The 103,587-nt window shown below is 37.9% G+C and overlaps 5 protein-coding genes across 5 annotated transcripts in view; 4 read left to right on the forward strand and 1 right to left on the reverse strand.

The window, feature by feature from the left end:
* b4galt2 (UDP-Gal:betaGlcNAc beta 1,4- galactosyltransferase, polypeptide 2) overlaps positions 1–5,853 on the forward strand; it is a 232,507-nt gene extending 226,654 nt beyond the window's left edge. Inside the window, exon 9 of the mRNA XM_036138341.1 lies at positions 5,258–5,853. Within this exon, the coding sequence (XP_035994234.1) occupies positions 5,258–5,408 (151 nt within the window). The 3' untranslated portion in view covers positions 5,409–5,853. The remainder of the gene's footprint in view (positions 1–5,257) is intronic.
* A 7,622-nt stretch (positions 5,854–13,475) lies between these two features.
* Positions 13,476–19,448, reverse strand: zgc:113531 (VWC domain-containing protein). The gene is made up of 3 exons (XM_012882728.3): positions 18,901–19,448; positions 17,000–17,129; positions 13,476–15,056 (listed from the first exon to the last, which is right to left on the reverse strand). Exons 1-3 carry the CDS (start codon positions 19,267–19,269, stop codon positions 14,866–14,868), a joined length of 690 nt encoding a protein of 229 aa, XP_012738182.2. The 5' UTR covers positions 19,270–19,448; the 3' UTR covers positions 13,476–14,865.
* Positions 19,449–20,507: 1,059 nt separating this feature from the next.
* Positions 20,508–44,177, forward strand: ccdc24 (coiled-coil domain containing 24). Its single transcript, XM_036138342.1, has 9 exons — positions 20,508–20,531; positions 21,733–21,894; positions 29,129–29,316; positions 33,734–33,850; positions 33,922–34,029; positions 36,779–36,833; positions 41,267–41,330; positions 42,824–42,929; positions 43,083–44,177. The coding sequence occupies exons 2-9, from the start codon at positions 21,745–21,747 to the stop codon at positions 43,471–43,473; spliced, it is 1,179 nt and encodes a 392-aa protein (XP_035994235.1). The 5' UTR covers positions 20,508–20,531; positions 21,733–21,744; the 3' UTR covers positions 43,474–44,177.
* Positions 44,178–46,045: 1,868 nt separating this feature from the next.
* Positions 46,046–66,764, forward strand: LOC105940070. Its single transcript, XM_036138343.1, has 25 exons — positions 46,046–46,150; positions 47,940–48,069; positions 48,616–48,780; positions 48,897–49,034; positions 49,706–49,857; positions 51,545–51,648; positions 51,742–51,931; positions 52,604–52,729; positions 55,229–55,372; positions 55,514–55,649; positions 57,371–57,521; positions 58,752–58,888; positions 59,034–59,145; positions 59,375–59,438; positions 59,550–59,753; positions 60,068–60,213; positions 61,472–61,590; positions 62,023–62,144; positions 62,233–62,330; positions 63,413–63,549; positions 63,770–63,894; positions 64,010–64,155; positions 65,827–65,929; positions 66,015–66,151; positions 66,262–66,764. The coding sequence occupies exons 2-25, from the start codon at positions 47,940–47,942 to the stop codon at positions 66,374–66,376; spliced, it is 3,201 nt and encodes a 1,066-aa protein (XP_035994236.1). The 5' UTR covers positions 46,046–46,150; the 3' UTR covers positions 66,377–66,764.
* Positions 66,765–78,772: 12,008 nt separating this feature from the next.
* On the forward strand, positions 78,773–92,564 carry LOC105924311. The gene is made up of 24 exons (XM_036138344.1): positions 78,773–78,917; positions 79,309–79,467; positions 80,114–80,251; positions 81,003–81,154; positions 81,386–81,489; positions 81,606–81,795; positions 82,499–82,624; positions 82,782–82,925; positions 83,064–83,199; positions 84,217–84,367; positions 85,356–85,492; positions 85,574–85,685; positions 86,013–86,076; positions 86,183–86,386; positions 86,702–86,847; positions 87,362–87,480; positions 88,143–88,264; positions 88,353–88,450; positions 89,470–89,606; positions 89,810–89,934; positions 90,057–90,202; positions 91,758–91,860; positions 91,946–92,082; positions 92,193–92,564. Exons 1-24 carry the CDS (start codon positions 78,788–78,790, stop codon positions 92,305–92,307), a joined length of 3,195 nt encoding a protein of 1,064 aa, XP_035994237.1. The 5' UTR covers positions 78,773–78,787; the 3' UTR covers positions 92,308–92,564.
* The last annotated feature ends 11,023 nt before the right edge of the window (positions 92,565–103,587 follow it).

The raw sequence follows: 103,587 nt of genomic DNA on the forward strand, positions 1-103,587 counted from the left end.
AAAATAGTGATGATAAAAACTAAAGGGAATATTTCAAATGGACTATGGTATGACGTCACCGCATCTCTCTGTGTTGTTCTCCGGTCTCTTGTTCACATAGCCGGACTGGCCTCGCATGCGTGTACGTGCATGTGAACAGCTGCCATTCAGGGTTTAGCCGCTCCCTGCTGTAAAATGCCACCGTCAGTCGAAGCAACATGGCAGAGAGCACCCCCAGCAGATCAAAATGTTCTCTTGCTGACAGCATTATAAAATTTTGAGTTCCTTACTTCTTCATCAGAAAAGTTCCTCCAAAAGGTGATGCTGTTTTGCTGTGTTATGATCCTTCACAAATGTGTGCATAGGAGGCGGGAGAAGGGAAAGGAGGGGCCGGGTGGCAGCTGGAGTGGAGCTCACTCATTGGTCCTTTAAACACCAAATGTCACCAAACATATTAGGGGCACTGACAGCCTGCATGCAGGGTGCTTAAATCACTAGCTAACACTTATTGCACTCAAGGCGATTCTTTGCGACATGCGTATTACGATCCATGATATTGCGATGATGATAAATTTGCAATATATTGTGCAACCTTGTCCTTATACAAAACCTGGATTTGGCCTTTGGACCTCATGTGGATTTTTCCACCTGAAAGCACTGACAAAAAACAATGACCCTCTTCAGGTGTTTGCTGATTGTGAGTAAAGCCTTTCAACAGCAGTATTTGTCTTTCTGTTTTTTTCTCCAAAAAGCATAGAAGTATTGCACAGATTGTCCTTGGAGAGGTCCCCATCACTAGAGCTTTTCACACCAAACCTTTTGACACTTGGACAAGAATTGAACAGGTGTGCTAACAGTAGCTGCATTCCTCACAGGAGGTGTCAAGTTGTACTTCATGCTTGTTCATCTAACTTGTCCTCTATGTCCCTTTCGCCTATATATTCAGCCTGACTTTCTGATTCTTTGTGTACAGGTGCAGATTTTTTTTTGTCTGTTTCAGTTCTGAATAATTATAAGCCTTTTAAAATACTTTATTAGGTGTACCTGGCAATGTCCAGTTTTTACAGAGGAAAAGCCTTGTGCCTGATGAATGTTTACTTTCCCACATGCACCTATGACTGCACATTCAATTGAACTTGCACAATCTTTCAAACAAGAGTCCTTTCTCTCAGCTTGCTCAGAGATTATGTTTAGGCATAGCAATGAGATATTGGTAAGAAAGAGGGACATTCATCACCAGCCTGGAGCATGTGTTAACACACACACACACACACACACACACACACACAAATGCTGTCTGGCAAACATCGTCTCATGCATTACAATTGAATGAGACGCTGGGTAACATTGTTCAAAATTCAGTTCATATGTTATCATCCTGGTACAGTGCAGACTAATTGTGTGTGGGTGAATGCATTTGGGTTTATGCATATGTATGTGTGTATAAATGTGTACACAACTGATTTAATTAAAAAAATTAAGTTAGCATAAACTAGGGCTGGATGATAATTCAATAACAATATATATCGACCGATAGACATATATCAATGATAGAAAAAAAGGCTCAATAAAAAGTTCAATAGAAGAACAGTTTAACTACCTTTTGCATTCCAGCCTATCATGTGGGTTAATATTACAGTCATCACATCCTCCCAACCAATCACAAACGCAGACCCAGGAACCAAGCTTCGGCCCCCTTCAAACAGTTCAGAGAGCACAAGATCTTTTTTAAAAACTTTTTTTTAGTTTTGGTATAAAGGGTTGCGTTTTAATCCAGTGCTTGTGTGTTCTTTATTTACAAATAGGTCGCTAAGCAAGAGCATAAAATGGCCAGGGCTGCACTTAAAATATATGTTTTGAATTAGTTGATAACTATTGATGACGATCATTCTAATTTCAATTTTATCACTATGCGGTTTTTTTTCTGTATCGTATAGCCCTAGCATAAACAACACATTTAGTTTATTATCCTTATTAGAATCCTGTGGAAAAAATAAGATGTAAAATTTTGCCAGATACTATTTCCCAGTGTTAAAGCTACGCCTACCTCAACCCCTGTTCCAGTTCAAGCCTAATCACCACTAATTGTGGCAGACTTTCCGTAAAGCACAGATGATTTAAAAAATGTAATGTTATCAAAATGTTCATTTGTTTCACACTGAGTTTTGCGTAATCTGACATTGTTTTAATCTAGATTATGTCAAAAAACATTAAAAAGAATATATTTCTGGCAACTTTCAAAATGCCCAGTTGATTCCATGATTATTCCCATAAATTCCTGCTAGCTCTGAGTAATTCTGACACTAATAACTCATATTGGTTGTTTTTCATTTCAAATTATTCATACCCTTGGCAAAATTTATGTTTAATGTTTTAATTTACTAACATATTTCTTCTGATTTTAAGTAATGTTAGCATTTTGGAGGGAGCCACCCTGAGCATGAGCATAGATCAGCTAGAGAATCTGTGGTGGGAGCTAAAGTTTAGGGTGAGGGTAAAGATATCTTGTTATCAGTGTTGTTAAAATGCACTGTCCCTGTAATAACAAAGAATAAAATAAAACATCACAAAACTTAAGACATGGAGCTCAACATCAAAAATTGTCAAAACAGACCTTTTTGTTAAATGAACTGAAATTTAAATCTAAATCTGCCAAAACCATATGAACCTAATAAATCAGAATTAAAAATGACAAAACTGGGATTAACGCTGTATAAGCACAACCGGTAATATTTCCAATCTTGCAGACTGTAAGAAGTACAATTTTACACACTGGCTTCACTTTTCAGACTCAAAGGCGACATCGGCCTTTTATACAGTCCGCGGCTGCCCTCATTATGAAGCATATGAAAGAGTTATTGCTAAGCTGCTCATTTAAGGCCACTTTTACAGAACAAGGACATGTACACCTAGATAAAAATATCCCTCGGTTTCCAGCAATACTTTCTGTTGTTGAGATCCGAAATGAGAAGCATTTCCTTGTGAGACCCCCAGCAGCATTAAAATAGAGCTTTACTCAGCCCAATTAGGACTTGTGGAAATCAGGCTAATGGATGTGCGAGGCGGGCTGTCTTTGTCTCGCCCTCCAATATTCTGGGGAAAAAAAACTGATCCACAACCTTGAAATAAAAATATACAGTAAGGCGTGTGGGGCACCATAAATCTGGCATCCTCTATATGTGTGTAGAAATTAAATATATTGCCATTAATCCCCAATGTTTGGTAGATTTATCGAAAGATCAGCATCTCTCCTTCCATCTGTCACTCGTACATATATATATTTATCTCTCTTCTTATCGGCCTTTCATTTTTTTCTCCCTACCCTCCATGCGTCATTTAAGCTGAAACATGACGCTCTCGCTCTTCATCCCCTCTTCTCGTCCTCTCGCCATCTCTGTTAACCCAGTCCTCCCTCCTTTTGGACAGGAGTGTCTCTCCCTAATAGGGAAGCAACACTAATGTAATTCAGTTTGTATGTTATGTTGCTGGGATGTTCAATGGGAAAGACGCTTGATAAGATTTTTCCTGCCTTTATTCAGGCCAGTGGAGCTCTTTTTGATTTGATTTGAGGGAGACAAAACAAGGGAGGAAAGCAAAGCTGAAAGAGGGCAAGGGCTTGAGCAGTCGGCTCTTTCAGGAATCAACGGTCCGTGTTGAACTGAAGTGTCAACTCCACTTGTACGTCCAAGCATATCATTAGGGAGACATCTTTTTGTTGCAGCCAGTCACTGCTATCTACTGGAGAGTGACTGTGGAACGGCTTGATGTTTGCACACGTCAGCTCTTTCTATACACATTTTCATACCTAATGTTTTTTTTTCTAAACATGCTGCTTTATATTTGTGTTGGTCGCGTCACAAAGGTTTGAGTTGTGATTTTGATGCCGAAGGTTGGCGTCACACACAAAACTCTATCTTTCTCCTAAGAACTATATGTGTAACCGGCTGAGACGGAGTGAGTTATTTTCCTGCCTTAATTCTAAATTCAGAGCAGATTCTGATGTAACTCCTGAATCACAGCCAATGAGGGAAGAGATTTCAGCATGATTCAGAAAAACCCAGGCAGGATATTGGAGATAATGCCACTCATCATGTTCTGAGCTCAGTGCCACAGCACCACCTGTTGGTCAGCAAAGCATCTGCTCTTTGTGGTTGAGGAAGTTTAATTAGTGAATTTATAAGGCTTTTGGTTGTTGTGCTGTTTGGACTTTGTCATTATTTTGGAGTTCCTTTAAAGAGTGAAATGCTAAGATATGTTGGCTTCTACAAAAAGGTTTACTATTTGCTGTTTTTTTTTTTTTTACCCACATTTATTGCTTTGTGTTTACATTTGGAAAATAGTTTTCCTGTCTTCAGCACTAACTGGATGAAAGGTGAGGCTGGGTATACCCTGGACAGGTGGCCAGTCCTTGACTTGGCAACACAGAGACAACCCACCATGTGCACTCAGAGCAGAGCACAATTTACTGTAGCCCATTTACCCAACTGACCGTGGGAGGAAGTCCGAGTATCTGGTGGGAACCCATGCAGGTCAGCTGATTGGCCAGCGAAATAATAGATCTCTCACGCTGTTCCCCATGAAATAGCCTTTTGTATATTCAGCATGTATGGGTGATCTTATTCCTTTTTAGTGATTTTACTTTTAGGGATTTGCAATGTTTTGTATTGTGTGGCATGTTGAATATGAGTTGTTTTATTATTGACATCTTGCAAACTGATTGTCCCAATTAGGGCGATGATAATAATGAGGAGGTTAATAGGGATGATGCATGGATGCAAACTCCATGCAGAAAGACCTTCAGGCCAGGATTTGAGCCCAGGAACATCTCACTGCAAGGCAACAGTGCTAACAACCATGCCACCATGCAGCCAAAAATAAGTAGAAATAGAAACACAAATTTTCAGTTTACTGCTTTTTTAAACTTCGTTTTTTTACTTTTAGATGTTTAACTTAGAGTGGAACCTCTGAATATAAATGTAATTTGTTCAAATGGGCATTTATGGAAACCATTTTCCCCATTTAAAATTAAGGAAATACACAAATGTTTGCTTAATGCAGTAATGAGCTTTATCAAAAACAGCGTGAATAAATTACAAAATAAATGCCGGAGTGAATATTGCACAAATATTGATAATATCTCCATCTCATTTCAGATCAGTTTACATCCCCTGCATTAGTAGTAAAATACTGGAACTAAAGTTTTATCTTTGGATTGGTTCCTTTTTTTCTTCTGCATTAATCTGTATTTCTGTCTCCCCTCTTCTTCCTCTCTTTTTAGATTCAACAAAATACAGAACACAAAGAACACGATGAAGAAGGACGGCATCAGCTCCTTGACCTACAAACTGGTTCAGGTGAAGAAGTATCCAATGTACACAAACATCTCCGTGGAGATCGGCAAGCCGCCGCCTCGACCCATCAAAGGCTAGAGAGAATTAAAGCGGGAAGGCTTTAAAGTTGACGCACTTTCACCCGGAGAGAGGAGAGGAAAGAAAGGAAGGTGTGACAAAGAGAAAGATGATGCGGCGTTCTCTTTTTCCCCCTCTGTTTGCTTATTTGAGATTTCCGCTTGACATTTCGTACTTTTTGTAGGGCTCTGGCTTTCTCCAATTAGGAACACCAGCTGCCGCCCGGTAACAGTCTGTGATGGTAAAAAGTAAAAAACAAACACAAAAAAAACTGAGCTATAATATCAGCAGCTGACAGAAGGTCGTTGTCAAACTCGAGACTGGTTCCATGAAGGGTCATCTGTAAACTGCAGGGCGTCCAGCCACATATCGTCAGGAACACCATCCATGGGTACTATGAAAGACTTTGGCCTGTACTGGAAACGCACGCACAATGACTCAGTCTCATTTTAAACAAAAAGGCAAAGAACTCTGTTCACGGCGTTCCTCGACGACGTCCAACTGAAGCAGCTTCCGGCTGGGTGACATTGGTCTGAGCGCTCGCAGCGGCGTTCTGCAGATAACAGATTGCCGCCGGGACGGGACTGCGCGGAGGTTCAGGTGGTTTTCAAACGTCTCCAAGACGTTCTTCTTGTGCCGACACAAGACCGTTTTCATGTCGACATTTCCCTCTGGGGAGTTTCCAGCCTGGATCTCCTAACTCAAACCCTCTGCTACACGTCGATGAATGTTTAACGTGCCTGCATCCGCAGCGGAAGACTCAAAAGAACAGCTGAATTCAAAACAAAAAAAAAAAACTCACTTTTTTTCCCCCTCTCTTCTTTTATACATTTCTGAACTTTAAAACGGAACTGGAATTTTGTAACAAAAAGGTACGAAACGTTTTCTTCAGTCTGCAGCCAGCCGGACGTACATCGGCGGTGCATTTTAACTTGGGAAAGTGAAAACATACTGACAGCTCGGTTATGAGTTCAAGCTCTCGTTTTGCTTTCGGTTATTTTTCTCGCTGAGCCTTACTGCAGTTTCAACGGGCTAACCAATTCTGGGTTTGGTCAACACGAGGAATCCATCCTATTTTGTCCAAAAGAAACAGGAAAACCGAGCTGTCAGGTTATGTTTTATGGACTCGTAGCATTGTGGTTAAAATGGTTGGCTTGCAAAACTTCTACACAGGCAGAACTAGTTGAAAAGTAAGTCTTGTGGTTATTTTTAAGCCTGTAGTATAGCCACGTGGTCTTTAAGAAAAAATATCATTAAATCTATATTAATAGTGTTTATAAGCCACTTTTGTCTCTGCTATCTTTTGCATTCAGTTATTAAGAAAACATCATATCGAAACGGAGCAAACTACAGAAAGGAGATATAAAACTTCTTAGTGTGGTAACAGGCAGTATTCATGCTTCCCTCTTTTTTTTTTCACATTTTGTCACAGCCACAAACTTCATGTGATTTATTGTTATTTGATGTGAAAGACCAACACAAAGTTCAGCATATTTGGGAAGTGAAAGAAAAGGATATATATTTTTTATTTTGTTTGTTTGGGTTATTTTTATTCGTTTTTTTTTTTACATTTTTCCTTACAAACAACCTGAAAACTGAGGTGTGGGTTTGAATCCAGCCTCTGAATTAGATCCAGTCCAACCAATGGCCTCCAGACGTAATCTAGTTATTAACTGTGTGTCATTTTAGATCTCAGTATAAACGCAGCTGTCCTTCGAAGGCTTCATAGATTTCTTGAAGGACATAAGTAAGCGGGAAGCACCATGAAGACCAAGGGAACACAGCAGACAGGTCAGACAGAGATAAAGTTGTGGAAAAGTTTAAAGCAGGGTTGGGTTGTGGAGCAATATCCCGAGCTCCAAGCATCTCATGGAGCTCTGTTCAATCCGTCCTCTGTAAATGGAAAGAGTAGTTGTACTGCACAACGGCGAACTTGTCGCCGTCTACCTAAACTGGCCGGCTGGGCAAAGGAAAAAACTAGTCCGCGAAGCAGCTAGGAAATGCCCGCTAATCAGACAGCTATGAGTTCTGCACTCCATAGATCTGATCAAGAAGAACAGATGGAAAATTTAAAACTATTGCTGCAAGAAACTACGTGGAGTCCATCTAAAGTTCACCTCAAGCCACATGGGAGGCAGAACATATATCACCCAGGGGAGATTGAACAGTCCTCCAGTTAGAAGTCGGACTGAATATAACGACGCTCCACACTTTTTTTTTTTATATGTGCAACAACAAAATGTGTTGGTGTATCACATAAATCTCACTAAAGAACATCAAAGTTTGTGGGTGTAAGATGCTAAAACGTTCAATGGGTTTGTGTACATTTGCAAGCCACTGTTTCAACCAACTGAGCATTCAGTCTGTGACTCTTTATGGGCTATTTTCCTGCATTCAGTCTCGGCCGTCCTCATTGCATTGAATTTCATTGTGTTGTACATTCAGATCTTGCTGTAGGCAAAGTTAATCACCTTGATACAGCTTTACTTCTAAAGTCATTCACTTTGAAACATTCAGTAACATAAGTCTAACCATTTACATGATATCTGATTAGCTCTTCCATCAACACGCCTTCGACAGCTTTGTCTCTGAGACGTCACTTTTCTTCCTTTTTTTTTTATATATATATATTTTTTTTTTTTTTCTGGCCTTTTTTGTTCATCTGTTAATGCCGGCACTCCAAACTAATGCCTCGAGAAGTAATCTGTACTAATTCAAAGGTCAGACCCGGGAGAAAAGAGGAACTCTCGATGAAAATATAAACTAAAAAGGTTGGAATGAATTCCTGTAACTGTTATGCTTTAGTGAAAATGGTTTCACCTCTTTGGTCAGCCTGGAGGCAAAATAGGTTTCAATCTGCTTGGCTCCTCGCCTCAAGCCTGCATGGTGGACGATATAATTGCTTCTCTCCTCAGAACACACACACACACACACTCATTCACACCATCTGCCTTTTTTATGTATTATTTCCCTTCTCCCTGCCTTTCCATTCTTACTCTGCCAGCCTGGGCTGTATTGTGTCAATGGCTCACTGTTGTGCTTTGTGATGGACCCACTTCAGGCACATCTGGGCCTCACGAGAAGAGCGCTTCTTCTTTCAACAGATATCGACAGGAGCTCTCTTTGTCTGTATCTTTATTTTCTCTAATCACTGCTTCTCAGCACACGTCCCCATTTGTGAGTCTTTCCAGCTCCCTCCCCTCTCCTCCTCCTCTCTCCTCTCTCCGCTGCCCATTCGCCTCTTCTCTATTCTCCCTGTTGCCTGGGGTTTGCCTCTTTTTCTTATTATTTAGCAGTATTTCTGGTGCTTTTCTCTGTTCTCTGACGACAAGTGGTCAGCACGTTTCTGTATTAAAACTGTTTACGGCAGTATTACAGATTAGTTCACATCTGTTGCATGCCCTGCTTTATAGTCATTGTTGAGGATGGGAGGCCATTTTTCTAAGGAGTCGGTTTGTAATGCAGATACAATTTTTTGTTTCATTGTTGTTTTTGTGGTTATGAGCACTGGTAATGATAAATGGTGAGACAATTTAAAGGGTCACTTCAACAACGGCAAGCTTTTTAACAGTTTGGTGACTTCAAAGTCACGGTTTCTCTATTTTTAAACCCTAAAGTCTTAAATCACATCATCAATGTTAAGTGCAATGATATTTTGTGCAATCATTATATTGCTAGTTTTGGTCAGTATTGGTAGTTTTTGTATGTACCTAACTGCATAAAAAAGCTTCACAACAATGGTATTGTATGAGGCTACTATTCAAAGATCCAAGCACTGGTCTCAAAATTTAGCGGCTTTTTAAAGAGCAGCAAAACGACAAATTTATGATTCTTTTAAACGAGCCATTTGAACTGCAGTGTGAGGCAACACGCAGGGGTAGGAGCGAAAGCCAAAGAAAACTTCAGTCACTCTGCCATTTTCTCTCCTAATTACATTAACAAGATTTTAAACTCTAGGAACACAAACCTCTGACTGAAAGATGTAGCGATTTGAAACACTGGTATGTTGATACCGATAACCTGCCCCTGCCCCGTTGGCTGCCATCCTGATTGGTGTTATGCTGCGTTCGCTTTGATTTGGAAGATAAAGCTCCGATCTGAGAATGACATCACACCCGAGTATGTACGAGCTGCAAATCAAGCATCCAGTAATCCGAGCTAAAGGTTGCGATTAGTGCCTGGCTTACCACTAGCAATGCAAGTCAATGACGTTTTTCCTTCAGTTTAATGTATTTAAAAGCTAATGGTTCACAAATAGATATACAGAAATGTTAAAGCAATTGGTTTGTTGTGGTACAAACATTTTTCTCCTGCGTCTTTGACCACGTTTTATATGTATGGTGGCCATATTGGATGTTGGACATCTGCAGTCGTTTGGTTTAAATTTTGTAACTTGAAACTTTAAAATTCCAGTTTCTGATTTCTGTGTTTGATTTGTGGCAGATGACACATCCTAATTGGGCACTTTCTAGTTGCACATTGAAAAATCTGTGAGATTTGCACATTTTTTGGGGAGGCTTTTGGGTTTCGTTGGTCTTTTTTTTCTTCTATATATTCATTCAAATGCTGAAAGAACATTTTCACTAATTGAGGTTGCGTGGGATTACAGTGGAAACCAGATAATTATACATTTTGTATAAAAAAAAAAAAACACAGGACCTTTTTGTCCTTACTGCTTGACGTTAAATCAGACTGAACTTTTCACATTTTATGTAAGGTAGGATTACCAAAATTATTTCTGTTTGAGAAATTCCGGAATAATGAGAGGAAAATTATGAATAGTATTATTTTCTCAAAAGTCAGAAGTTTATTTACATTTCCTTATTATTGAGTTGACTTGCTTTTTAAACAGTAGGATTTCAGTCAAACATTTTAGATATCCTTGCAAGGCTTTCCCACAGTAGTTTCCTGGAATTTTGGAACAATCTTGGACAGATTAGGTGACTGATTTGCCAACACAAACCATTTCAGCTCTACTTTCTACGGGACTGAGATCAGGGCTTTGGGATCGCCACTCCAAAACAGTGACTTCTGTTTCTTGTCACATTGGAAGCATCATTTATTCCATTTGTGTCTTGAACAGTTGCTTTAATATTTCCTTATAATGTACCTTCCCTACGATGCCATCTATTTTGTGAAGTGCACCAGTCCCTCCTGGAGAAAAAGATCCAGACAGTGGTATACTGATGCCCCCATACTTCACAGTTTGTAGGGTGTTCTTAGGCTTAGAAGCTTCTCCCCTTTTCTTCCAAATGTAACAATAATGCCCAAACCATTTTAGTTTCATCAGAGAACAAAATGTTTCCTTTTTGAACAGTAGGATTGCTGGACATTTCCATGTTGTCTATACTTGCATATAATTGCTTGAACAGATGAACATGGCATGGGTGAAGCAAAGGTTTTGGAGGTTCCACAATTCTGTCCCTGGTATTCGTGCTAATTTCCCTATGAATTCACATATGGAAGCATTGTATTGTCACCTTAATTCACTTTCACATCTGTGTGTTTTCACTGTTTTGGACTGGCGACCTGTCCAGGGTGTACTCCGCCTCTCACACGATAACAGCACCCCCACAAACCTGCATGGATGAGCTGGTATGGACCAGTTTATGGATGGATGGATGGATGGATGTATGTGTGTTTCCAATTACCTCAAATGTTATGAATTAACCAATCGGATATTTGCAAAGTGATCACGTCACCGATTAGATTTTCCCAAATTGTATTAAAAGTATAAAAAATCATGGCTTAAGTAAACTTCTGACTTTGAAGATAAGATTATTGTAAATATTTCTAAAAAAAAAATCTCTCATTATTTTAGCTTTCATTGAAATGATTTTTAGTTGGCTTAGATTTGTTAGTGCAGCAGTGATAATGAATTTGAACTCAGACACTGCTCCATGACGTACGTCTTTCCAAGTTGTTATTACCGTTTCAGGTGCACTGCCGTTTGTTTTTAGGACAAGAAACGCCAAAATTACGACTTCTAAGTCCAACACCCTATTACTCCAGTCCTCTGGTTTCCATCTCATGGTGAAAACCACAGCATCCTCCCAAATTACAAGTAGAGGGCAATTTTTCAACAAATTTTACAATTAATTTGTTTTAGCGCCCCCTAACCAAACCCTAACTTCATCAACGCTATTCTGATAAACCAACTGAAACCTTTGGTCGGATTAACGACAGGATGTGAGAAATGTAGCTGGAAAGAAGGGCCCCAGTGTGCATAAACTCTGCCATGCCTCACCAAGATCCATAACCAACATATTTAGCAACAAATCTATTTTAAATGTGGCCTCTGCTTATCACAACTCTGGTGGTTAAAGTGTTTGAAACCCATCTTCACGTGCACTCTTTGCTCTTCGGCTGCTGACAGCCAACAAAGTCTTCAGGCCCGGAGACGTTTCTAAAGTTTTACTGTACCTATGGCTTTTTTGTACATTGAATGTTGAAAATGTTATATCTTATATAGAATGCATTATGTCATATCAAACCTACTTTTTCTATACAGTTAATAAATCTGATGGTAAAGATTGTATGTTGGTGTGTTTTTTCATGTCTACTTCAAGCTACAAACAGATACATTTTTACATCTGGTCAGAAGTTAGCTGGAGGATTTTTTGTGTGTAAATAATGGCAATATCCTGCTTTCTCACAAATGACTTGATCCAGTTGCTGTTTGGACCCACATGAAATTAAGCTGGTTTTAGTTTTGGGGGGCAACGACGATAGTCCTTATTTATTTATTCCTCCATTTTTTCTTCTGTTGTTCTTTTCAGGTTTTCAGCTGTCAGCAGGTAACTCTTCTGTCAAAACAGGTCAAGCAAGGCAGAACCACACATGTTTAAAGGGTTTGAGAAGATGTTTTAATTCAGATTGTTTAAAATGTTTTTGTTTTTTTCTGGAACTGGATCTTGGTAACAGTGAGACCCAAATCCCTTCCCTTTCATTTCAGCCAGAGGATTTACACCTAATTGAAGTTGCACCCAAAACAGCAAGGTATTTGGGGAACTAGCTTTTTGATAGTTAATGTTTCAACTGGGTTACATAACTCTGTTTATTTTACATTGCTCCAGGGCCAATTATCCTCGCATAGAGTGAGTTGTAGACTGTAGCTTTATCCAGATATAACACAATGTGCCAACTAGGACAGATGTAATAATTGGTTCACTCCTGACATTCAGGGTTATGTGCTGAAACATTTCTGGAATTCTCTCCAATGTCTTGTTAAAGAAGCTATACCTCGATTTATTAAGGAAAATTATTTTTACACAATGTTAATAACAACTGACTAATTGATTGCTTGATCAAGCGAGTCCAGGCTTTTTTTTTTTTTTAGTAGGAATAAGCAGTGAACTGGGGACAAACTTGGACGACATTCCGCTGCCAATTGCTCAATGATTGCACTGATCATTCGCATAAGAAATAATAATTTCTTATATGAATGGTCAGACTTAAGACAGGGAAGGAGGTTTCCCTTTCAGCTAGATCAACATAGAATGATTTTAATCACGACATGTTATGATCATGTGTTCAAAGCTCACACCTTAAAGCTGATTGAGAATCTGTGCAAGGCTTGAAAATGGATGTTCAGAGATGCACTCCATCCAGTCTGACTCAAATTCAGTAGTTTTGCAAACAAGAATTGGCAAAGATTTCAGTTTCTTCATGTGCAAAGCTGTTAAAGACAAAGACCAAGGAACCTGCAGCTGTAATTGCAACAAAAGTTGGTTCTACAGAGTACTGACTCAGGAGGGCTGAATATAAATGCATGACATATTTATTAGATGTGCAATTGTAGTAGATTGAATCATGTGTCATTTTCTTTCCACTTCACAAACGTACACTATTTTGTCTTGATCCACCTAAAAATCCCAATTAGAATACACTGTGATTTGGCGGTTACATAGCCACAAAATGTGAAACGTCATAAGGGGTGTGATTACTACTGCATTGTAACTTGTGACTTGCAAAAGTTGACTTCTTAAAGATAACTTTTTATAAAGACAATGAACCAAATTAGATAAAAAAAAAAACTGAAGAGGACTGAAGTAAGAAAAAAACTAAACAAAAAACCTAAAGAGATTGTTATGACTCACAGTGTAACACCATTTATTTAAAATATCCCAACAAAATGCATGGATGTTGTAACAGGACAAAATGTGCAAGGAGTATAATTACTTTTGATAAAAGATGAACTACTTAATTGTTGTAAAATCAAACATAGGCAACCCTACAGACTACTGACCTTGGGCTTATACAAATTTAGATGTTTGCTCTTATAACTGTATTTAAAACTACATAAACATTTACTTAGTTGGGTTTTACTATTTTTCACTAATCATGAAAAAACACATTGATGGAGTTGATTTCAGACTTCACGGTATGATAAATGTCTACTTCCTTGCTTTTTCTGGTATCTAGAGCAACTTATATGTTCTTTTAAACATCAAACCGTGATATTTGGGGCTGTTAGACTGGATTAATCCCCACTAGATACAGATTATATAATGTACAGTTTATTACCTATACTGGATAGAGGGCTCAGGACCTAATGCTTTCCTTTGGCATAGAATAAAATTACCTCTCAGAAAAATAATAAAATATGAGGATCCAGAGGTCCAGGAGGAACCCAGTAGAAGAAAGGCAGTTAGAAAGTGGAGTTTGGTTTCTTTTAAATATACCTTATGATTAAGGTAGCAAGTTCCTGGAATAGATGTTGCAGCAAATCACATCATTACATCTTTTAGGTAATAAGAAATTACTGATAACTGCTGTAAACTGTGGAAATATCAATGTTTCTACACAATCTAACCCTATCTGCTGCACAGCGTACCTGCCCAAGAAGAGAAACATTTAAATATTTCCATGCTTAAAAATGTTGCGCGTTTACTACTATACTCCCATTAATTATTTTCTTGTTTATTTTTCTAGTTTTTGCTATAAGGTTGATTCAACTAGCAATAAGTCAGTTACACTATCTTGCTGTTTAGTCGTTATGACAGTGCTTAAATCTACCTCCTGGGTAAATGAGGACTAGAGCAAAGGAGCCATAAAGCTCTTGTTTTTTTTTTCGCCTTCTGATAAAAGAAAAACTGTCTCAACATCTAAGCAACTTTGTAAAAAGCAGAAATATAACTCTCATTGAGATTTGCTATAGCTGGAAAGAAGTACAGGTAAAAAAGTAGAAATGCTATCAAACTTTGAACCTCTGTATTTTTTGACCTATAGCTGCTAAATCAGTGAGTAAAGTTGTTGGATGAAGTCTCAACTTTTCTTCTTTACGTGATGTCAAATTTGATTGAAGACCTTGTTACATTCAAATGTTGGGTGAGTTATCCCCATCTCCTCTGCAGATTCTCCGTCCTCGTGTGGCTGTGCGAAATCTTCGGGGATAAAAGAACCAAAGGATAAACTGTGAAGCTCACCAGCCATCACTGAATACGCATTTTAAGATAACCGCTGGTGCCGTGGAGATTCAGTATGCCGCGGTGGGCGCCTGCTGAGGCGTGCAGTTTTTGAGGCGGGAACAGGTGGCGACGCGATTTCCCTCCCAGTAGCCGGCGTCCTGGCCGTCGTGACATCGGCACTTGGTGCAGGAGTCGACCCACACCGGCTCTCCTGCAGGTATCACTTGACTGCGGGATGCATCCGTGTAGCAGTTGGGACCTGCAGGGAGCAGAGAGGAGTGAAACAGAGGGGAGTGCCCTGCAAAAGTATTCACACCCTTTGACCTTTTTCCCCCCATTTTGTCACGTTATAACCACAAACTTCAGACAACAGTTTTGAAATCTTGCCACAAGTTTAATTTAATTTATGTCAGGAATTTAACTGGGCCAGTCAAGGACATGAATATGTGCAGATGTAAACAAGAGAAGTCTAAACGTTTAGTCAGGTGGGTCAAGAGAGTCAAGGCAAAAATACTCACAGGTGACTAAATAAATAAATAAATAAACAATTCTTATTGTTATTACTAATGATAATACTAATAATTACTATTATTATCATTCATAATAATAATAGTAATACTAATATATATATATATATATATATATATATATATATATATATATATATATATATATATATATATATATATATATATATATATACACAATTTATTATTTTTTTAATTTTGCAACATAGGTTGGGTAAAATAGTGTAGATCATAAAACTTAAAAATGCTTTTGCTTGTTTGCCTATTTAAAAGAAGGACATCCAGTTTGCATATTTCTTGAGGTTTTCTGTTTTCTTGGCCAAGAAAAGATGAGTCTGTATAAATTTAATACATTAAGTAAAAGCAGATTTGGGTGCACTCAACTCCACTTGTGAAAAAAAAGACTGTGGATAAATGTTGTCCTATTTACTATGAAATAAAAAGGTAAGCAAAATGTGTGGTGATAAAAAAAGATGAATTCTTTGTGTTGTACTTAGCGTTTTCCATCGTAAGAAGGTTTGGATTTGTTTGTGAAAATGTTGCCCTAATCTAAAACAAGTCTCCAACCCTGTGCTTGTGGGCAAAAGTACCATTCTTAAATATTGGCCAGGGGGCGCACACAATCAGACAGCTGACCTTAGGACACCACTGATCATTACATCATTCTTGCTCTGGCTCTATGTTTAGGGTTGATTTCCACTGGAAGGTGAAGATCCTCTCCAGTGTCCAGTCTTTTACAGAGCATTACTATGAATTTACCTTCATCTATTTTCACATCAACTCTGAGCAGCTTCCCTCTCCCAGCTGAAACAAAGCATCCCGAGCGCATGATGGTGCCCCTTCTATGTTTCACCGTGAAGATTGTGTGTATCGTTTTTTGTATGTTCCCTAAATGACGTGTGGCAAACTCCAAACAGGACTACTTCTACCTTTCTTCTTGACACTCCAGAAAGGCCGGGTTTTTAAGAGCGCAAGCTATATGTAATGCCAACAGATTCTCTCACCTGAGTGGGTCTCTGCAGCTCCTCCAGAGTTACCGTGGTCCTCTTAGCTGCTTCTCAGATAAACGCCCTCCCTGCCCTAACTGTCAGTTTAGACGGACAGCCACATCTTGGTAGTGTGCATGCAGTACTCCTCAGTTTTAGATGATTTATTGAAGAGAGCTCAATGAGATGTTTAAAGCTTGGGATGTTGTTTTATAACCTAAACCCACTTTAAACTTCTCCACAACCTTATACCTGACATATCTGCTGTGTTCTTTGGTCCCAGCGATGCCGTTTGCCCACTAATGTTCTCTAAGAAACCTCTTATGCCTTCACAGAACACTATGCTGAGGTTAAATTACACAAAAGTTTCCTCCATTTACTTGTCAATTACTACAGATAGTTGATTTCTGAAGGCAGTTGTACTGGTATGAGAGCACAGGCCGTTGAGTACAAATGTAAGCCACATGTTTTTAGATATCCATTTATTAAGAATAAATGTAAACCCTGTACTATTTTCCTCTCACTTGATAATCTTAATAAAATGTATTAAGGTTTGTGTTTCTAATTTGACGAAATGTGAAACAGTACTAGGAATTAAAAAACCTTTGCAAAGCACTTTGCTGCAACCAATCAAAGAGTGCTATGGCTGCTATGTTTGCTTGTTGTTCGTTTGTTTTATCCCAACATACCCTCCTTGCATTCCGGGCAGCACTTCCCAGGCTGGTACACAGGATTGACACATGGTGGCGGGGCGCAGTCTGCCACCAGACAGCGGGCGATGCCATCGCTGTCACAAGTGCACTGCTCACATTCTGATGGCTAGAACAAACAGCGTGATGTCACACTTCCTCCTGAGGCGCTGACGCAAAAAAAAAAAAAAAAAATCTCATGGTGTTTCAAAAGGGGGCGCCATGTACCTCTGATTATCTGCTGCATGTTCATGGCACACACTGAGTACAAACTGATATTCTAGCAAGCTTTTGGAATATTTTGCTCTTCATTTAGTGGCAGCATGGAGACAAATGCATTTAGGTACACTGTGGATGTTTACTGTAATAAACAAAGAAACTACACGAAAGCTATAACTAAAGTCCTTTTTCATCTGTATCTGGTTTAGTTCGGGCAAAGGTTGCTTTGTTGAGCCGTATGGCCATTTTTCAATTGTGTTGCATGTCCATAACAAACATTAATCTAGCATTGTTTTGCTGCTCATCAAAATAATACTTAGGCTCTGATTTTGCATCAGTGATGCTATATTGGAGAGCAGGGGGATTTTATATGCATACTAGTTTTTAATGGTCAAAAGTTAAGAGGGGAATAAAGAATAAATTATTGAACTCTAACTAATATTTTCATGTTTGTGCTTCAATACGCTTCACTTTAAAAAATACATACCAAACTCCCAACCCCCACAGACCTATGATAGCCAGAGATCTGAATGGCCAACTTTTTACTTGGTCAGCTCTGATCTGGGTGGGGGGGTGGCCTCTATCATATCGTTTTATCGTTATTGCTAAATATTTCTTATCCATATAAGAATTCTGTTTATCTTGACAATGACGAATTCCAACTAGTGGTTTCTGAAATATCCCAAATTGTCAGGATTATAATTTTTTGCTATTTTATTCACTGTTAGTTTCTTAAATGCACCAATACATATAAATAAATAAAAAACATCTAATTAAATACAGCTACTTTGTGCAGTTTGGTGATTTAAAAAAAGTCACACTTCTTTATATAACTAGACCCCTTATTAAACATATTTCAAATTTATAATTCAAATGTATATAACATTACATTTTTAGGACAGTATTTGTGTTTATTGGGCTAAATCACCTGCAGTCACAGCAACGTAGTTACCTTAAAAGCTGCAAGATCTGTCAAAAATCTTTTATCCTAATTTTTTAGCATTACTACAATAGTACCACAATGTATTGTGATAAACCTTTAAGTCCATATCGCCCACCACTACTCTGATCAAGGTTTTGGTAGGTCAAATGCTATAAAATCTGAAATTTTTTCCCCTAACCATTATGCAACAAAACTAAAACCTCCAACTTATATTTAGCTTTATAGGGTGTTTAAAGCACTTTGCCCAACAGTTGTAAAGTGCTATACAACATTCAGTTGAGAATTAGTCAACAGCATGTGCTTTAATTTATTTTATTTTCAATAAAAAAAATACAGGCTATAAAAGATAGGGATAATCTTTATTAATTCCACTATTTTCTGATTCAAAACTATACCTTGATTGAAGAAACTGCTACTCTTTTTTTTATGCGTCTAGTATTAACTCGAATCTTAATCAGCAAGTCAAGCCTAAAAGAAAACTGGAAATCGGCGCATCTTTATGAGGATTCTGTAAGTGTGAAACCCCAAGGATCACTAGTGGGCCCCCACCTGGTTGGCCCCTCCCTGCACACATTTATGGATGCGCCTCTGCATAAATTAGGGTATGCACGGTTTAATGTGGTATTGACTATTGTGCGCCAAAAAAAATAATAAAGCAACTTTGGAGCAGTCTTGCGCCTACATTTTGATCTAATTTCTATTACCCAATCACATTCTGAACCCGTGTGTCGTGTCTTACCTGGAAATCCCGTCCCAGCTCATAGACCACCCCCCGGTACTCGCAGCCGATCTTCTCGCACCTGGGGCAGCAGTCGGTGGGGTAATGGCTCACATGGATGCAGGCGGCAGGGAGGGACGTGCACTCGGTGCGGGCGCACACGGCGCCCTCGGCGGTGCACTCGCACTGGGTGCAGTGGTCGGAGTCCAAGAAGTACCACTCGCCCACGTAGTAAATGCTGCCGTTGGCCTCGCAGGTGCTCTCCTGTTGCCCTGCGAGCGAGGAGCCCAGAGCGGCCTGCGCGCAGAGCAACAGAGCCCAGAGCGCCGGGCACAAGCTGCGCTGCTGCTGCTGGCGCACGCTGCGGCGCTCCCTGCAAACCTGTGCCATTATGATTCCGCTCTTACCTCTGTCTTCTCCAAAATAGAAACTTAGCGGAAATGCAATGTAAAATGTACTCCAGCGGGCTTTTGGGGAGACAATGGTCGGTTCACATCTTTAATAACCCCCAAATCCGTGCACGTCCCTTCTGTGCTCCCTGGTCTCTGTAAAATGCCCGAAGGGAGTGAAGAGCCGGGCTCTTAAAAGTGGGAAAGTTTCACAGCAAGTCCCTCCCCTTCTATAATAATACAGGAAAACGGAGCGCAGGTGGGCCCCTCGATCTCCTTTGGATGTCTATGATTACATAAAGGGAAGACGTTGTTTATTTAATTTACGTCCAAAGCTACACCTTTATAAACCATAAACTTTTTTATAAGCAAAAAGAAAGAGACAAGGAAGCTAAGCAGGACGGAACACGCGACATCTGCCCCTAGCAACCGGAATGTTTGCCCTGGATACGGTTCTCCTGCCAGCTGCAGGACGCAAACGGAGGCCAGCGTTTCTTATCACGCCGACAAGCGAAAGGTATTTACTCTGGAGTTACACAAGGACTCTTTTCTTCTTGCCTTATTATGACATTTTGAAAACATGAATTAAGGACTGCTGGCTCTTGTTACAATGGCTTTACTATCAGTGAGCTGCTAGAACCAGTCCTGGCTTGCTTTTAAATGTAGCTTTAACCTTTTCAGCCTCTATTAAACCTGTCTGTGTCTGGATATTTACGACATCGAACATATCGGATTTTTTTAGAGAGATATTGGGGAAACTTTAAAGCTTAAATTCCAACAATAAATGTTGTTCAGGGGCTGATAATGTCATCCTGTCTAACAAGAAAGGGCAGCATTATTACTTTCTATTTTACTGCATAAAGGGTGAAAATGTATTCAAAGGTGCAGCAAAAAGCTTTTGGAGCTTGGAAATGTCATGGATTCACCTTAAACAACCCAATTAGATGCTATTTAAGTGAGAGAGAAAGGATGTCAAATACTCAGCTACTTAAATAATTACCGTAAACCTGGGGTCACCAACATGAAGCCCACATTTGGTGCCCACGAGCCTGTTCTAAAACAAAACAACACACAATACATCACCAAAACTTTATTTTACTATGTAGATTTAAAAATGACAATATCTAAGAATGCATGAAAAAAATATTTTTTTTTTTTCCTTAAAGTTTAGGTGAACTTTGACTCATCCAGTTGTTCAAAGGTCAGTGCTGGCAGCCCTTCGTAAGATACAACACTAATGAAGTAGCGCTCAGTTTCAAAAAGGTTGGTGACCCCTGCCCTAAACCATGTGCTTGATGTGAGGCTTTTGTGCTGAATTATCAGGGTTTTTTTAGTTAACTTATAGTTCTAAGTACATTGCATTTTTATTGCAGCAGCAGAATCCCCCACAAGTAACTGGCACCACTCTTTTTGGCACCCCTAACAATGTAAAAAAAGAAACATCCAAATGAAGAATCTTAAAAATCTTTCTTTTTTTTTCTTTTGCATGAGAAGGTCTTTGAACTGCTTATTATCAATCCATGTTGGTTTTTTTTTATTTCCTTACCGTCCATAGCTCTGCCGTCATTATATGGAGAAGCACTTCATGCACACTGTTAAGTGTGGTAGAGGATCTGTGATGCTGTGGGCCTGCTTCTGTTCATCATAAACTGTTTAAAAAACAAGACATTTTAAATAAAAATCTGGTGGCATCTGCAAACAACAAATAAACAAAAAAATAGATTGTCATCTGGGCTTTCGGCAGGGTAGTGATCCAAACCATATGGCCGGACTGACAGAGAAATGGTTCACAATAAAATAAATCAAACTGCTTCTCAGTCTCCAGACCTATAAATCCTACAGAAATACTGTTGTGTGAGAGTGAAGAGAAGAGAGCATAACAAGGGATCCAGCATTTTGACTGATCTTATGCAAAGAGAAATGGTCATAGATCGTTCTATCTGTACGCTGCGACAGTGTGAAATGTTGTAGGAGAACTAAATGCTGAGCTATCAGCAAACGGGGATGTAAAAAGTATACACAGATGAGCCACAGGGGTACTAATTAACATGATTTTTGTTAGAAAAGAGCAATTTTAAAGAGCTTTTTCTCCTCAACACTGTGTTTTTTTATTAGCTGAGGCATGAGATTTACTGTTATAAAATGAGAATTTGTCTTAAGACCTTTTTTACATCTTTAGCAGGACAGCCAATATGTGTGGCTTTCCCCTGTAAATCTGACTTAGTAGCTGACAAAACAGCTCCAACTCTTATAAAATAATCTTTTTAAGCTACACATTTTAAGTATTTTTGTGACTTGAAGGCATTTATTTACTAACCAAAGTCTAAAATTGTATAAATCTGAAGCACATAAGTTTTGTTGGCAACGTTTCTTCATTCATGAGCTGCTTAACATCGCCGAGTTACATTACGTTCTGCTTGGTGCAATGATTTTATTTTATTTTTTTGCATTCCTCTGTGCTCAGACTGCCCCACACATGCATTCACCTGATGAAAACCAGCTCTGGTGTCCTGGACAGTCTCTCTGGAGCCTCATCGCCGAACATGTCTCCCAGACAGAGCTGCTGAACATCCGTCAAGCCTTGGGCCACTCTCTGGTAGACATGTACACGGAGGTTCACTCCGAGGTGAGTTATGAAGACTCCAAGTCTTCTTTTTGCCGCTGTTGATTCACTGCTGGCTTAAAGACGAAACACAGCTTTTCACAGTCAGAGCAGAAATGACTTCATTGCTTGTAGGTTTTTGTAAAGACTCTGGCTCTATTTTTAGCAGATTTCCACCAGATTGAAACCACAACATCTACAAGAATTTCCTTTTTGGCCGGGGCGAATATAAAACTTGCGCAGCTAAGCATTCCTAGCTGAACATTTGAAGAGCTCCAGTACTAAACTGTGTAAGGAGGTAGCTTGGCTTCATGCATTCCTGACTTGCTCTACTGTGAGTCCAGAACAAAAGTAAAGGTGAATTGACTCTTTGTGCTTCAAAGCGATCAAAATATGAGCCAGATAGACGCTGATATTTATTCAGGATTAGCTAAACCCTCAGTCCAAAGCCTTCTTTGCTTCAAAAGCACTCACTGGTGGCAACATGGCCTCACACGGGACACACTTACTGGGTCAGAAAGCCAGACTTGCTCTACAGTGAGGTGGTAATCCACAACGCTGGATAAAAAGGCTAGTTCAAAGTCAGGACTGGAATGAAAACCCTAATTTCAAAAGAATATAATTAGGAGAAAATAGGTAGTCAAAATATTTCAAAAGCCTGGAAAGAAATCGTTCAGAAAGCCTTAATTAAAAAGCAACTGAAAATATACCTATATGAAAATTGTATTAAAAAAAGTATGCATGCACATTATGATCTTTTTAATAGGATTTCAGCATGAAGGACGCCTTGGCTCTATTAGAAGCTCGGAAATGTGGTATTAATGGAAAAAATGACTTTAATCAACGCGGTTTAATGTGCTGGAGCTTTTAACCCAACAAGCCAGTGCTGTGCTTGGAATCCGCTCGTATTCTTTCGGCCACTACATCGGACCTCACCTGTCAGCTTGTATTTTACAACATATACATCGGACATGTTTACAGTTCCCACTCGACAGCAGATGTTTTAAATACGGTTTCCGCTGCAGTTCTTCTGGCTGACGCCGAAGAGGAGATAAGACACTACGCACCATTAAACTACACCGTGAACAGATGGGCTAGTGAGACAGTGCTTAGGAACATGAGGGCCTTTATTTTCAGAATGTCACATTCACTTAAACTCTTTCTCAATTTCATTCTGTCACGTTACAACCAAAAGCCTCTAGCGCATATTTTTTAGGTCAAATGAAAAGAACACATGGTTTTTGTGCAGTGTGTTCGGCCAAATAGCTCGGACTCAGTCAGATCAGAGGTGAAGCGCCTGTGAACATCAGTTTTTCAAGGCTTTTTCAAGGCTTTCAGTTGGTTTTAGGGCATCGGAGCTCTGCTGTGTGTTTCGGGTGTCCAAACCTTTTGTCATTTGGGCCAAAATCGTCAAGGACTGTTGACCTGCTGCAACCCGAAGTTTAGCCACGTTCTCAACTTTACGAGGCTTTCCTCCCACGGTTGCCCTGTGATTCACTACTTCCATCTTGCCATCATCTCTGACCAGCTTCCTTGTTGATGTTCAAGAGAAGCATCCTCACAACATTATACCGCCTCCACATTGTCCCATTATGGAGATATCTAGCTCAGCCTAATGTGCAGTGTTAGTTTTCCACCATATATAGTTACTTTGTGTATAGGATAAACCATTAAATTTGGATTTGATGTGACCTGAGCACCTTGTTCAACATGTCTTCATGTGGAAAACTCTAAATTAAACTTCTTTCGGCTTTTTTCAAGAGTAGCAACTCTTCTACAAATGGGCTGATTTGAGCGGTACATGAGTAATAGCTGTCCTGTCAACAGACTCTCCCTACTGAGCTGTGGCTCCATGTAGCTCCACCAGGGTTACTGCAGGCCTATTTGCTGCTTCTCTGATTAATGCTCTCCTTCCCTAAACCTGTCAGTTGAGGTCTCTTTTCTCCTTATGGAGCCAACAAAAGGCCAACACTCAAACCAGACTCTGCCTCTTTGTTGAGGCTTTGGAGCTTTTAAGGCACTTCACATGTCAACGCCACACGGGGCCATTTTAAAACATGTCAGACAAACCTTTTACATGGTAAATAAATGCACAATTTGTTTCGTAGACCCTATACGCTGTTTAAATGCGAACAAACACAGTTTCAGATAAGAGGGGGTTTAAAATAACATTTAGAGAAGTATCAAATCCAAACCGCATATAGATTACAGTTTATTCTCAGATTGCTCATAAATGTCGTTTTAATGCTTCAGTTTCAAACCTGTTATCCATATCATAGCTAATACTAAATACACACTGTGACTTTTAGTATTAGAGAGTGAAAGATGACAATTAAAAATGTGTTGTTAAAAAAAGCACAAATTGTTAGCATTAAAACAATATCAATTATATTTTATGTTTTTAACTGCAGCCAGCTAACCATTATAAACGTCTACTACTGCGTGGAGAAAAAGGCTGTGTGGAGTTGTTTGTTACTGGAAACGACAAAGAAAGCACTCTCGGAAGATAAACTGTTGCAGATATGCTCTCATTTTGGAACATCGAAAATATGAATGAATAGAGAGAGAGACCCTTTGAACTTGATACAGTATAATTTAGCTCACATTTCAACTCTTGATAAGGTTGTTTGCAGGTTGTATCCTCATGCAGCTTCTTCCCCCCTTTGCCAATCTCCTGGCTGTTTCTTTCCCAGCCGAGTAATGAACCCATGCCTCAATCAAAGGTAAGGTGATACGAGATTAGAAGGCTACTCCTTCATTCCTTAATAAATTTGTTCCTCTCTCTCTATCAAAGTCCTCATTGTGTTACATATGAAGCCATATGACGGTCTCTTGATTTTCTTCTATGCACAGGTCTCAGTGCATGTCCCTAATCCTTAATCACTTTCTCCGAGCTGGGCATCGATTGTTCATTACAGATATAATTTAAGATTCAACTTTCTTCATTTAACTGGTTTGTCCCCTTTCTCATCCATCTCTTCGGCAGGGGAGACCATGCCAAGATAGCACATCCTGTGAAAATGTTCTTATGCACAGATTGCACAACTGAGTAGTAAATTATATAAAATCATACCGAAACACTTGCACACAGTTAGCCTCGTCTCCAGAGCTTTCATCTGGGCTTCATTTTGTATGTGAAATTCATACTGAGTATCCATCAGGTTTCCAAACGGTCAACTGAATGAAAAGTTAAGTCATATAATATTTAAGCTATTAAGTAGAAAGTAATTTTACCAGTAGGGGCTTTGTATATGAATCAAGACAACTGACTGAGGCATCGAGCGCATAGTAATCACCAATTTAGATTAGTGAACAGTATAATGATGAGTGAAAAACTACAAAAATACATGAGCTGCAGGTCGTCTGCCATTACCCTTTCTAACATAGAAAGTATTCCTGGATCTGTGCTGCTGTCTTCTTTGTTGTGTCTCTGCTCTGTCTTCCCTAAGCCCCATTCAGTCTTGGGAGATGACCGTTCACACTGAGTCTGGTTCTGCTGGAGATTTCTTACTTCCTGTTAAAGGGGAGTTTTCCTCTCCACTGTTGCTTCATGCTTGCTCGGTATGCGGGATTGCTGAAGAGCCATCAACAATGCAGATGACTGTCCACTGTGGCTCTACGCTCTTTCTGGAGGACCTGTCGTTAGTTAGTGCTGTATAAATAAAATTGAATTGAAAAATTGAAATAGTATACTTTATTGTCACAAATACACAAAAATGTTGATTCTGCTATTAATTTTTATCTTTTACATGAAACATAAATATTTAGTTCTATAAGAAAATTGCAACAAGACCTTCGGGGTGACTGTGGCTTAGTGGGTAGAGTAGTTGTCTTGCAATTGAAAGGCTGTGGGTTTGATCCCAGCTGTCCTCCGTTGCCTGCTGATCTGTTTATCAGTGTATGAATGTGTGGGCATTAGTGAGTGTGATTGAGTGAATGTGGCTGTAGTGCAAAGTGCTACATGAGTTCAGTCCATTTAGGTTTGCTGTTTTTTAAAAGATAATGAACATTGTCTTTAATAAGGCCGACCTGCTGAGATGGCAACACCCATTTTTTTACCTTCTCTAAAAGTAGTTTAAACACATTCATATTTTCTTTTTAAATCCCACAAAGGAGGAAGCATTAATGTTTCTGAAACAAGACCCTGAAATTGTTTTTTCACAAATACTGTCGGTTTTACAGCACTTTAAACACAAAAGATGCCATTTAAAGATCTATCAAGCAGGGCAGACTCTTACAAAAAATGCTTTAGGACACAGACATGTTCTTGCTCTGCCCCTCATGGCTGATATCCTTGGAGATTAGAGAGGCCTACCTTTCCAACAACTTATCGTATGTCTTTTTCTGATGTTGTCAGGTGATTTGATTTTTGTACCTAATGGAGGTAATACAACTTTTGTAACCTCTGTGCTTTAGCCACAGTTTGCTTTACGAATCAGACACAGTTGATGATATACAGTCTAGATGTGATGACCAAAGGCTCTGTCGTATGCATAAGGAGTCCTTTAATGGAAATAACCACTTTTACTTGACCAGAGTCCCCTTTATGAGGTGACAAACACATTTGGCACAGTATAAATTTGGCTAAATTGTGCCAAAATGACAATTTAGTGGGCCTGGCCGACTAAAACCACTGTGAATCAAATATGCTTCAACTAATTCAGTCCAAATGTGCTACAGTTATAATAAAGATGTTGATAAATACAATCTGGGGTGTCTCCTAGGTTTTCAAAAGAATTTATATAGTTGTTGTTTTTTTGCTGTTTATTTATATTTATTTATAGAAATAATTTTAGACGATACTTAAAAAAATAGATTTTTACTTTGTTTAATCACTGAAAAATAAGAGAGTAACAGTTGTGATAGTGGTTCCACTGGAAAGTTATTATTTTGTGTCTTACTTTTACACTGGTACTAAAAGCTTGCATTTAAACCTGAAAATTGTGGAGCTACTCTTGATTTCTTTAAGTTGTGTATTTTCAGGCGGAAATTACTTCTGCAACCCTCCTGGCTTAATTAACATGAATTTTTAAAACACGCGTTGTCGTCAATCAAAATCCTAAATATTTGAAATTAATCGTCAACTCTATTCATTTAATATTTCTTGTTAAAATTTTCTCAGGCAGTGCTTTTTATTTCTTGAAGTAGTAAAACACATACCTTTTGTTTTCTTTCCATTCAAAATACATTTTAAGAAAAAAAATCTCACTAAGTTGTTTAATTGTAGTTTTCTTGAAGATAATCAAGCGCTTTTGTAGGAGTAGGATTGGAACAGTAATTGCAGTGTCATCAGCATGGCAGTGAAAAGCTGAGTTTTACACACCTTTTCTTGAGTAGTTTGTACGAGTAGAAAAGATTAATATACCAACAAATTATCCTTGTGGAATGTCCTTGGCCTTGCAGTAAGTCTGAGGTAGAACCATTTTCAACATTCTTACATATTTGCAGTTTAACTGCTGTTTTCCAAAAGTGCAGCTTAAAACCAGCATCATGAGCTTCATAATGAGCTCTCTCATAACTGAGAGATGGAGCAAATATCCAAGAACAACCTGTCAGGAGCCAGCTAGTAACATAAACACCTCATTATTTGAAAACAGACAGAAAAACCCACTGTGAGCTTAAAAGGGTTGTGTGCAGCAGCAAGACACAGGTTATACTGGTACGTGAGTTAGCACGCACACGCATAAAAAGTTCAGAAGTGACATGTTTAGTAGTCTCCAATGTATTCCTTTGAAGTGAAGTCTCTGAGTGCAATATAGCAGAAATGACTGGCAGCGAGCAGGTGTTGAGGTGCTAATGGTATCCAGACTCCTCTGAGACACAAACACTCACAGATTACAGAAACTGAACGGCTGGCTGCTCTTATTACACAGTCCGTCTTCAGATCAGTCCTGTTAAGTTTGATTTATTTTTACCACTGCGCTGTAGCATATGTAATCCTAAATAATATACAATTAAATACTTTATAGTGGTAATATGATGTAAATATAGTAAAATGACACCATTGCTGGGAGTTTTTATAGAGGTAAGGTCAGGGCTTGTCTCTGGAGACAGAGGTCTTTAACGCGACAATTTAACGATATATATATATATATATATATTTTTTATTTTTTATTTTTTATTTTTTTTTACCAGTTATCATATGGGCTACACTATTGATTGCACTTTTTACCACAAAATAAGAATCAGTCAAATCCATGTGTGTTCGATTTTATGTGCCCAACCAACAGTAAGTGGCATATAATTCTGGGATGAGACAAAAACTAAACATTCTGGACGTCATGCCAAATTCTGTAAAACAGATTCTGCCGGGTTGTTTTCTTCTGCCAGGACAGGGATGCTGGTTAGAGCTGAGATAAAGATAGACGGCACTAAATATAGAGCACATCTGGATAAACCTTGTAACCTCTTTAGAGGCAGCAAAATACTTTAGACCGGGTCACCTCTCAGCAAGACAATGACCCAAAACAAGCAATAGAGCTATGATTATTTTTTATTTTTTTTGGATCAAAGCATACGCATGTGTTATTAGGTGATTGCCTAATCACCCAAATTTAATTGGCAATCTTTGGCAAAAGTCAAAATTGGATGTTTTACATGTTGCTCTCTGATCAATATGATTGAGTTTGACCTAGGGACAGGAAAAAATGTAAGTTTGTCCACATAAGATCCAAGTAAAACACGTTAACTTTGTTTTAGTAATGGGACAAAATGTCAAAAACCTGAAGGAGTATGAATATTTTTGCCCTGGAACTGCAGTAGCTTGCAAAAGTAGTCTTCTAAAAAAAAATTGAGGGAAGAAAAAAATCAAAAAATTTCATGAGGAAGAAACTGAAACACATAGGATCCAAATCTATAATGTAAACCAAACAACAAAGCACTGAAACATTTTTTTGCTGGCAGTGCAATAACATTTATTATTCTGTATCTATTAAGTATAATATGGAGTCATAATTTAAAAAAATTTAATTCTGCTATTTGGAATATTTGATTTAACAAAATGATGTTCCAATGTAACAGCACAGAGAATAGCATGACAAATTAAATCCTAATATTATGGAGAAGGGTTTGTCACACTATCTGGTTTTGTAAATTATTGTCATATTCTCTTCCTGAAACATTTTGAAAAATCCTCCTTTTTGTTTCCTTCCGTCCTCGTGTCTGCAGAGCCATTGCGAAAATCAGATATATCCACGAAAACATGTGCAGTTTTGTTGAAGATTGTGTATAACTGTCCTCAATGTGCTCACGTCTGCAGGCAGAGATGTTGCACAACATGTGGCAGGACAGCCGGTGTTATGGAAACCATCGCAGCGGTTCGGGGACCTGCCGACTGCAGGGTTCCCCACTGTCTGACCCGCCTGCTGTGAAAGAGCTGGTGAGAGCTGAGGTCAAGATGCTGCTGGAGACTCTCAAAGAAAGAGCCTGCAATGGTGGAAGGTACCTGTAAGTCTCCAAAATTACTTTCTTTATGAATTAACACAAATCTCAGCCTACTTGCTGTTGTTATATGCGTTTTGGGAACTGTAATGGGACTTCTAGGACATTGAGTTTTTACTACGTACAGACTAGTTTTGATGTTTTCTTTCAAGAGTTCAGTTTTTAGACACTCTTGAATATAGACCCACTCATTAAAACTTTTAAGTTGTGCTCCTCCTCTGTTTTGGCTCTATCTAAGAAGCAGCTCTTTTTCTTGTTCACCAGCTAAATGATGGGGCAATCAGTTCACACTGCGCTGCCCTGCTATCTGCATCATTTGTACCCAAACAAAGAGTGTAATAAAGTGCTATAGTGTTCTCCTAAGGTAGTTAAATAAAATGGCTTGGGAAAGCAGTGAAGCAGAGACTTCAGGGATGCTACGATGCAGTCAGGTTTAGAAAATGTGCAACAATTGCACAATTATAGGCGGAACAGATGCTTTCCTTTCCAGTGACAGCAAACACCATTTTAGAGGTTTGTGAATACACCGATTTACGGCCAGATCTTTGTCAGTGAAGAGTGGACACAGAGACAGCAAGAGAGCACGCCACCCCATATATCTCTTTTGTATGTCAGTCATAATCTCCACAAGAGCTGAATCCTGTTTTTTTTTTTTTTTTTTCAATAGCTACTTTGAGTACGTCTGAAGTGAGGGATGAGCTTATGTAAGTTTTTTCATTAAAAATTTGGTAAAACGTTTGAGTATATATAATACATAAAACCTTAGTAGAAAAGTGCTCAGCGCTGCTTGCAGACGTCACAAACAGATGCACCAAAGTGTGTGAAAGTCTGCATACGTTGAGGTATCCCAGCAACCAGCTTTCTGTCCCTGAGAATGTCTCGCTGTGAGACCCCATCCTCTGGTTTTAGTGCTGGGGCTGTAACAAAAGAGCAATGCAAGATGGACCGTTTTTGGTTTTCTCTTAAGATTGTTCTTTGATTCTGCCTCTCAGGTTTTCAATAGCTTTTTATTTTAGTTTTTTTTGTTTTTGTTTGTTTCTCCACACCTGATCTAAATCTGTATTCACTGCTGTTGTGGTTTGATTTGTATTTTTGACCGTCTTTCTACTAGTGTTGTACTGATACCAGAATCGGACGGGGCCCCGATCCAGCACTAAAATGGTGGTATCTGTATCGGCAAGTACCAACAAATGGGGCACCGATACCATTTTGATGTTTGTATGTCACTTGAACGCAGTATTCTCTCTCCCGACACTCACTAGTTCTACTGGATTCACTTTGTATTAGTCTTTTTCCTGCTTTACAAAGGTAGCAGTTTGACAAATCCATGATGGCAAATATTTTATATTCAAGTAGTATGCAGTTCTTCATATATACACACATCAATTTCAAACAGATGGTATCGGTATGGTATCGGTATCGGCCAATGCTGCTCAGCTAGGTATCGGGTATCGTATCGGGGCCAAAAAATGGGATCGGCGCAACACTACTTTCTACCTTGAGAGTCCATATGCTGGTCTGTCCACCCTCGCGTCATTTCATACTTTTGCAGTTTTGATCCGTAGTACAAAAAAAAAAGCTTTCTGCCTAAGGATGCTTTGACAGCTAGTGATTTAAAGTCATCTTCTGTCTTTGACTTTTAGTCTACGGTATTGAAATGTGGGAGGTCACAATTATTCATATTTCATAAGAGCTGCTTGGGAACAGGAATCAGAACCACACTCACCGGAAAAATGATCTAATGTTATTTTCCAGATGATCATTTACAATAAAAGTAGATCAAACTGGAGTTTTGAGCATTTTTATGATTATATATCTCCATAACTGAGCAAAATACCAACCATGATGAATAAACTGATATGCAAAACTTAAGTACTTTGGTAAGAAATAGAAGTAGGTAAATTGGGATGAAATGACAACAAATTAATAGAAACTAGTATAAAGGGCAAAATTACTATAAATGCTTCCATCAGAATATTAAGGCCAATTTAAGGCCTCTGATTTTAAAGCAAATTAGATATCTCCACTAAATTTACAGTATTAAAAATGTCTTTGAAAATACTTTTTCCTATCTTCTCTTCATTAGTGGACATGAATTATTTTTAACAGGGGCGTTCAGCTGTCCCATTGTGTGTTTGGAAAAGTTTGCTTTTTTTTTTTTTTTAAATAAAGGCAGCTAATCCTGTGGGGAACATAGATCCTAAACTGACCTCAGAGATTTCATAGCAAATGTCAGAAAGAGGCCAAACTCTCAAAATGATTAAAAACAACCACTTTGTTCAGCCTTTCTGTTGAAGGTTTTGTTCTCTCTCGCTCTCTTGCAGCCTAAATTAATAATGTCTCGCTGTGTTCTAAAAAATAAAATTTCCTTTTTGGCATCTCAAATCTCTGCACTCCCACTGACTTTATTCCTAAACACTTCCTTGACACTAAAATAGCTAACCTTTAGTGGTCTTCTTTCACTGACAGCATCCACATCAAAGCGGTGTGGTGTGTTCACTGACCAGTCAAAGATTGGATTTGGAGCTACCACCTGCTCCAAATCAGGTCAATGACTGAAAAAAAAAAAGGTTGAATAGAAAACGGATGTGCTTTAGGTCTTGATTTTATTTTTCAAACTAACAATTAAAGGTATGTAACTTAAACATTCAAAGATAGCGAGTATGTTTTATGTTAGAATACTCTCGTTTTTATTGTATTCCATCAAAATTTGCAGACTTGTATGTTTAATGTTTTAACACCGTTTTTTTGACAGCACACCTCGCTGGACAGTGGGTTATGTTGAAGGATAGAACCTTTCATTGCTCAGTGTCCTTAATGGGAGCAGGTAATCAAATTGAAGCCTCCTCTGCTTCCACACCACAAGTCCCCTCATGTAAAGTCCCCTCGCTTGGATATAAACGGATTATAAAAAGTGTCTTTCAGTCGGAGACTTGTACCCCATTGTTCATGGCTGTGTAGGAAAAGAGCCAAAAGCAAGTACTGGTACCACACAGACGTTACCAGAACAAATCTCATTTCCCCTCTGAAGTCGGCTTCAGTGTAAACCGTCGACCTTGATACATGGCTCGGAGTGGGTGTGTGAGTATTTCAGGCCTTTGATCATTCAATTAGGTTAAGTCCCAAGTGCATATCAGCTGAATGGCTTTCAGGAGTAAACCCTGCACACTTCTAACTAATAACACTTTGACTCAACAAAGCCACTCAAGGAGCCCTCTGTTTGTCAATTTAGCTCAATTTAATACGCTCTGTTGCCAAAGCCTCACAAAGTCCTTAACTTGAAACGAATATGTGTTCATGTTTCATTACTCTTTCGTTTGATTCGCTGTTACACTTTAGCCAAAAACGCTTTCATAGCAACCGGTTTTAACCTTAGATGCTGGACAGTCAGTGCAACATCCTGCAGGGGACTAGAATCACTCATTTGAGGGTGTACGGATGGAGGGTGGACGCTGTTAAATGTCAGCCGATTTATATTACCCAACTCATCTTCTGTGGTCTTAAAGCTCCAACCATTCAACCCCTCATAGTGTCGTACACACACACACACACACACACTCAGGCACAAAGCTCAATGTAATTGTTTGAGCTGTGTGAAAAAGCAGATTTTCCCAAATGTAAAGGCTATAAAATTCATGAGGCTGCACAAAGCTGTCAACATTCCTGCAGCTGCATACCCAAGAGAATGTCTTCTCTCTCAAGGAAGCCTTCTATGTCTGTTTTGGTGTTCTCTCCTTTCAGTTCTATTTTGAAAAGAAAAATATTTTAGACATTTTAACAGCTCTGATGTTACAGCTGTCTGACTATTCTCATTTTAAAGTGCCTACTTTTCATGCCCCCTGAGCACAAGGTTCAAGTCTCCTCACCGGTTCTCATTTGGATTTCAGAATGGACTTAAATAAGCCGATTCATCAACATGTTTGGATCCTAACCATTCTATTTTAGTGCTGTCTAGAAGCTGATCCTCCATCCCGGTCTCAAGTCTGTTGCAGCCTCCGACAAGCTTTCCGCCTGGCGTTTACCTTCAGCCATTACCCCATCGACTCTCACCATCTCCCCTGTCCCTGCTGAAGACAAGCTGTCCCTAGACAATGCTGCCAGTGCTGAAGTGTAACGAAATGTCGTACAGTTCCAGGGATGCAAATATTTTTTAAGGCACTGTAAAGATCCCTTGAAATTTGCTTTGATAATGTTGCATTAATAATATCCTGTTGTATTATCCATAAGAGCAAGGGGGGAAATAAGCACTTTTAATTACATGTTTTATCATTTCATTGTTCTGGACATGCTACATATAAGCTAGCATTTGAATAATGTAATATTGTAATGTAATAAAAATTGTAATGCTTTGAATCTTCCTCGGACTGTATTGTTCTATGTTCACTAATGTGACCAGTTCTTGTTCCCGATTTTGTTGCAACAGAGATGGTGAGGAGCTCCTGCTTCGATGCCAACCTGAGACTCTAAACTACGTGCTTGGTCACCAGGAGATCAGTTACCGCAGATCCTCCAACCTCAAAACGGCAGAAAACTTCAACAGGTTAGGACACCGGCTGAGACTGGACGGTGGCTAAAGAAGGACGTGGCTGACTCCGTTTCCCTCTCCTCCAGCAGGCCCAGCTCTTGTTGTTCAGTCACGTCCAGAGCCGAAAGCGAGATTGATGCAGTGAAGGACAAGCTGACTGTCACTGAGATCCACAGAGTGATCGCTCGACTCAGGTAAACTCCAGTTCTTGTTTCTTTCTATATGTTTTCTGTGTCAAGGGTTTTGAATACTTTTTGGTTGCTTTTTTTCTCCAATTTATTAGAACATTTGTGAGATTGTGATAAGCAAGTAAAAATAACCCATGTGGATTCCCACAATAGTCCCTTTTCCATTAAGCCCCAGGATTTTTGGGTTTTCATGTGTCCGTAGGGGCCATTTATGTAAAACAACCCAATGACGTATGGGATGTTGTGATTAAAAAAAAAAACACTGTAGTACCACTCCACTGGCGACAAGAATACGGCGGTCAAACAGACAAATGCAGAGAAGCTGTATCCATATTCTGCCACTCATCCGGACTCAGGAGAAACAGGAGGTCAACGAGCAACTCATGCCGTTACATCTCCGTAGTCCCTTTTGATTCAATTCATTTTAATTCAATTTTATTTATATAGCGCCAATTCATGAAACATGTCATCTCAAGGCACTTTCCAAAGTCAAATTCAATCAGATTATACACCGCTGAGCTCCACTCTGTTCTTCTCCTTTTGTTATAAATAAATAAAACACAATAATAATAAAGCACATGTTCTTTCTGCCTATGTATTTTTCAATGATGTTATCAAAGGCATTGGTGTTTTGCACCTGTAATTTTTTTTTTTTTTAGTTGGTTGGTTTTGCTGTTCATTTTATATCTCTTTCTGCAGGTGTAGAACCAGACTCTGAGGATGTCATCTTGTACTCTCTTTTTCCTCTTCTCTATTTTTGTCACCTTTTCTCCCTTTGAGCATTCTGCCTCCTCTTTTTCTCTTCCTTTCTTTCTCTTCTGCTTTTCCACTTCTGTGGCCCCTTTGAACTTGAAATAATCCAAAAATAATATCTTATAAAGTTTTTGTTACATATATATCAAGCAGAGCACTATGGCAAAAGCAGTAATGCCTTAGTTTTAGTTTTGCGGTACACTGCCGCCTATGCGTCTGGCGTATTAAAAAAAAAAACGCTCAGTGGCGTATTTCTGTAGGTTGGTGTGGTGAAAACTTTTCTAAAAACCCTCCCATGTGTATGGTATTATTGTTAATTCGATGTAGGGGAGATTTCTTATTTTATTTTTTTTAAAACCCTGCTACATGTAGACTTGGCCTAAATCTGTTGGGCTCTCTTTGTCATTAAAACAGCTATTCTTAATTCTACATTGCCAGACAGGACACGTAAAAAAAAAAAAAAAAAAAAAAAAGATGAAGGATCTGATCTAATTGTTTTTATTTAAAGCAGTAATGTAACAATAACTTCTGCATACTTATTAGTGCAGTGATAAGAAAAGTATTTTGGTATTTATTTATTATACATATTTACGTTAACAGTAGACATTTAAAATTAACCTACTCGGTTGCACATTTCTTTTAATCTGAGTGTGATATTTTTAATATCTGTACAGCATTATTTTCCCATGAATTCACTGTGTCATACTTGTTTTGTTCTTTCTATATTTTTGCCTCTGTGTGAATCTGCACGCTTCCATTTGCCTTTCACGTTACGGCTGGTACATCTCAATATCCCCACTGGGGACCAATAAAGGGTATTTATATTCCATTCTTCCATATTTAGATACAAAGACTTAAGCAAAAACAATCTTGACAAAAGAAGCTAAAAAGGAGAACTCTCTAAGCAGGCACATCTTTTTCACAGCGCTGCCTACACACAGCCGTTGGCTGCCTCATCTCTTTCAGACCTAAACTTGAGCCGCATTCCTGGTGGCTGGAATGTTTTGAATCTTTTGGCAAGATAAGAGCATTAAAACATTTCAATATAAGTATTTTAAGATCCAAAAATATTCTTTGAATGGAGGGTTTAAGAGAAAGTTTGAACTGTAGAGAAGTTTTAACTGAGATGAATGAAATAATAATGCTTAGAATATTCCAGCTAAGGAAAACATGTATGACCCTCACTTCATAAAACCACTTCCACATTTCAGGGCCATTACCTCCGTACCAGTGCAGCATTTTGGGGTACATTTCTAACTGGTTAATTTGTTTCTGTGCTGGCAGATTTACCAGAAACGGAGGGTGAAGAATGGCCCCAGAAAACTACCCTGCCTTCTGGAGTTACAAGTGTGCCTTCATTTCCTCTCTCTTTTTCAGTTTTTTTTTATCTTTCGTTTTTACACGCTCTTTCATTGGTTGCAATTTCTTTCTACCTGATCTCACTTTGATCCTTTGAGGGCACTTCTTTCCCCCAATTTCCCCTCTTAAAACCTCTTGAAAAACTTTGTCTCTGGCCTCTGTCACCACGCTGCCCCCTTTTCACGCTCCATCCCTCCTTTGCTCACTCCGTCGCTCGCTATGAGGCCCACAGGGCAGAGCGGTCACTGGAGCTACCTTTTAAAAAGCTCCCCCCTTTTTTCTTGCTCTTTTCTTGCCATCCCTTCTCTTCCCTTCCCCTCCCTCTCTCTCCCATTTCCTGACTAGACCAGAACAAAAGGCTTCATTGTCAGAAAATGGATCCCAGACCGGACTGAGTGGAGGATTCTTTTTTTTTTTTTTTTTTTTTTTTTTTTCATTTGAAGCAAGTGAATAAAGTGTGCAGTGATAATCTAACCAGAGAAGGGTGGAGTGATGGTGGGAGGGACAAAGAAAACAAGGCGCCGTTTCCTGAGCTCATTTGAAAAACGGCCGAGGATAAATTCTGAGCAGTTTCCCTGGTGTCGGGTCCGTTTTTCAGTCTGTGATAGTAATGTGTCGTCGAACTTGTCATGTCTCTGTCTAGATGCGTCATCTTGGAGGAATGTGAAGCACTGGCTAAAACGACAAAGCGTTTAAAGGTAAGAGTAGCCAAAATCACCTCTTCTTGATGCAAATCCCTCAAAAACAATTTTCTGAAACATATGGAGAAAATTTAAGGAAAACATATAACACTTACTTACTGATATTTGTAGCTATGAATGTGTTTTACCCATCAGTACAAGCCATAAAATAAACAGTGTAAGGATTCTGAGCCGTTCCCTGTATAGTGTGCTCCTAATGAGTGTGTTTATTAAACATAAACCAGCTTTTTTCATGTTCTTAGCAAACAGCAAAGTTCCAGTCATCTGCTGGTGTTTGTGCATCTGTGTGAGTCCATGACATACAAAGTTTATAAAACATCTTTTCGGCATAAAGTGGGTCATTGTGCTGACCATCACAAACAGTGGCACAATTTATAATAATAATAATGTGCTTGAAGCTACATTTGGAGTCAGTTTTCCACTAAAAATGGTGGTTTGAATGTAAACATTTGGCCAATTTTGGTGCTTTTTGACCAGAGTAACTCCTTCCATGCAATGGCTGGATCTTCTTTGTAGCTCATGTTAAACGACGAGTGGGACTTCGCGTTGCTTTGTTTCAGTAATAGCTTTCTTCCTTCCACTCTTCCATGAGTGAGAGATTTCTGGAGAGCACGATTAACAGTTCTGACAAGATTCTCCCACCTGAGCTGTGGGTTTTCGCAGCTCCTCCAGAGTTATTATGGCCCTCTCTGATTAATGCACTTCTTGCCCAGCAGCATTGATGAATGGACATTTTTTGCTTGGACTGCAGTTGTGCCGTAGCCTTTCCATTTTTGGGAGACTGACTGAACAGGCCTCTGTTAGATGTTCAAAGTTTGGCCAATTTAAGTATAAACTAAACCCTGCTTTATAAAGTCTGTTGGTGGATTTTATTTACTAAATGGATTTTGGAGTTGGTTTGACTTCTATTTAGAGGTATCACAGTAGAGGGGACAGAAATCACGTCCATGGCAGACTTTTTGCACACATCACCTGTCTCCCATTTCACAAATCTGCTCTTTTTTGTGTTGGTCTGTCACATGCTATCCAAATAAAACTCACCGACATTTGTGGTTGGAACTCGGCAAAAAAAAGGACGACTCAAAGGCTTCCAGCTGTCTGGCCACAAGCTGTTGCAATGCTGGGAAATACTCAAATGATGAACAGACACACAGCACGGATCACACGAGGCGCAGAGAACACGTGCATTTATGTCTACAATCTGGCTACAATGTCTTGAATAAGAGGAACAGAGTGAGGATTCCCAGATGTAAGAAATCTCCGTGGGCCAGATGTTTAAACTTTTTTTTTTCCCCTATAAGATTTGTTCTTGAGTCGTTGTTTTTTTTTTTTTTTTTTCTAGTTATAATAGTGATTCCAAGCTTATTTTGGTAACATAAGCAAACTAGAACAGGTGATTCAGGGAAGCCCATCAGGCCTTTCCTGTAAACATAAGTGGAACCTTGTGAAAGAAGAAGGGATGAAACTTGTCACTTTCAGTAAAGAGATTTACTGTCAAGGTTTTAATGGTTTTTTTTCACTCAGAGTGGATCTGTGTTTAAACAGCCTCGTGTTTTAGGACAGCATTAACTTCCAGCGTCCCTTCAGTCACTGCTGATTGTTCAAGATAGTACTGCCTCATTAACTGTAATAACTCACCAAGTCCTGGAAGGGGGGTTTCTGTAATCTGTCCTCACAATCTTCTGGTATTTAGGCTGTTGTCTTGTTTTTTTTACAGCAACATAACATTCGCCGGTCTTATTCTCTAAGAAAAACTGCTATTTAGTACAGGTTAAGGCAGGAATAAACCAGGGGAGCTTGACAAAATCCAATACTTTGTGTTAGCCTGGCACATAAAAGCCAGATTAAATACACTGAAGTTTGTAGTTGTGACCTGAAGAAATCTGAAAAACGGGAAGTTTTGATACTTTATAAGGCACTGTGTGGAGGATAATGTGTAACTGGTTGCTTCAGACCACACAGCATACAAAGATAAAAGCAGTTTTGGCTCAGAGCTAAGATGGGGGTATGTTCAGCGTCTCAGGGCGATTCAGCAGGAAAACATTTTAAATGTCCAAACTACCTTTAAATGACATATTTATTGCTAACATTTGTTTGCTGTATTTCACTGACCATTCTGTTCAAATGTGCTTCAGTTTTGGAAAAAAAAAAATTATATGTAAACAAATGAATACCAAAACAGCACAGATGACTCCTTACTTACACTTTAAACCGTATTTCACTATTTAGAAGAAACATATTAAGTCTCCTACCAGATGTGCACTTCATAAAGCAACTCCTGCATACAACAGTGGAAAACCGTAGTCATCCGAATGTTTAATCCAAGTAGCTAAGTGATGTAGTCTTTAAAGCAGCTTCTAAATAGAGCAGCCTTATTTATTTAGGATGATGTAGTTCATCTGAGTGTTTTTTTTTTCTCTACAGCCGCATGTAGCGGCCCATCCTAATCTAGGTGTCAGACAAAAGGATAACGCCTCGTTTTCTTTTTGCAGAAGAGTAGCTTTAAAAAGCTGCTTCGACCAAATCATATAAATCCTTCCACCGATGTGTTTGTCAAGCAGTTCAGTCAATTGAGAGAATGAATTCACCCTAAGTGTCCAGTAAATTAGATGAACCCAGTTTGTGAAGTGTGTTTGCAGAGTAAGACCACAGTGTAATATTTTGCATAGAATCTCCCTCCATTCTGAGCATGTGGCTTAGACATCACCGTCACCTCGGAGTTGTTTCTGCTTTATTTCTATCTCTGCCAACAGGCAAAAAGTCTGACTTTAATGTGTTTCTCCAGCTCCAAATAGAGCTCAGTTTATCTGACTGTGTTCCAAGTGATAAATGTGAAGACTGAAGGTCCTATTAAGCAGCGGGGCCTTGATGGTAGCTTTTGCATCTAACTTTTAATGTGTTAAACATTAGTAACACTAGAGCAGTACTCTATGGTTTGCTGCCAACCCCAGCAGAACGTTCTTAATATCATTTATGATAAATCCAGTTAAAGCTATAAAGTTGCAGCTCAACCAATGATACAACATTGTAAGCTTCTGTATCAAAATCTATTTCAATGCTATAGGGCAACACGTATAAGATGTGTTCCAAATATAACATGAGCTCACTTGCAGTTCTGCTCTGGGGACACGTATATTAAAGTCCAGCCATGTTTTTAAATTAGAACTGACTCTAAAGTATAATTTACCTGGTAAAATAGGGGTTTGATAATAATGAAGAATTTATTATTATTATTATTAGTAGTAGTAGTAGTAGTATTAGTAATAATAATAATAATAATAACAAAAATAATACTAATTAGTACTCCATAAAAAAATTCTATGGGTATAGATTTGTTTTGCCAAAGAGGACATGCTGTTTAGGTCAGGCAGAAATGTGTTGATCCTTCTAAGTAAGGACATGGGCCCGAGGAAATATATACTTACATTATCTGGCCCAAATCAATCAGTAATTAATAAAACTGTTTAAAATTAGACTCAGATTGAAATAAAATTCTCCATAGCTCACATTTTCAGTCGGGGATTATGTCATTAATCAATGTCAAAAGATGCAAATATGTTAAGGCTGTTCACATATTTGTATAAGGGGTGCCAATAAGTAGCCTATAACCTGTAGAAATGGCAGCCATCTTTGTTTTAGCTCAGAGTTTCAGGAATTGAGACAATGTGTGGCCTATGTGAGCTGTGCAGTGATACATTTGTTTTCTTATTTAAAAAGAAAAAAGCAGTCTTCCTAACATACCAGCAAGTTTGGACCGTGGATAATGTATTTCTCCCCTCCATGGTGTTATAAAACCCGTTTTCAGATCACAGTCACAACAAAGATTTTATTCTCACCAGTCAAAAGCAGCACATATAATTAATCTGAAAGGAAAAGCTCGGAGGTTCGGCTTTTAATCCCTCTGGGAGACTGTGGTTTGTGCTTTAACATGCAGGTTCCAGACTCGGGTAGATAAGAGGGATGATGTTTGTGTGCGGGTGAAATGTGCTATACTTTGTGGTTGCTCTAAAAACTTATTATGATGTGTGCCGGTGTAGAATAAAGAGAGTTACTAGCAGCATACCTCATATTCAAAGCTGGTTTTCGCAACTTTTGGCACACAAACACAGGGAGCGCTATGGTTTTCATTTGCTATGGATTTATGTTTGAGGCCAAATTATGATGGAACACCGCTGCTCAATCGCTTAGCGGTCGCTCTGATACACACACATGCATTCCTTTCACCTCTCTCCCTCTGTTATTTTTAAACCTTTCGCTCATTTCTCCTCCCATTCCAGAGTCCCGTCTTGGGACTGTTTAGTACATTTCCCTCTTATTTTTTTCCCCTAACGCTTCTTTCTTTTCCTCACAAGTATCACTGACACATAATTGTGCCGTGCATTCAGCGAAAACCCACTGGAACTCACACTTGTGATCTGTGTCCCTTGCAGGAAAGCATCAACCAAAAGTTTGTGAGTCAGCCTGACTCACATAAGCCTGAACCGTCACTTGCAGGTGAGCGAAGGTATTTGCTGCCATCTGCTGACAAATTATTGCTTAACAACTAGAGCAGGAAAAAGCTTCTATTCCATATACTCAATATGTTTATCGCAGGGTTTAATCACTATCAAGAGCACACATTTGAAAAAAAACTATTCACTAACACTATTCAGTGTTACAATGTGGTGACCGAGCAACAGAAAGTATTTTGTGAAAACGTGGCTGGATAAAAACAGCAGAGGAACTTCCAGGAGGACAGGGTTCCTCCATGGTACTGAGAAATATAGAAAAGTGTGGGATGTATTTTTATGATTTCCCAAGTGTGGAAATGTATGCATAGAAAAATAAAACGCCACGCCACAAGCTAATTTTAATGTTTTATCGACAGTATTTTGGTTTTTCATATACTGACTGAAAGGACACTCATTAAAAAAAATTAAGTTAAATAAAATTAAAAAGCTGCAACTTTACTGCCTGTTTAGTCTCTAATCTGTGGTTCCTGAACTAAAACGATGGCCTTCCTTTTTAAGAGGAGCTGTGGCGTCATGGAAACATATCCAAAGTTTGATTGGTAAGATAAGACTGATAAGATATTTTAAGGCTTTTTAATGCTTCTCGTATACTCTCTGATTAATGTCGGTGCTCAGGGTCAAACGTTGCATCCATGAGTGTAAAATATGTGAATTAAACCGTACTCCATCACTGATTTCTTTCTATACGAGCATCAGCTTGGCCTGGTTACCACAATCCAAGTGTACAGGGATTTTTGAAAGTTCTAGAAAAGCAGGCATGGCCTGAGTGATGCAGCCCTGCCCCTCCCCACCTATTGCTGTAAACTGACAGTCAGCTGGTTTGTAAATGATATTAGCAGTATTATTAAAATTTTAATTTTTGGCAGCAGTAGCAGTAATTGCTGCTATTCTGTTTTAACTTTTTATTCTGGGGATTTATTTACAACTAACTTTAAATTATACTAGCTTGCTCTTTTTTCACTACTCTTAATTGTCTGTTACCTAACTTTCCAGATTGTGGGACAGTTAAGGGATTTATTTGCTAATACTGTGAAATTCTGAGACTTTGTTTTATTATCCTGGTTTTACTAATTAACCAAGAGATAACTAAATGTGCTTTCTTAACCAGTGAAAAAGTTAGGACGCCATACCCGCTGATAGCAAGCTTCACCCACTTTGGCTGATATGTGTGCGAAAATGTGGGATGTTTGTGTTGTTTCTTGCATGAACAACACGTCTCAAGGTACCCAGGAGCATCTGAATGAGCTCATCATCTGGGCTTTGACTCGGGCCAGGACTTTCCATTTCTTAATTCTCAGACAGTCCTTGTAGCGTATTTATAATATAAGTAACAATGTGTCTCCTCGGGTCCTAGAAGTTTAGTTTAATATTTTCTAATGTTCCTAATGTTCCGTTTTTAGAGCGCTTCAGTTTTTTGGTAGGCTTTCATGTCTGAGCTCTTCTGACCTGAGATCTGTTGCCTTTCCATTTGTACAGAGCTGAAAGAACTTAGAGCAGATATTCAGACACACTTGGAGCTCCTGCCTTCATCTGCAGGAGCCTCGTCTTTTGCTCTTGGTCGGAGGCCGAGGAAAAGTGTTAGGTTTGTATTTTAAATAATTTATCATAGTGCCTCTTTAATGTCTGATTCCTTACTTTTATTTGTTTATTTTTCATATGTGAGCACGAGGGAGCTATTGAACTACAATGCAGTAGGATTTACATCCTGATGTGTTTCCCATTTCCCCCCCCTCAGACCTCCCGCTGAATCCAGTTCAGATACTCGGGTAGCTCCGACTCCTAAATCAGGCTTCAAACCAGATTTGCCTCCGCTGTGGCATCGCCAACCCAGGCCACCACGTCATGATCCTCCTGCCAGGACCTCTTCAGTGAGGACTCTTGGGTTACATCGTTTCACAAAAGCCTCTAATGAATCAGTTAAACCTTCCAGCAGCAGCAGGACGGACAGTGACCTGAAAGTGACCGAAAGCCAAGAGCCCTCCAGTTGTTCCGCAGAGCCAGCCTCCCCTGAAAATCATCCATCAACACAATGCTGTGTTCACAGACCGAGCCCAGATTTCGATTGGTCACCGCACCAAGAGAGAGAAAAATCCGTCCACTCTGTAGTTCAAGAAATATCAATATAACCTCCTCGCCTCTTCCTCCTCCTTTGGGTCAGCTCTGTGATGCAAGCAGCAGCAGTCCTGGTGACCGTTCTGTGTCTGAAAAAGCTCAAATAAAAGCAGAAGGCAGGAAAAACAACGGCGGCAGTGGGGTAAGCTCAGTGTTAACACCGCTGCAGAAAGATAAGCTAGAAAAGACAAGTGGGATCTCCGTAATATCTGGAACTATTGATCAAGTTGGCAGCAAGAAGAACAAAAGGTTGGAGATAAAAAAAGTTGTCACCTCCAAATTAATACCAATAATCAAAGAAGTCAAGACAGCTTCGACTTGATATATAACTCCTCACATTATCTAAAAAGCAGTGAGACGTGCACTCAACCACAGTCCGCAGATTAGAACAGAAAAAACTGTCCTGCTGAAATGCAAGTTTTATGCTTCCTGAGTTTGCTTAAAATAAACTACTGGCAAGAGATATATTGACTGCAAGTTGTTGTTTTATTTATTTGACATAGTTCATAATTTATGTTTAATAAAACCAATGTCAGTTTTTGTCTGATAAGATGTGCATTTTTAGGCTATATAGAAATGGCTGAGCCACCCTGATAAACATGTGTAACAATCCACAAAAATGAATGGATTGCAGTTATTTTTTTATTTTTTTTACCTTGAATTTTGAATGTCACACTTTATTTATCTGCCTGTTGTTCTGTTTATTATCAATTAAAAACAGCACGTTTGAGTAATGTCTTGTGCTAATATTTTTTAATCACAGATGCTCTGTCCACAGTGTTGATGGTTATCATTATATATATATATATATATATATATATATATATATATATATATATATATATATATATATATATATATATATAGCAATAGTTCAAGGGCAACATAGCTGAAAAAAGGTTTACTAAAAGTCCAGGCAACAATTTATTGCAAAAGTTTGCTGATTTCCTGTCTTTAAACGATTCTGTCAGTGTTGTGTAATTCGCGGCTGAAGTAATTTGCTCTACTTGAGATTACTGAAGCAAAACTTTAAAACCAAGATGTAAAAAACTTCCTGCCTGTATTATCCAGAACTTTCATCCTTGTAGGACTTATTTGAACGAAGTTAATGAGACTGCGAGCATTTAAAATACAGCAAACAAGGTATGACCATATTTTCTATTAATAATATCAGAGGATTATGCTTGCCTCACCCCTTTTCAAGTCCTGAATGTACTGTACAACACAGGCTATTCACATGAAACCTGCACTCCCAGTTTTCAACTCCTGCATTCTGCTCATCTGCACTTAAGTAGGCTACAGCAGCATTCTTTCAACATGAGACTTCCAAATGAGAATGTCGGTCCTTTTGTGGGACAACTGTGTTCACAGCAGTCATACCATTGCAACTAAAACTGTTTTCAAGGTCAGCTACACCAGAGGTTGGGGGGGGGGGGGGGAGATTGCTCCCTTCCCTTGTTTGTTTGGACCGGATGATTCCTGAAAGCTTCGTGCATCTCCTTCAAAATGTTGATGATTTTGGTTGGAGCCTTCAGTTTGTGCCCTGGTAGCACAACATTATTACTAAACCATTAAATTCAAGTGCAAATTAAGCACTTCCCAAACAAAAAACAAAGAGGTAAATTTAAAAAAAAAAAAAAAAAAAAAAAAAAAAAAAAAAAAGTAATTTGAAAAACCAACTTCTCCACTGTTAAAAAAAAGAAAGCTTATATTAACAACATCATATTGTCCACCATGTGCTAAAGGCTGACTATATCAAGTTAGGTCCTCCCATTTGGTTCTGTTGTTTACGTCTGGGTTCATTTCTAAGTTTCGTTTTCTCGCTCCCGCAGCTGAACAGAGGCAGAGATAAACAGCTGGACCGTTCTTTGTGCACAACAAGGTATGATCGTCTCTTTTTATCAGTATTCATCAGTGAGCCACTATGCCCATGTAACCATTGCCTATAAGCTTATTTTCGTTCATTGACACGGACTTTCTTAACGTGTGAACAAAATAAAACATAAGAAACCAGAGGGAGTAAGGCTTCCAGTTACATTCCTTAGAATCAACTCGTGTTTTTGATAAGCCAGATGAGAGTTTGTGTTGTAAGATTATACACTGGTGTGTAGGCTATAGGCTACCCAGATGACGTTACCACTTTCCCTTGAATTGTTTAAAAAAGTATTGCCAACCTAACGCCATTTCTAGCGAGATTTCAGAATATAGACTGGCATAGTCAGATTTTTTAAGTGCATTAGGGATCTCGCAGCTTTGTGGTGTTTTTTTTTTTTTTTTTTTTTTTTTTTTTTTTTACAGACCTTATTTAGACCGAAAGCAACAGAAAACAGGAACAGTTATGTAAGGCCATGAACTGCGGACAAATTATAAGTGCTTTAGAGTTGCTTTTTGAGGGCAAATATAATTTAAATGGCTTTAGCATAATGGCGTCTGTACAGATATTGAATAAATCTAATGAAATATGGATTTTTTTGTCGCATAATTGTACCGTAAATAATGAAACAGAAAGAGTTAAAAACACGCAAATAATCCTGTATTACTGAAGTCATTTTCACTCTTTCCAAACACCCCTATTTGTTTAAGTAGCAAAGTGGGTGCGGCTCATTTAGGCACGTCTGCGGTGCACCTGGTGGGCGTGTTTTGCAGCCATACGGGCAAGGGGAGCGAACGAGAAGAAAGCACGATATAAAGGTATTTTTTCAAACAAATAATAGCTACACGTAGCTAGATTTAGTTAGCAGAATAAATAGAGTAAATTGTGTGTGCTCTCCCCAGTGTTCTTTGCTTTGTAACTGCTAAAAAAACCTAAACCTAAAAAAACCTAAAAAAAAGAGGATGTTGGAAATTTTAAAAAGAAGAAGACATATCAAAATGAACCACTTGTAGTTTTAGGCATATTTAATGTTTTTATATATTCATTCACCGCAATGTGCCAATTATGCAAATTGCGATGTCGTTGTTCTCGCGATATGTTGTATAGCCAATAGCTAACTTCCGTCACTGATGAGCTGGCGGCGCTCTTTGTTAGCTAAGGTTGTCTTCGAGCTTTAAACTGAGGCGCAAAGTAAGTAGATGGATTAGATTTTGACGCTTTTCAGTACTTTCCTTCAGAGTCTTTTCATTTTTCCAGAATGATACATGCTTTAGGGGCTTGTGCAATATTTTTGTAGGTTTTACATTAAGTTCCAATATTGCTAAATAAGGTTAGCTAGTCCGGACTGCTAGGCTCTGGAAGTTGTGTTAACTCACGTTGAGGGATTTAACTTGAGTACAATTTCTGGTTTACAAGCTGAAATAATTTAAGTTTGTTTTATTTGATGTAGAAATTGATATAACTCACAGTACAGATTTTAAAATTCTAAAACTTTGTGATTTTATTTAGTTAGTTTATTTTTATTGATTCATGGCTCAGTCTCAATCATAGACCATACCAAAAAAAATCAAAAGACTGACCTCTCCCTTCTGTTGTTTCAGAGTAATGTGGAAATTTGATGCCAATGTTTTAGTTCATGTATTTATTGTTTTCAGATTTTTTTTTTTATATGAAACAAAAATTTATTACATTTGTTTTGTTTCTGTGACAATATTTAAGAGATTACCTCATATTTTAAAAAGGGACAGGAACCGATTTACAGACTTTCGGTAATTGTAATTTTGTTTGTTTTGGTATATGGCAAACAAACAAACAAATTCTAGGCGAATAAAGATGAAAATGGAGGCCAACAGCAATTTTTGACTATATTGAAATCTTGGTGTAGCTCGCTGTATTACCAACTCATCCCATCTCTCTTAGAAATCCAAGATCTTGTAGCAGTTCTTATGTTTTTTGTTTTTATATCTAAAGTAAACGGTTTACTTTGTACTTGTATAGTGCTTTATCAAGTCTGATGACCCCAAAGCGCTTTACACCATAGTCAGTCATTCACTCATTCACACCCTGACGGTGGTGAGCTATGTTAATAGCCACAGCTGCCCTGGGGCGGACTTACAGAGGTTGCCATACACCAGTGCCACTGGGCCCTCTGACTACCGCCAGCAGGCAACTTGGGTGAAGTGTCTTGCCCAAGGACACGACTGAGACAGTCAGAGTTGGGGGATTGAACTGGCAACCTACCAATTGAACTCTCTAATTCCTGCAACACTGTAGCCCTAGTAATTATAGAATTTGAGTTTGTATATTGAGCAATAAATATCCCAAGTGTTATGTTTTTTTTTTTATCCTCTTGATATTGGTTCTAAGTAACAAAATGAAGTTTGTGTCTTTAAAGGATTTTAGTCTGAATGTTGCTGAAATGTCTTTTCAAACATGTGTCAAGCGAGTCTGTTAACCTTTCCTTCAATTATCACTAGGCATCTTTATTTTTTTTCACTCGCTGAATTCTCTTGCCCAGAATCATTGCTCTGTGTGTGGCGCTTTGATTTCTATACAGTATTAAAGGATAAAACTTTAATTTTCTGTTTGTCTTTATTCCTTTTAAAGATGGCGGCAATATTTAACTTGCTTCAGCAGTACAGACTGCAGTCCTACTACAACCAGTTTCTGCAAATGGGTGTGAAAGATGAGAAAGATTTCCTAGATGGAGTGACTGATGAGGATTTGTACAGCATAGGTAAGCATGTCCAATACGGCATAAATTTAAACCATTTGCAACGTAGGGTGACTTTTTTTTATTTTGCAAATTGATGGGTTGCGATCTCTTTTTGTATGTTGAATTAATAGTTTGTGATGTTGTTGGCATTCAGCTGAGTTTATCCGGTGCTATTTCACCACAAAAGTCATGTCACGGCACTGTACAAGAAATGCAGGGTCATCTCAGACTGTATCCATATAGTAGACCATGTAACTCCTCTAACATTTGCTGCCACAGAAGAGATATATTCACTACTAGGACTACGTCACAAATAGATTTGCTAATTACGGGACATCTGAGAGCAGTTGGTTGCACTAGATTTTATTAAGGGGAATCAGAATAAAGAGGTTTAAACTTTAACTTTGCAGTGGTTTAAAAAAAAAAGTCCTAATGAAATACCTTGAAGTTTGTGGATGTGACATGTAACAGGGGTGTGATTGAATGTTTTTACAAGATGCTGTATACGTTAAAAAAAGGTTTTGCTTTGTTCCCAAGTTAATTTTGTTTTCCTTTTTTTATTCTCAGGATTAAGCCACGTGGAAAAGAACCGTTTTTACGCCATGAGAACCTTTATTCAAAAGCTGAACGCTTCACAGCGGCAGGTTCAAACCGTGACACCAGTTCAGAAGTCAAACCCGTTTAGTTTGTGGTACACGTATCCTAAATGCCCTGAGAGGAAGCTGATCAAAGGTAGGACAGGATGAACGCTCTAAATTTAAAAAGAAAGATTAAACTGGTCTGTGATTATGTCTACAGAAATTTCTAGTCCCCCTTTGACAGTTAAACCACAAACATCAATGTTTCAGATATTGACCCTTCACAAAACACCGTAGAAGATCTGATGTTGCGGATCTCCCACCTTGAAAAAGTTGGCAACACCAAAGGAGTTTGTATCTATACAGCTGATGGGATGCCCCTGACAGATGATCCCTTCTTCAACACGTGTGAGTACATCTAAACTCTTAACACTTAATTCATAAACCTGTCTGTATGTAATCATACCTGCTGACTAGGGCTTAAACAAAATAAGCTGATTGTGTAGCTAAAGACTGAGAGGAAGAAGAAACAGATTTGGGACACAATGGCGCTGCATCTTGAACTACCTTTTTAAAGAAAATATTCTTGATAGTTAATTTCCTTTCTCTCATGTTTATCCTGGTCTCCATCTGACTGGACCGAATTAAGGCAGCACTTGCTTTCTTGCTTGTTTGTTTTTGAGCCCACAGTGGTAAAAATGGCTCTTGGCTACAGAGATTTGTGCTAAAATGGACTAAAAGATCATTACATTGCTAAGCCTTGATTGGATGTACTTGTAGTGTTTGCAGTATCCGTGTTGCATAACGCCCTGAGAGGCGTTCAGAGTCCAAAGCAGTGCTCATAGCCTCCTTGCCAGGGATGCTGTTACTTTGGGCTCTGAAGGTTCTTGAGGGTTGTTATATTTCAGCAACATTTTATTCATATCTTATTAGATAGACCACGATATATTTTTAAAAGCTTGCCAACTACAAAAGGCAATCATGAAGTTGCTATCAACATTCCTATTTTATGTTGGATATAAGAAAATTTTATACAAAACAAAGTGCAAAGTTTTAACTGTGAATTGTTGCTTTTTCAGGGTCTTTGAAAGAAAGACACATCCAAGATGGTGACACGGTCTATGTCATATTTACTCCAAAGGAAAACCTGATAGAGGCTCCTCAAATGCCAAAGCAAACTCCCTGTGAAACGGAGGAAAAGGACGTCATTCGATGCCACATCATGCTGAAGGTACAGCTAACTGTGCTCCTTGCTGTCAGTATCTATAGTCCAAGCTGCAGTGATATCACTGTGAGTGTGTGAGAGAATCTGTGGTTTCCAGCAAGATCTGAGTGTTTTAAAATGGACAATGATTCAGCAAAGACTGAAGTAGTTCGTGTGTGTGTGTGTGCTTTTAGTGAAATTTGATAACTGCGCATGTCAGACTGGCTCTATTATTAATAAATCCAGGTGCAGTATAATCAGAATAATTGTGTGCCCATGTAAAGGGTAAACTTTTTTGTTTTTGTTTTAATTTGAATACGTTTCAATCCAATTGTGAAAATTTGCTTGTAAACATAGGTAATGACACACAGATCTTGAATCTTCTTCCTTCTGTAACAGAGCTCACACCTACCTGGTATGGTGCGTTCAATGATCTGAAAAAGATCAGTAAACGCACCAATCAGGGCCAGTCAAACTGATAATTAGGCGTTTAAAAATGACCACGTAGTTTCTGGGTGCATCTCAAGTGACATTTATCTGTACAGCTTGAGTGGAATATCCTGTCCATATGACAGCATTGCTTCTGAAATAATAAAAGTATCAGTGTTTCCTCTACTGTTCTACAACGGGGGCGCCGCGCCATCAAAATTGCCCGCCCCACCCCAAGAAAGTCACAGCATGCAGTGAGTGAATGCGTGTTCACGGTTAATTTTATTAAAATGACCCTTTCTAAATGGCACCAGATCAGATTGAGCTATTTCTGTCTGAATCCTCCCACATAATAAGCCGAAAATTAGTCTGTGGACAGGTGCGTGCAGAGCTCAATTTTTAAAGCGCGTTCGCAGTGTCACTATAAACTATTCGGCGGGAAGAAGTCTCACATGGAGCCAGACTTATTTGTACCTGCCTTGGTAAATATTTCTGCGTTTTGTATCTGAGGGTGGCTGCACTAAAAACTCGCAGAGTCAGTGATGCTGAGTGATGCCTCCTGGCTGCGAAGTCAGTCTGTTCTGATGGGGGAACATGGGGCGTTCATTAATGAGAAATGTTTAAACATGATTATAAACATTAGAGCTCGATATAGGAAGTTCTCAACAAGTAAACGACTCTATGGTCGTTTTCAGATCTCCTACAAGAAAAAAACATTTGCTTTGATTGTTGCACATCACCAAAAGTCTCTGTCAGACACAAAAATCCACCTTCCTGAGTCCATATATGGAATAAGATGGCTGCTTTGTCCTTGGAAAACACATTTTGTTTCTAGATAGATCTCATGAAAGGATCAGAAACAGATCCCAAATGTGATTAAAATTAAAATTGGATAAAGTTACGCTCAAAAATATACTAAACTGCCAAAGAAATGTCTTTATTATTCAATTTTGAAGGCAGGTTAGCCTTCAAAATATAATAATGTATAAAGATGCATGATAGAGACAGAAACATACAGAGACCGAAGATGGATAAACGAGAGGGATGTTAAGAGAGACAGAAGCTCTTTAAGATTTTATTTGAAATGTAAAGTGCATTATAAAATTTATTATAAGCTCATATAAAGATGTATTCTGTGATATTAATGGAAAGCTAAGTGAATGAAAAATATTTATAATTGCTCAAAAATAGGCAGCACTATATTGGTGTACCCCACTGCCCCAGACAACATTTCTAGGGGAAACACTGAATATTTTTGTTTGTTTGCATTTCTTACTCCATTCAGGGTTATTTTGAGGTTCATGTAGACCTGGAAAGTGACACTATGGCAACCCTGAGACAGAAGCTGTCCAACACAAGTGGTGTCCCAGAACATGTCCTTAATCTCAGGTAAGGCTGCATTGATTTGTGTTCTTCTGTATTAAGCCTATTAGGGTTGATTTTCATGGGTAGTCCTCAGCACATTGCCACTTGTGTTCACAGAAAGAAATATTCCGTCAGCGACACGCTGCAGAAGTGCGGCGTTTCCGAGGGGTCGACTGTTTGTTTCAGTTTGTCGTCTTTTCCTGAAGAAATCCCGCATGGCGAGAGGTTCTACTTTAACGACATTGTGCCTACAGTGTCACAAACCCTGAAAGGAATCAGTGTTTTCTTCTCATCTCTTCATACTATTGTAAGACGTCTCCACAGCAGCAGCGGTGACAGCTCCACAAAGACCACTGCTAATAGCTGTGCTGTTTTTATTTTTTTATTATTATTCTTTACCTTCTTGTTATGATATGGTCTTAATGTTGTTGCCTCCCATAGCTTAACAATTCTTTTTTTTTTTTTTTTTTTTTAAACAAATATTTATAAACCTGTTCTAGTAACATCCATTATTACAGAAAAATCAGAATTGGGCATCAAGACCTGCAGCCTTAATGCTAAATTCTAATTTTTTTATTTTTTGTGATGTTCACATCACTCTTGCTAGTGCAAAGCTGTGACAAATGTCACTGAAAAGTGACAAACCAAATAAATTTTAGTTGTTCCCACTGGAGTCACCTTAGAAAAGAACACATACTGTATATCAAAGTTTGACAAATCTTGCTTGGAAAAATCTGATCTGGACCAAATCTGAGCATTCGCACTTAAAAGTCTGACCTGCTCACTTGACCCCCAAAATCAGATTTGGGTCACGTTTTTCTGCAGTGGGAATGGGGCCTAAGGTTCAAAGAATGTTTCTGCTGTTCTTTTATAAATATGCTAGTTAAAGAAAGCTATTTTTTTTATTTTATATGCATTTTCGTTCTGAACAGCCTAGTCTGCTGTGCTTTTTCAAGTGTTTTTTCTTTCTTTCTTTCAGGCAAGAAATTCAAATGTACCCTCCAAAAAATTGCTTGCCTACTTACGCAAACTGACTGGATGTAACCCGCTCGTCCAAAGTTTGCATCAACTGTGCAGAAGGGAAACGGTGACCAGAAACCAGAAAGTAAGCCGTAGAAGGTGGTTCAACCCCCTACTATAAATGATGGAAGTATTCTTTGAGCTCTATTATGACTATTTAAATTGACTTTATTAAAGTAGTTATACATTTTTGGTCTTATTTCTCTCAATTAAAATTTCAAATCAGTGGACTTATGAACTGCCTGCTCTTCCAGGCGTTAACAGTACATCTCAAAATATGTTAATATTCCATCATCCCAGAAAGTGAAACTGGTATGTTATATAGAATCATCACACATAGAGTGATATGTTCCAAGCCTTTGTTTCTTGTCATTTTGATGGTGGTTTATAGATAAAACAAAATCCTCGATATAACAGGTTTGCTCATACAGTGTGTGGTGTGGTGATACCTGGCTGTGCAGTATTGGCCGATACCATACCGATACCATCTGTTTGAAATTTGTGTGTGTGTGTGTGTATGAAGAACGGCATACTATTAGGGTAGTAGAACTTTTTATTGCCCACCTGGAATGGGTGACAATAGTTGAATAAACTTTTGGCTCTCAAAGGCCAAAATAGTGCAACATTCGTGAAATTAACATGTGTAATAGTAGTGCAACAGTAAGACAGTAAAATTACATTAATAATTGAATAATCTCTTTTAAACCCTGAGTTTTTGCTCTCAAATGCCAAAATAGTGCAACTTTCATGAACTTATATAACATGTATAATGCTAGTCGGGAGAGAAAAGGCTGCGTTCAAGAGACATGCAAACATCAAAATGGTATTGGTGCCCTATTTGTTGGTACTTACCGATACCACCATTTAATGCTGGATCGGGGCCCCGTCCCATACTGGTATCGGTGCAACACTACTCTTAACACACCACACACGGCCGGATATTCTTTTAAGAGACGCCAACAATCGCCGCCTCTCTGAAACCGTGTGAACCAGCCTTTAGGTGCTTTGTGAATAACTTTGATCTTACTGAGGTTTTTCAGTAGATTTTTTCCTAAAATGACGTCACTAAGAGCTACTGTTAATCTTGGGATTCTTTGTGAATATGAACAAAGCTTCTTTATGCAGAAAAGACTTGTAACAGTTACCCTTAAAGGTAAGAACTTGTTGACAGCTGTTTCTTAAGCCAGAGTGTTTCAGGCTCTTTGCTTTAAATCAAGGATGCCCTGATAAAAAACAAAAACAAATGTGGGTCAATATCCGCTGTTGATATTGCTGTTATGTCTGATAACTGATATTTAGTGAAATATTATGTATGTTTTGCTGTATTTTAGCTGAGGTCTTCAAGTAGAAGAACAAGTTTATTAGGGAAGGAAGCGGTCATTAAAGAGTGGCTGTAGCTAAGAATGCAACCTTAATTTGCTAAATAATCATTTGTTTTGTTTTTTGACTGCTGTGAGACCAGCTCTTTTTAGGCCTTTAAAATTTTTCCTTAAGAGTTTTGTCTGCTTGGCTCATGTTTTGACTTTTTTTTTTTTTTTTTTTTCTGCATCACTGTTTGCAGCAGGGTTCCCGCGGATCCTTAAAAAGTCTTAAAAGGCATTGAATTCTGTAATATAAAACTAAGGCCTTAATTAGCATTAAAATGTCTTAAATCAGTCTTTCTTAGGTCTTAAAATTGTTACCAGGTCATAAATAGGATTTTATTTTTGTAATCCTTATCAAACAGTTAAATAATTGACACAATTATATATTTTTTTAAATTTACCGAACAGCTCAATGTAACAATTATTGGTTCCGTCCCGATAACGGAACCAATAAAAACTGTTGCGGCCGGACCATAGCTGCGAAAGAGTTAGCACTGGTTATGTTGTGGTTTTTAAAACTGATTTATAGTTTATTTTAGTAGGGAACAAAACAAAGTTTGTGAATTCAGTTCAGTAGTTGTTAAAAATAAATCTGTAATTTCTTCCTATATGGAATGTTTTTCTAAATTTTAAACATGTCCACTGGGCCAGAAAGTAATGATTTATGTTAAAATAAACATTTGGGTGCAGTTGTCGCAACCAGGTTTTTCTTGTTTATCATGAAGTTGGTCTTAACTTTTTATTTCAAGTGGCATTAAAAAGTCTTAAAAAGTCTTGAATTTAACTTGCCTTATGCTGTAGGAACCCTGTGCAGTCACTACACTGCAAAAAGGGAACTAAAATAAGTCAAATTTTCATGAAATTAGTGCATTTTCTTTGATTTGAGCAGCTAAATAAGACTATTTGCCAATGGAGTGAGTATTTCTACCCCTAAAATAAGATAATTTTATATCCTGCACTTGAAATAAGACGATGGAGATGAATTGTTCTTATTTCAAGTGCAAAAGTCTTAGTCCATTGGCAAATAGTCTTATTTAGCTGCTCAAAACAAGAAAAATCCACAAATTTCAAGAAAATTTTGCTTACTTTTAGTGCCCTTTTTTACAGTGTATGCAGAAGATGGTTTGGGAGCAAAAACTTCTTTTCATCTGAATTAGTTTGCTGTGTGTTGTGAGTGTTGTAAGGGTGATTCTTAAGATGTGCCAACTGATCTCCTGCAGATTGCAGTGGTCGAGGCCTTGTACATGCTCTTCAGGGAGCTTTTACCCAAGCAAGGAGTACAGCGAGGGGAAAAATCCATCGAGGACCAGGACGTCTTTGAGAACTCCTTGTACTGCTGGGCGCATCTCATTACCAAAGCTAAAGTATTGAAGTCCTTACGTTTTACAATTGTGTTTCTGTTTTCAAACTGACAGTCTTTATCCGTGTATCTTTCTCATTTTCTGTACATTTTTTATATTGATATTAGCTGGTATTTATTTAAACATTCTCCCACACATTGACAGAATCAGAAACCTAAGCATGAAGTCTTTGCTCCAATCACTCTTGTGTCCGAAGATGGGAACCATCTCTGTGAGCCAGTCAGAGTTCCCGGAGTACCGACTGTCTTCGAAAGATCAGACGTTCTCAATAAAATCAAGGGTACCTTTTTTAAGCTTAAACCATTTATAAACAGTTGTTGGGATTATTTGAGCACTACTGTGTTTTTCAGACTAATAACGGCATTTTTTTCATAGTTTGGCAGGTCCTGCGACTTCTATTCAGGTGCGACTTTTATATGAAATTTAAATGGCAATTCATGTTGACCAGCATGAACCAAGAAGTAAGCATTACCGTCTATAGCCACGAGAGGGCACTCTAGTCTTCTGAAAACTATTCTGCTCCTGTACCACTTAAAATTAATTGATACATTAACTTATAGACAACAAAGACTGAATGTTTGTATGTTGTTTTACTGTTTCAGTCTTCGTTCACATAGCAGAGCGTTGAGTGGTGCAGCTCGAAGGTCCCAGACTGAGACAGAACCGTGTTACTGGGCTGTCAGTAAAGCTAACAACAGCTAGCGCTAGCTTACAGCTCTGTTGTCTGGCCAGGTTACTTCACTGATGAATGTGAGCTTTATGTTACTCTGAGACATCCGTGTCGTACTGTTAGCTTAGAGCGTAGCACCGTTACGCACACAGCCTAATTTAGGCGTAAATTTGACAACTTTCAGTGTAACGGTCCCTTACATTGAAATGCGCTGGATAAAACCGTGCCGGTTAGAGATGCTAATTTACCTCATTCATCCTCCCAGGTCTGTTCCACGCTATTCAGACGGTTGTGGATGCAGCTGTTTAATTTAATAAATTGGCTTACCAGATTAAATGCCAGTTTTTAGTCTTTGATTATGTGAAATGAATGTCTAAATAGGTGTAGGCTGGTGCGACTTGTTTTTTATTTCCTCGTTACGACGGATTTTTTTTTATTTTTTTTGACTGATGCAATTTATATTCCAGATCGAATTATACCGGTAGCCTGAAAAATATGTAAAAACAATTTATCAGGCTTTTATTTTAATGTTTAACCTGTTTCCAGAGTTTGGTCTTATAGTAATATTCTAACTGCAGCTGATCAAGTTTCAAGTTTAGTCCTGATACATCATCTAAATTCTTCTGTTTTAACCTTTCTTCCTGACAATGTCCTTCCTTCTTTCTCTCCTTTTGTTCTTTTCTTTCTTGTGTGGTACTTTTCTTCTGTCCTCCTTTCTTACCTTATTCCCTCCTTGTTTCATTCCTCCTTTTTTTCCCTTTCTCATGTAATTCCCTGTGTTCCAATTTAATTTCCCTTTATCCTTTTTGTCTTGTTTCTGATTTCTCTTCTTTCCTCTCTTGCTTCCTCGTACCTTCATCTCTTAAAGGCTTCCCACTTCATAAATAACTGTTATATGTTCATATTAAACCTTTGGTTTTACATGTATGAAAATAGGCAGAGTTCTGCCAAATTTGAATCAGAAAATCTAAACCATTTGCAAAAACAATCCTGTTTATCTGTACAACAAGCACTTTTTCCACCACTGAACAAGTGTTTGTCTGGATAACAATATTATGTATGTTCTGTATAAACAATCCATAGGAGAAGGTATTGAAAGATTGTCATGATTAACTGATGGCAACAAAATAATCTGCAACGTTAACGGTTAAAATAGATGCTGCAATACAATGCAACTTAAGAGTTCTCGGTTTAAAAAAAAAAAAAAAAAAAAAAAAAAGTCATGGCCCCATTAGTTTCTGAAAGTTGAAAGCTCTATTATTATTATTATTATTATTATTATTATTTATTATTATTATCTGACAGATTTGAAATTGTGCTCTTTAAATTAGATGGAGTTAAAATCCCGAACTGCACAGAAGAGCCGCTGCAGGAATGTTCACTGAAAAGAGCGGCTGACATTGAGAAGATCCTTCTCAGCATGCCTCGGTATGTCAGGACATATCCTCTCTGGATTCATCAGGACAAGGTGTCCGGTCTCAAGTATGTATCCTCAAGCTCATCTTTCTCTTAACGGGATTGTACCATCATCTTTGTGTTGTCTTAAAAGGAACTGTGGGTTGTAGATATTTCACAATAAGTGTGCTTCCATCAGCATCTGATTGTCATTGGCTGAATCAAAATAATTTTGTTAGTTTTTATACCATTTTCCAAACATACACTACATTATGCAATTAAAAAAATTTTTTTTTTTTTTTACAGATGCCCTCTTTGTTTTAACAGCTGTGTAGATTTTAAACCGTTTATATCAAAGAATTGTTAGAAATATAAGAACAAGTTGTTGTTGTTTTTTTCATAAAACCACAAGTCAATTTGAAGGTGTAACTGTCCACAATACAACATACCTATCATATAAATGAGCTACTCTTCCTGGTCTGTATACGCTGATTCTTAGTGTAGCATCCATGCTTTCATATTTTAACACTTAACTTTTTAACACTTGGCCTTATTTAGTTTATACAGGCTGTTTAGTGAGTTTTGACTCTAATTTATACACAATGTATTTGAAGGAAGCAAACATGAAATGCACAGTGCCACCTTGTGGTATAACTTTACATTGCTAACAAGCTACTGTAATAAGTTGGCCTGGCCAGCCAGACTGAATTACACGGAGAGTAAGTCAGTCTGGTAAGGCTCCAGAACCACAGGCCCAAAACAGACCGGACCAATTTGAGCACTGGAGGCGGGACTTTACAACGCCTCCCTCTCAGTGGCAGAATTACCCATAATGCAGCAGTGCTTTTCTGCTATCATAACAGTCAAGATTATACATATGGAGATTTTTGTTGCTCGGTGCCTTGGAGGATTAAGAAAGTGCACATAAGTGCACCATGCATCCTCTGATATATTTTTTTTTTTTTTTTGACAAAAAGCAGCAGAAAATTGTTCACTGGAGAGTTTGCTCGATGGCATGACATGTTTCACAGACTACAAAATGAAAGAACAGTGTTTTTTGCGTCACATCCGTAGTTATCTGATTGGTTCTAACCTGATGATGCTGATCCTGCCTTTAAAATCAGGCTCTACCAGCTCCTCACCAGACTAATCCGCTGTGTATGCTGAGTAAGTCAGTCTGGCTGGACAGGGTTGCAATAAGTAACCAACCTGGAAACCTCGCTGTTAAAAAATAAAAACCGTAATTTTTCAAGTCTTTACATATAAGTCTTCGTCATTAAAGGTCATTTAAGATTATTTAATCTCTCTCGATTGCAGCTTCAAGGTCAATATTGAATGGACGTTTGGAAGCATGGTGGAAAAACTCAAATCCTTCCCTTGTCTCAATGTGACGCCACCTCTACAGCTGAAGGATCTGGGGACATCACAGAGCTCCCTCGTTATGCTGAGTGAAGGTACTCATTTGATTATAACATGGACATTTCAGTCCAACATCTATAATTTAAAATGAACTAAATTTAGGCCTTCATTTCTGGTGTACTGTTTTGTTTTAAAAGAACAATTGATTTTAACGTGGTTGGTTTTGCTGTTTTTAATCAGACAACCTTGGGATCTATCTGTATAAGGACAAAGGATCTCCAGATATGATCAAGGTGATCGATTGTCTTGATGGTGAAGTAAAAACCATGGATCTAAATATTTTGGCAGCAAAGTGAGTACATAACATGAGACAATGTTATATAATGCTATACAATGTGTCTTGGTGAGCTTTACTTATTTAAATAAAGGTGAAATAAAACTGTGTATATATGAAAACGTAGAAGATGAAATGAAGTAGGATGTTGAACACCCACAAACACAATCTTTGTGTTTAACGCATGTCATTTCATCTTCTTTGAAAGTGTTTTTTTTATTTTTTTATTTCTTTATTTCTAATGTAGGACTGGTGACCACAGAGATGATGGAACGTTTGTCACAACCAGGACTCCAAAAGAAGCAATACTGGTAACATGATAAAATACTGTCTTTGTGGGTTTTTTTTTTAAATCATAATAATTAAACCAGCATTAATAGTCCAAACATGAATGAACTAATCATCAGGGTCGTTGTGATCAGGTCCTGATGGACACCAGTTCCTCCATGGAAGAGGAGTGCTATGAAAATGCAGAAATTAAGAAAATCAACGCTGTGAAGGAGCTTTTTGACAACTTCGCCACCAGGAGCATGGCCTACGACTTCCACCATGTCATTGGTCTTGTGAAGTTTGACTCATTTGTGAAGACCCTCCATACATTTACTGAGAGTCTGGAAGTGTTCAAGGTACACACTTGGTTACATCAATAATCCGCTATACATTTCTTGTTTCATTTATAATTTTGAAAGCAGTAGTTGGTCTCAAAGACAGCTTATACCAGTTTCTTCAGTTGAACATCCCAATCTTTTTAAAGACCACATAGTTTAATGCAAACATATGTAATTTGCACATCAAGATGTGTAGGCTTAGACTGAAAAAGGCTTGGTCGTTCAAAACTGCATATTGAAAGTTACGGTTGACAAAAGTCAGTTTTTAATGCCCTCAGTAGTTTCTACATGAGAGGACTTGCAGTGATGGTCTTCCTCTTCCACGTTCTTAGGAACATTTGCGTGACTTGAAGGCAAATGGATGTACTCTTCTGTACGACGCACTACGACGAGGAACCCGTGAGCTTAATAAAGTCAAGGAGAGATTCCCAGATTGTAGACTTCGCATCATATGCCTCACTGATGGAAACGACTCAGGGTAAAATCTTCTACTGCTTCACTTTAATCTTGACATTGTGGCATGCAATTAAAAAAAAAAAAAAAAAATCAATAACCATCTGTTGATTAGAGTAAACATATAAACTTGAAGAATCTTAAAGGGTCCTAGTCACGTACGTGATTATAGTATATTGTTTTATTCATTTTTAAATAAAACACAAACACTGCCTTGCCCGTTTTTGTCCAGAAAATACAGGCCTTTTAATCTAAATGTGACAACAGCACCCCCTGCTGTTTGGTCTAAACCTGCGGTCAGTAGGACAATGAATACAGTGTACACTGTAAGTGAAGTTTGTCTTTAATATTAATGGCTTGGTATTATTTTTGTCATACGAGGTTCATAGCTTGTTAAAAGTTGACTGCAGGTACGAGTCAGGCTAAAAGCCGTTTATGTTGTTGTAAATATATAGATTAAAAACTGTGGCAATGTTGAATCATTCTAGTTGTTTGAAGCAATTGTTATAAGTTATAAATGAACAGATATATCATACATCGTACAACAGAAGGCAATTGAGAACCACTGCACTACAATAAAGTGACTGCTCAGCGTGATCAACGATAAACCTGATCTGCAGTGGCTCTGCAAGTTCACACTTGATCTTGGACTCTTCCTCTTTCTTTTTGCACCTCCACTGGACGTTGCTGACTCGCTCGGCTCTATTGCTTCTCCTTGTTTACTCATTGCACTAAAGCGCAATAACGCACCTCTAAAGGCAAGGCAAACTTATTTATATAGCACATTTCAGTACAGAGACGATGCAAAGTGCTTTACATGAAATACAGGAAGAAAATAAAAAGAGAAAAGCAAGTAGGAACAAAATTTAGAAACAAAATAGAACATGGAAAAATAGAAACTAAAAGCAAACATTAAAAGCAATTGGACCACGAAGTTGAATTGATGATAGTTTAACTAGAACAGTTGAAGGCAATCCTGAACAAATGTGTCTTTAATATTGATTTAAAGGAACTCAGACATAGTAATAGAGGCTCTGGAATATAAAGAAGATTAAAAATTTTATTCTAACGTTTAGGAAATAAGTTTGGCAGCATCAGCTGACTTAATAAAAGGAAACTTGGTCTGATTTAGTCAGTGCGAGAGGAAATGGTAGTGTTTTTATATATACGGTTTATGTAAATGTCTAGTTTCAGCTGTTGCTTAAACAAGTTTGTTGTCCTCCATTTGTCTATGGGATGCAACAACATTTTATATATCTTTTTTATCTTTTTATCCTGCTTAGATCCCAGATGGAGCCAGTAGCTGTGACAGTGAAGTTGCTCGAATCAGACATAATTGTTGATTCCATCCTCCTTGGGAATGTTGAGAACAACATGCTGCATGGGATCAGCAATGCAACAGGTTTTATTTCTTTTTTATAATCTAGTCTCCAGTTTAGTTGCTGTGAGGCTCCATAATATGCTGTATGTACAAAAGTCTTTGAATTTTGGGCTAAACTACAGTTAAGGGATCTTTGTTTTTACTCTTACAATTACTTTTTCCCCAGAGGTCTAGTCTGGTTTTGATACCTTCTGTTCATTAATGAATAAAATCAGAATTTGTAAACCTATTTTTGTTTACCAAGGTTTGTTCACTATTAAATTTAGGTCGACGATTGGAAAATGTGAGCAAAAAAGCAAAAACCGAAGAAATCCTCTTTTCTTGCTATGAAATCATTTATTAAACACTTATGAATACTGTTTAAAACGTCTTGTAATTGTTTTTGTAACTTTCACAGTAGAAAAATCTGTTTTGAAACTTTTCTTATGCATAACCTGATATTCTTTTCTCCAGGTGGTTGTTGTTTCAAGCCAAAGTCCACCAAAGAGGGCCTAAAGCTCTTTGAAATGGAGACGGTCCTGTCTTTAGAGCAAAGGAAACCCAAAAACAAACTCGATGTCTCTTCCGTCTCTGAGGTCCGTCATGACTTCTGTTGCGATGCATTTTGCTTTGATGAATGAATCGCTCTGGCTTCATGATATATATTATTTATCTGCTTTATAGTCCAGATTAATGGAGCTGTTTGCTGCTCATAAGTACGATGAATACCCAGAGACATTCTTGCCCACTCAGATAAATGGCAGAGTGACCCTGACCGAAAGGTAGGAGACGGCATCACTTTTCTAGCTATTGATAAACTGACAATTGCAAGGCAATTTATTTGCATAGCACATATCAGCAACAACACTTTACATGATGAAAACATGCGACAAGAGAACACAAAGTACAACACAGTGGCCTAATAAAGGAAAGTAGAGAGAAGTTTAACTATGGGAGTGGTGCTCAAATAGTGGGATCTGCATGGCCGTGTCTGGGTTTTTTTTTTTGTTTGTTTTTTTGTCCAGACACTAAATTCTGCTAAATGGGACAACAGCTACATCTGCTGTTCAGTCTGTACCTGCATTCTGTAGCATGACAGTAGCAGGGGATTCTAGATTATCCTCAGAGCAGCTTCTTACCAGCTGTCTGTGTACAGATAATAAACTTCTGAAATAGAATAAAACTTAATGCAACTTTTATTTTGTCTTTACTGTCAATGGCATATTATTTTCAGCTAGTCTATTTTAGGTCTCTGTATTTTATTGATGACAAACTTCACGGCTAGCTAAACGTGACATGCTAAAAACCTTTTAAACAGTGAATATATAGTTTATCAAATGTGGCAATGTTGAAAAATTGCGATTTATTAGAAACTGTTTAAAACGTAGAAGGGTTTGTGGGTAATATTCAGAGCGATTGCTTTCATGTATTAAAAGAGAAAACAAAAGTTGAATTTTTGAGCCTTTTTTTGGGATGGGGGGCAAAATGTTTTATTCTTGAAAGAAGGAGCAACAGGTAATATTTTAGAACCACTGGACCACTGACTGAAATTAATGATTCAAGAATCAATCCTGTCACCGCGTGTTACCTTGGTGAAATTGTTTTTAACCAGGCACCGGCTCTGGACGCACACAGTGTATCAGAATCAAAACAACTTTAATATTCCCAGAGGGAAATTTCAGTTATACAGGTAGACACAACAGACACATATTGTCACACACACACACACACACACCCTCCCTTTTTTTTTTCAGGTAATAGCTTAAAAAGAACAGTCAATATCAGCTTTAAACTTATGGGTTAATAACCTGGATTTCAAAACAAAACAAAGGGTTTCATCATTTGTTTTCTCTTTCTTAATTAGTGCCCTCAAAAAGAAAATTAGTGAGTCAAAGGATGGACGATTCATGGAGAAGGAAAAACGGATCCTAGAGGAACTCAAGAGTCTGCATTGTGACCCACATCCCTTCTTTAGAGTCTTTCCATCAGAATCTGATTTCAGTAAGTTAAGATTTGTTATTTAAATTTTTTTTCTTAAAGCCTCTGCTTTTTTTGCGATTCCTTTTTGTTTTTAAAGAAGTGGCCAAAGATTGTGGCAGTTTCTGAAATTAGATTGGAAATTTTGTTTCAAAGGCTCTTTCATCATGTAAACTTTTGCATAATACGTATGTTCTGAAATACATTTTATTAAAGCACCGTTAAGAGTCTGTCATCTTTTCAGCATTCTGGAGGATTCTCATGCAGGGCCCTCCAGACACGCCGTACGAGACCGGCGTGTTCGAGCTGTACTGTCAGTTTGGACCCGACTACCCAGTGAAGCCTCCAGTCCTTCGTTTTGTCACACACGTATCCTATTAAAAGACAAAGAAAGCAAAATATGAGGATTTAAAAAATAGTTTTATAGCCAAATATACGTACTTTGTGTTATTTTGTAGTTGGACTTTCTTAACAGGATAAACAGGTGTATCACTGCAACGTCAACAGTGTGGGTCGGATCTGCCACAACATATTCGACCGCAACTACAATGCACACATCACAATGAAGGAGATTTTTGATGCAGTGTATGGTCTGCTCATCGTCCCCGAGCCTGATGATCCTCTGGACAGGTGAGAAACGTGGATGAAAATAGTTACGCTTTCACACGCTCCTTCATCTGCTTACTACATGTTGACCTGTTAATGATGCCTTTAAGTCATGTAGTAAGAAATGAAATTTGGACTTTAATTTTCTATGACAGACACTGGGTTTTGGCTGTATAAGTGAACCAAAACAAATAATGCTCCTTTTTACGCCTTAATTATTAACAATGTGTAATGTGGTTATACTCGAGTAACAGTCACAAGCATCAACAGCTTCTTTCACAGAACAGTTCATAAATCTGCAGAAACAAGCGGCTCTCTTCCATCCATCCATTTTCATACATGCTTGACTGGCGACCCTGGACAGGTCGCCAGTCTATCGCAGGCAGCTCTCTTCATAAATTGGAAACCAAGCTAGTGATGTTTCACACATGTGAGCATGAAGTTAAGTTCTCCAGGCTCCTGCTAATTACCTAATCATCTCAATCTGGGATGTTGAAGCAGAGACGCGTCTAAAAGCTGCAGTACACTGGCCCTGGGAGACGGGAGTTCAAGATTCCCGGGTTGAACACGTGTTGTGGGCAACGTTCTGATTTTGTTCTGTCTTCAAGCACAGCTGCTGCTAAAGAAGCTGCACTTCCAGGGGAAGTCCAGTGGCCTGCTCTGTCTCGGCACACAACACTGAAACTCATCCAGTGTGTGTTTACGCCAAAAAAAACAAACGCACTATAAAACACACACTATACCGAGGTGGTCTGTGTGTCCTTGTCTTAAATTCCTCGACCAGCTGGCCACACAGATCCTGTGTGATCACTAAATCATACACTCAAGCTGCAGCGAAGGATCGCACAAGTTGGATTACACAGTACTGTGGCTAAGCTTGGCAAGTCAGGAGCATAACATCCAAACTTGAAGTATTTTTATTAAAGATATATATATTTATATTACTTCAAACCATCCAGTTACCGTGTGAAAAAGGCTTTTGTGACATTGAATGGGTCTAGCTAATAGACAAAGGGAGGAGCCCCACATGGTTTAAACACAAAAAGATAAAAAGCTGTACCCAGGAGAACTGATGGCAAATGACTGGAAAGGTTAGTCTTTTTTATGACTTTGAGTGAGTCACACTTGGACTAATTCTGGTTAGCAAACTGCTGATGGTGATGGGAATGATTTTCACTTTTCCATGTTTTCTCCATGCGTGTATGATGGCTCTCATTAGGGAAGATGGAATCCCATTTTTCTTTTTGTTTTTTTGTTTTTTGCTGGAAACCCCTAAGCTTGAGTATCCACACTGGTAGATGCCAATGATGCTACAGTCCTACCTGAATTTCTTTAGTTATAGACATGTGTTGCTTTTTTAGACATGTTTTTGCCTACTTCATCAAACCTGACCATGTGGATGGTCAGGTTTGATTCTAATCATTGATTTTACATGTTAGTAATCAGGCAGTGTGACTAGTGAAATTGAACACAGTTTTCGTGTTTTCAGGTATTTCATAATTTAGCAGGAGGGCAAATAGAGAGGTCGGTTTGGAGTTATTGGTTTTCTTAATGATTTTTAGTCAACTGAAAACTTGTTTGCTTTTTTTGATTAAAATTATAGATTTATCTGAAACATTTAGGTGTGAGAGAAATGTTAAGGGTATTTTAAAACAATACTTTATATTTCATTAGTACATAAAATTTGTTTTGAAGCATTTTGGCCGAAGAATTCTTGACGAGCCGTGAGATGTACGAACTAGAAGCCAAGAAGCACACGGAGCAACATGCTGGGAAGTCTCTGGATGAAATGGAGAAGGTGGATCAGCAGAACTGTTTAGAGTTGCTGGTATAATGGCTGTATGGATACATGTAACACATTTCTGTATCTTTTCTTCCCCTAGACAATAATAGATCCTGTGCCACAGTTTGTACCTCAGCACCTGCTCTGTCCCCTCACCAAGACGGTTTTTGTTGATCCAGTAAAAACAGTTTATGGCACCGTGTATGAGCGCAAAGCCATCGAGGAGCACCTCAAGCAGTAAGCTACTGCATCTGTTGAGCTTGTCAATCTACTAAGTGAAATATGAAGCTGACGAGAGTTATAGCTAACCATTATGCTTAAATGGTGACACTGTGCCTTCCTTTCAGACACAAATACGATCCGCTGGCTGGCCCAGGAAACGAACTTCAAATGAGTGACCTCATGTCAGACTGGAACATGAAGAAAATGGTGATCGATTATCGATCCCGACAAATTCAGTGAATCCGCTACAGAACAGCCTTCGTTCACAACGTCCGGCGTGACCCTTGGGATCAGTGCGAAAAAACATCGGATGCATGCTTGTTGATTTAGACTAACATGTTTTGTTATTGTCTTGTTAATATAGTTTGTTCATATCGGTGGTGGTACTAATCTGTTACTAACCAATTAAGTTAGTTTTTAAAGCCTGTGTTAGATTTTATTTTGTCATTTAGAGATTTTGTTGAAAACAAATTGAGCGGTTTTTTTTTATTTTATTTTTTTTAAAGATTCAATTCTCATTTACCATTGTCTTGGTTTTTACATTGTAGTAAAAACTAAGTATGGAAATTAAGAGGTGTGTGTTTTTTTTCCAGCAGCATATCGGTCTAACATATTTGCCACAGTTATGTTGTTTAAAAGCCTTTTGGGGAAACCAAAGTTAAAGCATTTGTCTTGCATGATGACAGAATAAAGAATATGGATGCTCAGTTCTGGTGCTTCTGGTGGTTTTTGGTTTTCCTAATTCATGAGTCATGAGATTTTGGATGAAATAAACAAATTGTATGTTTGGGGGGGGGGTGCTCTAAATTGGTTTAAAATCAAGAAAATAGTCTAATAACAAAAGCTTACACCTGGTCATCATGGGAGAATTCTTTGAGTACAGCCATTTTTATTTGGTTTCAGCTAAATCTATTTTTAAACCAATTTTTGCAATGGTCTATTAAGTATTGCAGCCGAATAAGATGTATGTGAGAACACTTCATGAATTTCAAGACAAAAGTGGTTACAAGATGTGAAGCACTTTTAGTTGACTGCCCTCTCTAGATTTCAATATTGTAAATCTTCTGATAAGATGATCTATTGCCAACCTAATTTGGTTAATTTAGATTATTTTCCAGTCTCAGCAATGTTACCTGCAGATCTGTCACTCGATACTGTTGTGAAAAGTGATGGCAAGCAGCAGACATTATTAGCTAAGTCTTACCAGTTGGCCCAACCTTGCCTGCAACTGCAACCCAGGTGCAAGTGGGGACTCGAGTTAAAGTCGAGTCATTGAGTTTGACTCAAGACTTGAAAGTGTTCAGAGACTTGTGACTTGACTTGGACTTTAACACCAATGACTCGAGACTTGAACTGGACATGAACCTTTACCCAAAATTTAGGATGTAGTTTGTCTATGTTGCAGAGATTCTGTCCATTCTATTAAAAAAATGTGAAATTAAAGGAATCACGGTAGACGGGGAAAACAATATTTATTAGTCAACTAGCTGACGACACAATGTTTTTAAGAAATAAGGATCAAATACCTGTTGCCCTTAAGGTGGTAAAAAGATTATCTCAGGCTTCTGGTTTATTTCTTAATAAGTGTGAACTTATATGGCTGACGTCACTTCCTGTTTGCGGTAAGGCGTATTGTATCACTTCCTGTTTTCACTGCGTGAGCAACGGTTTGTTGCTCCAGATTCTCTCGCTTTTATCTTTAATCTCTTTGCTGTAACATCTGTTTCTAACACATAAGCACTTTTAAAACATTTTCTGTTGCTGCACATCACGCTTGGGAACTCCTCGTGTTTCACGGTTTGCTCTCTTGGCGTGGTAGAAGGGCGCTAGCCTAGCTTTAGCCTAGCCTAGCTTTAGCTCCACAATGGCTTCCTCTCCTACTATTACTTCAGCTTCTCCGTCTCTGACTAAGTCTCCCCTTATCTCCTGCTCTCTGTGTCAGATGTTTAGCTATTCCTCTGCCTCCTTTAGTGATAATGGTACTTGTAATAAATGTAGTGTTTTTGTAGCTTTGGAGGCGAGGGTGTCAGAATTAGAGTCCCGGCTCCGTGCTATGGAAAGACCAGCTGATAGCCGCCCCTCTGCTAGCGCGGAGCCACATAGACCTAGCGTTAGTTCACTTAGTGGTCCTCCAGAAGCACCCGAGCAGCCGGGTAAGCAGGCCGGCTGGGTGACAGTTCGTAGGAAGCATAGCTCTAGATTTCAGCCCCCAGTTCACCACCAACCCGTCTGCGTTTCAAATAAATTTTCCCCACTCAGCGACACACCCGCTGAGAAGCCGATCCTGGTTATTGGGAGCTCAATAGTCAGAAACGTGGCACTAGAGACACCAGGGACCATAGTTAAATGCCTGCCAGGGGCCAGAACGGGCGACATAGAATCTTACCTAAAACTGCTGGCTAAGGATAAGCGTAAATACAGTAAGATTGTTATTCACGCTGGCGGTAATGACACCCGATCACGCCGATCGGAGGTCACTAAAGTTGGTGTTGCTTCGGTGTGTGAGTTTGCTAAAGCAATGTCGGACTCCGTAATTTTCTCTGGTCCCCTGCCTGATTTGACCAGTGATGACATGTTTAGCCGCATGTCATCATTCAACCGCTGGTTGTCTAGGTGGTGTCCTGAAAACGACGTGGGCTACATTGATAACTGGAGAACTTTCTGGGGAAAACCTGGTCTGATCCGGAGAGACGGCATCCATCCTACTTTGGATTGTGCAGCTCTTCTTTCTAGAAATCTGGCCGGATTTATTAGTCCTCCTAAATGCTGACAATCCAGGGTCCAGACCAGGAAGCAGAGCCGTAGTTTAACACACCTCTCTGCAGCTTCTGTACTGTTACCCATCCATTATCCTATTGAGACGGTGTCTTTCCCACGGCCAAAACTTAACAGATCAAAAACTTATCTAAAAGGAACAAATCATAAAAACCTAATAAAAATCAATACGGTTCACCTTGAACCTAAAACTAAAACAATTAAATGTGGTCTATTAAATATAAGGTCTCTCCCTCCAAAGACTTTGTTAGTTAACGAATTGATTTCTGATAAACAGATTGATTTGTTTTGTCTCACAGAAACCTGGCTACAAGAGGACTACGTTAGTATAAATGAGTCAACTCCCTCCAATTATTCAAATTTCCACATTCCCAGATCTGTGGGAAGAGGAGGAGGAGTGGCAACTATCTTTCAGTCTGATTTATTAATTAGTCCCAGGCCAATTAATAACTACAGTTCTTTTGAACATTTAACCCTCAGTTTCCCTCATCCAAGCTGCAAAGCAATAAAACCTCTTCTGTTTGTTGTTTTGTATCGTCCACCAGGCCCTTACACTCAGTTTTTGGATGAGTTGTCAGATTTCTTATCTGATTTGGTGTTAAATACTGATAAGGCTATTATAGTGGGTGATTTTAACATCCATGTTGACACAGAATGTGATAACCTTAGTGTAGCCTTTAAAACTATCCTAGATTCAATTGGTTTTGCTCAAAATGTGCATGAACCGACGCACTCTCGGCTCCATACTTTAGACCTTGTGCTGACATATGGCATTGATTGTGAAGAATTAACAGTATTTCCTCACAACCCTGTCCTATCTGATCATTTTTTAATAACATTTGAGTTTAATCTAACTGAGTTCTCCACCCCCAAAAGAGGGTTCCATTATAGTAGATCTTTATCGGATAATGCTGTATCAAAACTTAAAGAGTCTGTCCCCTTTTTAATATCCTCCGTATTGCAGAAATGCCCTGCAGATAGCAGCAATGTTGTTTCTTCCAATTCACAAATAGATGTCTTTGTAAACGGTATGACTTCGTCATTGCGTTCTGCATTAGACAATGTAGCTCCCTTGAAAAAGAAGGTGATTATTCATAGGAAGCTGGCTCCTTGGTTTAATTCAGAGCTGCGTTCCTTGAAGCACAATGTTAGGAAATTGGAGAGAAAATGGCGCTCTACACACCAAGAGGAATCCTACCTAATCTGGAAGAACAGTCTATTGTTGTATAACAAGACCCTTCGCAGAGCTAGAGCAGCATATTTTTCATCATTAATTGAGGAGAATAAGAATAATCCTAGATTTCTCTTCAGTACAGTTGCCAAACTTACTCAGAGCCACAGCTCTGTTGATCCATCCATTCCCTTAGCTCTTAGCAGTAATGATTTTATGGGATTCTTCATAAATAAAATTGATTCCATTAAAAATAAAATAATTGGCATCCTCCCAAACATGATTACCTCGTCCTCAGTAAGTGAGGCAGCATTGGAGGAATCCTTAGAACCTGCGCAGTGTCTGAACTGTTTAAAAGCAGTAGAGCTTTCTGAGCTATCTAAAATTTTAGCTTCATCTAAACCTTCTACCTGTATGTTAGACCCAATCCCAACCAAGTTGTTTAAGGAGGTATTCCCTCTGATTAGTGGTCCTATTTTAGACATGATTAATGTATCCTTGGTAAATGGATATGTACCACAGGCTTTTAAAGTAGCTGTTATTAAACCTTTACTTAAGAAACCATCTCTTGATCAAGATGAGTTAGTAAATTACAGACCTATATCTAATCTTCTTTTCTTATCTAAAATTCTTGAGAAAGTAGTTGCTAATCAACTATGTGAACATTTACAAAGTAATGACCTACTTGAGGAGTTTCAGTCAGGCTTCAGAGCTCATCATAGCACTGAAACAACTCTGGTGAAGGTCACTAATGATATTCTCATGGCCTCAGATAATGGACTTGTGTCTATACTTGTCCTGTTAGATCTCAGTGCTGCATTTGATACAGTTGATCACAATATTCTCCTACAAAGACTTGAGCATACTGTAGGGATTAAGGGAAAAGCATTAGGCTGGTTTAAATCTTATCTGTCGGACAGATTCCAGTTTGTTCATGTTAATAATAAATCTTCCTCAAACTCTAGGGTCACTAGTGGAGTACCACAGGGTTCAGTCCTTGGACCAATTCTATTTACTATATATATGCTTCCGATTGGCAAAATTATCAGACAGCATGGGATTAATTTCCACTGTTATGCTGATGACACTCAGCTATATTTATCCATAAATCCTGATGAATCCAATCAGTTACTTCGACTGCAGTCATGTCTTGATGACATCAAAAGCTGGATGACTTTAAATTTCCTGCATTTAAATTCTGACAAGACAGAAGTTGTAATCTTTGGGCCAGAGTCTTCAAAAAATAAAGTTCTTAATCAATCCCTTAATCTGGATGGCATTAACTTGGCCTCTGGTAATAAAGTTAAAAATCTTGGTGTTGTTTTCGACCAAGACATGTCATTTAAATCCCATATTAAACAGGTTTCCAGAGTTTCCTTTTTTCACCTCCGGAATATCGCCAAAATTAGAAACATTCTGTCCAGGAGTGATGCTGAAAAACTAGTCCATGCATTTGTTACTTCAAGGCTGGACTATTGTAATTCTTTACTATCAGGAAGTCCACAAAATGCAGTTCGAAGTCTTCAGCTGATTCAAAATGCTGCGGCAAGAGTTCTGATGAAAATCAACAAGAGGGATCATATTTCTCCAATTTTAGCTTCCCTTCATTGGCTTCCTGTTAAATCAAGAATAGAATTTAAAATTCTCCTTCTAACGTATAAAGCCCTTAATAATCAAGCTCCACCATGTATCAGAGCTCTGATTACCCCGTATGTTCCTAACAGAGCACTTCGCTCTCAGACTGCAGGTCTGCTGCTGGTTCCTAGAGTCTCTAAAAGTAGAATGGGAGGCAGATCCTTTAGCTATCAGGCTCCTCTCCTGTGGAACCAACTCCCAGTTTTGGTCCGTGAGGCAGACACCCTATCTATTTTTAAGACTAATGTTAAAACTTTCCTTTTTGACAAAGCTTATAGTTAGAGTGGCTCATACCCTGAGCTATCTCTATAGTTGTGCTGTGATAGGCCTAGGCTGCTGGAGGACATCAGGGTCTAATTTTCTCACTCTACTGATTTCTACTGTTCTTCAGTCTACTGTTCTCCAGTTTTGCATTGTATTACATTGAAATGACTGTCGTCATTTCAGCTTTTAACTTTTTGCTCTCTCTCTTTTTCTTCATAGTAGGTACACCTGGTCTGGCGTTCTGTTAACTGTGACATCATCCAGAGAAGACGGCTCACCCGCTACTACCATCTAATGTAGAACAGATTACTAGATCAATGTGTGCTTCTGTGCTTTTTTGTTTCTCTTGTTGTGTCTCTGTTCTGTCTTCTGTAACCCCAGTCGGTCGAGGCAGATGACCGTTCATACTGAGCCCGGTTCTGCCGGAGGTTTTTCCTTCCCGTTAATGGGTGGTTTTTCTTCCCACTGTCGCTTCATGCTTGCTCAGTATGAGGGATTGCAGCAAAGCCATGTACAATGCAGACGACTCTCCCTGTGGCTCTACGGTTCCCCAGGAGTGAATGCTGCTTGTCGGGACTTTGATGCAATCAACTGGTTTCCTTATATAGGACATTTTTGACCAATCTGTATAATCTGACCCAATCTGTATAATATGATTGAACTTGACTTTGTAAAGTGCCTCGAGATGACATGTTTCATGATTTGGCGCTATATAAATAAAATTGAATTGAATTGAAAAAAATTGAATAGGAATTCATATAGGAGTTCAGAAAATATATAATATCCCAATGAAGAAAGAGGTTCATTAGTTATATGGATATCAAGTAATGAAAAACGTATCCAAAAGCCAATGGAAAAAAAAAACCTCAATAATTGGTTGTAAAAAATCTCTAAACATAATTTTAGTCCACATAATGTCCCAATAGGGACATCAGGGTGATTCTAAGAAGGAGAAAATCGATATTCATTAAAGAATGGACGGAAAAGAAATCTGGTCTTGTGTTCATTTGTTAAATACCAAAGAGTAAATATTAAAAAAATAGCAATTTAATAGTAAATATAGCATAGTCTGTGTGTGGTTAACCCCAGACTTAACCCCAGGGGGTTAAGACTGAGTATTTATCAGAAAGCTTTTTTTTTTTGTTTTGTTTTTTTTTGTTTGTTTTTTTGCAAAGCAGCAGAAATCTGTCTTTTCTTTTTTCGGGAGACACATTCTGTTAAGAACGATGAACTGTTCTGGAATAGGGAAGACTGGCTGACATATTCCTAAATAAATATAGAAATATATACAGATAACTGGCATCCAATTTGTTTACTAAATAATGATTATAAAGATATTTGCTCTGATTTTTGCCAAAAGATTAAAATCTGTTTTGGACCACATAATTGATGAGACTCAATCTGTCTTCATAAGAAACAGACATATCTCCAACAACATCAAATTTATACCTGACTTAATTGATTACTCCTATTTATTTCTTATTTTTAGACTTTTATAAAGCATTTGACACAATTGAACATACATTCATATTTCATGCATTAGATGAATTCAGTTTTGGTTCATACTTTAGCAGTGTTATCAAAGCAACATATACAAATGGAAGCTGCTCAATCAAATTACAGGCTGGGACTTCTAGGCAAGGATGTCCTATATCACCGTATCTCTTTTTTAATTGTGCACGAACTTACTCACTGTTTCAATAAAAGGTAGTCCCTTAAAAGGTATCTCTGTTTTTAAAACATTTGTCTCAAACACCTGTAGCTATTGATTTAATTAATACCTTCTCAGCTGCATCTGGACTCTGTTTAAATAAAATAAAAAGTGAAATGCTTGTGACATTCCGTCTATTTGTAATATAGCTGTAGAAGACTCTATCACTTATTTAGGAATTGTCATTACTAAAGATCAAGAGCTCAGATGCAATATAAATTTTAACATTATTGTTGACAAAAAACCCATAAAAATTAAACCAATGGCTTCAAAGAAATTTGTCTTTGAGAGGTAGAACTATGCTAACTAAAGCTGAGGGAATATCCCATTTTACACACGCTGCCCTATCTCTCCATGTTCACAAAAAGGTCTTAAAAGATATCAACAAGATGTTGTTTAACTTTAGATGAAGGAACAAAATTAATTGTATTTAAAAAACATTAATAATGAAATCATATGATAAAGGTGGTGTTTTAGACGTCCACACCCTTAATAATACATTCAAAATAAGTTAGCTAAAACAATTTATCAAAAATCCATCTTCAATCTGGAATTTTATACCAAAATTGTATTTTCTCCAAATTAGGAGGCCATGAATTTCCTTTTATTTTGCAATTTCCTTTTATTTTGCAATTACAATATTGAAAACCATACCTATCAAACATTCATAAACAGATGCTTCTCTCTTGGTCATTGATTTACAAGCACAGTTTAACCCCACATAGATACTACATATGGAAGAACAAAGAAACAAATAATTATTTTATCCTTATTGGTTTACTCATAACATAATATTGGTTCATCAGTTGTTTAATTTTGATGGCTCCTTAATGACAATTCAATAATTTGTTTTAAAATATGGTATTATAATTCCCTTTAATGAATACAATATTGTTATAAATGCAATCCCAGTAATTATGTTATTTAAAAATGGAGCATAATAGGATCCAATACTATTACCTCATGATCCAACAAAACTAGAAATTGGTAAGATTTGTCTGTCCTCATCATGTAATAGCAATTGTCATATACGTTCATTAGTTCAGAAAGATGGGCTTTCTGTTCCATATGCGGTATCTTATTGGAACGCTTTTATTAATAATCTCCACTGGTAAAAGATTTGGAATTACCAGCTGGTTACATGATAAATAATAAGGTAAAATAAGTATAATTTAAATCAATTCAGAGTTTACCCATCTAAAGTTTTAAGAAACACATAGATAGACTTAACCTGCTGTTTTTGTGAGTGACAACCTGAAAAAAGAAGAAAAGAACAAGATGAGCCAGACCGGAAGTAAGACGCAGGATGTGTAAAGCAGTTCCGGTGGTTTTTTTTTTTTTTTTTTTTTTTTTTTCTGTTTTTTTCAACGTAAAGGAGGGAGGCGGGCCTGTCTAGATGCATGAACCATAGACATATATAAAGAGTAGACACCGCATCGACCGCTCTCGCCTATAGGCGCTGACGAGATTTAGGGGCGCCATCTTGGGGCGGTCGACAACTCCGCTCAGTGTAATGTTTTAACCAGGTGCAGAAGCAATTTTAGTCAACTATAACTCGTTTAATGTTGAACTAATTTTCACATTTGTTTTGCATAAAACTTTAAAACTATAGCTATTATAACAAATGGTCCAATGCGTTTAAATAATCTTAGTGGGGTTAAAAGTAATAGAATATTCTGACATGATGTATGTATGTTTCAAAACACAGCCACGCACACATTTTTTATAATTTTTTTATTGCTATATAAACAAACACATTTGTACATGTACATATGTACATATACTTCCCAAAAAGAACCCGTGATGGGCGAAATCTGTAAAGTAGTAACCTTTATTTATTTTTTTACAATTATTATATACAATGAAATACACTATAGTATATTGAAACCATAGAACAAAACCTTTTTACCGGCCCAAGCATTTGTTTAACAAATGAAAGTACTATATAAACGTTTTTTTATTATTATTTACAAATAAGCTGTAAAATAATAATTTTAATCAATACGAACTGAAGGCTTCAAATTGCGGAGATCAGTGCGGCCCACCGCGACCCGAGTCATTGGATTAGAACGGGAGAAAATGAAAAATTAATATAAAAAAAATACAAAGTACAGTAGGACAAATAGTGACTCGTGTGTATTTCACTGCTCTTTTGACTGAGGCGCTGCATCCGTGACTCCGCTCTGTAGCGTTTTTTTTTCTTCTAAAGCCCGCGGTGCAGGTGAGTTTTTTTTTCGGGAGAAGAACACATTTTTATCGGTAGTTGTCACTATTTTTTCTTCTGGGCAAAAAGATTCTTATAAACCGACACGCCACCTGATGAGAACTGTAATGAACGGCTCGTCAATGCAAATCCGTGAAGCAGCGAGACCGTGAAAGGTGAACCGCAATATAGCGAGGGTTCACTATATATATATATATATATATATATATATATATATATATATATATATATATATATATATATATATATATATATATATATATGATTATTTATGATGATTATGATTATTTATTTTGTTACAAAGTTGTTGTTAGACATTAGTGAATAAACAGCATATATATATATATATATATATATATATATATATATATATATATATATATATATATATATATATATATGCTGTTTATTCACTAATGTCTAACAACAACTTTGTATCTCCTATAGAAAACTTACATTCTGATCAAAAATATAAACAATGTCTTTTCATCTTGCTTGTGAAAGTTATCCCTCGAGCCCTGACATAAATAGTCCCTCGATTTAAACAAAAATGAGCCGCACAGTGCTGAGGCATCATTAGTGTGTCAGCTTGAAACAGCAGGATTAGGTATCAAGTCGACCGCCCCAAGGTGGCGCCCGTAATTCCTGCGCAGCGACAGTCAATGCGGGGTCTACTCTTATATTATGTCTATGGCATGAACGGGTCCAGTTTGCGTCACATTTTGTAATGAAATATCGGAGCTCAGATGGAACGACAGACAGAGTATTCAGTGTGTGCTTTCTACTCAGGTTGATCGTTCTTTCCTGAAACGCATTCTAACCAGAGTTTAAACTCAAGTGCAAATTAAGTGCTTTTCAAACCAAAACGCAAAAGTAAAATAATTAAAAAAAGAAAAGGAAAAAACAAACATCTCAACATTGTTAAAGGAAAGCTCAGCATATATTGTCAACATTATTGTTCACCTTGTGCTGAAGGCTGGCTGTTTCAAATTAGGTCCTCCCATTTCGTTATCTTGTTCATCCTGTTTGGTTTGGCTTCATTAAGTTTCGTTTTCTCGCTCCCTCGGCTTCTGAAAGACGCAGATATAAACACCTGATTTGGACTGGTCCTTAAACGCATTAAGGTATGATTGTCTCTTTTTTTAATCAGTTTATCAATCACTTTCTTCAACGAGTCACCAAGATTCCTTAACATTGCCTATACGTGTATATAACTGTATACACGTACCTGTATATAACTGAATGCACCTTCCCTACTCTGCACCTTCTTGTATGAGCCGATGTGACGAGTGAATTTCTCCATTGTGAGATCAATAAAGACTATCTTATCGTATCTTATCTTATCTTACGTACTCTCTCAAATATGCACACAATAAAACCTAAACCCGAAGGAAGTACGGTTGCAGGTAGTCATGGATTCCTTACAATTAACTTGTGTTTTTGATAAGCCAGATTAGTGCTCCCTATTTTTAAACGCTGTTTTGTAGTCCACTATCCCTCCAATTGTTTTAAAAGTGCTATTGCCAGTTTACGTTATTGCGAGATTTCAGAACAGCTCTTAAAAAGCGCATGACGTACGGATCCTGCAGCTCTAGCCAATTTAGAAACTTGATTTAATATAAAAGCAACACATGAACAAAATAGATCTACAAGCAACATCATAAGCGTGCTCGGTTGCTTTTTGAGGGTATGTATAATTTAAATGGCTTTACCATTTAAACTTTATTTATGGACGTCTCCATTTTAAAGATAATACAATCTGGAAATAGTTCTTTTGTTGCAGGTATCAACGTTACATAGGTCACAGTTCCATACAAGGGTACTGAAGTCACTTTCCTTCTTTCCAAACGAAATACCTTTATTTGTTTACCTGATTTCCCCATCCCCCCCATCCCTCCGCCCCCCCCCCCCCCCCCCCCCAGCGGTTCACCGAGTGGGCGTGGTTTGCGGAGGTGGCAGACTCAAGCAAACCCGATAGAGTTTATTCTCTCAAGTCTTCCTGTCTGTCTTCCTGCAGCTTTAGATGTGTTCCAGTGTGCGTTTTCAGGCCTTGCACAGAGACACAACATTGGTAGATGGATTAGTCTTTTAATTTCTGAACATGATAAATGTTTAGGGGGATTATGCATTTTTTAATAGGTTACAATGTTATCTGGACTGCTACCCAGTACAAGTGCTAACTCACACTTTGAGGTATTTACCATCCATATCAATACTTGAAATGTTTGAGTTATCCTTGACTCACGTTAAAACCTGGTCTTATTTTTATTAGTTCCCATTGCTGGGATAAGAACGGATACATATATTTTTTTAACACTATTCAGTATTCTGTTATCTAAAACATAAGCGATTTCTGAACGCTTAGCATAGAACTATGACAGAATAATTATCTGGAATCAGGGTTTTAAATTGAATCAGTGGTTTGAAAACTGAGACTTTATCTGCAAATTAAAATTCGAAGCTCAATAACAAATCATTGCAATCAATCAATTGGAATGAAATTGTATTCTTAATGAGAGGGCTGGTTTATGCCGATCCATAATCCTTTAAGCATCCATCTAAACACTTGTTCTGAATATGTCATTCGGATCGGGGTAATGTTAACTTACTGGGTGTATGCATAGATGATGGAGCAGTAGCGAAGGGCAACACAGAACTTTGTAGGATGATAACTTCCTTTCACTCTCTTACCCTGTAACTTGGGAATAGTAACAGCATGAGTTGCGGAGCCTGTATCTTCATTACGGAAAGCAATTGCTTTCAAAACTTTGCGCGGGTCCATTCTATCCGCTCAGAGCAGTTAGGACCAACACACCTTTGTGATTCTTGTTTTTTTCCCCATGGAGAGACATTTTCTGTTTTTCTTTAAAGATGGCAGCAATATTTAACTTGCTTCAGCAGTACAGACTGGAGTCCTACTACAACCAGTTTCTGCAAATGGGTGTGAAAGATGAGAGAGATTTCCTTGATGGAGTGACTGATGAGGATTTGTACAGCATAGGTAAGCATAACGCATACAACATACATTTGAACCATTTGCAAATAAGAGTGAAAGTTTTGGAGGTTTATGGGTTGTAGTCTCTTTTTATGTTGAATTAAAAGTTTTAGATGCTGCTGGCATGCAGTTGAGTTGATTAGGGGACATCTGAGAGCTCTCAGTTACCCTGGGCTTTATTTAGGGGAATCACATAAAGGGGTGTTTAAACTGTTTTTTTTTAATAGGGAAAATAAACTATATTTGTTCTATTATTTCACATATAATCACTACTATACGACGGTTAAGATATCATCCTGATGAAATATCATGAAATGTATGGTTGTGATGCTGTATATATGTAAAAAAAAGATTTTGCTTTGTTCCCTAGCTGATATGTTTTCCTTTTGATTCTCAGGTTTAAGCCATGTGGAAAAGAACCGATTTTACACCATGAGAACCTTTATTCAAAAGCTGAGCACTTCACAGCGGCAAACCGTGACACCAGTTCAGAAGTCAAACCCGTTTAGTTTGTGGTACACATATCCTAAATGCCCCGAGAGGAAGCTGATCAAAGGTAGGATAGGATTAGCCTGGCCAGCCAGACTGATTTACATGGAGCATAAATCAGTCTGGTAAGGTTCCAATACCTCCAGCCCAAAACAGACCGGACCAATAACAGCACCAGAGGTGGGACTTTACGATGCGTCACTCTCAGCTGCAGAATTACCCATAATGCAGCAGTGCTGTTCTGCTGCCATAAAAATCAGGATACATATGGAGATTTTTGTTGCCTTGGAAGATTTAGAGTGCATGTGAGTCCACCATGTATCCTCAGATTTTTTTTGACAAAAGCAGCAAAAAATTGTTCACTGGAGAGTTTGCTCGATGGCATGACATGTTTCATGGACAAAATGAAAAAAAAATGATTTTTTATTTTTTTTTTTTTTTTTTTGGACCATAGTTATCCGATTGGTTTTAACTTGATGCCGCTGATCCTGTTGGTCCTTCCTTTGAAATGAAATCAGGCTCTGCCAGCTCCTCACCAGACTGATACGCCGTTTACACAGCGTAAGACAGTCTGGCCGGCCAGGCTGTGATAGGATGGCTTCTTCATTACTTTGAATGCTCTAAATTAAAACTAAATACTAGTCAAAGTCATTATATCTTCAGAAAATTCTAGTCCCTCTCTGAAGTTGAAACCACAAACATCAATGTTTCAGATATTGACCCTTCACAAAACACCGTAGAAGATCTGATGTTGCGGATCTCCTACCTTGAAAAAGTTAGCCACACCAAAGGAGTTTGTATCTATACAGCTGATGGGATGCCCCTGACAGACGACCCCTTCTTCAACACGTGTGAGTACATCTAAATTCTTCATACGGAGAAAGTTTTCTTTGAATGAAGGCTAATTTCCTCTTTTTCATGTTTATCCTGTTCTCCATCTGGCTGTACTGAATAAAGACAGCATTGGCATCCTTGCTTGTTTTTAAGCCCCGAGTGGTAAACTGGTTTTTGGCTACAGAAACTTGAGCTAGAATGTCCTAAATGATCATTGCTTTATCTGAGCCTTTACTGCACATACATATGAATGGTATTTACAGTATCCCACCCTGTCACATAATGCCCTGAGAGGTGTCCAAAGCAGTGCTTAATAGGAATGGTTGCTTTTAATTCTGAAAGTTCCTAATGGTTATAATATTCCAGCAATATTTTTATATGGGAAATATAGCAGAGACACAACTTAATTAATTTGAGGGAATGGTGGCCTAGTGCTTAGAGCAAAGCGTTGGCATTCTGAGAAGGCTACAAGTACCCAGTTTGAACGCCCCAGATTCACCACTATGGATTCCTGAGTAAGACCCTTAACCCCAAATTGCTCCCTGGGCACTTTAAGCTCCACACTACTTGCTAAGGGACGGGTTAAATCCAGAATACAAATTTCATTGGAATATACAATTGCAATGACAAAGATTTTGTTCTTTCTGTTAGAGCACAATGCATTTTAAAAGCTGCTGTCAACATTCCTATTGTATGTTTAAAATGTTCAACATGTGTTTGATTCAAAACTAAGCGTAAAGTTTTATCTATGTAATGCTTATTTTTCAGGGTCTTTAAAGGAAAGACACATCCAAGATGGTGACACGGTCAATGTCATATTTACTCCAAAGCAAAATCTAATACAGACTCCTCAAATGCCAAAACCAACACCCTGTGAAACGTATGGAACGGAAGTCATTCGATGCCACATCATGCTGAAGGTATGGTGCGTTTACTGACTGGTGCGTTTACGGAGGTTTTCCAATCAGGGCCAGTCAAGCTGATGATAAGCCAATTAGTTTTACCACATACAGTAGTTTCTGGCTGCATCTCAAATGACATTTATATCTGTATAGCTTGAATATAATATCTTGTCAATATGACAACATTGCTTCTGAAATGAAAATATGTAGTGCATTTTTGATTTTTGTTTGCATTTTTACTCCATTAAGGGATGTTTTGAAGTTCTTGTGGACCTGGGAAGTGACACAATGACAACCCTGAGACAGAAGCTATCAAATACAAGTGGTGTCCCAGCACATGTCCTTCATCACAGGTAAATCTACACTGATTTGTGTTCCTTCTGTGTTAACCCTGTTAGGGTTGATTATTGTGGGTAGTCCTCAGCACGCTGACACTTGTTTTCTTTGTTGGTGTAAATGTTGTCTTCAGAGGGGATTACTCAATCAGCGACACGCTGCAGAAGTGTGGAATTTCAGAGGGGTCAACCGTTTGTTTCACTTTGTCGTCTTTTTCCGAAGAAACCCCGCATGGCGAGACGTTCTACTTTAACGACGTTGTGCCTTCAGTGTCGCAAACCCTGAAAGGAATCAGTGTATTCTTCTCATCTCTATATATTATTGTAAGAAGTGTTTTTCTCTTGTCCATTCTTCACCAGTCGTATATTGTTCAAATAATCTTTCTGCTATTCTTTGTGGATGTACTATTCACATAAAGCATTATTTTATTAATTTTTTTTATAAGCTATATTTATGTGCAGTTTTGTTCTGTACCACCTCATCTGGGAAATTGGGGTGGACAATAATTCAGTATGAAAATATATTGTGATATAACTTTATTCAATAAACGTTATATGACATTTCCAATATTTGAATATACATTGGTTTATGATCACAGCATTTGTCACTGACTGATGGTCTGAGTTTTATGTAATTTTATGTGTTTTATTTTTTAAAGAAAATATTGGCTGCAATAGACTGGCGATATGTCCAGGGTTTACCCCGCCTCTCGCCCATTAACAGCTGGAGATAGGCACCAGCAAACCCTCCCGACCCAAATAGAGATAAGCATATTGGAAAATGGATGGATGTTATATTGGATGAGTTTTATAAACATGGTAAAATAATTGTTTGCACAGGCAACTGTTGTGGACATTCTTTGCAGTCTTTCTGAGGGTTTTATTTTGTTTATATTGATATCATAATTATATTGTATCAACTGAAATTAAGAAATATTGTGAAGTTTTGGCCATATTGTCAAATCCTACTGTCAAAGCAGCTGTGCTATTCGAGTGTCTTAACAGTTGATTTTTTATTTTTTCTTAGGCTGAACATAACGCCATACCCAGGAAAAACGTGCTTGCTTACTTACGAAAACTGACAGGATGCAACCCGCTTGTCCAGAGTTTGCATCAACTGTGCAGAAAAGAAAGAATGACCAGAAACCAGAAAGTAAGCTGTTTAAGGTGGCTTAAGTCTCTCGTTATAAATTCTGAAAGTATTCTTTGAGAGGAGACATTAGAGCAGACATTAGAAAATGAACTTCTTTTTATCTGAATTAGTGTGTTGTAAGGGTGATTCTTAAGATGTGCCAACTGATCTCCTGCAGATTGCAGTGGTCGAGGGCCTTTACATGCTCTTCAGGGAGCTTTTACCCAAACAAGGAGTACAGCGAGGGGAAAAATCCATCGAGGACCAGGACGTCTTTGAGAACTCCTTGTACTGCTGGGCACATCTCATTACCAAAGCTAAAGTATTGAAGTCCTTACGTTTTACAATTGTGTTTCTGTTTTCAAACTGACAGTCTTTGTCCGTGTGTCTTTCTCATTTTCTGTACATTTTAATTTTGATTTTAGCTGTTATTTATTTAAACATTCTCCCACATTGACAGGATCAGACAACTGAGCATGAAGTCTTTGCTCCCATCACTCTTGTGTCCGAAGATGGGAACCATCTCTGTGAGCCAGTCAGAGTTCCCGGAGTACCGACTGTCTTTGAAAGATCAGACGTTCTCAATAAAATCAAGGGTACCTTTTTAAGCTTAAACCCTTTATAAACAGTTGTTGGGATTATTTGAGCGCTACATGAATTAATTTCTTTTCGCGTTCTGCAGATTTCTAATTCTAGGTTCTTAACCTGCTTCTAGAGTTGTGCTTTATGGTAATGTTCTAACGGCAACAGTGTTGATGCCTATTAACTTGAACATGTTATCTAAATTATTTCCTTTGTGTTGACGCCTTTCCACCAGCTCCCCCTTCCCTCCTGTCTACTCTCTCCACTTTCTTTCCTTAATTTCTTCTTTGCTCCCTTAATTTGTCTTTTTTGTCCCTTCCTACCTCATTTCATCCTTTTGTTATTCCTCCTTTTTTAATTCCTTCCTTTCTTGCTTGACTTTATTTCCATCCTCACTTAATTCTCTGTGTTCCAGTTTCATTACCACTTTCCTTCTTCCATTTGTTGTTTTATTCCTTCCTATTCTACTTGTTGGATCTTTATTCTTTCCTTTTTTGCTTCCTCCTAACTTCATATCTTAAAGTCCACTTCATTAATAACTGCTACATGTTCATACTGAACATTAGATATTTCATGTTTGGCAGTTCTCTGTTCATTTTCAATTTAAATCTGAAAAATCTGCTACTTTTGTAAAAACAATGTGTAGGAACCCTACACAAGGACTTTTCACACCACTGAACAAGTGCTTGTCTGGATACAAGAGTAAAGATATTGGAGATGTTTTTTTATTTTTTATGATGAAGACGTTAAAACTGCTGGTAATGGGCAGCTGCTTCACAGTAAAACTCAGATGTTCTGTATAAACAATCTACAGGAAATGGTTTATAAACATTGTGATGACTAAGAGTATGCAATGGAGAAGGAATATTTTGTAACTTGAGGGAAATGTTTAACACTTAAAATAGATGTTGCCATAAAATGCAACGTACACTGCTCGGTGGAAGAAAAGCAACAACATAAATATTAGTTTCTGAAAGTTGAAATCTCTATTATTATTTGACAGATTTGAAATTGTGCTCTTTTTAAATTAGATGGAGTTAAAATCCCGAACTGCACAGAAGAGCCGCTGCAGGAATGTTCACTGAAGAGAGCGGCTGACATTGAGAAGATCCTTCTCAGCATGCCTCGGTATGTCAGGACATATCCTCTCTGGATTCATCAGGACAAGGTGTCCGGTCTCAAGTATGTATCCTCAAACTCATCTTTCTCTTAACGGGATTGTACCATCATCTTTTTGTTGTTTTAAATGGAACTGTGGGTTGTAGATATTTCACAATAGATGTGCTTCCAAAGACTTGCTCTGCTTTTTGTCAAGCTGAATAAATAGTCTTTTGTAGTTTAATATCAAAAAGCCCTAAGATTTGGCAGCTGTTGATACTTGAATAGTCAGTCCTTACTCCAAAATAGTGAAACTAATGTTTTGAAGCATTTATTGAAATGTTCCCCCTTTGGAGCAAAATACAAAGAAATGCTGGTTAACTCAAACTTGTGCGTGGCAATATTGAAATTCACATTTACTTTTCTTTTTTCTTTTTCCTATGTGTCCAGTCTGGCAGTGTAGCACTCAAAATTGCTTTCTTAGTGTCAAAGAGAGCCCAATAGATTTACTTTCACAAGTGGACCATTACTGCTTTCGCTAATAGACACATGACAGAAAGGTAAAAGGGAAAGAAAGGAAGTGAGAAAGGTGAGGCAAAACGTCAAAAGGGAGAGAAGATGACAAAAATTAAGTAGTAGAAAAAGAGAATACAAGATAAAAAAAATGCACATTTTTAAAACAGCCACACACCCAACATTCACAAAATCTTGTAAATGAAGCTACTGTGCCTGGTCTGCATACCTTGATTTTTTGAGTAATTCATATTTTAACACCACATGTTTTAACACTAGGCCTTATTTAGATTATACTGGCAGCTTATTGAGCTTTTATACACAATCTATTTCAAGGAAGTGTAGTTGCAATCTTCTTGACTACAAGTAAAATATGAATTACACAGTGCAATCTTGTGTCATAACTTTACATTGCTAACCAACTACTGTAGGCAGTACCCAAACTAGACACCTCATTGTGAAATGTAAAGAAGTTTTTTTATCATTAAAGGTTATATGATTACAGAGAAGGGCACAGGAAAGGCTTTTGAAACACTTAACTAAGCGCTCTGGATTCCAGCTTCAAGGTCAATATTGAATGGACGTTTGGAAGCATGGTGGAAGAACTCAAATCCTTCCCTTGTCTCAATGTGACGCCGCCTCTACAGCTGAAGGATCTGGGGGCATCACAGAGCTCCCTCGTTATGTTGAGTGAAGGTACTCTTTTTTTTTTTTTTAAGAAATCTCTTTAAAGAACTATTGACACATTTTTAATGTCGTTTTGTTGTTGTTAATCAGACAACCTTGGGATTTCCCAGTGTAAGAACAAAGGATTCCTAAATACGATCATGGTTCACGATTGTCTTGATGGAAAAGTAAAAATGGTGGATCTGAATGTTTTGGCAGCCAAGTGAGTCCCTCCTATGACACACATGACACACACACACACACACAATTAAAACGGTCAACTCTTGAGATTTGTATCTCTTATTTCTTTAAATAAAGGTAAAATAAAATGTGTATGTATGTATGTGTGAATGTATATAAAGGTGGAAGAAAAAAATAACCCTAGGATTTTTGAACAACCACAAAAACAATCTTTTTATTGCATGTGAAGAGAGCAGACATTTTTTTTTACATTCTCTCTTGTCTTGGTTGAGTTTATAAACTGCCACAGCTGACAGTCGTGTGATGTCATTTGAAAGTGTTTTTTTGTTGTTGTTTTTATCTAATGTAGGACTGGCGACCACAGAGATGATGGAACATTTATTACAAGCAGGATGCCAAAAGAAGCAATAATGGTAAAATGAGAAAATCCAGTTAGTTTTTTAAATCGTAAAATAATAATTAAACCAGCATTAGCAGTCCAAACATGAATGAACTAATCATCAGAGTCATTGTGATCAGGTCCTGATGGACACCAGTTCCTCCATGGAAGAGGAGTGCTATGAAAATGCAGAAATTAAGAAAATCAACGCTGTGAAGGAGCTCTTTGACAACTTCGCCACCAGGAGCATGGCCTACGACTTCCACCATGTCATTGGTCTTGTGAAGTTTGATTCCTTTGTGAAGACCCTCCATACATTTACTGAGAGTCTGGAAGTGTTCAAGGTACACACTTGGTTACATCATTAATCCGTTATACATTTCTTGTTTCATATATAATTATGAAAGCAGTAGTTGGTCTCAAAGACAGTTTATACCAGTTTCTTCAGTTGAACATCCCAATCTTTTTATAGACCACATAGTCTAATGCAAACATATGTCACTTGCACATCAAGATGTGTAAGCTTAGACTGAAAAAAGGCTTGCTCGTTCAAAACTGCATATTGAAAGTTACGGTTAACAAAAGTCAGTTTTTAATCCCCTCAGTAGTTTCTACATGAGAGGACTTGCAGTGATGGTCTTCCTCTTCCACGTTCTTAGGAACATTTGCGTGACTTGAAGGCAAATGGATGTACTCTTCTGTACGACGCACTACGACGAGGAACCCGTGAGCTTAATAAAGTCAAGGAGAGATTCCCAGATTGTAGACTTCGCATCATATGCCTCACTGATGGAAACGACTCAGGGTAAAATCTTCTACTGCTTCAATTTAATCTTGACATTGTGGCATGCAATTTTGAAAAAAAAATTCTAACTGCATCAGTTGATCAGGATAAATTTATAAACTTGAAGAATCTTAAAGGGGTCTAGTATTATGACTATAAAAAGAAAACATATATTCATCTTTAAATAAAACAACGTTAGCCAGATACTCAAGGTGCGCCTCAGAGAAGGAAAAAAAACAACATAATTAGATCAATAAAACGGATCCCTGTACACATACAGGGATCCGAACAATGTAATAAAAATGTAATTCTAGCATTTAGAAAATAATTTTGACAACACCAACTGACATTGAAATAAATTTGGTCTGATTTAGTCAGTGAGAGGGTAAATGGCTTTTTAAATATACATTCTATATAAATATCTAGTTTAACTGTGGTTTAAACAAATTGGTTGTCCTCCATTTGTCTATAAGGATGCAACAAAATTTGCTTCTTTTTTTTTTTTTTATTGGAATAATCCTTTTTTCCCCCTTAGATCCCAGACGGAGCCGGTAGCTGTGACAGTGAAGCTACTCGAATCAGACATAATTGTTGATTCAATCCTCCTTGGAAATGTTGAGAACAACATGCTGCATGGGATCAGCAATGCAACAGGTTTTTTTCATTTATTGAATCTAGTTGTCAGTTTAATTTCTGTGAGGCAAAACAGAAATTAAACTGACAACTACACTGTCAAATACACTGTGGTCTTATTTATTTTTACTGAGCCCTTCGTCTCCTTCCCATAAACTTCTTATAACTCTCAGCCATTTTTAAAGTATACAGTAGCTATGTTTACATGAACAACATTTCACGATTGCATTAAAATGTATTCAGATTAAATAATCGGATTGTACCATTTATATGGGTACACAATCAATGATTGTGATCATAATGTGTGTATAGGCACAGAATATAACCACTCTGACATGCACAGTTATCAAATTCCCCTAAAAAAACGTGAAGGCATCTGAAAATTAATTACTGCTTTTTTCCAGATGTTGCTTTTTTTTCCAGATGACCAGACTATTTTGGATAGCTTCTGTTCATTAATGAATGAAATTCTCATTTGGCCACTTTTTGTATTTACTAAGGTTATTAAAATACAGTTTACTATTAAAATTAGGTGATTGATCAGAAAATGTGACACAAAAAGCAAAAAAACTGAATTAAACACATAGCATAGCACTTGAATACTGGCTAAAACATCCTATAATTTAATTTGCAACTCTTTTCCCACATTAGAAAACCCTATTTTGAAACTTTCTTTTCTCCAGGTGGTTGTTGTTTCAAGCCAAAGTCTACCAAAGAGAGCCTAAAGCTCTTTGAAATCGAGACGGTCCTGTCTTTGGAGCAAAGGAAACCCAAAAACAAACTCGATGTCTCTTCCGTCTCTGAGGTCCGTCATGACTTCTGTTGCGATGCATTTTGCTTTGATGAATGAATCGCTCTGGCTTCATGATATATATTATTTATCTGCTTTATAGTCCAGATTAATGGAGCTGTTTGCTGCTCATAAGTACGATGAATACCCAGAGACGTTCTTGCCCACTCAGATAAATGGCAGAGTGACCCTGACCGAAAGGTAGGAGACGGCATCACTTTTCTAGAGATCGATAAACTAACAATTGCAAGTTTATTTGTGATGACATTTCAAAGTGGTTTACATGATGGAAACATACGGCAAGAGAACAAAGAGCATTGTGATGGATGAATAAAAGAAAAAAAAGGAAAGATTTACTACAGCAGTGATTCTCTAACAGTGGGGGCGCGCCCCGGGAGGGGCAGCCTTGGCTGTTTTTTTTGTTTTTTTGTTTTTTTTTGTTTGTTTTTGGTCCAGACACTAAATTCTGCTAAATGGGACAACAGCTACATCTGCTGTTCAGTCTGTACCTGCATTCTGTAGCATGACAGTAGCAGGGGATTCTAGATTATCCTCAGAGCAGCTTCTTACCAGCTGTCTGTGTACAGAGAATAAACTTCTAAAATAGTATAAAACTTAATGCAACTTTATTTTTTCTTTACTGTCAATGGCATATTTTTTTTCAGCTAATTTATTTTAGGTCTCTATTTTATTGATGACGAAGTTCATGGCTAGCTAAAAGTGACATGCCGTCTTTCCAGAGAGAGAACGTGTTGTGTCCGCAGGCTGTGAACATTGTTGTATTTTAATCTTTGTGTTAACGGCAGGGATGTGTCTGGCTAAAAACCTTTTATATTTATAATTTATCAAATGTGACATTGTTGAAAAATTGCGATTTATTAGAAACTGTTGTAGAAAACATTTTAATTGCTATAAAATGTATAAAGGATCCTGAGCAATCTTCAGAGCAATGGCTTACATGCATTAAGAAAAATAGAAGTAAAATTATTGATCCATTTTTGGGATGGGGTCCCCCATAACGTTTTCATTCTTGAAAGGGGGATACATCAGTAAACTTGACTTTTGATAACCACTGGACCACTGACTGAAATTAATATTTCAGGTAATATCTTAAACAGCTAATATCTTAAAAAGCTTTCAGCTTTAAACTTATGGGTTAATAACCTGGATTTCAAAACAAAACAAAGGGTTTCATCATTTGTTTTCTCTTTCATAATTAGTGCCCTCAAAAAGAAAATTAGTGAGTCAAAGGATGGACGATTCATGGAGAAGGAAAAACGGATCCTAGAGGAACTCAAGAGTCTGCATTGTGACCCACATCCCTTCTTTAGAGTCTTTCCATCAGAATCTGATTTCAGTAAGTTAAGATTTGTTTTAATTTTTTTTTTTTAAAGTCTCTACTTTTTCCTTTTTGTTTTGTGGCCAATGGTTGTGGCAGTTTCTGAAATTAAATGGGAAATTTTGTTTCAAAGACTCTTTCATCATGTAAACTTTTGCATAATACGTATGTTCTGAAATACATTTTATTAAAGCACCGTTAAGAGTCTGTCATCTTTTCAGCATTCTGGAGGATTCTCATGCAGGGCCCTCCAGACACGCCGTACGAGACCGGCGTGTTCGAGCTGTACTGTCAGTTTGGACCCGACTACCCAGTGAAGCCTCCAGTCCTTCGTTTTGTCACACACGTATCCTATTAAAAGACAAAGAAAGCAAAATATGAGGATTTAAAAAAAAAAAAAAAGTTTTGTAGCCAAATATATGTACATTGTGTAATTTTGCAGTTGGAATTTCTTAACAGGATAAACAGGTGTATCACTGCAACGTCAACAGTGTGGGTCGGATCTGCCACAACATATTCGACCGCAACTACAATGCACACATCACAATGAAGGAGATTTTTGATGCTGTGTATGGTCTGCTCATCGTCCCCGAGCCTGATGATCCTCTGGACAGGTGAGAAACGTGGATAAAAATAGTTACGCTTTCACACGCTCCTTCATCCGCTTACTACATGTTGACCTGTTAATGATGCCTTCAAGACATGTAGTAAGAAATGAAATTTGGACTTTAATTTTCTACGACAGACACTGAGTTTTGGCTGTATAAGTGGACCAAAACAAATAATGCTCCTGCTGGGGTCACAAGGGGTGCTGGTGCCTATCTCCAGCTGTCAATGGGCGAGAAGCGGGGTTCACCCTGGACAGGTCGCCAGTCTATCGCAGGCGGCTCTCTTCATAAATTGAAAACAAAGCCAGTGATGTTTCACACATGTGAGCTTGCAAAAATCATGACAGCGTTGCATAACCAAAGTAGGAGAGTAGTGGAGCTCAACAGGGCCAATCTGGAGAGTTGCATATTTGAGTGTCAGGAAACTCCTAAAAGGTTCAATCAGGGATCTCAAGTTTTAGGTGTGTCCCTCAGCATAAAGTTAAGTTCTCCAGGCTCCTGCTAATTACCTAATCATCTCAATCTGGGATGTTGAAGCAGAGACGCATCTAAAAGCTGCAGTACATTGGCCCTGGGAGACGGGAGTTCAAGATTCCCGGGTTGAACGCGTGTTGTGGACAACGTTCTGATTTTGTTCTGTTTTCAAGCACAGCTGCTGCTAAAGAAGCTGCACTTCCAGTGGAAGTCCAGTGGCCTGCTCTGTCTCGGCACACAACACTGAAACTCATCCAGTGTGTGTGTTTACGCCAAAAAAAAAAACACACTATAAAATACACACTATACCGAGGTGGTCTGTGTGTCCTTGTCTTAAATTCCTCGACCAGCGTGCCACACAGATCCTGTGTGATCACTGAATCATACACTCAAGCTGCAGCGAAGGATCGCACAAGTTGGATTACACAATACTGTGGCTAAGCTTGGCAAGTCAGGAACGTAACATCCAAACTTGAAGTATTTTTATTAAAGATATATATATTATATATATACTATACTATATATTACTTTAAACCATCCATTTAACATGTGAAAAATGCTTTTGTGACAAAAGTTCTAGCTAATAGACAATGGGAGGATCCCCACATGACTTTAACCTTTCCAGTCATTTGCCATCAGTTCTCCTGGGTTTTTGGTGTTTTTTTTGTTTGTTTGTTTTTTTATGACCTCTTGAGTGAGTCACACTTGGACTAATTCTGGTTAGCAAACTGATGATGATAATTTTCACTTTTCCGTGTTTTCTACGTGTGTATGACGGCTCTCATTAGGGAAGATGGGAATCACATTTTTATTTATTTTTTAGCTTTAGTAATGGCTCTATCCTATCCACACTGGTAGATGCCAATGATGCTACAGTCCTACCTGAATTTCTTTAGATATGGACATGTGTTGCTTTTTTTAGACATGTTTTTGCCTACTTCATCCTGTCAGGTTTGATTCTAATCATTGATTTTACATGTCAGTAATCAGGCAGTGTGACTAGTGAAATTGAACAGTTGAACAATTCTTTTAAGGTATCTTAAAACAATACTTTATATTTCATTAGTACATTAAATTTCTTTTGAAGCATTTTGGCCGAAGAATTCTTGACGAGCCGTGAGATGTACGAACTAGAAGCCAAGAAGCACACGGAGCAACATGCTGGGAAGTCTCTGGATGAAATGGAGAAGGTGGATCAGTAGAACTATTTAGAGTCGCTGGTATAATGGCTGTATGGATACATGTAACACATTTATGTATATTTTCTTCCCCTAGACAATAATAGATCCTGTGCCACAGTTTGTACCTCAGCACCTGCTCTGTCCCCTCACCAAGACGGTTTTTGTTGATCCGGTAAAAACAGTTTATGGCACCGTGTATGAGCGCAAAGCCATCGAGGAGCACCTCAAGCAGTAAGCTACTGCGTCTGTTGAGCTTGTCGATCTACTAAGTGAAATATGAAGCTGAAGAGAGTTATAGCTAACCATTATGCTTAAATGGTGACACTGTGCCTTCCTTTCAGACACAAATACGATCCGCTGGCTGGCCCAGGAAACGAACTTCAAATGAGTGACCTCATGTCAGACTGGAACATGAAGAAAATGGTGATCGATTATCGATCCCGACAAATTCAGTGAATCCGCTACAGAACAGCCTTCGTTCACAACGTCCGGCGTGACCCTTGGGATCAGTGCGAAAAAACATCGGATGCATGCTTGTTGATTTAGACTAACATGTTTTGTTATTGTCTTGTTAATATAGTTTGTTCATATCGGTGGTGGTACTAATCTGTTACTAACCAATTAAGTTAGTTTTTAAAGCCTGTGTTAGATTTTATTTTGTCATTTAGAGATTTTGTTGAAAACAAATTGAGCGTTTTTTTTTTTTTTTTTTTTTTTTTTTTTTTTTTTAAAGATTCAATTCTCATTTACCATTGTCTTGGTTTTTACATTGTAGTAAAAACTAAGTATGGAAATTAAGAGGTGTGTGTTTTTTTCCAGCAGCATATCGGTCTAACATATTTGCCGCAGTTATGTTGTTTAAAAGCCTTTTGGGGAAACCAAAGTTAAAGCATTTGTCTTGCATGATGACAGAATAAAGAATATGGATGCTCAGTTCTGGTGCTTCTGGTGGTTTTTGGTTTTCCTAATTCATGAGTCATGAGATTTTGGATGAAATAAACAAATTGTATGTTGGGGGGGGGTGCTCTAAATTGGTTTAAAATCAAGAAAAAAAGTAGTCTAATAACAAAAGCTTACACCTGGTCATCATGGGAGAATTCTTTGAGTACAGCCATTTTAATTTGGTTTCAGCTAAATCTATTTTTAAACCAATTTTTGCAATGGTCTATTAAGTATTGCAGCCGAATAAGATGTATGTGAGAACACTTCATGAATTTCAAGACAAAAGTGGTTACAAGTAAGATGTGAAGCACTTTTAGTTGACTGCCCTCTCTAGATTTCAATATTGTAAATCTTCTGATAAGATGATCTATTGCCAACCTAATTTGGTTAATTTAGATTATTTTCCAGTCTCAGCAATGTTACCTGCAGATCTGTCACTCGATACTGTTGTGAAAAGTGATGGCAAGCAGCAGACATTATTAGCTAAATCCTACTAGTTGGCCCAACCTTGCCTGCAACTGCAACCCAGGTGCAAGTGGGGACTCGAGTCAAAGTCGAGTCATTGAGTTTGACTCAAGACTTGAAAGTGTTCAGAGACTTGTGACTTGACTTGGACTTTAACACCAATGACTCGAGACTTGAACTGGACATGAACCTTTACCCAAAATTTAGGATGTAGTTTGTCTATGTTGCAGAGATTCTGTCCATTCTATTAAAAAAATGTGAAATTGAAGGAATCACGGTAGACGGGGAAAACAATATTTATTAGTCAACTAGCTGACGACACAATGTTTTTAAGAAATAAGGATCAAATACCTGTTGCCCTTAAGGTGGTAAAAAGATTATCTCAGGCTTCTGGTTTATTTCTTAATAAGTGTGAACTTATAGGAATTCATTATAGTTCAGAAAATATATAATATCCCAATGAAGAAAGAGGTTCATTAGTTATATGGATATCAAGTAATGAAAAACGTATCCAAAAGCCAATTGAAAAAAAACAAAAAAAAAACAATAATTGGTTGTAAAAAAATCTCTAAACATAATTTTAGTCCACATAATGTCCCAATAGGGACATCAGGGTGATTCTAAGAAGGAGAAAATCGATATTCAATAAAGATTGGACGGAAAAGAAAATCTGGTCTTGTGTTCATTTGTTAAATACCAAAGAGTAAATATTAAAAAATTAGCAATTTAATAGTAAATATAGCATAGTCTGTGTGTGGCTAACCCCAGTCTTAACCCCAGGGGGTTATGAATATTTAACAGAAAGCTTTTTTTTTTTTTTTTTTGCAAAGCAGCAGAAATCTGTCTTTTCTTTTTTCGGGAGACACATTCTGTTAAGAACGATGAACTGTTCTGGAATATGGAAGACTGACTGACATATTCAAAAATAAATATAGAAATGTATACAGATAACTGGCATCCAATTTGTTTACTAAATAATGATTATAAAGATATTTGCTCTGATTTTTGCCAAAAGATTAAAATCTGTTTTGGACCACATAACTGATGAGACTTAATCTGTCTTCATGAGAAACAGACATATCTCCAACAACATCAAATTTATACCTGACTTAATTGATTACTCCTATTTATTTCTTATTTTTAGACTTTTATAAAGCATTTGACACAGTTGAACATACATTCATATTTCATGCATTAGATGAATTCAGTTTTGGTTCATACTCTAGCAGTGTTATTAAAACAACATATACAAATGGAAGCTGCTCAATCAAATTACAGGCTGGGACTTCTAGGCAAGGATGTCCTATATCACCGTATCTCTTTTTTAATTGTGCACGAACTTACTCACTGTTTCAATAAATGCTAGTCCCTTAAAAGGTATCTCTGTTTTTAAAACATTTGTCTCAAACACCTGTAGCTATTGATTTAATAAATACCTTCTCAGCTGCATCTGGACTCTGTTTAAATAAAAAAAAGTGAAATGCTTGTGACATTCCGTCTATTTGTAATATAGCTGTAGAAGACTCTATCACTTATTTAGGAATTGTCATTACTAAAGATCAAGAGCTCAGATGCAATATATATTTTAACATTATTGTTGACAAAAAACCCATAAAAATTAAACCAATGGCTTCAAAGAGATTTGTCTTTGAGAGGTAGAACTTTGCTAACTAAAGCTGAGGGAATATCCCATCTTACACACGCTGCCCTATCTCTCCATGTTCACAATAAGGTCTTAAAAGATATCAACAAGATGTTGTTTAACTTTAGATGAAGGAACAAAATTAATTGTGTTTAATCATATAATGAAATCATATGATAAAGGTGGTGTTAATTTTTTAGACGTCCACACCCTTAATAATACATTCAAAATAAGTTAGCTAAAACAATTTATCAAAAATCCATCTTCAATCTGGAATTTTATACCAAAATTGTATTTTCTCCAAATTAGGAGGCCAAATTAGGAGGCCATGAATTTCCTTTTATTTTGCAATTTCCTTTTATTTTGCAATTACAATATTGAAAACCATTCCTATCAAACATTCATAAACAGATGCTTCTCTTTTGGTCATTGATTTACAAGCACAGTTTTAACCCCACATAGATACTACATATGGAAGAACAAAGAAACAAATAATTATTTTATCCTTATTGGTTTACTCATAACATAATATTGGTTCATCAGTTGTTTAATTTTGATGGCTCCTTAATGACAATTCAATAATTTGTTTTAAAATATGGTATTATAATTCCCTTTAATGAATACAATATTGTTATAAATGCAATCCCAGTAATTATGTTATTTAAAAATGGAGCATAATAGAATCCAATACTATTACCTCATGATCCAACAAAACTAGAAATTGGTAAGATTTGTCTGTCCTCATCATGTAATAGCAATTGTCATATACGTTCATTAGTTCAGAAAGATGGGCTTTCTGTTCCATATGCGGTATCTTATTGGAACGCTTTTATTAATAATCTCAACTGGTAAAAGATTTGGAATTACCAGCTGGTTACATGATAAATAATAAGGTAAAATAAGTATAATTTAAATCAATTCACAGAGTTTACCCATCTAAAGTTTTAAGAAACACATAGATAGACTTAACCTGCTGTTTTTGTGAGTGACAACCTGAAAAAAGAAGAAAAGAACAAGATGAGCCAGACCGGAAGTAAGACGCAGGATGTGTAAAGCAGTTCCGGTGTTTTTTTTTTTTTTTTTTTTTTTTTTTTTTTTTTTTTTTTTTTTTTTTTTTAACGTAAAGGAGGGAGGCGGGCCCATAGATATCCATGGGCGGGCCTGTCTAGATGCATGAACGGGTCCAGTTTGCGTCACATTTTGTAATGAAATATCGGAGCTCAGAGGGAACGACAGCAGGCTGTCATTTTTTGGAATGATAGCCTGCTGGAGTATTCAGTGTGTGCTTTCTACTCAGGTTGGTCGTTCTTTCCTGAAACGCATTCTAACCAGAGTTTAAACTCAAGTGCAAATTAAGTGCTTTTCAAACCAAAACGCAAAAGTAAAATAATTAAAAAAAGAAAAGGAAAAAACAAACATCTCAACATTGTTAAAGGAAAGCTCAGCATATATTGTCAACATTATTGTTCACCTTGTGCTGAAGGCTGGCTGTTTCAAATTAGGTCCTCCCATTTCGTTATCTTGTTCATCCTGTTTGGTTTGGCTTCATTAAGTTTCGTTTTCTCGCTCCCTCGGCTTCTGAAAGACGCAGATATAAACACCTGATTTGGACTGGTCCTTAAACGCATTAAGGTATGATTGTCTCTTTTTTTAATCAGTTTATCAATCACTTTCTTCAACGAGCCACCAAGATTCCTTAACATTGCCTATACGTGTATATAACTGTATACACGTACCTGTATATAACTGAATGCACCTTCCCTACTCTGCACCTTCTTGTATGAGCCGATGTGACGAGTGAATTTCTCCATTGTGAGATCAATAAAGACTATCTTATCTTATCGTATCTTATCTTATCTTACGTACTCTCTCAAATATGCACACAATAAAACCTAAACCCGAAGGAAGTACGGTTGCAGGTAGTCATGGATTCCTTACAATTAACTTGTGTTTTTGATAAGCCAGATTAGTGCTCCCTATTTTTAAACGCTGTTTTGTAGTCCACTATCCCTCCAATTGTTTTAAAAGTGCTATTGCCAGTTTACGTTATTGCGAGATTTCAGAACAGCTCTTAAAAAGCGCATGACGGATCCTGCAGCTCTAGCCAATTTAGAAACTTGATTTAATATAAAAGCAACACATGAACAAAATAGATCTACAAGCAACATCATAAGCGTGCTCGGTTGCTTTTTGAGGGTATGTATAATTTAAATGGCTTTACCATTTAAACTATACTAATTTAAACTTTATTTATGGACGTCTCCATTTTAAAGATAATACAATCTGGAAATAGTTCTTTTGTTGCAGGTATCAACGTTACATAGGTCACAGTTCCATACAAGGGTACTGAAGTCACTTTCCTTCTTTCCAAACGAAATACCTTTATTTGTTTACCTGATTTCCCCCCCCCCCCCCATCCCTCCGCCACCTCCCCCCTCCCCCCCCCCCCCCCCCCCCAGCGGTTCACCGAGTGGGCGTGGTTTGCGGAGGTGGCAGACTCAAGCAAACCCGATAGAGTTTATTCTCTCAAGTCTTCCTGTCTGTCTTCCTGCAGCTTTAGATGTGTTCCAGTGTGCGTTTTCAGGCCTTGCACAGAGACACAACATTGGTAGATGGATTAGTCTTTTAATTTCTGAACATGATAAATGTTTAGGGGGATTATGCATTTTTTAAATAGGTTACAATGTTATCTGGACTGCTACCCAGTAGCAGTCCAGATAACACCAGATAAATGCCTCAAAGTGCTAACTCACACTTTGAGGCATTTACCATCCATATCAATACTTGAAATGTTTGAGTTATCCTTGACTCACGTTAAAACCTGGTCTTATTTTTATTAGTTCCCATTGCTGGGATAAGAACGGATACATATATTTTTAACACTATTCAGTATTCTGTTATCTAAAACATAAGCGATTTCTGAACGCTTAACATAGAACTATGACAGAATAATTATCTGGATCCAGGGTTTTAAATTGAATCAGTGATTTGAAAACTGAGACATTGTCTGCAAATTAAAACTCGAAGCTTAATACCAAATTATTACAATCAATCAATTGGAATGAACTTCTATTCTAAATGAGAGGGCTGGTTTTTGCCGATCCATAATCCTTTAAGCGTCCATCTAAACACTTGTTCTGAATATGTCATTCGGATTAGGGTAATGTTAACTTACTGGGTGTATGCATAGATGATGGAGCAGTAGCGATGGGCAACACAGAACTTTGTAGGATGATAACTTCCTTTCGCTCTCTCACCCTGTAATTTAGGAATAGTAATGTAATAGTAATGAGTTGCGGAGCCTGTATCTTCATTACGGAAAGCAATTGCTTTCAAAACTTTGCTCGGGTCCATTCTATCCGCTCAGAGCAGTTAGGACCAACACACCTGTGTGATTCTTGTTTTTTTCCCCATGGAGAGACATTTTCTGTTTTTCTTTTAAGATGGCGGCAATATTTAACTTGCTTCAGCAGTACAGACTGGAGTCCTACTACAACCAGTTTCTGCAAATGGGTGTCAAAGATGAGAGAGATTTCCTTGATGGAGTGACTGATGAGGATTTGTACAGCATAGGTAAGCATAACGCATACAACATACATTTGAACCATTTGCAAATAAGAGTGAAAGTTTTGGAGGTTTATGGGTTGTAGTCTCTTTTTATGTTGAATTAAAAGTTTTAGATGCTGCTGGCATGCAGTTGAGTTGATTAGGGGACATCTGAGAGCTCTCAGTTACCCTGGGCTTTATTTAGGGGAATCACATAAAGGGGTGTTTAAACTGTTTTTTTTTAATAGGGAAAATAAACTATATTTGTTCTATTATTTCACATATAATCACTACTATACGACGGTTAAGATATCATCCTGATGAAATATCATGAAATGTATGGTTGTGATGCTGTATATATGTAAAAAAAAAGATTTTGCTTTGTTCCCTAGCTGATATGTTTTCCTTTTGATTCTCAGGTTTAAGCCATGTGGAAAAGAACCGATTTTACACCATGAGAACCTTTATTCAAAAGCTGAGCACTTCACAGCGGCAAACCGTGACACCAGTTCAGAAGTCAAACCCGTTTAGTTTGTGGTACACATATCCTAAATGCCCCGAGAGGAAGCTGATCAAAGGTAGGACAGGATTAGCCTGGTCAGCCAGACTGATTTACATGGAGCATAAATCAGTCTGGTAAGGTTCCAATACCTCCAGCCCAAAACAGACCGGACCAATAACAGCACCAGAGGTGGGACTTTACGATGCGTCACTCTCAGCTGCAGAATTACCCATAATGCAGCAGTGCTGTTCTGCTGCCATAAAAATCAGGATACATATGGAGATTTTTGTTGCCTTGGAAGATTTAGAGTGCATGTGAGTCCACCATGTATCCTCAGATTTTTTTTGACAAAAGCAGCAAAAAATTGTTCACTGGAGAGTTTGCTCGATGGCATGACATGTTTCATGGACAAAATGAAAAAAAAAATGATTTTTTTTTTTTTATTTTTTTTTTGGACCATAGTTATCCGATTGGTTTTAACTTGATGCCGCTGATCCTGTTGGTCCTTCCTTTGAAATGAAATCAGGCTCTGCCAGCTCCTCACCAGACTGATACGCCGTTTACACAGCGTAAGACAGTCTGGCCGGCCAGGCTGTGATAGGATGGCTTCTTCATTACTTTGAATGCTCTAAATTAAAACTAAATACTAGTCAAAGTCATTATATCTTCAGAAAATTCTAGTCCCTCTCTGAAGTTGAAACCACAAACATCAATGTTTCAGATATTGACCCTTCACAAAACACCGTAGAAGATCTGATGTTGCGGATCTCCTACCTTGAAAAAGTTAGCCACACCAAAGGAGTTTGTATCTATACAGCTGATGGGATGCCCCTGACAGACGATCCCTTCTTCAACACGTGTGAGTACATCTAAATTCTTCATACGGAGAAAGTTTTCTTTGAATGAAGGCTAATTTCCTCTTTTTCATGTTTATCCTGTTCTCCATCTGGCTGTACTGAATAAAGACAGCATTGGCATCCTTGCTTGTTTTTAAGCCCCGAGTGGTAAACTGGTTTTTGGCTACAAAGACTTGAGCTAAAATGTCCTAAATGATCATTGCTTTTTCTGAGCCTTCACTGCACATACATATGAATGGTATTTACAGTATCTCACCCTGTCACATAATGCCCTGAGAGGTGTCCAAAGCAATGCTCACAGCCTCCTTAATAGGAATGGTTGCTTTTAATTCTGAAAGTTCTTGAGGTTTATAATATTCCAGCAACATTTTTATATGGGAAATATAGCAGAGACACAACTTAATTAATTTGAGGGAATGGTGGTCTAGTGCTTAGAGCAAAGCGTTGGCATTCTGAGAAGGCTACAAGTACCCAGTTTGAACGCCCCAGATTCACCACTATGGATTCCTGAGTAAGACCCTTAACCCCAAATTGCTCCCTGGGCACTTTAAGCTCCACACTACTTGCTAAGGGACGGGTTAAATCCAGAATACAAATTTAATTGGAATATACAATTGCAATGACAAAGATTTTGTTCTTTCTGTTAGAGCACAATGCATTTTAAAAGCTGCTGTCAACATTCCTATTGTATGTTTAAAATGTTCAACATGTGTTTGATTCAAAACTAAGCGTAAAGTTTTATCTATGTAATGCTTATTTTTCAGGGTCTTTAAAGGAAAGACACATCCAAGATGGTGACACGGTCAATGTCATATTTACTCCAAAGCAAAATCTAATACAGACTCCTCAAATGCCAAAACCAACACCCTGTGAAACGTATGGAACGGAAGTCATTCGATGCCACATCATGCTGAAGGTATGGTGCGTTTACTGACTGGTGCGTTTACGGAGGTTTTCCAATCAGGGCCAGTCAAGCTGATGATAAGCCAATTAGTTTTACCACATAGTTTCTGGCTGCATCTCAAATGACATTGATATCTGTATAGCTTGAATACAGTATCTTGTCAATATCACAACATTGCTTTTGAAATGAAAATATGTAGTGCATTTTTGATTTTTGTTTGCATTTTTACTCCATTAAGGGATGTTTTGAAGTTCTTGTGGACCTGGGAAGTGACACAATGACAACCCTGAGACAGAAGCTATCAAATACAAGTGGTGTCCCAGCACATGTCCTTCATCACAGGTAAATCTACACTGATTTGTGTTCCTTCTGTGTTAACCCTGTTAGGGTTGATTATTGTGGGTAGTCCTCAGCACGCTGACACTTGTTTTCTTTGTTGGTGTAAATGTTGTCTTCAGAGGGGATTACTCAATCAGCGACACGCTGCAGAAGTGTGGAATTTCAGAGGGGTCAACCGTTTGTTTCACTTTGTCGTCTTTTTCCGAAGAAACCCCGCATGGCGAGACGTTCTACTTCAACGACGTTGTGCCTTCAGTGTCGCAAACCCTGAAAGGAATCAGTGTGTTCTTCTCATCTCTATATATTATTGTAAGAAGTGTTTTTCTCTTGTCCCTTCTTCACCAGTCGAATATGGTTCAAATAATCTTTCTGCTATTCTTTGTGGATGTACTATTTGCAAAAAGCATTATTTTATAAAAAAAAAATTATAAGCTTTATTTATGTGCAGTTTTGTTCTGTACCACCTCATCTGGGAAATCGGGGTGGACAATAATTCAGTATGAAAATATATTGTGATATAACTTTACTCAATAAAGGTTATATGACATTTCCAATATTTGAATATACATTGGTTTATGATCACAGCATTTGTCACTGACTGATGGTCTGAGTTTTATGTAATTTTATGTGTTTTATTTTTTAAAGCAAATATTTCTAAAATGTTATATTGGCTGCAATAGACTGGCGATATGTCCAGGGTGTACCCCGCCTCTCGCCCATTAACAGCTGGAGATGGGCACCAGCAAACCCTCCCGACCCAAATAGGGATAAGCATATTGGAAAATGGATGGATGTTATATTGGATGAGTTTTATAAACATGGTAAAATAATTGTTTGCACAGGCAACTGTTGTGGGCATTCTTTGCAGTCTTTCTGAGGGTTTTATTTTGTTTATATCGATATCATAATTATACTGTATCAACTGAAATTAAGAAAAATTGTGAAGTTTTGGCCATATTGTCCTATCTTACTGTCAAAGCAGCTATGCTATTCAAGTGTCTTAACAGTTGATTTTTTATTTTTTCTTAGGCAGAACATAACACCATACCCAAGAGAAAATTGCTTGCTTACTTACGAAAACTGACAGGATGCAACCCGCTTGTCCAGAGTTTGCATCAACTGTGCAGAAAAGAAAGAATGACCAGAAACCAGAAAGTAAGCTGTTTAAGGTGGTTTAAGTCTCTCGTTATAAATTCTGAAAGTATTCTTTGAGAGGAGACATTAGAGCAGACATTAGAAAATGAACTTCTTTTCATCTGAATTAGTTTGCTGTGTGTTGTGAGTGTTGTAAGGGTGATTCTTAAGATGTGCCAACTGATCTCCTGCAGATTGCAGTGGTCGAGGCCTTGTACATGCTCTTCAGGGAGCTTTTACCCAAGCAAGGAGTACAGCGAGGGGAAAAATCCATCGAGGACCAGGACGTCTTTGAGAACTCCTTGTACTGCTGGGCGCATCTCATTACCAAAGCTAAAGTATTGAAGTCCTTACGTTTTACAATTGTTTCTGTTTTCAAACTGACAGTCTTTGTCCGTGTATCTTTCTCATTTTCTGTACATTTTAATTTTGATTTTAGCTGTTATTTATTTAAACATTCTCCCACATTGACAGGATCAGACAACTGAGCATGAAGTCTTTGCTCCAATCACTCTTGTGTCCGAAGATGGGAACCATCTCTGTGAGCCAGTCAGAGTTCCCGGAGTACCGACTGTCTTTGAAAGATCAGACGTTCTCAATAAAATCAAGGGTACCCTTTTAAGCTTAAACCCTTTATAAACAGTTGTTGGGATTATTTGAGCACTACATGAATTAATTTCTTTTCGTGTTCTGTAGATTTCTAGATTCTAGCTTCTTAACCTGCTTCTAGAGTTGTGCTTTATGGTAATGTTCTAACGGCAACAGTGTTGATGCCTATTAACTTGAACATGTTATCTAAATTATTTCCTTTGTGTTGACACCTTTCCACCAGCTCCCCCTTCCCTCCTGTCTACTCTCTCCATTTTCTGCCCTTAATTTATTCTTTGCTCCCTTAATTTGTCTTGTTCTTTCCTTTTTTTTGTCCTGTCCCTTACTACCTCATTTCATCCTTTTGTTATTCCTCCTTTCTTTAATTCCTTCCTTTCTTCCTTGACTTTATTGCCATCCTCACTTAATTCTCTTTGTTCCAGTTTCATTACCACTTTCCTTCTTCCATTACTTGTTTTATTCCTTCCTATTCTACTTGTCGGATCTTTATTCTTTCCTTTTTTGCTTCCTCCTAACTTCATATCTTAAAGTCCACTTCATTAATAACTGCTACATGTTCATACTGAACATTAGATATTTCATGTTTGGCAGTGCATTTTCAATTTAAATCTGAAAAATCTGCTACTTTTGTAAAAACAATGTGTAGGAACCCTACACAAGGACTTTTCCCACCACTGAACAAGTGCTTGTCTGGATACAAAGTAGAGATTTTCTGAAAGTAGAAATCTCTATTATTATTTGACAGATTTGAAATTGTGCTCTTTTTTAAATTAGATGGAGTTAAAATCCCGAACTG

The sequence above is a fragment of the Fundulus heteroclitus genome, chromosome 6 (assembly GCF_011125445.2).
Source record: "Fundulus heteroclitus isolate FHET01 chromosome 6, MU-UCD_Fhet_4.1, whole genome shotgun sequence".
Lineage (NCBI taxonomy): Eukaryota > Metazoa > Chordata > Actinopteri > Cyprinodontiformes > Fundulidae > Fundulus > Fundulus heteroclitus.

What these genes read in the sequence shown, in the direction of transcription:
- LOC105924311 (XM_036138344.1), top strand. Translation starts at nt 78,788, where the DNA reads ATGGCAGCAATATTTAACTTGCTTCAGCAGTACAGACTGGAGTCCTAC. An exon ending in TGCCAAAAGAAGCAATAATG is followed by an intron (nt 86,077 to 86,182) that starts GTAAAATGAGAA and finishes CATTGTGATCAG; the next exon opens with GTCCTGATGGACACCAGTTC. An exon ending in CTCTGGATGAAATGGAGAAG is followed by an intron (nt 91,861 to 91,945) that starts GTGGATCAGTAG and finishes TTCTTCCCCTAG; the next exon opens with ACAATAATAGATCCTGTGCC.
- ccdc24 (XM_036138342.1), top strand. Translation starts at nt 21,745, where the DNA reads ATGCATTCACCTGATGAAAACCAGCTCTGGTGTCCTGGACAGTCTCTC. An exon ending in ACACGGAGGTTCACTCCGAG is followed by an intron (nt 21,895 to 29,128) that starts GTGAGTTATGAA and finishes TCACGTCTGCAG; the next exon opens with GCAGAGATGTTGCACAACAT. An exon ending in AAACGACAAAGCGTTTAAAG is followed by an intron (nt 36,834 to 41,266) that starts GTAAGAGTAGCC and finishes TGTCCCTTGCAG; the next exon opens with GAAAGCATCAACCAAAAGTT.
- LOC105940070 (XM_036138343.1), top strand. Translation starts at nt 47,940, where the DNA reads ATGGCGGCAATATTTAACTTGCTTCAGCAGTACAGACTGCAGTCCTAC. An exon ending in GATGCCACATCATGCTGAAG is followed by an intron (nt 49,858 to 51,544) that starts GTACAGCTAACT and finishes TACTCCATTCAG; the next exon opens with GGTTATTTTGAGGTTCATGT. An exon ending in CCTGATGATCCTCTGGACAG is followed by an intron (nt 64,156 to 65,826) that starts GTGAGAAACGTG and finishes TTTGTTTTGAAG; the next exon opens with CATTTTGGCCGAAGAATTCT.
- zgc:113531 (XM_012882728.3), bottom strand. Translation starts at nt 19,269, where the DNA reads ATGGCACAGGTTTGCAGGGAGCGCCGCAGCGTGCGCCAGCAGCAGCAG. An exon ending in AGCTGGGACGGGATTTCCAG is followed by an intron (nt 17,130 to 18,900) that starts GTAAGACACGAC and finishes TGTTTGTTCTAG; the next exon opens with CCATCAGAATGTGAGCAGTG. An exon ending in CTGCCCGGAATGCAAGGAGG is followed by an intron (nt 15,057 to 16,999) that starts GTATGTTGGGAT and finishes TGCTCCCTGCAG; the next exon opens with GTCCCAACTGCTACACGGAT.